This window comes from Hermetia illucens, chromosome 3 (genome assembly GCF_905115235.1).
Source record: "Hermetia illucens chromosome 3, iHerIll2.2.curated.20191125, whole genome shotgun sequence".
Lineage (NCBI taxonomy): Eukaryota > Metazoa > Arthropoda > Insecta > Diptera > Stratiomyidae > Hermetia > Hermetia illucens.
The window spans coordinates 162,766,835-162,880,578 of NC_051851.1; the positions used below are offsets into that span (position 1 = coordinate 162,766,835).

The 113,744-nt window shown below is 42.5% G+C and overlaps 3 protein-coding genes across 4 annotated transcripts; 2 read left to right on the forward strand and 1 right to left on the reverse strand.

The window, feature by feature from the left end:
- Positions 1-4,746: 4,746 nt before the first annotated feature.
- Positions 4,747-19,712, reverse strand: LOC119650647 (zinc finger CCCH domain-containing protein 13-like). Of its 2 annotated transcripts, XM_038053582.1 has the most exons (5): positions 19,161-19,711; positions 10,933-13,261; positions 10,775-10,870; positions 6,715-6,962; positions 4,747-5,282 (listed from the first exon to the last, which is right to left on the reverse strand). In XM_038053582.1, exons 1-5 carry the CDS (start codon positions 19,170-19,172, stop codon positions 5,277-5,279), a joined length of 2,691 nt encoding a protein of 896 aa, XP_037909510.1. In that variant the 5' UTR covers positions 19,173-19,711; the 3' UTR covers positions 4,747-5,276. The 2 variants fall into 2 exon arrangements, with proteins under 2 accessions (XP_037909510.1, XP_037909509.1); XM_038053581.1 differs by having other exon boundaries at positions 4,747-6,962; positions 19,161-19,712.
- Positions 19,713-19,957: 245 nt separating this feature from the next.
- Positions 19,958-27,838, forward strand: LOC119650649 (methyltransferase-like protein 17, mitochondrial). The gene is made up of 5 exons (XM_038053583.1): positions 19,958-20,215; positions 26,110-26,844; positions 26,903-27,118; positions 27,175-27,464; positions 27,595-27,838. Exons 1-5 carry the CDS (start codon positions 20,168-20,170, stop codon positions 27,761-27,763), a joined length of 1,458 nt encoding a protein of 485 aa, XP_037909511.1. The 5' UTR covers positions 19,958-20,167; the 3' UTR covers positions 27,764-27,838.
- Positions 27,839-32,444: 4,606 nt separating this feature from the next.
- LOC119650687 lies at positions 32,445-106,685 on the forward strand. Its single transcript, XM_038053649.1, has 8 exons — positions 32,445-32,801; positions 32,863-35,624; positions 43,159-43,436; positions 43,496-43,562; positions 89,505-90,277; positions 95,145-95,348; positions 105,046-105,341; positions 105,431-106,685. The coding sequence occupies exons 1-8, from the start codon at positions 32,584-32,586 to the stop codon at positions 105,624-105,626; spliced, it is 4,794 nt and encodes a 1,597-aa protein (XP_037909577.1). The 5' UTR covers positions 32,445-32,583; the 3' UTR covers positions 105,627-106,685.
- The last annotated feature ends 7,059 nt before the right edge of the window (positions 106,686-113,744 follow it).

Below are 113,744 nucleotides of genomic sequence, written 5' to 3' on the forward strand. Positions count from 1 at the left end.
AAATCTTGCTGCACATAGCATCTCCCATTTGAGCCCGGCACTCCCTATTTACAATGTAAGGAACTGCCATTCATACCTTGACTACTTCCTGATTAATAACATCATCAGCATAAATCCGAACCCGAATATGTTTCTATTTCTGGAAAGCGTACTTGACATCAGTGACCACGATGCCATTATCCTTGATATTCAACTTTCCGATAAATTCATGCGTCCACCGCACCTGATTTCAGGAACTCTAACTAGTGGCTCATTAACCAATTCGTTAGACAAATTCAACTTCCTCAAAACAACCGAGCCCCAAATGAGAGCATTGATAGTACGGTTTGTCAGTAAATTGAAGCTATTCAGGAAGAACGCGACGAACTTGTGCTAACCCGCACCCTCAAATACTTAAACCTTATCTCCCTCCTGGACGACATCCTTCTAGATATACATTACAAAGAAACCCTACGACGGATATTATTTAGAAATAGATATTCATTGAAATAATAAAAACTTGTTGTTTCTTTTTCGTTGGTGTGGATATTTATTCTTGCAAATACCGATATTTTGGGAACCACTTGTTCCCTTCATCAGTGCTAAAAAGAACTTGTTAGCACTGATGAAGGGAACAAGTGGTTCCCGAGATATCGGTATTTGCAAGAATAAATATCCACACCAACGAAAAAGAAGCAACAAGTTTTTATTATTTCAATTAATTAATCGTTGGAAACACCGCATAATTTCACTCAGAATAGATATTCTCTGCAATATTCATTTCTGAAGAACGAGATCGACGATCTCGATTCTTCTATCCGTAATAGGATTCTTACCCTGTATACCAACCACCTCCATAATCCCCAGTCCAATGTTGAATTCAATCCAAATAAATGCAGAGAACTCCGAAATGTCTCCCCGTGACTTGCTAAAGCTGCCAGTCGCAATGACATCCTGCCGCAAAACATTTCCCCTCTTGAGAAAAACCGGTTTGCCAACCACTTCCTCCTCCATATGCGTGACAAATACTTCGAAACCCAAGTTAATACGTCAACTGCTTCCCTTAAATCCATATCATCATACTCCCAAACAACCAAACAAGCAACCAATCCGGTTCATTCTAGCATACACTTTTCGACCCAGACTCACTGACACTATCTCACCAATTAACTTTGTTAAACCCAAAACGGTCGCAATGTCTATTCAGCATAGTAAAAACAAAAAGTCGACTGGGCTTGATAAAATCCCAACCATTATCCTCAAAAAATGCTCTACAACCATCAATTCCTTCCTCGCTTTTCTGATTAACTATTGTTTGTTGAACGCGCACTCTCCCGCGAGCTGGATGTGTCCTCAAATCACTCCTATTTCAAAGAAAAATGAAAATCCTGGTCCTGGTGAAAATCCTGGTCCTCTTAATTCTCAAAACCCGTATCTTACTCGGAATTAATAACAAAACACCCACAATAGTCTGCTTCCTGGATATAAAGAAAGCTTTCAATTCTGTATGGCATACGGACTGGTCCTCAACATGCTTAATTTCCACCTCTACGAACTTTCAGATGGTCGGCAATCCAAAGTCAAAGTTCAGCAACACAATCCCACTCCCATAGTTCCCGAGTGTCTGCGCATCGAGATCGAAAGGGATATTTCCTCCATAAGAATCAGTTCCCCCCACTCCTTATTTCCTATAACAGTGATAACCGACTGTTCGACAGAGAAGATAGAGTAATCCTCTATACCGGTCGCTATTCCCTTTCTCAATATGTATCTCCACCTAAACAAAACGGCTCCGGGGAGTTTCAGTCCTCCAGCTAAGCATCTCGAGACCAACAACATTCTTTCCGAGGAGCAGAAGGGCCGCCGAGTTGGGTCAAGGGGTGGCAAAGAGCAATTCATTATTGACTCGGTAGTTGTAGGACAGGAAACTAGAGGCCAAAGAAATCTCTTTAGTTGTTATATCGATTATGCCAAGGCTTTTGCCAGCGTCCCGCATATCTGGCTAATCGATGTTCTACATCTGTATCGCGTTGATCTGAAACTAATAAAGTTTTTGGCGACAGTCATGCAAGGATAGCATACCACCTTATTTGTGCATTCATCTGAGGGTTTCAGCACCTCAGAGCCCATCCGTATGCAGAATGGCATCTTCTAGGGAAATTCGTTGAGTTCCCTTTGGTTTTACACGGCACTGAACCCTCTTTATGGCTACTGAATGATGCTAGAGGGTATGGTTTTGCAATCAAATAAACCTACGTGTTAGGTGCGAACTGACACACTTGATGTACTTAGATGCCATCAAGCTGTAAGCTGGTACTGATGACTACCTTAGAAGTCTGTTTCGAATAGTAAATATGTTCAGCCGTGATATTCGGATGGAATTTGGAATAGACAAGTATCAAATTCAGGCTGTCCGCAAAGGTCATCAGGAGCCGCATGCCGGACATTGCATTGGTGACTTTCACATCCAAGCTATGACCAAGACAGATTTCTGCAAGTACCCAGGAATTCTGCAGGGAACTCATACTCGAGTTCCTGCGACTTGTAAAGCTGGTGCTGAAATTACATCTCTCGGGGAAGAATAAAATAAATGCACTGAACATATTTGCTATCCCTTTACTGGCATATACATTTCTAATATTACCCTGGACGAAGACCAATCTGGAAACCGTCCAGGAGTGGATACGGACTACTATGTCCAAATCCCGAGTGTGCCACACTTATTTTGCCATGGAGCCGATGAACCGGCCTCGTGACATCGGAGGCAGGAGCACAATATCACCGCTAAGTCCATTCACTCTACAGCAAAGAGCAGAGGAGTCCTTTGCGTGCGGTTGTTTGTAAGGCACACAGTGGGCTGACTCCACTTAACTTGAACAATCGATGTTTCAACCCTCTGAATGGGATGAAGTCAAACTAAGAACGGTATGTGTGCTATTCAGGATGGCGTGGTCGCCACCCGAGTTTACAAAAAGCTCTTAATGAAAGAGCGGGCTGAGGGTCGTTCTACAGAGTGTGTGGTTCAGCGTTAGAGACGTTGGAACATCTGGGTGCACTGTTATGGCGCCGGTGCATTACACGAAAAGGCATAATGTTTAATGCAAGGTGATCCTTCAAAACCTTGCATGCAAGCATGGGCTGATCAAGGGGATATGTCCGGCTTACCGATATGAGCCGCAAGCAGTACACGATAGTTCTGCTTACAGCATTCATTGGGACCGACAAGTTCTAACTGATTACCACATTTGGCATAAGCCTGGCGTGCTGATAGTTGACAAGACGGGTCGCTCTGCATATATTGTTGATGTTGCTATCACTCATAATAGCAGCATTTAGTGGAAATACTTGGAGAAGAACGTAAACTATGAGCTACTCGCTCGGGAAATCAAAGAAATTTGGGGTCTCGAGAAAGTGGTTGTAAAATTGATAGACCAGCGTTAGCTTCCTCCAAACTACAATTTTTAGTTTTAAATGTAAAAAATTAATTCGGGAGCGACTCGCCATCTTCATCAGTACAAAGCTACTAAAAACAATTGCGACTACAAGGAGCAGACAAAAATCTAATCTCTTAGTATTGGTTGTAGTTTCCACAATATTGTAATTTGGCGCCTCGAACTTGTGGTTGTAGTTCTCATAATATTGTCAACTACAGGTGTTGTACCTAAATTCCTCATGGCTTTTCTTGATGCTTTGGGACTCTCGCACAGTATGGTTCAAACCATGCAGAAATACACCATTGTGCATACGTGTTCGATGTTGCGGGGAGTTCTCAGCTGATTCTCCCACTGACCATCGGCCACCACCATGAACGCCCCTTAAGTAGGTAAGGAGCCTAAATACTTCACACTTAGTGCTAGTATTAGGTAAAATACGACACCTGCCGAGATTGTGACTATTCGAGGCGTGTTACAGTACTTAATCTAAGACCGTAATGGTACACTGTAGGGCTATGGTACTCTGCAGGAGAACTTGGTCAGCATTGCGCTTGCCCTTGATTATTACCCTGGTTTGACACAATTCCTCATTCACAGCTGAATCGACTGGTATCCGACATCCAGTCATGGTACAAGCCCCTCTGCCACCAGTGAGATTTAAACCGCAACCATCCACATCGATAGCCTAGCGCTCTAACGACTGAACCATCCGGACACTGAGTTGAAATAGATCGATTTTTTCCGTCGCGGAAGGGATAGCTTCAAACAACACTTCCGCTCTTCTTCTGAAGACTGTTCCCTTGCTTGCACCTTTGGACTTGGCACTGTTACCGACCGTAAAAAAAGAATTTGTGGAAATCTGTGATAAGATAGGACATAGAAAAGCGTCTGGGTTTAACATTACGCTCAGTAATGCACTCAAACTGACCTTCATGAAAGAAATCGCTAACGCGTCTGGTGCTACCACTTAAGACAGGTGGAGGTTCACCAGAGATTCGGATGTGAAGAAGCAAGAAGCGATAACCTTAAATAAAGCACATAAAGAATTCCGCTTCGGAGTCCTTGTTAGCCTGAACACTATGATGAGCTCTTGACATGTCAACGGAAAATCAGTTATGCGATCAAAGATAATTGAGTGAAAGCTTCAACCAAGGGAATACCAAAAAAAGAAACACAAATTTTAAAATGTAAACTTGTCCTTTATTTTGACCATTTCTTTTTCACTTTTCTTATATATTTTCTCTTTCTTTTTTTATCACGTTTCACTTTAAAAATTGAATATATTTTCTTCCATTTTTTTCACTGATATTTATTTACTGACAAACCTCTCTCATTGCATATGTATAACTTTATTCTATATCCACAACAATAAATTCCTTGACTATATTAAGTTTACAAAAGAAGAAATAAGTAATATTCAAAAAAGAACTATACAATACTCATAGTCCGAATTACACACGTAAACGAACCGTTTTTAGATTAGTTTGATGAACATCCAGGAAAATACAAATAAAGGAAAAAAGGAAGTAAAAAAGCTGCGAGTAATTAAGTGAATTCATACTTCCTACACTTGTTTTTACATATTTATATTTTCTGCGCTCTACGCTGATGATCGAGATGGAAACCGTTGTTGCACATTCTGCATCGACCCCTCTTCCCCTCTTCTACTTGCACAAGCAATCACATAGTTGTAGCTGATTCCGTGGAGATGGTTTACACTACGACGAAGGCGCTCTATAGCAGCTGCATGATGTTTCTTGTAGGAGTTATCAATTGTGGCACTGTTACCGCTGTTATGTTGCGACAGGTTGAATGCTTTGCGGGATGTTTGGATTCTTCAGGAGCGGATCGCATCCACCTTCCTTAGACCTATTGATCAAATAAATATCAGTTTTGCCAAGTTCTCCACGAAATTAATCCGTTATTGATTTATGTGTATTCTAGTTTGCTTTCTTATGTCCTACTGTTGAGTTGATGTTTATTTTTTTTCTACACTGTGTCGTTTTCAAGACTGATTTCTAGATTGGGTTTAGTGATACTACGATTACTATAACTAAATGCTTCGCGCTTAAGATTATCGGATTTCAATTCGTTGGTTTTTGAGATGGTTAGGAATATATTGATGAGCAACTGCTGCAGTAGATCCGTAGATTTATCGATGGGTTGCAGTGGTGCCAGGACATTATTTCTTTTTTGTTTTGATGGAAGGACTCTTTTATATTTTTCTTTTCATTTTACCTTTTTCGGTTTTTTTTTCTTCCATCATTTCTCATATTTTTTCAATCATATTAATACAATGTCTTACAATAATTTACATTTTCAACGGAAAAACTATAAAATTAAATACCTAATTTGATCAGAAATCTCAGGTAGAATTTACAGTGTCAATGGCTATTGGGGTGTTATGTACAAGCCTTGCTTTCTTTCAATAGAATAACAAATTCACTTTAATCGATACCAGCAACATATTTTACCTAATTCTCGTTTGGTTTTTTGACTAGATTCAATTTGTTTATAACTTTAATTCAATCAAGAGTTAGAAAGTTTGTTTCAATTTTCCAAACTGACTTTTTCTTTTCAATCAGGCTGTCATAACTTTTCGGTGCAGTTAAAATAATTAGCAATCAATATTTCTGTGAACAAATCAAATAAAAATATTCCCTTTTTGACAACGTCCATATGCAAAAACAATCTTTCTACACTTTCCAAGCTAAAGTACTTAAAACTATTCAGTGCTAATTCGGCTTAAGACTAGATCACAGTAATAATATCGCAACAGAAAGATTAACAAAAAAGTTTCAATCTCATGAAAACAATGAAAATATCAACTACATTCGTGTCAAGTAATACATCAAATATAAACAGATCAGTCTATGACAGGTATCACAAATTCCCATTTCTTACGCGCTACTCCACTATTCCACTTTTTCTATCCTTATTATTACACAGAGACTCTCTTGGGCCCTACACTTTAAAGCAAGCTCAGTTCAAATGCTTCGAAATCATTCATTATCAAACATTCCTCAGACAATGCAACTTTTTATAACACCTCACGCTTAAGAATTCGACAAAAGTCGATTATTTTCTTGTGCTCTATATTAACAATGGCGAAAATCATATTTAACAATAACGTGGTTAATCGAATAAACATTACAAAACAGTGGCAGCAGTAGTAGAAGTGATAATAAGAGCTAGTTAGTAGTAGGAAACTTTTTATGTTCCTGAAATCAACATCATAACATCGAATTCTAGACGGGGGATGAGAAAGCAAATTTTTAAACATATATGAAAAGAACGATACCTTCTCCGTGTTGCCGTTGCTAGAAGACGAGTTCCATGGCGATGTTGATGTCTTCTTGGCCGGTTTGAATGTGTTGGTTTTAGCACCTAGACGCAGATGGATGGGCTTCTTACCGCTTATACCACCGCTTTCACTTATGCCTCGTGAAGACGGAGATGATGGACAAGATGATGAATTCGTCGTCGATGTGATCAGCAATGAAGGATGATTGTGAGATGATAGATGGTCGGGATCAATATCGGGTGAAACTGAATTAAAAAATCAGAAAAAATGTATAATTTCAGCTGATTGAGACTCTGTAGGTTGCCTCAACAAGAACTTGAACATTAAAACGTTTGTCACTGATTACAAGGAGAGGAAAACCCCACCCAATGAATCGTTGGTGTGTAAACACTGGTTGCGGTGATCATGTACCAGGCATACACCCACGCATTAATTGATGTCGCAAATTGGTATAATAGTCATCAGTATCACCTTCTATCTATACGTGTCAATAGGGCTATAACTGATCCACTGAGACGAACGTTCCATTGAGGAAACGCCATTTAGCTACAATCCCGAGACGGGTGAACCGTGGTTTAAGGAAGACTGTATGCCCTTAACTGGGGGAAAAAACCAAATTGGTCAAGAGTAATGCAGAGGAAAGCATCTCTGAAAAACTACGGAATACGACGGCTATTTGATATTTGGCAGTGTAAAGCACAGAGATAGCAGGAGACGAAAAACTGCCAATTGTGACGGCTATTCTTCGTGAACGCGAGTCTGTGCCAAAATTACTATTGGGATAGATAACTCTACAAACAACAAGTAGAAGAGAACGAAACAGGATCCCTTCAGGTTAAGTGGCAAAATACTAACTCCTTGTCTAGAAACCAGATATGGATAGTGCCAATAATTGCACTAGACAAACAGGAAAGAAATTTATTTGAAAAATATAGGTCTGAAATCTTAAGAAGATGTGCGAAAGGCCATGGAATTGTGAGGACTGTAGTATACTGTAGTGTCCGCGGGTTAGCGATAGGAGCGATATTCCATTCGCCTCTTCGGGGGTCAATCTGACCAAATAATGCATTCAATAATGTGTAATATTCTCTTTATCTTCACATTTTTTTCTCCCCCTTTAGTTTTCTCAATTATCCTTCTTTATTTCAGAATTCCCATCCCTTCCTCCATTTAAATGCAATACTTAATACTTCAACTAATTGAATTTTTTTATGTTTTAAACAATCCAACTAGTGGTCCTTTTCCCTTAAATTTCATAGTTCAATTTCACTTAAACCATTTCAATTTCTACTTTTTATAAAATTGCTTGTATTCCGCTTTATTGGGTGCAGGGAGGTGATTGTTCGTGGCTAAGGGGAATGTCCTGCCGCACACTTCAGCAGCCGGGTATGTTGTTGGCACTGAGCCGGCATGGACTTTTCAGTTTAAGGTCATGGACCAAAAACGGAATTACCGGGACCGAGATCAGCTGATGAGCTAGACCGGTGGTCGTCATTTGATAAGTGGAGTTGCATTACAGAGAAAGAGCATACGTTGTATGAAAATTTGTAAATTTTGTGAAGTGAAATCTTTCATATTCAAGCGGTCAATGCGGAAAACAGATTGGAGCCAAAGTTCTGGAAAATCATCTATGGTGAACATGCATTCGGCGGTGCTATGTGCCGCATTGGTTGATGTAAAACCCCCCGGCACCATGGATTCAGTACGTAGCGGACAATCCGGTCCTGGTGATAAGTGGGCCAAAGGACACTATGCAGAAGGGCAGAATTAAATGATTCATCATTTTGTTTTCATTTTTATTGCGGTGATTAGTGAACATCAGATGTGATCCGAGGGAGGAGCATTGAAGAGGATTGACTTTTTCCGATTTTTTAGTAACGAAAAGAGTTCCGCGCACGGAATTCAGCGGAAAGTGAAAGTACAGATTTGCTTAGTTTTCCACGCTCAAGAGTATGCAGCAGGAAAAGTTGTGGCTTCGCCTACTTATACTTGAATTGTTTGCAGTGCTGTTCCGCGCCCAGAACAATCCGCCCTCGGCTCCGTCCATGACCAGGACAGGTACGTGCTCGACGGAAATGTATCTTAAATTTATTCATAAATAATCCAAATGTGCGTATTTACTTTTAACAGCCACAAGTAGCTGCGAATTAGTTACTTGCGCATTAATCGCAGAAGAAACCGCAGTAACGGAAGGACTTCCCTACATCTCCGAGCCTGGCTAGCCCAGAGCAAGCACGTGTCGGCGGAGTTTTTCAATTCAGCTTCAATATTTGCGGGCAGACCTTCACGGTGAATTTTCCCAGCTTTTTTAGGTTTTCGGGATAGCTCTCAGGTCACTCAGGATGGTCTTTTTCAACATCACAATTCTCAATGAGTGATTACAGGACTCATGCGAACTTAACGCTATCGCAGAATACCAGTGGGACTCATTGTTTCATAAGCATGAGACGGATCATGAACAAGACAAAAGTTGCAAGACAAGGGAAGCAAATTTGAGAAACTATCGATCATCAAACGAAGTTTCGAACACAATTATTATCGAGAGAAGAGTAACCTTTCTTACGCCGAAATTCAGCGTTAAACCGCTTGAATACACCAGAGTCAGGGACATCCACCAAACATCCAGGGCCTGGTGAGTAGATAATTAGGAAGGGAGGTCATAGTGGAGCAACTGACCCGCAAGATTAATATGGAGTGCAGAAATCTCGGCATAATTACCAAATAAGGAGGGAACTTACACGGCAGTTTGAATTTTAGACGGGAGCCTCACGCAACAAAGGGCTAAGCCCCAAGGTTTGTGTAAGTGGGGAAGTTAGTATTGGGTAGGTCGCTTCAATTGCCTCAAGAATGGTTGCATAGTCAAATCTGGACAAGTAAATATAAAGTAAATTCTATCAATGTAGACGGTTTGGCGAAAAAGGGCACACGGTAAGGAACTGCGAGAAAAATACCGAATGCATACAGTCCGAGGCTAAACAACTTAAGTGACAAGGGGTACACCACCAAAAGAGGAATATTGTCGTTGTCTAAGAGAGATTCGGAAGCACGAAGCAAGTGAAGTTTAGTCAGATAATCCTCAACCATTTCGCTGCGGTTACGATCTCGTAGACCAATTCGGCCAAATTAGTTAGTCGTACAAACAAAACAACATAATGAGGGGTAATAAAAGCTAAACGGTAAGAACGTACCTGTTCGAGGAAGTAATCGGAACACCAGCAAAAAAATTGGCAAGATTCAATATTAATGGGATTCATTTCTATGGTTGATATACCCCGTCTAGTGCTATATACATAGAATATGAAGAACTGTTGCTGATGATGACTGCAAACGAACAGCCGACATTACTTTCGTAAGGAGTATGCTGATGAGCGAAATGACCACCACAGCTTTTGCGCACAGATTACCAGAAGCATAAAGGGACGACAAGAGCAAGTAACTGCAGGCTGAATGTTTGTAAACAAAGCGTCACCAGCGCACAAGATAAGAAGGAGCATAAACCAACTAGCCAGCGAAAGAATGAAAAGCCATTCGAAATCAACCCTGCAGAGCGGCGACGGCTAAGGCGAAAAACGCAGGATCCTTAAGATCGAGTGCGTTATGCAATATATTAAAGATTTCACTGTTGTAAAGGCACCAACGCTGACAACATCGCCGAAAACTCCATCGAAACACTTGTAAGCTAAATGACTATGTTGTATGGGAGATGTGGATGAACTTAGCCGCTATAAGAACAGAACATGGAAACGGAAATCGACGTCGGAAGTGCAACAAAAGGAAAAAGTACCTGAAGGTTTGGTCGACGCATCAACTATCATCTTACCCAATTTCTCACTCCTGTAAGGACAAGGAAGCTACAATACCGCAGCACTTTGGATTAAATAAAATGCATGCCGCGAAGAAGAAAAAGAAGAAATATTTTTCCAAATCCAATTTCCAGCAAATCCTGTAGATGACTATAAACCTTTGACTAATCTTTCGCCAAGTGATGACTCTAAATATTTCACTTTGCAAATAAAAAGGATAAGTTCTTGTTGAGACAGATAAAACCAATACTTACCTCTTTTATCCTTACTAGTATTGCGTCTTCTACTGCTTGATAAATTTCTGCGATCAGACAACTCCCTTTCTCGCGAACCTCTCCTGCTTGATCTTCCTGTAATTCAATAAAAATTCTAAATCAAACAGACCAACTCCACCTCCAATCATTCCACAAACCTTCATTTTCAAGAGCTTGAAATGTCGACTTGAACATTGGTCGATCAGCACCGCTACTTGATTTTTTCTCTTCGACTACTTTACTCAAAGGACTATCCCAATCACGATCTCTTCCTCTTTCCCTATCACGATCACGACGACTCTTATTATTATTGCCTAAATCATTCTTGTTCCGTCTATCCCGATCGCGTCCAATACGATCTGTTCCACGAAAATGATCTCCACCCATTCCACGTGATCGTCCATAGTTGTTACGCCGATCACGATCACGATCGCGATCCCGGTCACGATTGCTATTCGAATCAATATCAGTTAATTCTTTAACTTCAACTGGTCTTGACTCTCCCAATTTTGTAAATGATAAGGTCGGAACTTGGGCTGTACGTTCATTTTTGCTTGTGCTCGATTTGAAACGACCTTCATTCTCGGATTCACTTTCTTCTGACGCAAACAAATCGATTCCATCATCATCATCTTCATCTTCACTGGATGCCTCCTTTTCCACCTCCATTGGGGCTAAGGCGGGTTCTAGAATTTTGTTTTCAGGTTCAGGTTCAGGAGATTCTTTACTTACTGGGATTTCTATTTCTTTCACTGTTTTTTCTGCAGGTGGGGGAACTGACTCAGGAAGTGTTGCATTTGGCGACATATCCTTCTGCTTCATTTCGTCATCTTCGCGATCTCTACGGACTGACTGTTGAGATTGAGTCTGTTTCGATATTCTGTCATCATTTCGCCTCAAATCGCTTCGATCATATTCACCAACCCCTCTCCGATCTTCATGTTCAATTCGTCGTGGCCGTTTGTTTTGGCGTCGATTTCTATCAGGAGATCGTGTTCGCGACCTTCTTATTTGCCGATCTTTCATCGTAGGACTTGCAGATCGTTTTCTTCCGCGAGGATTATTGCGAAAACCATTTGCGCCGGAAGTCTCATATCGCCTGCGGTTGTTTGTATAAGGAGATCGCCTTCGCAGAGGTTGATTGACAATATTACGCTCGCGTGATTTTCTATTTCTGTCCGGATATCGTCTATGAGGGGAACGTGAAGCTGATCTTTGCCTCGGGAGTGGAGGGTGTGGCGATGCACTTCTTCGGTGGGCGTTCAAATGTGGTGGCGATCGCCTATCACGATTTAAATGGTGTCGTGGCGGAGCATCACCTGAACCATGATTTCCTGGTGGCGTTCGCTTTCTTACATGTGGTGGCGACAGAGACCGCCGACCCCGATTAACGTGACGTGGTAACGGACCAGGACTTCTCCGGCCATTCATTGGTGGCGGAGATCGTGAACACGGCCTTCCATTAAGGGGCTGTGGCGATCGAGATATTCGTCGTCGTGGGGGTGAAACTTTGTGCTTTATGTTGTGAGGCAGAGGTGATCGCGATTTTGCCCGGCGCATGTGATTCGGAGGTGACCTTGATGGGTATCGATGAAATGGATTTGGTGATTGGTGCCGTGACGGATGCTGCCCTTGGTGTGGTAATGGAGATCGTGAGATTGATCTGCGTCTAAGTGGAGGCGATCGAGGTCGACTCGGAGGAGGTGATCTCGATATTGACCTTCGATGCGAAGAATAATGAGGTGCACGGCCCCGATGCCCTGGCGACCGGGAGTTCGCTTTTGGTGGTGTTGGAGATTTTGACCATCTCCCAGGCGACGGAATTCGATATGCGGGCGAAGGACTTCTATATACATAGTTGGGTGATATGTTTTCACCCTTCCGCCGCATTAGAATGTCATTATTTTGCGCAACAAAAGCCATACTACGTGGAGAAAGCTGAACGTTTACTACTGGCAAAGTATCATTTACTTTCTGCGGTATATATGAAGCGTAGCTTGAATTCCCCAGTGGCGCAGATTCAGACATCCACCCACCGTTTGCTCCCATTGTGGGGGGTTGCCCCACAGGCGGAATGGGTGGGACACGCTGTGGTACATATGGCTCGTTTAAATCCAATTGTTCTAAACGTTGACGAGCACTGTAACTGTCTATTGTTGGTGGTATCGTTCTAGGCTGTTGTATAGGCAAGTTATGAACAGATGGAGGATAATAGGCCTGTGAAGTCACCGTTAATAAGTTGTTATTTTCATGCCCAACACCACCTCCATTCGGACCGCCTGTTTGTTTAACTGGGATTGTTGAGTAAGACGTGGAATTTGTATGTGGCGGGTGCGTAGTGGCTGTTGTAGTTTGTATTGTTGTACGTGACGAAGGTGATCGATGATATTGCGTTGTTTGTTCCTTTTTAACATTCAACGATTTGAGTGCTGCTATTCGCAATAGTTCTAAGTCTTCTTCGTCTCCGTCATCTGCTTGCCGTGGTACCTGATAAAAGATTTCAAGAAATAATTTCCTGTTTCAAATATGCAAATATTCTGTTTATTGGCAAGTCGTAACATTTAGCCATTAACAGGAAGAATAAGAGAGAATAGAATAAGAGATCAATGAAAAGTTATGTTTTTATAAGTCAGAGACTTTTGCATGAGAAATCTACTCTGCTTTGAAAGAACAATCCAAGGTGGAACTTCATTGGAGGGAGATGTCCCTTTCATCTCTTTAGCCTGTCCTTAACATCTCTCACATCACCTGCAAGTAGCGAAACAGTTGCTATTCGCGGCAGCTTCTATTTCCCTGACTAAAGCAAAGGTAGAATTTTAAGCACGGCGAACGCCAAGTTACATTTTCCATATTTTCTCATGGTAACAGAGCTCTCAGCTACTTGCATTCAACGGTCTACCCCCACGTGTACGCAGTCAGCCAACTTTTTTCATATTTTTTTGACACATGGCTAACAACTACGCGACGGCGATAAAGACACTTTTGATGACAGCAAAATACTCATCAATATTCTTAGGCGAGTTGTTTACAGCTTGTGTCGTTTGCGCAGAAAGAAAGTTTCCCCACTGTAGGACGACAGTCGGATCAGACGGCCCGTGAAAGCAATATTCTCTCTGTTCATTTAAAATCACGCGACAAATAAGCCAAGGTGAACGCAGAAAAAACTTCTAAATCGCAATGCCCAATCCGTTCTAGATCAAACCTCAGGCCGCTTCCTTTTCACGGCTTCACGAAAATGTTTCAATGGTTTAACATAACGGAAGTGTAAATTATCTCACATCTAGGAAGAAATTCATAGTAGAACTTGTCCTTCCACCCAAAGGAAACCATAACCTTCACAGCTTTTTTCGGTACCGAAAAGTTTGAAGTTTGCAGTTGTGTTGTTTGGGCATTCGTTTCAATGCCATACCCATGCATCCAGGTTTCATCTCCAGTCATAATAATTTTCAAGGAGTTTTCATCATCTTTTGCCATTTGAAAAATTTCTCCACAAACTTGAATTTGGGATGTTTCGTCTTCGGTCATCAACCTCTGGACACAGTTTGCTACCACTCGATGCATGTGCCGTTTTTTATAGCATTTCTTGACATGAACCGAATGGAATGTTGCATGGCTTTGTAATTTTCCGAATGATTAGATGACATCGTCAACGGAAACTGTTGGTCGTTCTGAACGAGGGCCGTCTTTGGTTGAACTAACAAGGATCTGCTTGCCTGCTGGTCATGTGTTACTGGCAAGTTGATAAGCAAAAGCAACAGTCTGGGATCATACTCCCTGCATTGAAAAAAGTGCCAATAGGACCCCAAGCTAAGATAGAACAGCATATTCCGAGGGCTGCGTGGCCAATGGGGAACTTGGTCTTTAGTATGCGGACTCTGAATACCTTGGGCACCTTCAGTTTCATATAAAACCCTTACCCCGGTAGCCGAGCTAGCCAAGGTGGACATTCTTCCCGGACTACTCGTGGGGCCAAGACATGGACTCAATTAACAAAAAAAAAACCGAGAGAGAAGAGGTGGTGATGCCAGGCGCATCATCAAAGGACGAGCTGCTGGTATCCAGCTAGGAGACAGTAGCTGTTGATGACAGTACAATCGGTGGCCGTAACACCGCTGTGCTGAAACCAACCGCAGGGACCTCCCGGAGGGAGGCGACAGATGGACTAGTGGTTTCCAGCGTAGAATCCACTGCCGTCAAGCTGGGTGCAGCAAGTACCACACATAGTACTTCTAACCTAAAACCGTCGATATCGGGGGATCCTTCAAAAGTAAATACCGACAAGAAAGTCTGCCGCCAGAGACCCCTAAGAAGCGAAGGTCCACTGGTGTCCTGCTCAAGAGCCAGTACCAGAAAGCCATGCATATTCTCAACACTGTTGCTAAGAATACGGAGACCGGTACTGCCGAGGAGCGGGATGAAAAGTACGCCTAATACCAGGCGATTGTTGAAGAAGAAGGCGGACCGCTCCCAAACGCAATCAATCTCAAGACGAGGTCAAGCAAAAACACAAGTGAAACAGAATGGGTAAGAGCTCGGACGCTTTGGAGAAAAATAAGCAGCCACGAACTGCGAAACCTTAAGCAAAGTGGCCAGGAAATGGTTATTGAGTATCTCATGGACGCCAAAGGCGTGTGTGGGCTTCACATTATAGCTAATTCTCCAGGGAATTTTTCCCTGGGGGGGCGTTGAGCTCAAAGTCATCCCCTACGACGAGATTCCCAGGAGAACGGTTGCTCGCATCTGGTTGCTGAAGATCTGCATGGATAAGGACAAGCTCGTCCCATCCCTACGCCTTCAAAGTCTCCGGATTCCGATGGACGACTGGGTAGTTATCAGGGAGGAGGAACCCCTAACAAACCATGCTCTGCTCTGTATATACGGAGAGTGCCTGAAGGGACTGGAAAGGTAGATCATAAAGTGCCGTTCGGAGTCAAGAACGCGTTCCGCTCTGCAAAACCGGATGACGAACTGGGTCTAATCCACATCGCCAACGAGCTGTTGGGGGAGATGACGGGGACTGACTAACCCGTCGCGCAAGATCATGCTGAGGGTGATGCAGATAAATCTGTAGAACTCGAAGTGCCCGTCAGTTAACCTGCTTGCGTCCTAGAGGAACGCATCGACATCGCACTAATACAGGAACTTCGGGTTGGAGGCTATTGGACCATCAAAGGTTTTCAGGGCAAATATTATAATTTATTCCACAGCGCAGTAGACGGTAATCAGGACAGATCTAGAGCATGTATCCTCGCGAGGAAGAGTCTACACGTTTTTCCGTGTCCGGACTTGGGTTCCAGAAACCTAGTCGTGGTCAAACTGGAGTAGGTGGCGGCGGAGAACGTGTATATTTCCTCGGCTTATATGACTCCAATGCAAGGCATACGCTTTAGCGCAGGTCGGAAATCAATGATAAAAGTAAGTCATCCTTTGAAGAACGGGAAGAACTTTCGACCAATCACCTCTTTGGTGTTGAAGACGCTAGAGCGCATCCTGAACACCCAGTTAAGGGCGATTATGGAGAGAACGCCTTCTTCAAAGTCCCAGCACGCCTAACTTAAAGGCAAATACACAGATACCGCTCTCTACGAGGTAATTGCACGGTTGAGCGGTCACTGAACAGAGGCACACTCCAGGGTGGCGCCATCTCTTCGGTGTTCTGGTTAGTAGTAATGAGACGACATTTTGCGAATATTGAAGGTGAACGTAGTAGCGTATGCCGACGACTTGGTGATATTAGTGTCAGGGATGTTTCCATCCATTATGAGCAATATCATGGAAGGAGCATTGCAAAAGGAGTGTCTGTGCGCCGCAAGATGCGGACTCTACATAAACCCAACCAAAACGGAATTGATGTTATTCATCACTAAGACAAGGGTATCTGAATTCCACCTACCGCAGCTGAATGAACAAAGAATGGTTCTTTCCTCCAATGTAAGATATCTGGGTATAACCCTTGATCCAAAGCTAAATTGGAGATCGAACATAGAACTGAGGTTTAAGAAGGTCTGTATCGCCTCTTATGCCTGCAAGAGAACCTTTGCAAAGAAATGACGTCTTCGATCGAGGATGATTATCTGGATGTACTCAGCTGTAATGTGTCCCATTCTAACGCACGGCTCTATTGTAAGGTGGCAGGTTTTGAGCAGAAAGTACAATAGAACGAAGTTTAATAGGATTCAAAGAGCCGCGTGTACAAATGCTGCTGAGGCTCCGCAGTGCTGCAAATGCTTTCAATGTACTCCTGCATCTCTTCACCTTAGACCACATTAAATACGTTGTAGCGTGCAGTGTCGTCAGATTACGTGAGTTCGGATTTTACACAGCGAAGCCCTTTGGCCATAGTAACATTCTAGACGAAATACCTCGGAAATCTTGGCATTCCTCACGAACTACGCCACACGCAAGCTGAACTTCATGAGAAACTTTTCTGTGGACTTTCATACGAGAGCAGAGTGGAAAACCGGCGGCGTGTTGCAAGGCTATGACACTAAGGTCTCCCAGTTTTCGCCAGTGTATTCCAAGCGGAAGTACTGACGATACTGGAAGACTGTCGATCGCTGGGGCATGATCCGGGCCACAAGCCTAACATAGCCATTCTGACCGACAACCAAGCGGCAATTAGAGGCTTTTACTGAGCGAAAACAGGCTAATAGGGCAGTGCAGAAACGCGCTGAACAGTGTGGGCGCCACGCTCAAGGTGATTCTCTTCTCTGGGTTCCCAGTCATAGGAACATAGAGGGGAGTGACCGAGCTGACAGATTGATCAGGCGGGTCTCTGCTCTCTGCAGTCCTTCGGCGGATATATTCTATATCTCGCTGGCGACTGTAAAGGGCGCTATTTAGCAGCCGCCGACTTCAGATGGTGAAAGCTACCCACCAAACAAATTACGAGCACTCATTTGCCAGACGCGTGCAAATGCATACAATATTAGACGGTCTGCGCCGGGCACTGGCCCATAGGGGACCATGCGGCGAGGCTCGGCATGCCCTGCAATGCCGAAGCTGCGGTGAAGAGAGGGCACTACCTTTGCTAGAAACAGGCTATGGACACTGGGTAAACCATTCTTTGGAGACCTCAGAAAGGTTTCTAACTACACGGTGGGAGAGCTACTTTCCCTCGTGAATGCTAGGGGCTGGCTCTGAGACCTCCCCGCTCTCAAAACAGCAGTCACGAAATAAACAGCTTCGCTGGGAAGAAATCCCTCTAAACTCTGTTAGCTCTGTATTTAAAAGGTCCCGGAATTTTTCATCAGACCTCGATTGCATTCGAACGCTGCATCGCTTTGTGATCTTTTTGCTGCTATTGATTCTTTCTCGAATTCTCTATGTTAGGCAATCGCACGAACCCTTGGAAGTGTTTGATTTCCCACGCGTGCCGACAACTTTCTACAATGTTTCAACTGGCCTCAGGCACGTTATGAACGCCCCTGTCCAGTCCAGCTAATGGTTTAACCAGGAAAATCATTAGCTCCTGCTATTGTATGTATTCCTACCAACGTCTTGCATGTTGAGTCCACGCTTGATTCATTGTTTCAACACATTTTCCAGAGGCAGTTACTTCCGCAACAAACATCAAGCTGATGATGGGAAAATCCATTCGTGTTAATAATTCTTTTTTATTCGCTTCATTTGCGAAACCTTTTAGTTATTTCGTATTCCAAATATAGTTTGCAGTACTCTTGTATGAAACCCGTGACTATCACATCTCTTCTCTGTAAACTAAATAAGCAACACGGCCTCAACTAATGACCCTACGGGAAAGAAACCTAAAGGTGGGAAAAAGGTGCTTGCTGGAATCGAAAAAAAGAGATCTGTTCTTCCGAATACGTGCAAGATGCACTACCAAAAAATACAATTGGAGCCGTTTCTCACGGGCACCTGCAGTCAAAGTTATTTCGAGATAACTTCTCTAATGAAAACTGCAATTGCTCGCGAATCTAGTTGGCCTTCACCTGAAATTCGCCAATCTCACGTTCACTTGTTTTTCAATTAAAATTCTGTAGTGAATTGAATTGTCTGCAGCTGAGTAACCAAGAGCTAATTTGGCAATCATCAACAATTCCGACTTCCACCGTGAGCCCGGCGATATTTAAAATTCACTTTGGCAGTCATTTCGCAATGCGCGCTCCAAGCATTTCACTGCGGAAATACAAGCCGTTGCCCATGTTGTTTTCACTGAATAGGGTAAATGATGCATAGAAAAATAGTGCTCTTTCGTCAAACATAGAGAGCACACAATTTCCGAAAATCAAGGACGACGACATCATCGAATTTCTATCCAAGCGTGGAAGCGGAAGAGTCAATGGTAAACACACGCCATCGCACTGCAACTCACGTAGGCGACGATTAGGGCAATCGAGCGACTACACGTTTTAAGGATACTCACATGATCGGACATTTTTCAATTGTGCTGTGACGAGTTCCGGTTGACCCACATCCAGGTAGCGAATACCAGTCGAAATGCTTGTAGGGCCGTAAACACGACTCCGTCTTCCTCGCCTGCCAATCAACTTTCTCCCGTCAGCAGTCCTTGAGTCAAAATGTCACCCGCACTATTAAAATCTATTTTTACCAGCACTTCATACACTAAACACCTTTTTTCCACTTTATCCTTTTCGACCGACCAAGGCTTGTTTTACACAAAATACCTATATATTGAACTTATTTGCAAAGTGACGGATAGATGGGCAGAACACACGCAAAAAGTTGATTAGCAATCACGAAAAAATGGCTGGCGTAAAATCAGACAAGCCGAAAATCACTTTTTTCCACACGTTGCAAGTTGATTCTTCACTCAAATTGTTTACTCACAAATTCATCACTTTTTATACTTTCTATAGCGTGTATGTTTTACTACTTAGGCTTTCTTTGGCAAGAAATATTTCAGACTTTTTCACAAAGGGACAGAAGAACCTGCCGTCAGACAATTTTACGTTTTTGATTAGAAACTTTCCTATACTTTCGTGTATCGTTTTAGGGAAAATTTAAATTTCCCGAAATTTCGCGGGCGAGTGTACTTTTGAAGGGTATACACAATTGGAAAACACTATGAGTACAATGGGCACAATTTTGCATGGGATGCGCTGAATATGCTTTGTAGAAATGGAGGGGAAGGACAAGTCAAATAACAATGGGAGATTTGAGTTGAATGAAGAGGGGTTTTGCGTATTTCGATTTGAAAATTGGCGGCAATTTATTTTATTTAATATTTTTACTTCCTTTTTTACCTATTGTTGGAAAATTTCAGATAATTTATATTCGATTGAAGTATACTTTAATACTATCTGAAATATAGGGGGGAAGTCAAATTTTTCTTTATCATATATCACACGTGTTTTTGACAATCACGTTTGATGGCTGTTAGTAAACAAACTGGTGGAGGAATTGGTCAAGATGTGGAGCAGAAATTTATTAGTTTCGTGTAATCTTAGGAAGCATTTGGTGAGTACCTTGCTTAGAAATCGGGGACGTCTAAACTTGCCAATGCAGGAAGTGTATCTTCAGAAAGTGACCTATTATGAATTAAAAAATTCGCTCATAAATGCCGCCGGCTATTGATAAATCTTCGCCAAAAGTATCAATGATTACGTCTCCTTTTTTGAGAAAATGCTATTTCCTCAGGATCTGATTCATAGTACTTCATTTCAAAGAAGCCCTGATTTATTGGACTCAATCTTCTTCTATGTATGCCAATTTCTTTAATCTAAGCATTTTTTGGCGTTTTGCATTGGAATGGTTATTCTTGTGGGCACGAAGCAATAATGCTAAAAATATTTCAACACTTCACTTCACTGTTACCAAAAGTATCTCATTTGGTCCACAGAGGTTGGTTTCCTATATTTTCTTAGTCAGAATCCTGCTAAGTTTTTCGGTCAACTTTAGGCACTCTGTGTATTGCTGCCAGTGTTTATGCTTTATGCGACTAAGTTTCATCAGCTCAAAACCACTTTTTGGCATGACAAAACTATGGTGGAAGATTCGCCCAAAAGTGGAGAAGTGTTACGTTGCGAGTATATCACGATTGTCCATCAAATTTTCGTTGTCTTCACACAGGAATACGTGGTGTATAAAAATTTGAAATTCTAACGAAACTGATTCTTCTTCTTTTTCTTCAGCCTTTGTCCAGTTCACAAGCGGGATCGGTATGTCGTGACCAGTTCGACCATTTGGCTCTATCAAATGCCTGATCTCGAGGCTTTTAAATCCCCATGCAACGTATCAAGCCACCGTTGTTTCGGTCTACCTTTTGGTCGTTTACCATCGACTTTGATGTTCATGAAAGTCGTGGGGGTTTAACGTGAGTACCTGCCGTGTAGGCATAATTCCACGGTCCTCTTCGGACACGGATTGATTTTGCGACCACAATCAGAGCCCCGCCATGCAAGCACAGCGGTCCTGGTTTATACTGAGTGCAGGCTCAGCATTCATACCAGTGGATGCGAGGCCTATCTAACACCTTTGCCGCAACTAAGGGGTACGGCACCCGAGTTGTACAGCGCAACTCCACGCTTGAGCTCCGAGGACCTCTGCCTGCGATGTAGGTATAACCACAAGTACCATGAAACTCTCACTAGGGGGCCAACCGCAAAAAACCGGGGCGAGAGCACATTCTTCAGTCACGCCACTCGTCCAACGCAACATCTTCGTCTCCATTACCGCGAGATGCCGTTCATTGTCTTTTATAATCGGCTAACACTCAAAACCATAGAGAGCGACAGAACGGACGACATTGCGGTAAATGCGCCGATCACAAAGAACACCAGTTGTGGAACGCCACTTCATTCAGGTTGTGTTAATGCGTGAAGCAATTTCATAGCGCAGTTCTCCATTGGCTGATAGTGTTGACCCGAGGTATTTAAATCGCTTAGTTCTGGGCAGGCCATTGCCGCTGACAGTAATTGTGCCTGTTTCATGGGGATCGGTCGTCAAAAATTCAGTTTTATTCAGATCCAATATGAGACCGTGTTGCATGAGGTTATCATTCCATTTTTGGACAAGTTGCTCCAGCCTACACAATGATGAAATCTATGAGCGATACCATGACCGTCCGGTTGTGGATAAAATTCGGCTCAATAGGTTACGGTGGGCGGGTCACTTAATCCGTATGGATGAGGATGATCCAGCCGGGAAAGTCTATAAAGGCAATATCTATGGTAGAAAAAGAAAGACGAGGCAGACCCTGCCAAAGATGGAGCGATGGCGTAGGGCAGGACGCCAGACAGCTTTTGGGGATATTGAATTGGTGGACCTCGGCGCAAAACCGGAATGTCTGGAGTTCCTTATTAAGCCAGGCCTAGACCGGATACCGGTTGTTGCGCCGTTGATGATGATGGTAGTCTCCGTGAACATCAATACACCTGTTCCAACGAAATTCCATCCCTGAAGTGAGAATCTGGAAGGGCTGCGCTTCCGCAACTGTTATGACCTCATCATTTGATGAAAAACACTTTCCACGCATGAATTTTTTAGGTCTGGAAACAGGTGGAAGTCGCTAGGGACCAAATCTGATGAACACGGAGGATGCTCCAACAATTTAATTTAGAAGTCAATTTTATGTATTGTTACTTGAGTGGGCTGTTATGAACGGTGCAATTAGCCAGAAAAAAAATATATTTTTGTTTTGTTTTTTCATATCGTTATAAAATTTAAGCAGCCATCTTTTCTTATTCCAAAGCCTATCTCGCCAAGATTGGGTCGGTCCCTTCGCCAAACTGTGGCCGCTATGGGGTAGAAAACATAAATGATAATATCATTTTTCAATGTGATACGTTTTCGAAGCACAAAACTTCTCTCAACTGGACTAAAACTTACAAATCTTTACTAGATCCGCTCGCGACACACAACTGGTCTCTATGGAAAAACCTGGCCAGGTTTATAAGAGGAGCTGGATTCAGACTCTAGTTTCAACTTCCAGTTTTCAGTTTCATTTTGTTTCCGTTTTTATAGTTTTTTTTTCAGCATGTTGGTCGTCCAAAATCTCATCCCGCACCGGTGATCCCATCCTGCTTCTTTTTTTTCTTTCCTGTTCTTCTCGCTTGCATTTATATATACCAATTACACAACACATTCACACGTCAATGTACATTAGTGCACCAATAAACAACAAGAGATGGCTGTCATTGTCCTGAGGGGTGCCTCCGACAACATTTATTTTGTATTAATGATATCAGCCGCCAGAAAGCACGATTTAGAAGACAATAAATGTAGGCTGGCTCAAACATATTTGCGTGGAGACTCTATGCCGTGACATAGGAGAGTCCTATTACCTCTACTATCGGGCCACTTAGTAGACAGATTTTCTAGTCTTACTGATCGGAGTGGAATATCACAACAAGAAAGCTCCTAGTCTGCTACTAACTTGAACCTGAGACTGGCACACTGGAGACTGGTGGCTGTTGGCTGAATGATTTTGGCAACGTTCATTATAGGTGATGCTACGTCATATCTTCTTTTTCTTCAGACTTTGTCCCGTTCCCAAACGGGGTCGACTCGTCGTAATCGGTTTCGCCATTTGCAAGAACCAGAAAAAACAAATTTTACCTGGTATGCCAGTAGTCCCAGCGGCACTTCTGAGAACTTTATCCAGTAGTATTCCCGCGGCAGCACTTAAAATCATTGGTCTAGCGCCGCCCATTCGCAATATGATTTGCCTACGAAATGTTTCATTTTCATTGCGCAAATGTGCTAATTCTAATTCTAGATCCTTCATTCATTTCTTGTCTTTTGCAAAGTTGATTTTCAATGTTTTTGCTCATTTGAAATTGCCATTGTTTGCTTCTCTAGTTCGGCTTCCATTCTTAAGAATTTCAACCTTTCCTCTTCAAGCTCTTCGGCTATGGCGTTTGATCGCTATTTCTCCTCGTTACATTTCTTGGCTGATCTTCAGATCGTTTCCTCCTCGATATATTTCATAATAATCGTTTTGCGTTCGACTAGAACCAAGATTACAATTTGCTTTTGTTGGGCACGCTCGAATTCAAGAAGTTTCTGGACTTTTTCAGATCCTTCTCAAGTTTCTTTCAGGCAGCCCGTTCAGTTTGCAGTTCCTGCTTGAGTTTAGTTCTTTCCATCTCCAGTCCATATGTGATATCACCCCCTTGCGCGATGTCATGTTCATGTTTTCTTTTCGCCTCCTCCAGTTTCTAACGAACACTTTTAGCCACAAAAAGGGCCTTAAGCAAGATATGAGGATTGAAAGCACAAATATTAAACTAGATATACCAAGTGGCGGTGAAGCCGGTGCTTACATATGGCCCACTAATTGGTGTCAAAAGGTGGAGCAGAGGCAAACGAATAAAGATATGTCCTCACTCCAAAGATTATCCTACCTCTCTGTATGAAAGTCAACGCTACAGACTAGGGAGGACTGAAATGATTGGAATGCCAACCAACTGGGGAACCACATTTTGCGGTACACAAGTAGATCTGTCAGAAGACGGTACTGGGACCAGAACTCACTGAATATATACCACTGCCCATAGTTGAAGACTTGATACCTTTGGAGCATTGGGGGGTTTTCGCTTTACCTAGAACTAAGGGATTCAGTTTTTCCGTCCCATCCATGTTGGTGGCAAGCAGCAACGTAATTCTTTCTTTGTTGTTTTTTCCTCTGTAATATTTTTCTCTTTAAATGTTAATGTGCGCTCAAGAAGACATTTAAGGAAAAGACCTGTCCCATCTGAATTGAAAATATTGCTTGGTGCATAATTTTGTATGAGATTCGGAACATACATCCTGATTGCCACTCACAATTTTCCCGCATGATTTTTTGGGAGAAATGTATCGAGTTTTGAAATTAGTCAGCCATCCTTCGCTTGCTTTTAAGTCAAAAATTTCCAATTGTGAACCGTATTCATGAGTTTTTGGCTTTAATGAAGCTCCTCAAATAGGTAAATTTGCACATCTACATTGTCTAAACTACTTGATTAAGGAGTCCTCTAAAAGTAGAAATTCACAGTCTCTGATCCGCTTGCGCTTCTCATGTAGTCCGCTTCCCAAAATCGTCGCTTTGTTTTTGAGAATGTTAGACCGTGTTGATGGTGGAACATTGCAATTTTTCGCGACATCTTTTTTTGGATTCTTTTTCTACGGGCGCAAAACTAACATACTTTTTTCGGGCACTCATTTTGACGGAAAACTATGGTCGGACCGGTAGAAAAATGACTTGTCTAAAAGTGTTAACAGTTCGCGGAACCCAAGGTTCCAAGAGTAAACATTACTTCGAAAACTTTGAATTATAGAGATGCGAGGCCGCTTCATTTCGAATTATACACCCTTTTCCCCGGAAAGAAAACTTCGAATTAACAAGTGATCCCTACCGAGATTTTTTTCGAATTATCAAAGTTACGAGCGGAGTTCGAATTATCGAGAGTCGACTGTACTTGGCTTGGCGCTTAACACGCAACAACTGAGCTTGAGCACAGACGAGTCGTCACTTATGATAAAGCTACTGGTGGGCCTGACCAGTTGGCGCAATCGTCATCATCGAGACTCTACAGCCCATTTTGGGTCTTCAGGATATCCTTCCTCCAACTATCCCGAATCCATCGATCGGGTCCTGCGATTTCGAAATCCGCGCAGGGATGTGCTGCCTTCATCAACATAATTTGTCCAGCAATTTCAGGGTTTTCCTAACGGTCTTCGTCCTTCTGCTCTCCCTTCGAATTTTTATGTACCTGAGTGTCGTCCATACGTTGAATAAGGTCAGCCTCCCCCTCCAAAGTTAGATGAACTTATAGACTTCAGGATCGTCAAATATTTGGTACAACTTATGGTTGTATCGCCATTGGTCGGCCTCTCATTTAGCTCCTAACATATTGTTTTCCTCGAGGCCCTCCTCTCGAAGGTATTGAAAATATTTCGGAAGTTTGTGTTAGGATCCATGTTTCACATCCTTAGCATAGCACAGGTCTTATTATCGTTTGGTATACTCGGAGCTTTGTTTTCTTAACTATGCAGCTTGCTTTTTAAGTCAGTAGGACTAAGTAGAAGGCTCCATTTGCGAGCTGAATTCGGCGTTTTATTTCGTCAAGTTCATTTCCATCTTCCGTCAGCGTGTCAGTGGCGCAGTTGGTGCAAATGTTTTCTTGGATACGTAAAACATAACCATCGTACGGTCTTCTGTATCTTGTCTGACTCTTTTTAGATCTTTCAAAGCCAAGATAGTGACAGTTGCTTTTCCTTTTCTCTTTTTTTAAATCAAGCATTCCTGCTCCAGCAGCAAATTAGTGCATTGGTTTGCTAGATGATTAACTTTCTGTATTATACACGTCCGGCGTTGCTTATCATAGCCAAAATCGCTACATGAATCCTAATTTGAATTGTACTTTCCGCAGTTACGTTCAACATCGAAGATCGCCGTTGAAGTCAATCCTGATGTTCAACGTCAACTGGAAAATGCTGAACTCAAACCGCAGCACCATCCAGGCAGATGTAAAACTGGTAACATCATTCTACCTCCATATGTGGTGAAAGGGATCACTCGTGCTATCGGAGACTATCCAATTAAAACCCTCCACCGTGAAGCAGAAGCAATGAACAAATGCCTTTCAAGCCGCCATCGACCGCCTGAAGAGGCAGAAATCAATCAAAAGGTATCAGCAATTCAACACGAAATCGAAGCTGACAACCAAACACCGGACATTTCAATGCATGATCTTTCCGAAAAAGAAAGTGAAAAATTGCGCAAACAACAAGCTCAAAGGATACAGAAAGTCCTCAAAGAAAGAGTGGTTGCATGGCGACCCATGAGCTATGGCCATTTTGAAGCTTTGTTATATGCTTTAGGTCGCGGTTCTATGGAGTACACAATTCTTACTAAAATTTTCATGGAAATAATAAAACGTGACCCTCAATTTAAACCACGAAGCTACTTTGATTTCGGATCGGGTGTGGGTACTGGTATGTGGGCAGCGTCGAATTTTTGGAAGAACACAATTTTCGAATATTTCAACGTGGATAGTTCACGAGATATGAACGAGCTTTCGGATTTGATACTGCGAGAGGGAAATGAAAATCAACAGTCGCTATTGAAAAATGTCTTCTATCGACAGTTTTTACCAGCCACAGAGGTTTGAGATTTTAATTGGAATTTTATGAAATTTCCTTCATATATGTCCTCTTCTACAGACAAAATATAATTTGATAATATCATCATTTTCACTTTTTGAGTTGCCTAACTCCCAGGCAAGGAAAGAAGTTATTTTGAACTTGTGGCGTAAATGTGATGGTTACCTTGTCATCATCGAACAGGGTACCAGGGCTGGATTCGAACTGGTTAGCGAGGCCAGGCAATACATTCTTAAACAAAAGAAACCCGAAGTGAAAGGACATGTGTTTTCTCCGGTAATTTTTTGTTTTTTGTTTAGAAAGTGTTCTGTTTTTATTTCAAATATTTATAGTGTCCCCATGACCTCCCGTGCCCAAGAAGAACGAATAAAACGGATCGCACCCCATGTAATTTCGAAGTCTCTTACGACACTCTACCTATTGGGGCCTTGGTCACAAAGAGGAATTCGACTTATAGCTATGTTGTCCTCAAGGCAGGTGAACGCGATTTAAATGATGAATCAAACGACTGGCCTCGAATTGTTCGGGAAACGTTAGTCAGAAAGAAACATTCAATCTGTCGTTTATGTACGTCGGAAGGGAATTTACAAGAAATTATTTTTACAACGTCCAAACATGGAAAGTAAGTAGTTTTGTGATTTTATGTGGTTTAATTTGAATTTTATTTTGAATGGGTATTTTGAGAGCCTGAAGATCGTCATCGTGATGCTTGGTAATAAAATTATTTTTCTATCACATAAATTGTTCCGTAGATTTGCCTATAAGTGCGCCAAGTCTAGTAAATGGGGGGATCGGCTACCGATCAAAGTAGGCGAGAAATTTGAAACGAATGCGGTTAATGACAACAAGGATAAAAATACTAGTCAAGGAAATGAGGATGAAAACAGAATACAAGACAATAATCAGCCACCTGTAAACTAATGGTGTTTTTTAATGTTAATAGGGATGTGATGTGTATATTTATAGACAGTTAAGTGTACGATAGCTTATCTATAGATTTGTTAAAACCATTAAATTTTTAGTGATAAAAGTATGGAATTTTCTTACTATTTAAAGTTGAGCCAACTGCGTGAGACCATGCATCTTGGGGCTGATAGTTAAGTTTCGAAGTGTCAACTCTAGAAAAGAATACTTTAGTCTCTTCGCGTTAAGCATCCATTTCCGACCATTAACTTCGGGTTTCAACAACTATTTACATACATATGTCGCTTTTTAGCCGGTACAATCGTCAATATTAGTCAGCGGCCTACTGGCTAAGCAGCTTGTGGGTACTTTGTCATAGGAAATCAAAATTTCCATGCAGAGCCAATATTTCGGACCTAAAACACGACGCGCTTCCCAGGGATGAAGTGTCTTAGCCAAAGAATTTCGTATGCATTGCATTGATGACATGCATAGACAATCTGCAACTAATGTGTAACGAAAACACGGACATTATTATGACAGAGTAGGTAGCTAGGACCTAGGATGTAGAGATAGTAAGCATTATTTCGGTGGACACCACCTACGGCATACTCTTGGTTCTGAAAAATCAATTTGAATGATATTTTCTGTAGGCAATCTTGTACCAAAGTGTCGATACGCGCCATTACCACCTTTGTTAATAGAGAGGCACGCAGTGAAGCCGGTGGGGCCTTCTTATCCATAGTGCTTCAGATGAATGGACCATTTGCTTACTTACTACCGTCGACGCACTTTGGGGCTGGGACGAAGTTCCAATCAAATGGGAGGTTTTCTACTTAGTGGAAAAGCGCGATCTGAAATACTGATTCAATATTTCGGCATATCATAATATAATATTGAGTATCCGGACTAAAAAAGTCGTATTGCTTGAATCTGGCTAGGTGATATGTCTTGGATGGGGATCCATTTCTCTGCAAGGAGATTGGGGGTCTTCAAGGTAATTAGCCACGTCTTCATTGGTAAAAGATGGGCGTCCATTGCATTGGATGCACGTTCTAATCGAGGAGCAAACTGCAATTCAGACCATCACTTGGTGAAGGCAACATGTCGATGCAGATTCTCCTCAGTGCACAAATCGGGAATCATCCCCGGAAAATTCTTCGCGTGAATACACTTAAGAATGGCTATCAACCCAGGCCTAGCCTCTACAAGGACAAAGATGGAAACACCATCAGCGATACCGACAGCATCAACAAACGTTGGGCGTTCTATTTTGAAGGGCTTCTGAATCCGACACCTGCTCCGCCTCCATAAAAGTAGTCAAAATCTGGCCCTACTAATACTACTCCGGCAACAAAAGAAGTTGATTTCGCCGTGCGGTCCCTGAAATTAAAGCGCCGGTTGCGGACGAGATACCAGACAAGCTGTTAAAATCTGGTGGAACGGCTAAATTAAACGCGATACACAAACTACTGCTGACGAATCTGGGAGAACGAGGAGATACCAGGCGACTGGGGCAGAATCATCCGTTCTGCACACTCTTAACACAACAAATTGGACTACGCATCAATGATCAATCAATTAATCAAGAAGTAGGACAGCATCTTATTCGAGCATCAACGTAGGGGACCTCAACACCGAATTCTTAGACAGCTGGGTAGCAGCCTGTCGAAGGACGCCAATGAGACTAACGAGGTCAAGCGACGGATACAGCTAGCAAATAAGACTTTCTTCTCGGTCTTTCCCATAATGAAATCGAAGCATGTGCACAAAAACATGAAGCTCGGCGTATACAAAATCATCATAAGACCAGCGATATGTTCTGGGTGCAAAAACTGGACCCTAACCCAAGCTTCCGAAAATTTGCTAAACACCTCGAAGGAATTTTCGGAGCAATTCGCCACGGTGATGAATGCCGCATTCGGTACAACCATGAACTGTGCAATGACCAGAAGTCCCGGAAATCGTTCAACTAGAATACTTTCAGTGAGCAGGGCATGTCTAAAGAATGAGCGACAATTTCATGCCTAAAAAGGTTATGAACGGACGACGTGTTGACGGAGCGAGACTGCGAGGAAGACCCAGCGCACGAAGGAAAAGCACAATATATACGGACGCCGAGCAACTGTCGGGCTTCCAAGATTGAAAATACGGCCATTTGACCTAGACAATTGCGGGATAACGATCCAGGCGGGCAGGACCCGACCGCGGGCTGTAGTGCCACGATGATGATGATCACATTGGCCTGGAATGGCAGATAGACCATGTGGCATGGGAGAATTAAGTACTCTATATAAGAAAATAACGAAAATACTTTCAGTGGTAGATAGACTGTAAAGAGGTTAGCAAAGCTTACAGCTAAGCTGTAAGAGTAGAAAAACTTCTAGATGTACCAATTGAAAAGAGCAGTTCCATTTTGCTCGTTTTCTCACTTCCCAATTGTTTTGATGTTTTCCTTTTTGATGATTAAACGTTATAGGCCTCAATTTGCAAATGAGTCATTACTCTCCATCCCGATATCTCTTTAAATAAGTTAATAATAGTACATTACTTACTTACTAATTTTAGGTAATTGGCAGGAAACCCCCCTTAAGTTCATCCTAGAATCACGAAATTTTGCAACAATGTGGGCTACAGCATAGAGCATTATCCGATCGAACTATTACTAAAAAAGTTATAATAGGTCAAAGCGGTCGCTTCTGTGCAAATTCATGACTTTGAATGTCAATATCACTTGAAAGTGGATATTTTCACATAATATATCCATATATTACCTGCAACATACTAATGGGACAAATTCACACTCAAATCTCTTTATAAAAGAAATACACAAAGTCTCTCATACCTGAAGCCTCTAGCTTCCGGTTTCCCGACTTGTTCATGTAGCTCCGATGATAAAGATCTCTGAATTGCGCTTACACTTCAAGCAGAGGAGGATGCGTATAGGGTCTGACGCAGAGACGATTTCCTGGATCCTTAGATTCTAACTTCTAGTATATGATGCATACCCTCGACGTGATTGACCGATATGTGGAACTCTCACAACTTTGCCCCTTGAGCTTTCTATAGTAGGATGGATTTCTCCACACGTCCTATGAGCAGCCTAGGAATACTTCAGCGTTTGTAGCCTTTTCCCATACATAGTTACCCCTTGAAGCTCATTTTGGCATCAGTCATCATTCGTTATTCGTTATCTAACGGTCGATTTTGTAACGAATATATTATTATAAACTCTCATTCCTTCGGCCAGGTCCAGTTTAACCATTCCCATCCATGATTTGATGACATGAATAATTTCACTACCACTACCTAAAGTTCCACAATCACCGTCGAGTCGTCTACAAAACCAATCTTTGGCACGTGAGAGCCAAGTACTCCATCATATATGGTGTTCCGAGCAACTACCGCTATCGCATTGAACTTATAGCGGATTTACTGAAATCCATACTTTCGCCCGATGAACAAGAGCAGGCTGTTGTATGTCACCCTATTCAACATCTTCCGCATTATGTTCAAAAGACTATATAGGACGTTATCGCCCAAGCACACCAGTTGATTTCTGTGTGTTTCGGTAGCAACATTTACTTCTGCCTCATCCACTGAATGGGAAATGCTCATTTCACCAAGCACGATTTAAATATGTTTGTGAATCACTTGTTGTGTTGTTGGTTTTCTCAAAATACCGTCAAATCTCGGAGTTTTCTCCACATATCTCCCGTAGTTCCTCCTTGGCGACCTTAAGAGTCGAAAAGACGTCAATTGAACAATTGACTGACGCTGGATCTACCCCAGCCAAAAAAACTGTTTGAAACAAGAACCAAGAATAAGCCTTTTTTCAAGTGTATCTTGCTCATTACAAACTTATAGGCAGTGTCCAATGGTTTCATATTAGTCTCAAGTCATATTGCCTGTAGCAGTCCTGTTTGCTATTCCGTACGATCCTTTTATAATTTTTCGGAGATCTTGGTATTCTTCTTCTGCTTCGTGTTTTTCTCCTTATACTTTGAAAGAGTTTGCCTCCTCGTAGGCTCGACAATCTCAAAGTTGAGGTTTCCACAAGTAGTTTGGCTTATTGCTTTGATTCAGACAGGCTCGCACAGTTGAACCACTTTTTCCGTCCCTGCTCCTTTCGAGGGAGATGGCCTGATGATGAGTGTAGTGTTCAGCATCCTTTTATGCTAAACGATCCTTCTCGACAATGCTTCGATCGCCCACTCCTCGTTTCTCCTTGCAAAACATACGTCGTGAAGCTTCAGTGCAATCTTTGATGAGATGGCTCTCTTCTCCACACCTTTTCGATCTATTGTATTGACTGGTGCATGCTGTTTTAACATACCTAAATTCGTGGCAGTGCTCTGCCTGAGTCTTCACATGACAGCGATCCTGGGTTTTCGAACCTATGCACCGTAAATAAACTTCCTGACACATTCTCAATATCGCGTTTATTTTCTTTGGTATCCTTCCCATTGCCTAACGGACACTACGGCGAAATTAATTCTATATTTAACCAAGTGTTCTTGAGTGTAAAATTGGTATTACATTTGATAAATTTCCCAATACGCAAGGCATTTCAATCATGTAGTGGTAATGCAGATCCCACTACAAGGAAAAATTTCCCCTTGTTGCTTTACAGAAATTTAAACTCCAAACGTCAAAATGTCGGTTTGTCAATATTTCGTGAAATAACGGCGCTCCGTGGATTGTATTTTAACTTTAACACATTTGCGGAATGTTTACTTTATAGTGTTTAGTGTAGCGTGCCGGGTGGATTATAATTTAGCATTTATTTAGAAATTAATTTATTTTGACCCCAGTGTTAGTGATAAGTACGGGAAACAATGCTGAAGGAAGCTGGCTTTAAGTCAACGAAAACATACTCAAAAAACGCAGAGTTAGCAAAGAGAAACAAACGCAATGTAAAAAGAACGCGTGCCTCAGCTCAGTTGAGACGAAATGCATTGATAACTAGATTGAATGAGTCGATCTTTGACTCAGAAGATAGCCTTCGGGACGACTATTGGATGGATCCTTTCGATAAGATAGCTCAAGGGAAAACGTAAGTTTGGTGGGCTAAATGTGGTCCAATTGGTGTTTGAGTGTATAATTTTCTATTACAGACCATTGCGCCGGCAGAACCTACTACTGAAAGAAGTATGTGCGGATATGAACAAAGATAGCAGCATTGAATGCTCACCTCTGCCCTTGTCACCGTTTATTGCGACAGCAGGCTGCCTGCAAGAGTCTCTACTTTCACCTTCATTTTCATCTACTCCTGCTTGCGTGAATCGCCAAAGCAGCCGGCATGGGACACATAGTCACAGTAGTTCTGAAATTGCTTCAGAATCGGGAAGAAATTCTCTACCTGGTCTGACCTCTTTTGGCCATAACGAGTCCGGCTCGCCACATTCAATAGTAAGACGAAAGTATTTTAAAGACCTAACAGTGAGTGAATCTGACCGACCGGTTCTGCACTGCAACAAGTCAAAACTGTCTAGCAGTGAGAGAAGTTCAGCCTTTCGCCGGCGGAAGGGATCACAAGCAATGCCTGGCTTTTCGCAATCCCCGTGGGCCTCGCAAGATCAGCTTTCTGAAAAGGAGAACTGCCCAGAAGAGTCTTCGTGGTCTTCCTCTGGAGATAAGCGTCCGAGAAGGTTGAGTTATCCAAGCCAAGAATCGGTTGAGTATTCCATTCAAAATTCTGTAGAGGATTGCATGCATTCTCCAGCTACTGTGAATCGGAGTCCGTTGGCTTTTGAAGAAAGTCATGAGAGACATTGTATTCGGGATCACGTAGAGGATTCAAGTCGAATTCCGATATTCAACGCACTCCATCACTCAGATGAGAACTTGTTGCAGAACCACGTCAAGAGTTCAATTCAAGATTCCTTTGGGAATTATGTTGAGAATTTGGTTCAAAATCCACTCATTCATCAAAGTGTGGAAGCATCTAATAAAAATTCAGTGGTGGAAACTTCTCAACAAGAGGTTTGCCAACCTCACAATATATCAGAGAAACCCGTGGATAGTTCGATAGGAAGTGTGCGAAACGGTCGATTAACGCGATCTCTACGGCCCAAACGTCTGAAAGGCAATGCTCAGGGAAAGTTGAGAGGTCAAGTAATTACAAAATCTACAAAGGAGCAGAAAAATTCTAGTCATTTACTTCGGTCAGAAGAAGAGGAGCAAAGTGGTTCACTATCAGAAAACTCTGATTTATTATCAAGGATTGGGGGCATGGCAGTGGAGGGTGATGTGCTTGCTGAGAATGCCGATATTTGCGGTCACAGTCAAACAACGTCGTCAAGTAGTCACGAACGATTAGCGCTTCCACTCTCTGACCGCCCAGCTTCAAGGATTGAAAATATTTCTGATGCAAACATCTTAAATTCTAAAGACAATTCTTCCGGGAATATTCCTGTTCATGAAGAGGTCAGTGGAGTTTCCAATGAAAAGCTGCCGAAAAATAAACGACCGAAAAAAATGAGACAACTACGGCCGAAGCTTTCGAGGCTTAAGGATACAAATTTTAAGGGAGGAACGTCTGCCTCAGTAATGAAAGAAAAAAGCAGAAAAACACCAAAGAAGGGTAATTTTGAATCATCACGATTGAGGGTTTCTATGGAAGTGCAAACTGAGCAAGTTAGTGAGTACCCGAACTCAAGACTTGAAAATGTTTCTGGCGGTAATATTTCGAATTCCAAAGACAACTCTTCGGAGAATGTTCCATCGTCTTCTCATGAAGAAGCCGAAAATAAAGGAACGAGGAAAATGAGACAATTACGACCGAAGATTCCAAGGCTTAAGGATGCTAATTTCAAGGCAAGAATGTCTGCCTCGCTGATAAAGAGGATAGGAAGAAACACCCCAAAAAAGACTCAGTCAAAGTCATCCAAACTGAGAGTCTCTTTGGAAGGGCAAAATCAAAAAGATAGTCGCGAATGTTCAAACCCAAATTATGAAGGTATTTCTGATGCTACCACTACGAATTCAAATGACAACTCTTTGGAGAACATAGCATGTTCTGCTTCTGAGAAAGTGATTGAATCGTCAATTTCACAGTCGCCAACAAATAAACAAACTAAAAAAACTAGGCAGCTACGACCGAAAATTTCGAGGCTGAAAGATATTAACTTTAAGGTGGGAAAATCCCCTTCGTTGACGACAGGCAGAAACACACCTAAGAAGAGTCATTCGAAGCCGACCAGACTAAAAGCCTCTATGGACGCTCAAAATGAAGAAGAAAGTCTGCGACGAGAAAAAACTCCCGCGGTTCGGAAAAAGTATTTTTTGCGATCCGCCCGAAACGGAGCAGAAAGTGAACCGGAATCGACTTTGGTTACAGAAGCAAAGTCAAAGAAACAGGGCCAAACCCAAGAAACCGAATCAATTTCGGAGATATGCAATGAAACTTCCGAGAAGATACTTTCAACCATAACGTCCGTAGACAGTAGAGAACTGAGCAATCTAACGATTATTACAGAAGATCGAACAAGCATCTTAGCTGACATCACAGCGAGTGAAACACTTAAACAAGCTCGAACTCTGGACGATTCAATCAATCGCACCGATTTCTTGAATGCCATTAATCAAAATGCAACACAATTCATAAACAAAACTCACAATAACACAACACAACTCAGTATAACACAAATAATGAACAAAACAACGGGAACAGTCAACACATCGAATGGAAATACGTCCAACTCATTGATGGCATCATCGGTTAGTTGCATTGAAGGTGTAAAAACATTGTCAGGAGATGCATTGCTTGAAATTAATGAACTTGAAGATAATTCAGCTGAAGTGAGTATTGTACTGGCGCCGGGAAAATGGAGGAAGTCATTGAATGCATGGAAGAAGGCGAATACTTCGGTTTTGGGTAAGTTGAATGGAAAAATTATTTCCGAAAATTGTTTAATTGGAATTGCAGTATTTTCTTTAAAACAAACGACAAAAGACCGGATGAATTTTTGTAGCATCTGATGGAAGAATGTCAATCAATGTTTAGAAAATAAGATGCTTTAATTACTCTATCTAAGCCCAAAACCCTTTTATTCAAAACCTAGTTCTATCAGTCCAATTATTTTATACTTTAATTATGTGAATTTGAAATCTATGGAGAAGGTGTGGCCCAATGCAACATATGTCTCCATTACTGCGAGGCGCTGTTTATTGCCGTTGATAGTCGGTCATGGTTCTAAACCTTAGATGACAGGGCGAACGACACTCTATGGTTCTGAGTAGCAGTTGATTCATTATAATTACGTTCCTGCTTCGTTCTTAGAAAGATTTGCTGAATTTTTTGATTCATTATTCCCTGCTTGTTGGTGCTTGCCGGAATTATAATGTAGTAAAGTGTAGTTAAATTTAAACCTGGCCTTAAAGTTTTTTCAACAATTAATCGACTGGCCGGAAGGAAAAAACATCTCTCAACGTCAATTACTCCCGATAAAAATAGGAAACCTCCAAAAATATTCGCCTGCGTAGACTATTTCAGCCACTTATTCAGAGCCAAATCGCCCGTGGACCCCATCTGAAACTCGGTGGTCGCCACTACTGTCAAAGGTAAAAGGTTGAGTTTGAAAGGTTCTTATCTTTGCCATTTTTCCCTCAGGCATCCGGCTGACATAGTCAAAATCGGCCCGTTCGCCTTCTTCTTTACCTCACAAGAACAAGATGGATGGAGTTGCAATGATCCGGTCCAACAATAAAAAATCGTCGGTTCTTGACGGAATCTCTAACTTCATCCTACGGAAGTGTGCGCCCACTATCAGCGAACGTCTCGTCGTCCTCTTTAACGACTGCTTGAATAACGGCCACTTCCCTGGATTCTGAAAGTCAATTCTCCTAATACTTATTACTAAGAAGGGGACCTCTGGCAATCTCAAAGATAAGAGGCCAATCTCTCTTCTATCCAATACTGCAAAATTTTTCAACCGTATCCTACTAATTCACCACAACAGGCACCACTCCTCTATCATTCCACTTAATCAATTCGGCTTCGAAAACCTCAGGTCCATCGAACAGGCAATCCTTTACCTGCAAGACCACTACTCAATTGCCGTAGCCTGCGCCTTAGAAATTGACAAGGCATTCGATTCAGTCTGGAAAGATGAACTTCGCTCCATCGACTTCTCCATAGACTCAGGGGTCCCTCCGATATCCATCCTAGGCCCCACACTTTTTCCACGATATTCGCCTACCTTCCGTAAATTTCTCCACATGGGCAGACCAGGTTGATCCACGCCCGCCCTTTCTCCATAACGACAATGGTCCTCCTGCATCAGGAAGGATCCTCTTCTCGAACGAATATATGCGAGTGGGCCCAGACCCACACTAGCCTCTCTTACTCAAACACCTGACCAATAGCATCATTGCTTAGTTCAGTCGGTGGTCCCTAATCGTTAATTCTCATAAGTCTTAGGTTATTTGCTTCAGAAACCCTAGCGGGAAGTGCTACTGGCATACAGTGCCAGAAAGTAAAAACTGTCAACTAGGCATTGCCAATCACACTCTCAAATCAAAGTCAAACATTAAATATCTAGGAATCGCTCTAAATGACAAACTTAAATCCAACCGCATGTCAGATCATCTATAGCCAAAGCTTCTAAGACATCAGCTGCCTTAGAAAACCTCTTCTCCTTTTGGGCCCTGTTTCCAGCTACTTAAACCCTTCAATGCAAAACCCTAATTCGCCCAATCCTGACTTATGGTTTCCCATGATGGGTTACCATGAGACTCAACGAAGCGGAAGCCCTCCAACGCCGAAAGGACTATCCCCAGAAAATGCACGGCCAAATACAGGAAAATATACCCGAACATATCTGAAAACAATATCATCAATGTTGTTAGCAGTGATTTGACTTCGGCTAGCAATGCCTTGCCTCAGTGAAGCCCATGGTGTTTTACGTAGGCACCTGTCGTGAGACTTAATCCTACGGTCCTCTTCAGACACGGATTGATTTTGTGACCACAATCAGAGCCCCGCTTAGACAAGCAACAACGGTACCAGTCTATACCAAGTGCAGGGCTTAGCATTCATACTGGTGGATGCAAGAATTACCTAAATCTCTACCGAACTATGGGGTACGGCACCCGTGTTGATACGCAACACCACGTCGAGGCCCGAAGGTCTCTTCTCGCTTGAGCACAACGACAACCTCTAGGAGGGCCAACCACAAATAACCGAGCTGTCCTCACATACAACAGGAGTTCACCCGAAATATGTGAGTCCAGGGACTTTTCCGGTTCCCATGGTACCAGTATACCCCTGGTAAGGTTTCGTGACCAATTCGCCACTTCAGATGAGTCCCCGTGCAGACTCGGGTCTGATCGCCCTAATTAGGCCTTTGGAGCATTCGCCAACTGAATCACGGCCGGCAAACCAAAGTGATTACAGCGTCTCCCGGTGCCACCACTATGGAGGTTTTCCTCGGCCACTTGGTTTTAATTTGGCCGATAGGGTTGCCGCCCCATCGTCTTCGCCGCCACCTCTGAGCACCGCCTTGCCTCAGTGAGTCGTGTCAAAGTTCCTAATGAATTTTGCATGTTGACTCCGACCAATAACATGAACGAAGATTTTCTGTGTATCCTGACAGCCGCCACTGCACCACAATACACAAGTGACTAATTAGAGTAAGGATATGTCAGCACACAATCGACATGCAATTTCATCATTGACTTGAGATGCAGTTCTAAGGGGCACTAGAGGTGCATACCTTGGGAATACCTGGTATATGCAGTAGATCCATTGTACGGTGCGGTGTTGTTGATGCGGTTTTTTTCCGTCTGCTCTTGCCAGAAGCTTCTGCTATGACCCCAAGGCAGTTAGAAAATTTTGTTTTGAGGTCCTATATCCGCTTCCACTTGATGTCAGATCGGACCAAATGGAGAACAATTTCTATTTTTTTTGGTCCAAGAGCTATTGTTTTCAGACAGGACCTAAGTATCAAGAGCCTGATGAGTTGCCTCTGTCCTTGTATGAAATCGTAAACCGTCTTCTTCTCCCTTTTTAATTTTTGATACTTGGGCGTTAAGCCCGAAAAAAAGGAGTCCGTGGACCAAAGTTGGAGTGAGTGGTTCTCTATTGGGACAACTCGATCCCTAAACAAAATTCAACTTTGTGTTGTTCGTTTCGACAAAGAAGCGAAGGCGTATCTAGCGCTGTTAATGCGTCGACCGACATTAAGTTGGGTGCGGCCGTCGGCAGATGGGAAGCTTCCGAAACGCCTGCTGTTTCAAAAATAAAACACTCAAAACCGACTGCATTTGGGTGGAGGTCGGACTCCTTCTTCTTTTTCTTCAGCCTTTGTCCCGTTCACAAGCGGGGTCGGCTCGTCGTGATCGACTTCGCCATTTGTCTCTATCGAATGCCTGATCTGGGTGCAATCTCGAGGCTTTCAAATCCCCATCCAGCGTATCAAGCCACCGTTGCTTAGGTCTGCTTTTTGGTCGTTTACCATCGACTTCGATGTTCAGACGAATCTTGGCAAGTGAATTCCCGTTTGCACGAATTGCGTGACCATACCATCGAAGACGCCTCTCTTGCAACTTTTCCACGATCGGTGCAACCCCATAACGATCGCGGATATCCTCATTTCGAATGTGATCTAAACGTGTGACGCCACTAGTCCAACGTAGCATCTTCGTCTCCATTACCGCAAGACGCCATTCATTGTCTTTTATGGTCGGCCAACATTCAGAACCATAGAGAGCGACTGGACGGACGACATTGTGGTAAATTTTAGATTTGAGACGTTCGTTGATACGTCGATCACAAAGGACACCAGTTGTGGAACGCCACTTCATCCAGGTTGCGTTAATGCGTGAAGCAATTTCATAACGCAGTTCTCCATTGGCTGATAGCGTTGATCCGAGATATTTAAGTCGCTCAGTTCTGGGCAGATCACTGCCGCTGACAGTGATTGTGCCTGTTTCATGGGGATCGGTCGTCAAAAATTCAGTTTTGTTTAAATTCAATCTGAGACCGTGTTGCATGAGGCGATCATTCCATTTTTGAACAAGTTGCTCGAGATCATTTTTGCTATCAGATGCTAGGAAAACATCATCTGCATAAAGCAGTGTGTAGGGCGCTGGACGTTAGATATCCCGTGTGACGGTGTCCATAACAAGGGCAAAGAGGAGTGGTGAGGGGGCGCTTCCTTGATGAACACCAACAGAGACACGAAGCGGTTTTGACACACCTGCCATACTTCGAACTTTACTTTTCGGATCGTGGTAGAGCAATTGAACCCAGCGCACGAGTTCTTCTGGCACGAAGTGTTGTCGTAAAGCATACCAGATGAGTTCGTGTGGTACACGATCAAATGCTTTCTCTAGATCTAGAAAGGCAATGTAAAGAGGGCGATGCTTCTCACGGTGTTTCTCCATGAGTAACCGCGCATCGTGTATTGCGTCAGTAGTTCCGCAGTTCTTGACAAATCCGGCTTGATTCACGGTTATTTCAACGATTTCGCGAATACGGTTGTCAAGAATGCGTTCAAAAATCTTCATGGTATGGGAAAGTAACCGGATCGGACGGTAATTTGAACATTCTGCTGAGCTACCTTTCTTTTTCCATATTGGAACAGTGGTACTTTCTTGCCAGTCAGATGGTGTTCTTCCTTCCTCAATAACCCGGTTAAAGAATTCACTGAGCCACAGTGTTGCGCCCCAGCTCTTCGCTTTCCAGAGCTCAGATGCGATGTCGTCAGGTCCTGTTACTTTCCCCGATTTCATTTGTTTTATTGCCTCCTCGACTTCAGTTGCGCTGACTGGTGGAACTGCTCCAAATGTCGACAATGATTGTGGAAGCGGAGGATGAGCAAATTCTTCAGTTGAAATCTGCTCGAAGTATTCTCGCCATCTATCCGTTGCGGCTCGACGGTTGGTAAGCAAAGTACCGTTCTTGTCATTAACACAACAGAAGTGTTCGATATCCTGTGTGCGTTCATCACGGCTTTTAGCAAGTCGATACAGATCTCTCTCGCCATCCCGAGTGTCCAGTTTATCGTAAAGATTTTTGAAATGATCCGCTCGGGTGACAGCGACCGCTTTCTTTGCTTCCCGGTTGGCATTCTTATAAATTTGCCAATTAGCAGGCGTTTTATCGTCGAGAAATTTGTGGTAGAGGCGTTTCTTTTCACGGACCTTCATTTCAACATCATCATTCCAAAGCCAAGTATCTCGGTTGATGTGCCGCTTACCCGGCTTGGTGACCCCGAGGGTTGCAGAGGCCGCTTTGTGGATCGTGTCTTTCATTTGGTTCCATGATTCTTCCACATTCGTAATGGTTGGCAATTGTATGAGTGAGACCGTTTCTTCTTTCTTCTCACCAAATCGCCACCACTTAATGCGCGGCGGGCCAGTGCGTTCCTCACGCTGTTTTATCGGTGGCTTAATTCGCAGAACGGCAATCAACGGCCGATGTTGAGGTGCAATGGTCTCATAGGGAACGACTTTGCAATCAGTGACAGTGGTAAAATGTTGGCGTCTTATGAGAATATAGTCGATTTGCGTTTTATTGTTCCCACTATAAAATGTGGGAAGATGAGACAATCGTTTGATGAACCATGTATTCATAAGTACAAGGTCATGGGTGTCCGCAAAGTCGATTATACGCTCGCCACCTTCATTGGGCGCTCCGAACCCCTTTCCCCCATGGCACCTGCTACCGTCTGCCTTTTCACCCACATGACAATTAAGATCGCCGGCAATGATTATGTAATCGTCAGCAGGCACGTGACAAGTCTTTTCATCGAGAAGTTGCCAGAAGGCATCTTTCTCGGCATCAGGTCGACCTATCTGTGGTGCATACGCGGTGAAGAAGTGAATAGTGCGATCAGCTGATATAATGGTGAGCTTCATCAGCTGATCATCAAATCGTTCGACTTCTTTAATGGCATCACGGAAACCCTCTGAGATGGCAATGCCAACACCATATTGGGTGTGTGGGTTACCAAAATAGAGAAGTTTGTAGCCATTTTTACCGCGTTCGCGTTCAATGTCGCAGCTTTTGGCACCACACCATCGGGTTTCTTGCAGAGCGCAGATGTCAATGCACCACCTTTTCCGAAGGGCTCTTGCGAGTTCCTCGGTCTTTCCAGTTAGAGTACCAACATTTAGCGTGCAGACACGTATTTGTTTTGTTCGTTGTGTACGGACTAACTTGCTTACGTCCTGACGCCGTCCATGCGTCAAGAACCCTTGCCCATTTCTCGACAGGACCGGGGCCCGTCCTGCCGCGTCGACTGAGGTGGACGCCCTAGCATTTCTCCGAGGCCTGTGACTTAATCCGATCATCATGTTTGTAACGACATTCTATGCATTTTCTTGGTCGACCTGTCGCGGGGCCTGTCACCAAGAGAGATCAGGTAGAATTTAGCATAGTAGAATAACTCCAACTATACCCTATTTATCTCTTTCCCTGATCTCAGCATTTTATTTTTGTTTTACTGAGGATAGTACAGTGTACGATGCCTCAAACCCTCCTCCTTTACCTGGGCTTAGGACCAGCATACTATGTTAATAGCATGGTGGAGGTCGGACTCAATAGCACAAAATTTATTCTTGATTTAGTAGTGCCTTATGTGACCTATTACTATTTTGATTTCTGTTATATAGATGTTAGTGCCTACCACAGCAAACTAGTACACTTCCCGACTACAACCCAAGTAAGGGATACATCCTTATTTCTACACATAACATATTCGGGATTTTTCGTCCCAAAGTCACTGCAAATGGTACCCTACATTGCAGAAGCAACGGTGCTTAGTTCGGTTTGAATACCAAAATAGAATATCCGGATAGCCAAAGATTCAGCTTCATGAAGAAATAAATTGTCTCTACGATTTCCTAACTGGAGAAGTTATAATTGGCAAAACAAGAACCGCCGTTTCTCTCTGTGTTTTTAAATCATCCACCAATTGCACTATATAAGTAGACTTTAAACCTGGTTGGTATTTTCACTAGTGTTTATGCATTTTTGAGGGAAAGGGTGGGCCGAAGCCAACTGCCATAAAATCGTGCTATTTTGTAAATTCTAGGATCTCAGTAATCCGAATCTAAAAGTCAGAAATACAAATTCCGTCATCTGGTCCTGTCACCTTACTTGATGTAGTCGTTTTTGTTAAATACGAATAAACCAGTTGTTGTCAAATTTAAAATATATCCAAAAATTAATAAATTCCTTCATGTTTGTCTTGTCTGAATTTACCCAAATAATCTATACAATAAATTAATCTGGCAGACGGAAATCAAACTTTTGTCTCTTCCACTCTTTTTTTGTGTGTTATCAATTTTCCAATAACTGCTCGGTTATTTTTTTTCTACATTGCCAAATACTAATTCGATTAGATAGGATACGTTTATAGAAAACCAACCATATTTTCTTACACATTCCACTTACTGTTCAGCTAAAACATTATCAATCGTTGGAACGGATAACATTGAAAGGAGCATAAACAACAGCAATCAGTCGACGACGAGCAGTTTATCGACCAGACAACAACCAAAAAATCATCAAAATTCGCCAACAACGAATACATCATATATGTTATTGTCGTCCCGTCGTAACTTAGGAAAGAACAACACATTTTGTTCGAATGTGCTCAATAAAAGTGTGAGAAATCAATTCAATAGGATTCCCAGATGCATTCCTGACAAAGAAAAATCAGACTACTATATTTCTGAGGTAAGACGATTGGTTTTGACTAGGAGATGTAATCTAAATATAGTTTTGTTTCTTTGCAGCTGCCAGAATCAATTCTCGAGAGAAGCTTTGGACCAGAAGATAGCAGTAAACAAAAAGATAAAAACGGTAAGTACATTTTATTTTGTCGATGTACGCAATGCATTTAGGACTCCCGGATTAGCGAGACTATCTAGGAGTTAATGGTATTGTGATTTTAATTTAACCAGTTTTGTGCACTAAGGATATTTTGTGGGTGGCTCGTAGTTTGTCGTTTATTCTATAGATAATTTATTGGGGGTTTCGGGCTATTCCAAAAAAAATTGTTTTAATTCTCAGTGCCAAGAATATACTCCGATTTTCAATATATGATAATTCTCATCCTAAGTGTGGATTTTTCTCTATGGCTCTGTGAGAATGCAAATATGTTGTAAGTCTCGATCCTATCCATTTGGTTTTGTTCCTGGAAGTTTTCGATGAGGCAACGAAAGATTTTGGCTGAATTAATGAGAATGTACCAAAAAAGAAAATCAGCCTTAGGCCAATTTCTTTCACTACCTTCTAAAGCGTTAGAAAGTGATCACAATATTCGATCGCTCTTAAGATATCGACAATCGCGCGATGTCTGATCGCCGCAACAGGTCGCTTTCTGTATGACAAATGCTTAAGTTTCTCTAATACATTCGCAAGTTCAATCCATTTAGAATACCAGATACTAGAGGTGCGCAAAATATTACCTTAGTAGGTAATGTGATAACATATCACTTTTTGAAAAAGGTGATATTACAAAGTAATATAAGAATTACAAAGTAATATCACAAACATCACTTGATCTTTGATTGGTATAATTAAAGTTTGTCTATCACACTCAAAATCACCTTTTCCCATCAAAGCTGGCCGATTCACAGTCGATAGTCGATATCAGCACCCGATAGTCGCCTCGGTCGCTTGTATTAGGATGCCGATACTTATTCTAAACTGTAACATTACAATATACAATTAAAAGCAATGAATCTGCATTGCCATATGTGGATGCACCAGAAATTATTTTCTAGTTCAAAGTCAGGACGAAACTAGTCCAAAAGCCACCCCGAAGCTAACTTGAAAAAAGCCCGAACCGAAACTGAAAAGAGGCTAAAAACCAGCTCAAAGCCAATCTAAAGCTAGCCCAAAGCAAAACCAAAAACAGCTTAAAAGTCAGCCCCAAGCCAACCCGAAAACATTCCAAAAACTAACCCAAAACCGAGCTAAAGCAAGCCTAAAACCAACCCGAAAACAGTACAAAGCCAACGTGAAGCCAACCCAAAACCAGCTCGAAGCCAAACTAAAGCAAATCCAAAGTCTGAAATCAGTCCAAAAATCTGCCCGATGCTAGCCCAAAGCTAGCCTGTAGCCAACCTAAAGCCGATACTCGGCGTCGACATCGACAACTGCCGTTGCGACTTGCACTACGAAGAGCGCTAATGTTAGATGATGATATATTACAACATCACTTTTGTAATGAGATGATGCTTGGTAATGGGATGATGCTAGGTAATGGGGTGTTGTTAGGTAATGCCATGATGCCAGGTAATGCGGTGATGCTTCGTGATGCGGTAATGGTAGGTGATGTTGTAATGTTTGGTTCGCGCTCGGTGCTGGTAATGTAATATACTTTAAGTTGATATCACTTTTGTAATATTACATACATCGCTTACCCGCCTCTAGTGGATTCTGTCTATTAAATATACTGCGGTTGGGTGCATGAGGTAAAGAAGTTGTGAACTGCAATTGAAAAGATCACAATGAATTGGAGAAAACGAATAGGAATGAGGGTAAGATTAATAATTTATTTAAAGCAAATTGTCTTGACGGTTTTCACTTTCGAGGGATTCCCTGACGTTGAGGGTTTCGGGTTAGAAGTACTATGACTGGTACTCGCTACACTCAGTTTGATAGCAGTGGATTCCAGGCTGGAAGCCACTAGTGCGGCTGCCGCCTTGCTCCGGGAGGTTCCTACGGTTGGTTTCAGCACAGCGGTGCTACGGCTACTGTCTCCTGGCTGGAGGCCAGCAGCTCGTCCTTCGATGATGCGCCTGGCATCACCCACTCTTCTTCTATCGTCGTTTTTTGTTTTTTAAAAATTGAGTCCATGTCTTGGTCCCATGAGTAGTCCGGGAAGAATGTCCACCCTGGCTGGCCCGGCCACCAGGGTAAGGGTCTTATTCGAAACTGAAGGTGCCCAAGGTATTCAGAGTTCGCATACTAAAGACAAAGCTCCCCATTGGCAACGCAGTCCTCGGCGTATGCTGTTCCACCTTGGTTTGGGGTCCTATTAGCACCTTCTCCGGTGCAGGGAGGACGATCCCTGGGCTGTTGCTTCGGTCCATCCCCCCGCCAGATTACTTGCCCTTAAGACATGACCAGCAGACAAGCAGATCCTCGTCAGTTGGATGAGCCTACTCCCAGCCCGGCCCTACACACTCTTGGCCCGCCCGAAGACGGTTTCCAGCGGCCACCACGAAGAGGTCGTGTGAGGACTTGCCGAATTATGCAACTTTAACCTGAAGCATAATCAGACCAGGCCGCTTTAGCGTTGGTATTAGAACAATTTCTCTTCATTGATTTTCAAAGTGAGCTGCTGGTTAGATCTCTGGGCTATCATAACGAAGGTCGCGGTCCAAATCTCACTGGTGGAAAACGGATTTGTTATTGTGACTATATGTCGGATACCAGTCGACCAGAGCTGTGAATGAGTACCTGAACAGATCGTTCACAAATTCTGTAAATTAGTACCAACAGATCGTTGACCACCGCGATCTATATCGGATCATACAATTGACAGATTGCTGCGGTCAGAGATCGCCGCGACGCAGCGTTCTGTGGGGCAAAGGCTTAAAAGGTATGGACCTTCAGCAATATGCAAATCGCGAATCTTATTTATACTTTCGAAACTGCTGCAATGCCTCGGCGATGGACTGATGAATAATCAGTCAGATAAGACTTTTTACTTTCGTCAACAGTTTATAATTGAATTCGGAAATGTGCGCTCCACGCGCCTTCACGATGTTCCCTAGAAAGGTTACTTACTCGAACACTCTAACCAGAAATCCCCACGTTTTGATATTCTGGTGTTAAGCGAGGAAGGACTCTGGAAAGCAATCCTTTTCCTTTTATAAGGATGTATTCTTGTATTCGGGAAAGCCCGCTGGTATCGGGTTATTGCTTATTGCATCCGCAAGGCTCGTTCCAAAGTTCTTTGAATTAGTATGTGTATGGTGATGCTCTTGCGCTCCGGCATCGTGGAGAATTTTGAGAAATGCAGTGTGGCATGCCTTATGACAATGGGAAATATGTAATTGCGCTGAGCAGACAAACATACTGTATCACTAAAAAATTTGCAGGCGGTCGCAAATCATACGATGTTTTGCTTAAACTCTGTAACTTAGGCTCCTCGTCCACGATGGCGAGTAGTTTAATAGGTGAAAGGAGCACTTCACCAGGGATCATATAATATCCGGTGAAATTCTTTCTCTTGTGTATGAAATTGCCAGTCACCGCGAAATGCGGATACAGACTACTCCTCCAAATGAATAAAGTCAACTCTGTTATCATTGTTCTCAAACGTTGGGCTTGACTATGTCCACGTGAGGCAGTTTCGGCAGAATTGCTATTTATCCACAGGTCCTGGGAATTAGGATAGTGGACCAAAAAATGATCGTAAAGATCCTGAGAAAGCATCCGTCTTGAACGTGAGTAGTTGAAAGACTTCAGCGACTTCAAGAAAGCTTTTGGAAGAGAAATACCTCGAAGAAACCGAAAGCTACTATTAGAGCGCCATTGACGATGCAAAATATCACGTACCCTATTTTAAGACTAAACTGGAGTTCTACAAGGCTGCATTTTGTCGCCAAATATATTCTTCCGTTTGTTGTTTTATCGAAAATCTAGAAATTGAGTAACTTCAATGCCAACATGAACTTGCCAACGCTTTTTATGTGCTTTTATAATATATATTTATATAAACACTGGAAAGTAACCACCACTGTTAAGGCGGTCAGACACAATCTGGCAGGCCTAACACTGCGTCGTTTAGCCACTTGCCTTGAAAAGACTGGGTGAACACGAGATGTTCCCAAGGCTGGCTGGCCCCGGAGCTGCAGTTCTGCTGAAAATATCGTTGCTGTTTCCCAAGATGTCGAAGGGGAGCCCGGCACACTGGAACATAGCCGGCGGCCCCTACACAAAATTTTGGTGGAAGATTGGAAAATGTTCCCTTACAAAGTGCAGACAGGGCTTCAGCTGTTAGCTGTTGACCGTTAAACCCGTCTAACCTACGCTCAAGCCGTCCTAAATATCAACGAAGAGGAGGAATATTTTTCATCGAAAATTGTCATGAGCGATGAGGCTCATTTCCATGTTAGCGGTTACGTGAATAGACAACCCACTCACACACTTCTTTTTATGAGGTTTTTTGAAGTCGCGGGTTTACGTCAACAAGTCTCAGATTCTTGAAATTCTTAAGAAGAATATTCGCCAGGAATGCGAGAATCTGTCACCCCTAGTTCTGGCAACAGTGATGGAAAATGTCATAAAACGGGCCTGTATGTTCATCAACTCTGGTGGCAGCTACTTGGCCGATATCATTTTCTCGAATTAATGGAATAAGTTCTAATTTTTGTAAATTTCACAAGGAGAACCAAAGTTTTTCATTAAAAAAAATACAGCAGGAGAAAATCAGGTGTTTACTTTTGCCCCACCTTCTAGATTAAGTGAAAAGAATTTGAATTAGTGAAACAAAATCAAACCCTTCTTTGATCGCATGGTAATTCGGGATGAAAAGTGGAGTAGCTATGAATGGATGTCTAGGAAGCGGTCTACAGTTTCCAAAGCAAAGACGGTAAAACTAATAACAAGTTTATCCACACGTTTGGCTCTTTTGATATGAAAAGTGTGTAGAAAGTTCAGTTCTGATGTATCTTCATCAGCCTTCGAACAATTTTTTTCTAGCTGTTTCTGTACCATAACTGGTATTATGCTGTCGTAAGTTAGGTGATATATATTCGCTTACAGTTCTCCTTGCTTACGGAAAGATGCGTTTTGACTAGAGCAGGATATGCAAATCAAGAACTTCATGATTTTTTAAGCGGGACGTACTTCCATTATCTTTTGCCTGGATCTCTCTGTATCTTGCAGAGTCATTAATGCGACACTATTTTGACAGTAACTCAACCAGGCCCATATCTTGGCAATGCTGTCTAGAATATCTTCAGGCAGTTGCCAATACTGCTTTGTGCTGAAACCGAATACCTATCTAGCCTCATATCTAGTTCTGTATTAGGTAGAGGATTATTCATTCCATAATGGTGGTAGGTGTTCATTTGAGTTTTACTCTTACTACTTGACTTGAGTTCCTTTATGGAGCGAAGTCTATGGCTAGCAGGTCTAGAGAGTTTAGCTCTAATAACATGACCCAACTTTCTCAAGTTAGTCCTGCCAGGATCTCTAACTGTTTTGGGAACTTTTACCATGAAATTCAATTTGAAGAATATCCAACTGAGCTCTGAGAAAGAACCCTGATATCTGCCCTAGAAGTTTCAATGTCAGTAAGGTGTTATTAAGGGCCACGCCCCTGTCATTACAATTTCTTGAACGTAGAAAATTTTGGGGACTCATCAGAGACTGGCTTCCCTTAGAGAAAAGTCAGTTGATGCAGTAGGGTGTAGGGTTCGTAGATAATATTAGAATTCCTGTTGTTTTTGATCCTTGAGGGCTTCATGGAGTGATTGACTTTTTAATCTATGTTTTAGTTGGACCAACTGTAGTATTCTGTGCTTGTCTGAAGATTGACAATACATAGGCGTGGAGGTGAGAGTTGAACAATCACAATTACTATTTCATTGATTTATGTTTGGCTCTGAATCCGCCATCGATTTGATGATGAACCGGAACAATTGGAGGGAAACTGTCTCTCACTTTTCTGGTCAATGGGTTTCTCTTTTTGCGCTTACAACCAAAGTTAAAAAAATTTTTTACAGATGATTTCGTTTTCGTCCATGCAACTCATCAGACATTGCTTCTGTCCTGGGAGCAGCCTGACCAATGCGGTTAACAGATGTAGTTCGTTCCTTTTTATTAATCCGTAACAAGTCATGAGTGCGAATTATATTCAGTGGAAAATTGCCTAGTATTTCTGATAAAAGCTGGCTGAAGCTGAAATGATTTTTGTTTGGAATTGAGGGATCCCTGAATCATTATCATGGATATCACGTGTTTGCCGATTAATAAAAGGGAGCGAACTACGTCTGTTATTCACTTCGGTCACGCTGTTCTCAGGGCAGAGGCAGCGTCTGATTAGTTGCCTCGGCTCGGGCCGAAGCCGTAGTCGTCTTTTTTAAGGTTTTGTGTGAAACAAAACCTTATTAGAATCGAGACGGTGTCTGTCTGTCCGTCTGTCTGTCTGTTTGTCACACCCGATTTATTCGGAAACGGCTAGACCGATTGTCACAAAAATCGGTGAGAGTAATCTGGTGTTCCCTTTACATGCAGTAAGTGGCGCCATCTTGTATGGAGTTTAAGGGGGGGCTCCCCATACATGTGAATGGAGGGTGCAAATTTTTTTTTCACAGAATGTAGCCATGTGGGGTATCAAATGAAAGGTCTCAGTTAGTACTTTTCGAAACTGGTTCAATATTTGATATTGGGTGAAACATAGGGGAGTGAGGGCTCAAAATATGACCCCCAAAAAGTGTAACAGGTCTCGTTTTCAGAACCTAGCCAACCGAAAAATCTGAAAAAAATCACAGTGGTGCATTTCTACGAAATGTAGGCCTCAAAATATATCCGGTTGCGATATTTGCACAAATAAAGTTAATAATAGGATATTTCCACATTTTAGAAATTTACCCGGCACCCCCCTTATGTTCATTCCCAGAGTACAAGTGGAAGTGGATAGCGGATTCAACGCTCCCTTAATTCCAAACAAAAATTACTTCAGTTTCGATCTGCTTTAGCCAAAAATACTAGGCGATTTTTCCCCTGGATGTAATTCGCCCCATTACGTGTTTGCAGATTAATCAGAGGGAGCGAACTACATCTGGCGACCACACTTCATTCATGGTGCTCTCAGCACAGAGGCAGTTTGATTAGTCGACTGGACGAAACCGTGGTCGTCTATAAAAAATATTTCGTTGGATTTGAGCAGGGATTTGTATACTTTACCTTCGCTTTCCAGTTGGTTTGACTGTCAGTTTCTCACTATTATTCTTTATTATTGTTATGCTCGTGTTTTTTTGTAATAACGGTGTGTGATCCGAAAATATCATATTTAATAACGACTAAATCAATCAGATCCGCAATTTTCCATCGATCTGCAAGGCGGCCACTGACTGGGATGGTTAATGGGGACAATGTCTAAACTGGTGTCTCGAGTTGATTCATATCATTACTGTCTTTCTTTGGGGGTAATCAGTTTGCATTCAAAGCTAGCATTAACGTCCCCACTGACCGTAAATCAGTTCCGAAGAAAACTGAATATTTCGACTATGCTCTCGGGCTGAGAAAGGCAGTTGAACTGAACTTGACCGTCCCCTTGACCTGCTTCACCTACCTGAATACTCGGAAGTAAAGGGGTGGCTTCGTCCTATATCCTCTTGGACTGCAGTAACCGTCAGAAACGGTGAGAAAGATCCCATGAAAAAGCAACTTAAGCAGGAGGAGCCTAGTTTAAATAAAGGTTATTTGTCGATATATTTGATAATTTGTGATTAATTCATTGAAATTCAAATGAGGAAAGTATTCGGAAAAAAACACTGATCAATGCATACCATTAAGCCTCATTGATTTAAAAAGGTCAAATCACAATATTGAAATGAAATTGCTAGGCCTCAAGAGAAATTAGTTGGGTTTGTTGCCTTTTTACATAACCGACACATACACCAACACTCTATTGAGCCTACTCCCCACAGCATCATTCGATCGATGATGATTTTTTAATTCTTTTTTTTAATCACGTACCTCATCTCGTCATGGTAATTTTTCTACGATTATCATCACCATTATATGATCGTCTTCATTAAAGAATTTCAAAGAATCATACCTCGGTGTATACCAGGCATTGTTTGGTCTGCCAGACCATTGGAAAATCTTCGGCTTGGTGGTTTCTCTCTGTGTTGTTTTTTCTTTTATCTTTTCTTCTTTCGTTTCGGTAAAATTATGAGTTACGTGGTGGAAATGAGAACAAATCATTGGGAAATCAGAAATTATGATTGATAATGGGTTTCCGTTGTGCGATGATTTGTCTTTGGCTGTGGGATTTCAAACCTGCATGTATGTGGCTTTGTCTGATATCAATGAACCTTGTTGCCGGTTATTCGTTTTAAAGATGCTGCCTAGGTCTTGATACGCAACAACAACTAAGTTACGTTCATTTTACATCCAAATCCATTTTTCTTTGTTGCTTCAATAGACTGACTATAAGAGGATGCCATGAACTATTTACCTGTGAGTCGTTTTGAATCTTCTCTTGTACGGTGGTTTCTTTTTTTTTTTGTGGCATTAAAGTCATTCCTCCTCGAGGTACTGAAACTCGGGGGTCTGTTCAAAAACTCGAATTCGAACTGGCACAATGACTATGTATGTTTCTTCCCATTTCTACTTTATCTAATGTACCTTCCTCAGGTTTACTTCTGAGCTGAGCTATGTGTTAAAAGTACCTACACATCTTGTTTTTGTATTGTGCAAGTCATTGTACTGAATCTTGTTTTTCTGGAGGCGAATTGTTGCAGGTCTACCAGATTTTCTTCTTGCCGAGTTGTTTTGGACTGTGTTGTTGATGTCTGAAATATTGAAGAGTAGGAAATTCAAGTTGTAGAGATTCGTCCGTGATAGTTCTTTCTTCGAAAAATCGCGCTAGCCATCTTCCCCGAAAAGAAAACTTGTTTAGGTCCACAGATATTCAGAGTTCCTCAAAGGATCATCTGCCTAGAACCTAACTAAACGTGTCAACAGCAAATTTTGTCTGAGATCTACCTTACACAAAATGTCAACAATTATTCACTTAATTTCTCAAGAAACAGAGTAACTGCATTTTTACGACTAAGTCGTTCGGCAATATCTTTTCTCTTTCATTGTCTTACCAAATCACTATGTGGCAGCTAGAGTGACTTTTTGCATTCGAATTATATTCCCATGAAAACATTTTCTTTCTTTCCTAAGTTATTGTTGTTCTGACTCATAATAAAACAACAGGTAAATTGTCTTTGTTGTTCTGTTACCTTATCCTGCCTCAACTTCAACGTACGTTTCGTACCTGTGTGCATTTAAATTGAAATTTATATCTTCTGCTTGGATGCTTCATTTCAACTGGTGCAGAGCATAACCAACTTGTAGGGTTTGGAACGACTGTTATGCATAGCGAAGGTAATTTCTGGTTGATAAGGAAGAAAAAGTCAATATGAAAATCTCATTTGCATTTGGGTCTTTTTTCCTTTCCATTTTCTGAGGATTGTGGTTTTTTAAGTGCAATGAAGATTAGATTTTTGACCATCATTAACATTTTCCGCTGAAAGTAAACGATGACTGTTGTCGTTCGAAGTGGTAAGAGGCATTGAAGATGATGATGACTTCGGGGGAACAGTTGACTAGGTTGAAGTAGTCTTTTATTTAATGGGGTAAGAGTCATTGAAATTTAAAGATGATGGTAAACCTTTAGGTTGAAGATAAGGTGGGATAGATTACAGTTAGATAAAAATTACCATGGTTAAGTCATTCGCTATCATATCGGGCCGCTTAGTGTATTTGGCGGACCGTAGTTCCCTCATTATTTTTAAGGTAATAACCCATAATGTAATAAAAATAGAATCGAAAACGATGTTGAATTAAGTTCGCTGAAGGGACAGATACCCTGGTTTATAAGCAATATATTTGCTTCACCGCTGTGGAGTTGGGGGAAGAATAGGGTCTGCATACTTAGGGCGATGTGCTTACTCTAGCAGTTTTCCAATAGTTTGATAACTTGGTAAACCTCTGTTCTTGAAAAAAGGTAACAATTTTAAGTTTCACTTCTTCATTGCTGCTCTGATACCGAGGGACAACATGACAACGAGGTTTCACTTCGATAAGAAGTTTGAAACACGTTGGAGTAACAAGGCAAACTGGGAGAGCGTGGCTGCGACATACGGCTTAAACCAGCAACTGATTTCTTGGTACACTGACGGATCCCGCACAGCAGAGGGAGCGGGTGCCGGTGCCAAGGAAAATGTACTTTGAGCCAATTGGCAGGTACGCTAGCATATTCCAGGCGGAAATTTACGCCATAAATAAATGTGCCTCCTTTAATCTGAAAAGGAACTACAGGGGGCAGAACATAGCTATTCTCACCGATAGCCAAGCAGCGATCAAGGCACTTAGGTCCAACCAGGTGAACTCTAAACTGGTATGGGAATGCCTTGAGAGACTGAATACACTCGGCTCGTCCAACAAGGTCTGGATACTTTGGGTTCCAGGCCATGCTGGGTTGGAAGGCAATGAGGCAGCGGATGAACTAGCCAAGAAGGGAGCAGGGATGCCTTTACACGGGCCAGAACCCTTCTGTGGAATCGGAAACGGTTTCATGGCTATGAATTTAAGAAACGAAGAGAAACGGTTGAGGGAACTATATTGGGCGGGCCTACCAGGGATGGAGCAGTCCAGGGTGCTTATTGGGGGATACGAACCTATGCGCACAAAGGATTGCTTAAACCTCACCAAAAATAACCTCCGAATCATAGTGGGAATTCTCACTGGTCATTGTCGGCTGAACTATCACCTAGGGAAGCTAGGGATATCTACGGACACTGCCTGCAGGTTGTGAGGAGGAGGACGAAACCTCTATGCACGTCCTGGGACAGTGTCCGGCACTTGTGCAAAGTAGGTCGATACATCTGGGAGAACACTTATTATCAGATGCAAGGCTGAAACTTCTGGAAGTGGGGAACATACTAAAGTTCCTAACGGTTACAGGCCTGCTTGAGATACTATGATCAACAGGTACACTATAACCAGTAAAAGGGGCACAATAGTTCTTCAAGGACGCGGTGCGACTTTCCCTTAACAGAATAATAATAATTCATTGCTGGAACGAAATCATTGTAATTTTCAAAAACATATTTATAAACAAAACTCTAAAGCGAACTTATTACTTCAAGTGCGTGGGAGCAAATTTTCATATCCATCATACAATTTTCTTATGCGCAGATGATCCTACACAATTTTGAACCCATATCCTACTCTTACTTTTGGTTTCATCTAAAACGTCATTCAAAAAGTTCGCGGAATAACTAATAAAACAATAACATTTAGGTAAAATTTGACTCTCTCTTGGACTTCAAAACACATTCCAGTTTCGTCAATTATTTCTCCGTTGGAGTCATATTTCCTTCATTCGGAACATTCCTTTTAATACTGTAAATAGAAAATAGGTCACTGAGAGTCACCTGAAAAGTATGATAGATGGGGAGCAGGTTAAAGTGCAATTTCACACAGAAGAGTTCGGTAAAATCATAATCATAGTTACATGATCATGATTACGATTTTCATGATTACATAATTGTAATCATGCTCAGGCTCTCGTGATTATGATTGTAATCATATAATCATTACCTTATATTTCCATTCGCGATTATTTAATCTCGCTGTTTAATGACATGTATATTTCCATGACTTCAACCTGAGAAATAATATTAAGGACAGTGGCTTTCGATGTTTGGTGGTGAGGGTTCTTTTAATAATTTGAATCAAACGATATTTCCCCTCAGTCAAAGAAACTAGAATATCTAATAAAATATAACCCACTTATAAATTCCCGAATAAGTACTGATCCCTTTCCTTGGGTACTCCACACGGAGAATAGGGAGGATGGCCAAGGGTTATCATCGAGTTTTTGGTAAAAAACTCGTGAGTGAGGAGCGCGGTGTGATAAGGTGCGTTGTCGTGGTGAAAAACCATTCGCCTGTTGCACAAAATTTCAAGGTTTGGAGGTATCGATAACGATTGATTGTCTCACCTTGTGGGATTCGAATCGAAGAAAACAGTGAGCATCACTTTTAACGGTTGATCTCACCTTTCAGCTTTTTTGGGCTTGGTGAATTTTTTGACTTTTACTGGGACGGCTGCATCTTGGTTTCCACGTCGTAGCCATAGACTCAAGACTCGTCACATGTAATGGTTTTCTAGAAATTTCCATTAGCATTGGCCATTTCCAAGAGCTTCTGACAAACTTGCAATTTTTTTTTATCCTCTGTCACGCAATCCCTCTAATCTCCAATTTTTGGGTCAAAATCTTCTTTTTCTTCAGCCTTTGTCCCGTTCACAAGCGGGGTCGGCTCAATTTTTGGGTCAAAATCTGCTGACACAACCCGAATAAGACGTCGCACTCCTCTGCCATCTCTCGAGTTACAAGCGCATTCACTCCGTCCACATGAAAGTCGTCAATTGAAATTGGAGGCCTTCTTGAACGAAGGTAATCTTCCGTTGATGTTCTGCCTTTCTTGAACCGTCTAAACTACTCGTTCACGGACTCAACACTTCATTACCAAAAGCTTACTACAGCATTTGAAAAGTGGGTCGATTTTCCACAAATAGATTCGTTTATTCAGCTTTCTCTTTCTGATATAGACTAGGCGCCTGAGTTTGTTGTAGTTTATCGTAAGGTTTTCCGATAACACCAGTCTTCCACCAAATTTAAAGCTCATTGAACAAAGTTTGGAGATAAGAATACTAATTCAAGTTTTGTTTGGGGATTAAGGGAGTCCTGAGTCCAAGCCAATTGGGAAGAAACTTCCTCCCACTGTTTTTGTTCCTATTTGTTTGTTGTTGTTTTTCTAACCATTTCGGTCACCCTGCTCTCGAGATAGGGTGGAGTTACCATCTGATAAGTTGTCTCTGCTTTGTGCGAAACCGCAAGTCTTCTATTTTTTGAAGAATAGGCGTCATATTATGCCAAGTTTAGCTTCCACAGTAGTAATGAAAGAAATCCCTCTATGGACATTCCTGCCTACAACGGCGTACTTGGTCTCATCAAATCTGCTTTCCAGCAGCGATGGTAGTATCGGCATATAGTGCCCTCTTACACTATGCTACCTGGTGACTGGTATAGATTGAAAGGAAACATCGAAAGTCTACGATGGCTACCTTTTTCTTGTTAAAAGCGGTTTCAATACTCGACGATGCAAAGTTATTTCGCCTTTTATCGTAGTAGCTCGTCAAGTTTTGCGGTTTCTCTGTGGATCGTGCAGCCTATGAATCATGAAGAAAATAGGTGGATGCTTGAATGGATGGTGGATGTTCATACTGTTGCGGCTTTACTATGCTGAAAGTTTATCTGAGCTATAGCTTTTGTGGGCCGCTTACTACTGTTTCTGAAGGTTAGTTGGGATAAACCAAGTCATAGTCATTGTTTCTTAGTTTTTGTAACCAGCGACCTTCTATTATTAAAAAAGTTGACTGACAGATTCGTTCAGGGCAGAGGCAACTCTTCGCTGCCTCACCTCTGCCCTGGGGGTAGCGTGACCGAAACTGGCGACAGTTGGTAGCGTTTCTGTCATGAATGAAATCGTCAGTCAACTTTTTATCGTATTCGTACGTCGCGAGAATTTGGGTAGAATTCTCCCCTCCTTCGTTCGAATCTTTTCCTCTAGCAGCAGCGAGATTCGAAATAAACTCCACAACGACCCCAAACCAACTCATCTCCTCGACCATGAACCCACACTCGCAAGTTCACCATTACTCTCATCCAGATGGCAGCAGTGTCATGCGATGGTGAGCCCTAATCTCAGCACTACTCGGTAAGGAGCAACAAGTAAGCTCTTCTTTTTTACCCCATCTACGTCATCGGGTCTTGAGCAGTTGCACTCCTATACACCTTCACTTGCAGGATGTGGATCGCTGGGCTTAGCTTTTTGCTTTCTGTGACTCTTCTTTGAAGACCCGGCACGACCCGGAGTAAAGAACATGAGCCACTTCTTCTGTCTGCAGATCGGGGTGCTTGTAAAGAGCAATGCATTTTTCCGACTAACAAGTTTTTTCTCTGTGCCCACGTTCGACATGTTTGTAACACAAGTTACTTCTGTCGTGTCCTTTGCCGACTCTTGCTATGTGTCTGCGGGTGGAGCACCCTTTTTGCTTATGCTACAAATGATCGACCGGATCTTTATTTTCCCGCAGTGAAAAAATTGGCTTGTTGTCTTCCCAGGGACACTGACAATGGCCAATTTTTTGTCCTCTGGGGTTGACAGATGTAACTCCCACTTTAAGGTTGCCCACCGTGCTCGTAAGACAGTTTCAAAATTCCGCGAAAGATCTTACTACGTTCGGCTTGATGGGAATGGATTCTGACCGTGGTTTCTCTCTTCTTTTTCTTTGCCGCTGATGTTGTCGTAGGTGACTTCGACTTTGCGACAGTGGAGTCACTGTCGTTCATATTCGATTTACGTTTTTGTTGTTGAATTTTTCCTTTTTTTCCACGCTGCTTGTTCCATTTGGTTTCCACTTCGTCAATTCTTTTAACTACGTTCTTAGGGCAGATTCACGCTACTTTCCCATTACCCCCTTTAATCGATTGTTTACTTCCGATCTACCGGGCTGAAGGCACCACTTTTGTGCAAGGGCTGCCCCGGCGATATACTTCTTCATCAGTTCTTCTTTCAACTGTTTCGCTGGTTTATAATAAGGTCCAATTTTTCTTCCATAATTCGTAGTGATGTTTCACTAGAAGATGATAGCAGTCATTTTTTCCGTAGACTACCCTGCGAGAAGCATTTTTCCCCCTATCCTTCGGACGAAATCCATCCTCTCCGGTGGGATGACTTACGTTTTTTTGGTTGTTGAGTTCGTCACCTTTTTTCATAGTCCACGCACGTAGTCATCCTTGTACAGGCCATCTACCTTGGGAGGCGGATGTTATCCCAAGCCCCTTTCGCGGCACCATTTACTGCAAGTACCATTCAACTCATCAGCACAAGTCTCATCAGACTTTGGATTGAGAATTGATTACTGTTTGGATTTAAGTTTCCTTGACTTTTGTTCGAGGATCGAGGGATTCCTAAGTTTGCCATCCACTTGATGGTGGGCCGGGCCAGTTGGAAAACAACATATTTCCACGGCTGGGGTCCATGGATCCCTCATTCTTGGACAGTCAGCCAATTTTGCAACTTATATGACTTGCGGTTTCGTTCAGGGCAGAGGCAACTCATCAGACGCTGCCCCATTTCTGCTTATATAAATTCGAAAACACGACATGAGTGAACCACAACCGTGGAAGTGTGTTGCTTTCCAACTGGTCTGACCATCAAGTGAATGGCGGAATTAGGAATCCCTCGATCCTTAAACGAAAGTCTAGTTTTACTAGGCAGCGTTTGATGAGTTTCATTTCCAGATACACAGTTTTCTAAAAGAGATTCTTACCGCGGTAACGTAGGTATCTTAACGCAGGGGGAACTCTATCGAACAAATTGAATTCCTTTAGACCTAACCTCCTTTTTTTTTGTGCGTACACGGAGGTGGAAAATCTTAGAAAGCAACGTCCGACGCAGCTCCACCGCCCGAACGGCGGAACTGCAGCGGGCGCTTGTGGGATTCACTCCCACTAAAAACCACCCCCGGTCTCTCCAGCCCCAGCCCCGCGGGGCCACCATTGAGGTATTACTTCGCGGGGTAGGTTTGCTCTGAGGCACTCATCTTTCTCCTATTTGCAGCTTTCCTCCTTCTTTGTTCCTTCAGCAACTCCTCCTGCATTTGGATGATTGCGGAGCCAACCGAAAGCCACTTCTCCTCGGACTCCAGCATCTCAGTAACCAAGCTCTCCGGGGTCCCGCTCCTGCCCAGCACCTGGTTTAAGCTCCTTCTCTCCATCGCAAATCGTGGGCAGTGAAACATCACATGCTCTGGATCCTTCGGTATGCCATCGCATCTGGGACAGTTCGGGGAATCATCCAACCCAAAGCGGTGCAGATACTGCCTGTAGCAACCACCGTGTCCCGTGAGGAACTGGGTAATGTGGTAGTTGGTCTCCCCATGTTTTCGCTCAAACCACACCCTAATGTTGGGATTGAGCCTGTGCGTCCACCGTCCCATCTGCGTTGCCAGAGATCAAGCGACTCTGACCTTGCCGCATTTCTACGCTGTGCATGCCCCTCTATACGTCTTGTATTGTACAGGACACTCATTTCTTTGGCCAGAATGTCAACCGGGATCATGCCTGCCACCACAAATATTGCCTCATCTGATGTGGTTCTAAAAGCACTGCAAACCTTCAAAGCCATCCGCCGGTAAACAGAGTTCACCTGCTTCCGTCTCTGAGAGTTTGCAAGCGCCTCTGCCCACACAGGCGACGAGTAGAGCAGGATGGAGCGCATCACTCCGGCTAGCACCTACCTCCGGCAATATTTCGGTCCACCAATATTTGGCAACATTTTTGTAAGTGCCGTGGTGGCACTGGCTGCCTTTTGGCATGCATAGTCTAGGTGTTCCCTAAAACTCAATTTGGTGTCAATTATTACCCCCAGGTATTTGATAGCCGGCTTTGGTACGACCGTATGTCCACCGACCTCCACTTTTACAGTGTTATTTTTCCTGCGTTTCGTTATTAAGACCGCTTCCGTTTTCGCGTTCGCCAAGGTCAGCCCGGCCTTTTCTAGCCAGGACTTTACCGCTCTCACTGTTTCCGTTGCGTAAACCTCCACATCTTCTGGGTGTTTTGCTGCAACAACCACAGCTAGGTCATCAGCAAAGCCGACAATCGTAGTCCCCTCTGGGACGGGAAGAGCAAGCACCCCATTATACATGACATTCCACAACAGGGGACCAAGTACCGATCCCTGTGGTACCCCGGCTGTGACAATGTAGTCTTTGGGGCCCTCATCCGTCCCGTATCAGAGAGTCCTCTCTGAGAGGTAGTTTTCCACCAAATTCGCTAAGTATGCAGGGACACCTATGTCAGCCAACGCCCCTTTAATTCTATTCCTGTCGGCCGAGTTGAATGCGTTTTTGACATCCAACGCCACCACGGCACAGCAGCCGCCAGAAATCAGTGCACCTTTTGCCAGGTTTACCACCATGCCAATTGCGTCTACCGTAGAGTGGGCGCGTCGGAAACCAAACTGGCGTTCCGACAAACCATTGCTGGCTTCGACGATGGGCAGGAGTCTGTTGTAGATGACTCTCTCCATCATCTTCCCCATTGTATCCAACAGGCAGATAGGACGATACGACGCTGGGTTTCCAGGTGGCTTGCCAGGCTTCGGAAGCAACACCAACTTTTGCTTTTTCCACTGGGCAGAGAATATTCCTTCTTTTAGGCACGCCTCGAAGGTGTTGGCGAAAAGGTCGGGCCTAGTCTTCACTGCCAGTTTCAAAGCTCGGTTGGGGGTGCCATCCAAACCTGGGGCCTTGTTGTCACCGAACCTCTAGGTCCATGTGTTCAGTACAATAATAAGATGAAATGTATACCCTGTAAGTGCCCCTACGTAGGGGATCCAGTTCTCCTGATCACCTAAACATCATTTACTGCCATCAATCAACATTAACTTTCTTAACATTTAATGGATTCAATCCCTGCCGGCAACAGCCAGAGTTTCCACTTATTCCAAGTGTTGGTCAATACCCGAGACGCCAGTTTCAGTTCGTGTCCATCTCCTTATTTTCCTCTGACCATTCACAATAGCCAGAAAAAAATCTGTTCGTCCAAGCTAGTATGGCAATAGTGCAGAACCGAAGCGTAAACAACTCTCTCCATCCCTGTCGGCTTTATGTAACACGACGCAATTATCTCTCCTCCCATCTCCCTCTATCCAATGTAATTCGTACTTTACATAAGTGTGCAATTACATCACCCATCGCAACATCACCTCACCCTTCCCAGCAGCCGCCATGTATGCATGTGTGTTCCGCTTCGTTTCTTTCTCCCCGCAGACGATCCAATACGAATCGCAGCTCGGCCGCAAGTTGTGCACCATCCGACATTCTCGTTTCGTTCTTTCGGGTCAGGGTGAAGTGAGTTTACATTCCGAGCGGCGTCCATCGTGTTTCATTGCTGTTCGTTCGCTCACCAGTTTTCATCGTTTTCCGTTCGTTTTCGTTCACTTGGTTTACGAGTGTGTGGTAAACTGAGTGAATTTTCACGAGACTTTGTAATTTAGTAATCTGAAGGGTTGTCCGGGTGCATTGGTTTTGCCGTTATTCCCTCGCCATTTCAGTTTTCCGCTGCGTGACGTGTACAAAGAAAGTTTCCGAAGCGTCGAGTCTCGAAGCGGTCGCGAGAGTGTGCATCAACACAGCCGAACGCCGCACACGTACGGTGTTCGCACGCAAGCAGGTGCGCTTGTGTTGGACTATCGCTTGCGTCGAGTATTATTTTCCACTTCCCTGAATTTCGTGACCAGGCAAAACGTCAGTTTTTCGCAACGGAGTCACATCGAACGGGAAGTCAGTGCTTTGTGTTTTCCGCGATTTTCCTTTTCAATCAAGGAGAATTCATCTAAAGACATTGTAGCTCGTAGGATTTTCCGTAGTTAATTGTTTCGTGAAGTTTTTTTTCGGAATTTTGTGGATTTTGTAGCCTTAAAACTTGGAAAGTTAGCGACCGAGCGTGGTGAAAGTAAAAAATTTTGTCTTTGTCGAGTGGAAAATTTGAATCGCAAAAAGGTCACTTACAGTGTTGAGTTTCTTTCCTGCGTCAGTTTCGCTTGAAATTGTGTGACATCGAGTGCGGGCACTTGGGAAATTACTCGATAGTTTGGGAAGAGCTTTGCGTTCGGCGTAGAGGAGACGCTAGGCTAGTTTTCCGATTCCAAGTGTTTTTGTTGATTTTCTTTTCGATTTTTTGTGAATTGTTGTACGATTCCGAGGAAATACTGTTCGCGGAAGAGTGTTCGTCTGTATTTTCTGAAGTAGATCAGAAAGAAAGTTTGAACTTACGATCCACGGTTCTGGTGGAAGAAGTGGAGATCAGTGTGCAAAACCCCAAACGGTCAGAGAACTTTTATTGTATGCATCTGGTTCAAGAAAAAGGTATGTATCGACCCTAGGCTTATAGGAAACCATACAATCGTCCAACACATAATTGCATTTCGAAATTTCCACTAATTACAATCAGCCAAACAACAGGCGCGTGATTCATCCAAACAGAAATTCCGATGAAACGTAATCCAGTTACCGGTTGTTCTGTGATAATTGTCCGCAATGATTAGGAGCCGTTGTCGTCTCGTCAAAGAGATCAAGTGGGGCGCGCGTGAACTGGCCAGCAGAGATTAGGCGACAGGAAGGAAGGCGAAACATGTCCAAAGTATGCCCGCCTCCGTTGCGCTGCACGTTAGTGACTCACTGGTATTTTTTCGCCAGCAATCATTCTTGATAATTGCCTGCAATGTATCGGGGACTGATCGACGACTGTGTTTTCGTCATCGCCAACGTTAGCTTTCGACCTTGTACCCTCCGAGCAGAAATTCGTGGAACGTTGATGGGTTTTCGTCAGAAGCCCGTTGCCCGCCAGCTGCACACGCATGTTGAGTGTGCGGTGCGGTCCCAGCCGCCCAGTCCGAATCGCGAATCTTCAACGAATTAGCCTTGGTAATTTTTATCTCACTGTCTTTTTGCCTTTATTATTTACGCCTGCTTGCTTGCTTGCTGCCAATAACTTTGATAAACAAAAGGCAAAGCATTTAGTTGGTCTCGTAGGGGAGCGGAGGGGCGACTATTGTATTGCTGCGCGCTCCTGGGTACATTGCTTGCACGTGTTTCGTGCCTTTCGCACAGCCATCGAAGTGGCTTGATTTTTTTTGTATTCAGCATTTTCGTAACGTAGCAACACGATTTGAAATAATTTACGGCCATGAATGAGGTCGTCGAGCGTCGACAGCTTGAAGGTGTCTCTTGATTCGCTTGCTGTGTGCCTGGGCTCGTTCGAATGTTCTATTTACTTCCGGTACGTAAATTTAATAAAAGGAAGACTATGTCACGCCGTTCAGTGGCGTCTTAAATGCATTTGAATTTTAGCTAATCCGTTCCACAGCTCACGTTATCTGGTCTTTCGTGAGATGCTTGTTGTGGAAACAACCGTTTGGAATTCGTCCTTGTGAAGTCTACCGTTTCAGCGAGGCAGTTTTTGTGTTAACAAGCTGACTTTGGCGAACGTGTAACATTGACCACCGTTGTAATGTTATGGTTGGTCTGCATTTTAGGTCTTCAATGTCAGCGCTCTTTACTTTTTAAGATGAATTCATTCATGGCGACACGAAATGTCACTATTCTGTCGTTTGGATTCATATATGGAAAAAGTATGTATCGACCTACTTTGCACAAGTGCCGGACACTGTCCCAGGACGTGCATAGAGGTTTCTTCCTCCTCCTCACAGAACCTGCAGGCAGTGTCCGTAGATATCCCTAGCTTCCCTAGGTGATAGTTCAGCCGACAATGACCAGTGAGAATTCCCACTATGATTCGGAGGTTCTTTTTGGTGAGGTTTAAGCAATCCTTTATGCGCATGGGTTCGTATCCCGCAATAAGCACCCTGGACTGCTCCATCCCTGGTAGGCCCGCCCAATATATCATAGTTCCCTCAACCGTTTCTCTTCGTTTCTTAGATTCATAGCCATGAAACCTTCCTGCCCGGTAAGCCTGTTGACAGTGATGTAGGGAATTACGCTTTAGAACGTTAGTCCTAATATAGTTGTCTATGACCTTCTCCACCGTTTTGAGTACGAACGATGTTAGACAGATTGGTCTGAAAGATTTAGGGTGAAAAGGATTATTTTTACCCGCTTTCGGAATAAAGACCACTTTTGCCCGTCTCCATGCCCTTGGTATGTAACCCAGTGCTATGCTCCCCCTTACCACCCTCAGAAGAGACTCTAAGATAATTCCTAGGCCTCTCTGGATAAGTGCTGGGAAAATGCCATCTACTCCGGGAGATTTGATTGGTTGGAAAGTTCCCACTGCCCATCTTACCCTAGCTTCTGAGCATACCTCTTTTGCTAGTTTCCAGCTCTCTTTCCTTCCCCTTTTATTCGTTGTTGGGGTGTCAGGCAGATTATTGTCGCCTGTCGCCGAGGGGTAGGACCTTGGGGAAATGAGTTCTGAGAAGCAGGTGTACCCTGTCCTCCTCATTCTCGGTGAATGTCCCAACTTCCTTTTTCAAGCAGACAGAGGATATTCCCCCGTCTTTGGCTACAGCCTGGTTGCTTCTGTGATCTATTCAATCCCTTCACAGAATTCCCTAAAGCTGTTCCGTTTCGCTTCCCTGATCGCGTTGCTATACGCAGTCAGTGCATTTTTATACCTTTTTGTTTGTTTGCCCGGTTAAAGAGTTTTCGTACCTCCGTTCTCATTCGGTCGCGTATAGTCTCATTTTGAATATGAACATGGCGTGTTATGCTGCTGATCCAACACAACATCTTTTTCTCCATTATCGCGAGGCATCGTCATTTGTCATTTGAAACTCCCGGGCATTAGGAAGGCAAGTAGATTTTTTTTCCTAGGTTTGTAGGACTGTCTACAACCTTTGCCAGACGTCTGTTTGCCAAAAGGTTTAACTATCTCCGAGTTTTTGGAAACAACCAAAAGTGAATGTTTCGATTTTCACAATGGATGATTTTGTTGAGCAAAGTATTTGCATCAAATATTCTTTGCGGAACGAATATTCTTGTGCGGACATATGGAAGGCCTTTCCTGATGAAACTATGGCCCAAAAGATGTGGTACAACGAGTTCAAAACGGGCCGAGAACGCGTTGAAGACGAACCGCGTTCTGGACGACCATCAACGTCTACCGACGAGGACCACGTCCAAAAAATCAAAGATTTGGTACTTGAAAATCGTCGATTGACAATTAGAGACCTCGTTGACAGTGTTGGTCTATCATTTGGCTCAGCCCAAACCATTGTGAAGGATGTTTTGTGTCTCAAACGTGTCAACTCTCGATTGGTGTCAACATCGCTCAATTTTTTGGAAAAAAGGGGTCGCGTTGATGTGTGTGAAACTTTGCTGTCTGACTATCAAGACCACTTGAAATGCGTCACTACTGGAGATTTGGCTCCGTGCGACTTGTAGCTATTCAGCAAATTCGAAAGGTCAATTCCGGGACGCCGTTTTAACACGATTGAGGAGATAAAAACCGAATCGAAGAAGGTATTGAAGGCTATACCGAAAAAAGACTATTCAAACTGTTTCCAGGACCGGAAAAAGCGTTGGGAAAAGTACGTTTTATCGGACGTGATGAGGCGAGGCAGCGTCTGATGAGTTACTTCTACCCTGGACGAAACAGTTAGCCCTTGTTTTTAAATACTACATTGTTTTTAATTAATTTAGTAAGCTTACATGTTACATATACTACTATACTGGCTTTTGCGGTATAACAGTGAGCCCCATCTTGCAAAAGAATAGGAGATATTCCTTTTGGATATTACTGCCGGATTTTCCATATAAAATTATCCCTCCGGCCAACATTATTTTAAGCCCTCGCTAAGGTCGTTGAACTGACTATATCATTTTCGGATGGCTAATATATTTTTTCGATTTGGTTTTGGAAAAAGTTCAATAGGGGGTTTATCTGCTCATTGTTTCTTGCTTTTCGCATTTTCTAGGGTGGAACCTTCTTCGATTAACCTCTTACAAAACTTTCTCCTGTATTCAATGTTCTTTTCGGTTAGAAGCGACTTCGCCGGCCTCATATACTCATGCACGGAAGGCTCTTGATGTGATCTTTGACGGTATTTCTGAAGAGCCTCAAGCAAAGCCTGTACGTATGAAGTACATCTAAACTACCCTTTGAGTTCGTTCGTCGAGTCGATAATCGAGTCAAAATCGGCGATAAAGTACCTCGGGTTGACTCTTAACTCAAAGATGAGTTTTTCTGAGCAAATCCAAGCAGCAGCGAACAAGGCTGCGGCTGGAGTTTCGGCGTTAAGTAGGCTAATGGCAAACATTGGGGGTCCTACGTCTAGTAGGCGACGTCTCCTGATGAGCTCAACGCAGTCTGCCCTGCTCTACGGCGCAGAGGTATGGGCTGGCGCTCTTAACAAGGAGGTATATCGTAGACGCCTCGCGCAAGTACAGAGACGGGGAGCTTTACGGGTGGCGTCTGCGTACCGCACAGTCTCTGAACCGTCCGTGATGGTGATCGCGGGAGTTATCCCCGTTGCCCTTCTTGCTAGGGAGCGTCAGGCCATATACAAGCGCAAGGGAGATGAACCAAGGGAGGTGGTTGCTCGCGAAGAACGGCAACACACTCTAGATGAGTGGCAGCTCTCTTGGCAAAATGAAACTAGAGGCAGATGGACTGCGCGGCTCATCGGCAACTTAGGTGCGTGGCTGAATCGGAAGCATGGTGAGACTGACTATTTCCTTACCCAATTTTTAAGTGGGCATGGAAATTTTCAGTCTTACCTGCACAAGATTGGAAAGGCGCGTTCTCCGGATTGTGTGTTTTGCAATGGAGTTGTGGACGATGCCCATCACTTTTTTTCTTGTGGAAAGTGGGATGGGGTTCGTCAGCAGCTCTATTTAAACACAGGGGATCTCTCTCCAGACAACATTGTGGAAGAGATGCTGAGGACTGCTGATAGCTGGAACCGTGTTGCCCATTACGTTCGGGCCCTTCTCGTTGCTAAGAATGGATGGCAGGGGGTTCCTTGAACTGACAGTTCCCTTCCTCCTCTCCCCTCCCGTTGGTGAAAGGAATTCCCTGATTTGAAGGCTCCGCAAGGCGGGAGAGTTCGGGGGCTGGCCCGAAGTAATGTGACAAACGGTTCCAGGCTAGCTCTCTGACGATGGGGAGGTGTTTAGTTGGTAGTCCGACGACATACCGAATCGGGAGTCCAGCACTGTGTGCGTAAATGCATTCACCTACCCTACCCCAAAAAAAACTACCTTTTGGGAGTTTTGGAGAGTTCATCCTCTTTTGAAATTTTTGGATGATGAGATTTGGCTTAAACTCCTATGACATTTGTATACTATATCTAGATGGGCTAATTAATGGTTAGTGTGCTTAGCTTTTGAAACGGAAGATATCATAGGCTGAATGTCAAATATCAGTCGACTCACCCAAGAATACATTTTTTGGCAACCGATATCTTTTGAAACATTGCCACCCAAACTTTTTTACCCGCTGTAAATGTGTCATCGATTGCTTGGCACGAATTCTGAATCGTCATACACTGTCGACATCGATGCCAAGAAATTTGTATGATGAAACAAAATGAAGTTAGAAAATATGTTTTTTCTGTTACATTGTATGTTTGGACCTAATAATATTGAAAGGTTCTAGATAGACATTTGTAGTGAAACTGCGCAAAATCCAGAAGTGCCAAGCCTCGATTTCTAGATGATTCTTGTCCCCCAAATGCGAGATCGTTGGTATCTCTAAATAAATTTCATGGTTGACCTTGTGTTGCATGATGGATTGTTTAGACCGGCAAAAGAGCGAAAGTGCGTAAGTGGGCAAATGTTTTAGGTTCCATTTTGCATAATAAAGCTATTTATGAGAGCTGCGTGTTGCGTTTGCTTACTATGAGCTATATACAAGATTGTGTGCAAACATTTACTAAATGCTTGCAAATATTCGAATATATTTCAATGGAGATGGGCTGATGTTTGGAACAGTTGTGCATTCAACTCTTCGTGTCGGAGACGTAAAAACAGTGAAAAAATTTGACTATATGGAAAGAATCGATTTCAAGACAGGTAAATTGCGTTTCATCATTTGAGAAAGTGTTGGTGTTATTTTTCACCAATAATCCTCATAGACTAGATCAAAATAGAGTAGGAAAATCAATTAAATGTCAAGTGAATGTCTTTTGGACAAGCCTAAGGTATGAGTTACATTTGGCGACCTGAAGTTGAAAAGACAAGACAAATAGGATATTTTGATTATACCAACCGTCACGGCTGCCAGTTTGCACTCAATCCACTGTATATTTGCATAGACATTGAAAACGTCAAAAATTTCTCCTGGGTTTTTATTCAATGTAATTTGACCTTAAGGGGGCAATTGTGGAAGACCTTGAAGTGCTAGGGAAAAAATTTCAATTTAAGTACAAAGTTTTAATGCCAGATTGAAACCTTGCTGGTCAACAAAAATTTATGAAATGTCGTAGTGAACTTGCAATTTTTCAGCCAATTACGTTGCACACACTTACATTTTTTGTTTTTAGAATGATTTGGTGGTGCTGCTGGTAGACCTTTGCCCGCCGGAGAAGCTTAGGTACTTTGTATGAACCCAGCATAATTTCTACCCCGTATTCCCAATTAACGATAATAATTTTAAAGAATCCTTACCCATTTCTACAGTTGGTGGTTCAGAGTCATACCAATTTACTCCATTGACAGGTGTTCTTTTAACAAACATTTTCCCTGTATATGTAGAAACTATTATTACTAAAATTACAATTACTGATACTATGGCAGTTACTGTTGATGAAATTACTGCAATGTGATGAGGACGAATCTCCCGCCAGGATGACATTTTGAATTCCTTTCGGACAGTCTCAGCTTCATCAATTACGCCGGTGGACCTGGTCGGCTAGATCAAGTCAGTTGCGTTGATAGTCTCTATTCGCCTTGAATCCAGCATAGGGTCGAATGAGATGGGCTTAGTCTTGGTGAATACTTCGTGAATTTCCCCAAAGGTTTGATGTTCTGCCGAGTGAAAGACCTGTTTTGCTATGACGCTGCATTCAGGAGAAATAGACAACAGACCAGCTGCGGAAAGCACAATCTCCTTTCGAGTACTGGCACATATTGTATGCGCGGGCTCCAGAATCGGTGCAGTAAAAAGCCACTTGTTCGTGTCATGAAGCTTTTGCACATAGTGGCCTCCAGCTTGAAGTGACGGGTAGAACAGCTTGCGCGGATTTAGACTGCATGTTATACAACGTGTTAAGTTCGATAATGTAAGTGTGTTCATCCACCTTGAGATATCTGGAAGCACCTCATAAATAACAAATTTATCGTCGCGAATTCGTTCAGGAATCGCCGTCGCCTTTATCAAATTAATTAGATAAAGACTATCGACCGTGAAAGAAACATCGTCATCCGTAAATGATTTATGTAATATTTGAAGTGCTCCTCTCAGCATTGCTTCGGTTTTGTCAACAGTATCAGCTTGCTGCAGATGGTTCTACAACCATTGATGCCGAAATTCGTTCACCCATCTTTGCTGCACTGTCATCCTCCATCCCGACCAGATTCAGCTCTATGCCACCATTTCGTGTTGCATATAAGTTGAGGGGGAAGCACTTCCGCTTGAGTCAATATCAATCGAATTACGAATATATTCGCGTTTTTGTTTTTAATGATAACATGAAAAGAATTTAATATTTACATATTTGAGTAATTTATTATATGGTTAACTGGTAGGTATCAGTGGCCGCTCCGAGGAGCCCAATTAGCGCTGTGGTGCGCCATTTTGATGCCACAGATCGTAACTGCTGTTATGAGAGCAGGGAGGCAGAGTCTAGCCGCGTCGGATCTTCAGAGCCAGCCCGTAGTATTCACGAAGGAAAACAGTTCTCCGACCCTGCAGCTAGAAATCTCTCTGAGGTTCCCAAAGAATGGTTTACTTAGTGTCCGTAGCCTGATTCTAGCTAGAACTGGGCAATCGCAGAGAAGGTGCATGAGGGTTTCCCTTCCTTCTCCGCAGCTTCGGCAATGCGAATTGTAGGGTATGATGAGCCTGGCGGCATGGTCCCCTATGGGCCAGTGCCCTGTGCAGACCACCGTAATATTGAATGTATTTGCACGCGTCTGGCGCAGGAGCTCTCGTAATCGGACTATGTTATAAGCGGGCCTAACAAAAGTAGAGCCTCGCCTGGCCAATCCGCTCATTCTCCTCTATGTCCCTATGCCCGGAAACCGAGGGGAGAGTGACCTTGAGCGTGTCGCCCAGACGGTTCAGCGCGTCTCTGCACTGCCCCATCAGCCTGAAAGATGTCGCTGAATACAGGCCTTGATGGCCGCTTGGCTGTCAGTCAGAATGGCTATGTTACGCTTGGGACTCGAATCTCGCTCCAGCCATCGACAGACTCCCAATATCGCCAGTACTTCCGCTTGGAATACACTGATGAAATTTGGGAGACCATACGACTCGGATATACTGTGTGTATTCTAGAAAACCCCGCACCGACTCCACACACAGTCCATTTTTGATCCATCGGTAAAAAATACTGCGTCATAACCTTGGAACACGCCGCCAGTCTTCCACTTTGCCCTTGTTGGAAAGTCCACAGCAGAGTTTCTCGTGAAGTTCAGCAGATATCCCGAGGTACTTCGTCAAGGATGTTATTGTGGCCGTAGGACTTCGCTGCCCAGCATCCGGACTAACGTAGTCTGAGGGCACTGCACGTTGCAATGTATTTAATGTGGAGGTCTAGGGGGAGTAGATGCAGGAGTACATTGAGAGCATCTGCCAGACAGGAGTGCAGTAGAGTGGCAGTAGCACCTGTACACGCGGTTCTTTGAATCTTATTAAGCTTCATCCTATTGTATTTTTTTCTAAAAGTCTGAAACCATACAATAGAACCGTACGTTAGAATCGGACGCACTACAGTGATGTACATCGAAAGAACCATCCTCGGCCAGAGACCTCATTTCTCTGCAAAGGTTCTCTTGCCAGGCATAGAAGGCTATGCAGGCCTTCTTAACACTCAGTTCTATGTTCAATCTCGAATTTAGCTTTGGAACTAGGATTACACCCAGATTCTTTACATTGGAGGAAAGAACCAATCTTTGTTCATTCAGCCGTGGTAGATGGAATTCAGGTATCCTTGTCTTGATGGTGAATAGCATCAGTTGCGTTTTGGTTGGGTTTATGCTGAGTCCGCATCTTGCGGCTCACAGGCACACCTTTCGCAACGCTCCTTCCATGATGTCGCTCATAATGGACAGAAACATCCTTGATACTAATATCACCAAATCGTCGGCATACGCCACCACCTTCACCCCGCTGCTGTCTACGTAAAATTTTGTCCATTACTATTAACCACAGCACCGGTGAGATAGCACCACCCTGGGGCGTGCCTCTGTTCACAGCTCTGGTCAAGTGGTTGCCTCCCAGATCGGACTGGATTATCCTGGTACTCAGCATGGATATAATCTACTGCGTGAGATACCCCTCCAATCCAATACCGGTCAAGGCTTCCTTGATGGCGTTGGTACTGACGTTGTTGAAAGCTCCTTCTATATCCAAGAAAGCAGCAAGGGTATACTGCTTGTATTGCAGCGACCGCTCAACCGTGCCAATTACCTCGTGGAGGGCGGTTTCTGTGGATTTTCCTTTGAGGTAGGCATGCTGGGACTTAGAGAAGGTCGTTCTCTCCATAATCGTCCTTAAGTGAATGTCCAGGACGCGTTCTAGGGTCTTCAGCACGAAAGAGGTCAGGCTGATTGGCCGAAAGTCCTTCGCGGACTCATGACCTCGCCTGCCGGCTTTCGGTATGAAAACCACCCGTGCGCGCCTCCAGGACTGCGGTACGTATCCTAAAGTGATGCAGCTCCGGTAAATCTCAACAAGCCACGACACAACCCTTTCCTGCTGCTTCTGTAGCATGACTGGCATTGTGCCATCTGGGCCTGGAGATTTGTATGCGGAGAAGCTGTTTATAGCCTAGCCGATCCTATCCTCGGTAATTACCGATTTGATAGTCTCGCACAACTGGGGTTGCCGCAAACCCTCCAAGCGAGGTTCTGACTCACAGTCCTCCTCGCTGGAGGGAAAGTGCGTTTGCGCCAGCAGCTCCAAGGTTTCGCTAGAAGATTCCGTCCAGGAGCCTTCCGGCTTTTTAAGGAAGAATGGACTCTCATGTTCCTTGGACAGAATGTTATTGAGCCTCGCGGATTCACTAGTGCTTTCAATGTTCTGACAATAGTCTAGCCAAGACCGCCTCTTGGTGGTCCTGATGGCCGACTTGTACTTCTTTAGGCAGTCCTTGTATGGCGGCCAGTATTTTTGCCTGTAGCAGATGTTGAAGATTTCTCTGGTCAGCTTCCTGAGACTAGAGAGATCTTCGTTCCACCACGGTGGCAGTGTCTTTTTGCTGTACTTAGCAGGGCACGAGACTTTGAAGGCGGTATCAAAAGCCTTCTCCAGAGCCCCGACCTTTGACTCCAGTTCGTCTGTCGTGCCAATCGTACCAATTTGCGCACCGGAGAGTTTGTTCTTAATTACCTGACCAAACTTTCTCCAGTCGATCCTCCTGGGGTCTCTAAAGGGCTGGGAGACCTCTGTGGCGAGATCTAGACTGAAGAATATCCAACTGTGGTCAGAGAAGGATCTCTGGTTAGATACTCTCCAGTCCTCCACCCTAAGAATCCCGTTGTCGATTATTAGGGTGATATCAAGGACCTCCTCCCAACAGTCACAGTTCTCCGAGCAGGGGAAATGAAAGGTTGGTGTACTGCCCCTGTTACACACCGATAGATTTGAAGTAATAATAAAATCAAAGAATGACTCACCTCTTTCGTTGATTTCGGAGCTGCCCCAAAGCGTATGCCTTGCATTTGCGTCGCAGTCTATCAGCAGGTTGGCTTTCTTTGCTGTTATGGTGTTCGTCAGATGTTGTAGTTCTTCTGGCGGAGCTGATCGGTCGTGAGCCATGTACGCCGAGGAAATATACACGTTCTCTGCCCCCACCTGCTCCAGCTTGACCGCAACTAGGTCACTGGAACTCAGGTCCGGGCACAGGAAAGCGTGCAGACTCTTCCTCGCAAGAATACATGCTCTAGGTTTAGCCTAATCAGCGTCTCCTGTGCTGTGGAATAAATTAAAATATTTGCTTTGGAGCCCTTTGATGGTTCGGTCGCTTCCGACCCAGGGCTCCTGTATTAATGCGATGTCGATGTCTTCCTCTAAGAGGCAGACGAGCAGATTAGCCGAGGCGCACTTCGAGTGCTGCAGATTTATCTGCCTTACCCTCAGCATGATCTGCTTGCGTGGGGAGTTTGTCAGCCCCGTCGAACCGTCCATTGGAGGAAAGAACCAATCTTTGTTCATTCAGCCGTGGTAGGTGGAATTCAGGTATCCTTGGCTTGAGTTTGGTTGGGTTTATGTCGAGTCCGTATCTTGCGGCCCACAGGCACACCTTTTGCAACGCTCCTTCTATGATGACTAACTGCATCTAACAGTCTTTATTGGGATAACTTGAAGTAACACTATGGCTTTGTCTCCAATCCAAATGAGGACGAGGAATTAAACTAATCTATATAGTCAGAACAAAAGGCTGTTGTGCCCAATTACTACCAAAATTTAAATGTATTCGCCATGTTGACTGTAATTAATTATCCATGCTCCAATATCTGTCTGCGAAAAGCAGGAACACAAAGCGTTCTCTTCCTTATACTCCATTGCATGAAGAAACCATCACAATAAATGTTTCCTGAACGATTTAATCGTTCTTTGTCTTTTCGCAAAGCAGGAACAGTTTTCACAGCCATGACTCCTCAGTGCAACGCACACACGACAAAGTGAAAATTATACACAGAAATATGTTGCAATCTCCAACCCGACGGCCTCGTAGATAAATGCATTTCCTATGTTGTTAGTTTTAAATTCAAATGAATGCAGTATCAGAACAAAGTCACAAATGCCAATTGCATCTGCTGCATCCATCTATTAAGCGCCGGCCAGACAAGGTAGTGGAAAAGAGAATGGTGCAAAACTTTCAACGGTGAGAAGATTGTACCTATCAGAGAAAACTAAGACATTTAATTAGCAATTTTATTGATTTTTTATGTGTGAGGATAGAATTGACTATTCTCCCACGCTTCAGGTTTTAAAATGGATGTAAATGCGGAAATTGTGTGCTGGACTCAAACTGCAACGAAATAGACGAGATCAATTCTTTGTTCTAAAGTAGGTTACGTTGTTGTTCGTATATCAATTCAAATAATATTTAAACTCGTAGCTGTGAACTTAGGCACGGCTTCCAATAAAATGCGGGCTAGTATTTCCAGCCTTCTCTGATGATTTATAAAACAAACATTCGTCATCAACAGATTTGGAATTACAATGAATTGAAGAACGATCTTCATTTCAAAGAAGTCAAACCAGTTTAAAGTTGGTTTTTGATGTCTAAGAAACTTGAAACAAGCTTGATATGATATAAACAATCCCAAATAGATTAGATAAATGATAAAAGATTTCTCTTGAACTCAAACCAGAAATGGGATTCGTCATCTTCTTACGCTTCTGCTATACAAAATACGTCACTTGAGTATGAAAATAGTTTATTGATCAACCATTGTTATTTGTTGGATACAATTTTATTACACTGCGAATGGTCCCAGGCCAGTTATTGTCAAGTTTAGAAGCCTTCGTTCTTCTAGTTACTCTACACAGTTTGGAGCACATTTCATCATACTTGGAGATTTCAACAGTCAACTAGGGACGGAGCTCATATTCAGGCGATACGTCGGGTCCCATACCTTAACACATCGTTCAATAAGTCCCGGGACTAACTATGAAAACAACATTTTATCGGCAAAATTCCTTATTATTCATCAACATGATCTCCTTCAAGGGTTATACAATCATTCCAACGCTTCTCTAACTTTTCAATGCCATGTTTGTAGAACGATTTGTCTTTTGACTCAAAACGAGCCTCAGTAGCAGCGATCACCTCCTCATTTGAGCCAAATCTTTTTCCCTGGAACATTTTTTTGAGATCCGCAAAGAGCCAGCAGTCGCTGGGGGCCAGATCCGGCGAGTACGGAGGATGGAGAAGCAGTTGGAAGCCTAATTCGTTGAATTTGGTCATCGTTTCGATTGACTTGTGGCACGGTGCGTTGTCTTGATGAAAGATGACTTTCTTCTTCTTCATGTGTGGGCGTTTTTCGCTATTTCGGCCTTCAAACGATCCAATAACACCGTGTGGTAGTCGCTATTGATGGTTTTTCCTTTTTCGAGGTAGTCAATGAAAATTATACCATTCGCATCCCACAATACGGACACCATCACTTTGCCGGCCGACTGTTGTGTTTTTGGACGCTTCGGGCTGCTTTTACCGGTCGTACGCCATTCAGCTGACTGCCGACTTGACTCCGGAGTGAAATGGTGAATCTTTAGTTCAGCTTCCGGAGAAAACAAGCAAATGCGTTTTATAATTCTCTCAGAAAAGAGTAATGTAATGATTCATTAGAACGGAGCACCTGAACAAATTGGAGATTGAAAACGTGATAGATAAGATTTGGTGATATTTGTATTCCAAAAATAAACACAAAAATTTAATTTAATTTAATGTGATGTTTACGTCGCCGCGGTTGGGAACAGAAGAGACCGGCTTATTTCCATGCGGTCCTTACTGTCCCAACCAACGGTATTTTTCCACCGCTAATTCTCCACTCCCCTGGTACGTTCCGAAAATGAGTGAGTGGAGAGTTCCGCGCCATCTACCCGTCCGCATCCGCAACATCCGAAATAAATTTCGAATGCTGCAGATCCTGCCGCGCCACAAATCCATGTTTCGTCCACTGTCACATATCGACGCAAAAAATCCTGTTTATTGCGAGTAAACAGCGCCAAACAGCTCTCCGAATCATTGATACGTTGTTGCTTTTGTTCCATTGTGAGCAAACGCGGCAGCCATTTGGAAAAAACCTTTTTCATAGCCAATTTTTGGTGCAAAATAGTAAATGCACTACCAGTTAATATGTTCACCATCTTAGCTATCTCGCGCACTTTCATTTTGCGGTCACCCATCACGATTTTCAATAATTGCTTGGTGTTTTCGGGAGTTACTCCCTCATTTGGCCGACCCGAACGTTCCGCATCATTTGTATCAGCACGACCGCGTTTCACGTCGAAAACAACCGACAAATGGTTGTTTTCGACGGAGTAGAGTCCGGATAACGTTTTTCAAGCCATTGCTGAGCTTGAACAGTGTTTTTTCCCCATTAGAAAACAATGTTTTATCAACACACGAAACTCGTTTTGGTCCATTTTTTCACGATTGCAAAGGTAGCGTCAGTTAAACCACTATAGCTTCCTTGGTTATGTTTGGAATTACATCAAATTTTGACACATCTTATCTGAAGGTTGGTACTTCTGAACCTTGGTATATAAATGACATTATTAGCGCCATTTCTACGCTAATCCCGGGACTTATTGAACGATGTGTTATAATCGGTGTGTCGCCGCGAATAATAAAATCAAATTTTATTAAAAAAATTTCTATGTTAGCCTACGAACTTTTCAGCCCACCTAGTAGATGCGATGCGCTTGTCAATTATTTTTTTCCAATTGTTTGAAGCGCCACTGGAGTTCTTTAGCTTTGATATCGTCAAGGGCTCGTAGCGAAGCTCTTTAGGCGCCTCCACGTTATCAAAATACTTCTTTTGGATTTTTCTTTATTCTCGGAAGGTGGAAAAAGTTGCATGAAGGACCTACGACAGATCGTCCGTGAGAGGCCAAATGGCGATTCATTTTTGATGTCGTGTATGCGGGAGACATAATCGTGACAAAGAAACCGATTACTTAATCGCCAAGGTTCCAGACGATTCCTCAATACACCACGTATCTTAAAACTTCCAAATAAATATAATAAGTGCTGGTTAATAGTCTAGCTAAAGGGAACCCAATTCATAATTTCACGAGCATCAAAAAATACAATGAGCACTGTTTTCACGACTTCAGTTTGAAACAAGAAACCAAGCAAGGTTTCTAGGTCATACCAACTCTCATTACCTGAATTAACTTTGGGTGAAAAATTTGGACCACTTAAAAAATTTTTTTGGTCCAGATTCAGAAGGCATGGAACAAATATAGCGACAACACATTGATTTTTTCCGACTTTTTAACGTTTTCATCGTATCGAGATTATAAAGGACGTCCAGAATAAGCAAGTTTTAAATGCCCAAACCCCTCGAACCTGTGTACGACTCATAACATCCTCCTAGAAAGCCTGGTGAAGCATTTGGTAAGCTTCTGTTACCGATTTTTCAAGTAGAAAACAAAATTTCAAATACACTATTCTAGTTAGTTTTCAATAACGACTTCGCAGGTAGAACACGACAATAATACGATTCAACGGCATTCTACAAATTATTGTCGCCTGAGCAATAGCCGCATCTAGTGACGGAACTCACTACTACATCTACGAAGTGGAGGACGCTCTCAGTCTACTTTCTCCTGGATTCCCTTCATATATAGCAAGGTTTGTCAACTTTTTGGTGAATAGGGAGTACCACACTTTTGCGCCATACATCCGACGTAGATTCTTCAGCCATTTAGCAGCTTTATTTTTAGTTCTCTATTCCGAGCTATTAGGAAGTCCCGCAGGTATTCCGTCTACGCCCGATATCATGCATATAAGGATTGGTCTATCAAAACGAATTCATGTAAATTAATTACATTCAAAAATGTAATCTGTCATCAGAGCGAATCTTACCGACGTGGAAGGAACTTTACCGACCTGAAGTTTTCATTGTACATTGAAGCTATGTGCGGTCCGCACTCCCCTCTTCCGCGTTCTGAACGCATCTTAATTGTGTTTGGGACTTCCTTCGGTTCCTTGATGTAGATTTAGCATTAGGAATTATTATTCCAAAAGGAACACTGAGCTAATTCCAGTCAACCTATTGGGGAATGCCGTTCCCACTTACTTGAGGAGGGCGATCAGACCCGAGTCTACAAGGGACTCATCTGAAGTGACTCTTGCCACGAAGCCTCGCCGGAGGTTACCTAGTACCATGTGATTCGGGATGGCCCTCTTAGAGTATATGTTCCAGGAGAATTTCTGGAGAGCAGAGCCTAGAACACAGCCCGATTTTTCGTGGTTAGCCCCCTTGGGGTAGTTTCGCGGACAGAGGGGAAAGGGGGCATGCCACGATGACTGAGATGCTACCATGGCTAGCCATGTAATTACTGTGAAGGAGGAGGCACTTAAATACGATTGAACAGAGATTAAAGAATTGTCAACAAAGCTTTTCGATAGCAAAACAGCATGGCAGTCATTAACCACACATTTTTTCATATATTCGACAAGCTGTTTATTTTCACATCTAAAGTAATCTTTTTACTCCACAATTCCTCTGATAAGAATCACAATGTATGAGAGCATCTTGCTCTCGGAAACCATATGACTAAAAAAAACAACCTTGCTACTATTTCCCAGTCAGACATTCCATGTAGAAGAATACAAACGAAAAATCCTCAATGAAATGTTCATCCACCACAATAATTTGATAATAAAACGGGAGCACAATGTGTGTGTCAGATTCGCTTAACTGAATTTCGCATATTTCTACTTCCTTCTCGGAAATCCAACATATAATTTTCAAATTGCAAAGAGGACAAATACACGCTTTTAATTTATTATCGTCAACAGACAGACGCGCAAATATGTAGTCAGCTTATCGGCATATATTATGGAATCAAGACGAAAAGGTTTCACAGCTCTTTGCTGTTGAGTTACTTAAATCATTATACAATCACAGACTTTTTTTTGTTATTATTATCAAATAAAGTACCAGCAAACTCAGGGCTGCAAATGATTACCCCATCGTCGTTTTCTTGTTATTTAATGAATCGAGTGGGATAAAATCTGTGCTGGCCAACTTATAATCAGTTGTTAAACAATTTTAAGTGCAGCTGTATTGGAGGAGTATAAACATTAGATAACGTGGCTATTAAGTTGCCATATGTTTGATGGAGATTTGATGCTCGATGAGGCATTCATTTCGTATTCTTGTGAATTTTGCAGTAAGCATTCCTCCGCAATAAAGTATGTTCAGTTCAGCATTTCTAATTTCTTCAGCAAGCACTTAGGAAGCCCGGCATATATTCACAAGTTGAGCGCTTGATCACAAACCTACAAATTATAGTATCCTCATCGTACTCATAAATGTTATTTACACAGCTAATTTGTATATTTTGTTGCATGATATGCACTTTGATACTTCCGACAGTTCTAAAAGCCTTTATGCCTCTTCACAACCAACATCAACTGATTGGACGAATGATTAGTTTATTGCAATAGAAGGTTTTAGTATTATCTACTGCGTTTGTGAGTATAGAGGCTTTGTAATGTCATTGCATACAGATTGATCTCTGGGTAATGTGTCCCAGATCATCATCAACGGCGCAACAATCGTTATCCGATCTAGGCCTGCCTTAAGAAGGAACTCCAGACATCCCGGTTTTGCGCCGAGGTCTACTAATTCGATATCCCTAAAAGCTGCCTGGCGTCCTGACCTACGCCATCGTTCCATCTCAGGCAGGGTCTGCCTCGTCTTCTTTTTCTACCGTAGATATTGCCCTTATAGACTTTCCGGGCTGGATCATCCTCATCCATACGGATTAAGTGACCAGCCCACCGCAACCTGTTAAGCCGGATTTTATCCACAACCAGACGGTCGTGGTATCGCTCATAGATTCCGTAGTTATGTGGGCTACGGAATTGTCCATTCTCATGTAGGGAGCCAAGAATTCTTTGGGGATTCTTCTCGAACGCGACCAAAAGTTTGTAGTTTTTTTTGCTAAGAACCCAAGTCTCCAAGGAATACAGAAGGGCTGGCAAGATTATAGTCTTGTACAGTAAGAGCTTTGACCCTTTGGTGAGACGTTTCGAGCGGAACAGTTTTTATAAGCTGAAATATGTTAGGCTCTGTTGGCTACCAACAACCGTGCGCGGATTTTATCGTCGTAGCTGTTATCGATTGTGATTTTCGACCCTAGATAGGAGATCAAAATTGTAGTCTCCTATCTGCATTGTTTTCGTTTGACCAGTGCGATTCGATGTTGTTCGTTCTTTTGGTTTTGGCGCTGACGTTGCCACCATGTAGTTGGCGGGACCTCCAACTCGCCGGTATTTTGGTTGTTGAGCAGTTCATCATAATACTCAACCCATCGCACTAATATGCCCATTCTGTCGGAAATCAGATTTCCCTTTTTGTCTCGGCAGGAAGAGCATCGAGGTTTATAAGGCTTCATCCTGCCGGCTTGTTGGTAAAACTTCTGCACCTGGTGCGGTTGCTCCCTGTACTTTTCTAGTTCACAGACTTGTTGGTTCTCTCAGGCTTCTCTTTTCATCTGTGAAGTTACTTCTCCGCTCGACGGAGTCCGTGATAAGTCTCTGCGCGTGCCCGCGTTCTTTGAGAATGCAACATTACTCGGTATGCGGCATTCTTCCGTTCCGTTGCTAGTTTACATTCATGGTCAAACCAGCCGTTCCGACTTTTCTTGCGGCTGGGGCCAAGTATCTTTGTGGCCGTATCAATGATAACGTTCTTCAGGCGATTGTGAAGATCATTTGTTGATGCTTCATCTCCAGGATCTCTGCTGACTGTGGTTATTGCGGCATCCATTTGCCTCTTATAGGTGTTGCGGAGGGCTGTGTTGTGAATGGCTTCAGTGTTCACTTTCACCTGATTGTCAGAGGAGTTTGTAGGTGGTGTCGTAATTCGAGCTCGAAGCACTATGCCAACGGAATAGTGGTCCGAGTCTATATTGGCCCCCCTCTATGTCCTGACATTCTTCAAGGCTGAGGTGGCGACGTTGAATCAGCACGTGGTCAATTTGGTTGAAGGTAATCGCGTTTGGGAAGGCTCACGTATGTTTGTGGACCAGTTTCCGTGCAAATCAGGTACTTGCAACCACCATTTCGTGCGATACTACTAACTGGATAATCCGTAGTCCGTTATCATTGGTATCCCTATGTAACACTTCGTTCAATAAGTCCCGGGACTAGTGTAGAAATGGCGCTAATAATGCCATTTATATACCAAGGTTCAGAAGTACCAACCTTCAGATAAGATGTGTCAAAATTTGATGTAATTCCAAACATAACCAAGAAAGCTATAGTGTTAAACTGACGCTACCTTTGCAATCGTGAAAAAATGGACCAAAACGAGTTTCGTGTGTTGATAAAACATTGTTTTCTAATGGGGAAAAAACACTGTTCAAGCTCAGCAATGGCTTGAAAAACGTTATCCGGACTCTACTCCGTCGAAAACAACCATTTGTCGGTTGTTTTCGACGTGAAACGCGGTCGTACTGATACAAATGATGCGGAACGTTCGGGTCGGCCAAATGAGGGAGTAACTCCCGAAAACACCAAGCAATTATTGAAAATCGTGATGGGTGACCGCAAAATGAAAGTGCGCGAGATAGCTAAGATGGTGAACATATCAACTGGTAGTGCATTTACTATTTTGCACCAAAAATTGGCTATGAAAAAGGTTTTTTTCCAAATGGCTGCCGCGTTTGCTCACAATGGAACAAAAGCAACAACGTATCAATGATTCGGAGAGCTGTTTGGCACTGTTTACTCTCAATAAACAGGATTTTTTGCGTCGATATGTGACAGTGGACGAAACATGGATTCACCATTTCACTCCGGAGTCAAGTCGGCAGTCAGCTGAATGGCGTACGACCGGTAAAAGCCGCCCGAAGCGTCCAAAAACACAACAGTCGGCCGGCAAAGTGATGGTGTCCATATTGTGGGATGCGAATGGTATAATTTTCATTGACTACCTCGAAAAAGGAAAAACCATCAATAGCGACTACTACATGGTGTTATTGGATCGTTTGAAGGCCGAAATAGCGAAAAACGCCCACACATGAAGAAGAAGAACGTCATCTTTCATCAAGACAACGCACCGTGCCACAAGTCAATCGAAACGATGACCAAATTCAACGAATTAGGCTTCCAACTGCTTCTCCATCCTCCGAACTCGCCGGATCTGGCTCCCAGCGACTGCTGGCTCTTTGCGGATCTTAAAAAGATGCTCCAGAGGAAAAGATTTGGCTCAAATGAGGAGGTGATCGCTGCTACTGAGGCTCGTTTTGAGTCAAAAGACAAATCGTTCTACAAACATGGCATTAAAAAGTTAGAGAAGCGTTGGAATGATTGTATAACCCTTGAAGGAGATCATGTTGATGAATAATAAAGAATTTTGCCGATAAAATGTTGTTTTCATAGTTAGTCCCGGGACTTATTGAACGATGTGTTAGCAGTCATATAATTTTTCGATTGTATTTTTATAGTACGATTTGTCTTTAGCCTCACTTTCGGCGATTACCACCTCTTCATCGGCACTAAATTTCTTTCCAGCGCACATTCTCTTGATGTCTGAACAGGAAAAAGTCGCTGTAGAAAACGAAACGCAATTCATACAATTTTGTCATCGTTTTCATTGATTTGTGACACGGTGCATTGTATTGATGAAACAGTACTTTCTTTTTCTTCAAATTGGGCCGTTTTTCTGTGATTCCATCCTTCAAATGCTATATTATACCATGTGCATCCCAAAATACTGATGCCATTAAACTTGTCAACCGACTGTTGCGTCTTTGAACGTTTTGGAGTCGATTCAACATGTGGAGATCACTCAGCTGACAATCGTTTTGATTCTGGTGTGAAATAATAGAGCCATGTTTCGCTCAATTCGGTTTTTTATGGAGGAAGAGCTTCAAATACTGGTCAAACATTCATGCACGACATGTCCAACACGTTCTGTTGATATCTTTAGATCATCAGCTATCTCGATCAACTTCACTTTGCGATCACCCAAAATTATTTTGTGGATATTTTTTATCTTTGTCGGTAAAGTCTCCTTGGGGATTTCCTTTTTATTTATTCTCTTCAAACTAGCAAAACAAACAAAATACTCTACTCTCTTTCCCACAAACCATTAATCCGACAGCTGTCAAATTTGTACAGTTCGCAGTGAAATGAAAACTTTTTAAATGTTGAGGACGCAAAGTTGACATACACCAAGTTTGTAGAACTCAGAAATGTGACTGCATAATCGGTTGGTACAATAGCTTCATTTGGGGTCTTTTGCATCACTGATCAAACTAGAGGAAAAACGTCATTCATTTAAGCATTTGGGAGACCAAGGACCGATTCTATGAGCGCTAAAGAAGATCAGTTGCCACAGTTTATTTTGGATATACTTCATCGATGAATCTCAGAACTTCCGAGAAATTTTTCTCCCTTAATGGATTTATTAAATAGTATACTCTTCGAAAAGCAAGTGTGGAGAATACCAACAACATTCTCTGCAACTACTTCAATCCAATACCTTCACAAACTTATGGTTTTCTAGTATCACCACACACTACTCCATATTTTTTTTCCAAGCTGTTCAGAAATCAGTTCGTATACCCAATCCATCCCACCATAATAAAGTAACGCATCAACTAATGCAAGTCAATCTAAACACCTGAAATATCTTTTTTTTTTTACCCAAGGAGATATCAACCTTTCATACATCTCTACTAGCCCTATATGTATGGACAAAATAAAAGTAAAGATCCTGACTGCCTATATTCAATTATCTGTAAATTTTCAATTTTACTATAACCGAAACACCAAGTGATGGAAAAACAACCATCAAACCATCCAACAACTGAGACGCAGGTAAACGAGTAGTGAAGATAAAAATCCAGAAACAGGTTCCAGGAAAGAGGTCTGGTCAGTTATACAAGTTCTCGAAGGAAATAAAACGAAAATGGTCAACATTTAAGAAATAAAGTGCTACTTTGATTGCCTATAACATACAACATACAAAGATACAGGAGATGCATCTTATGTGGGATAATGAAAGGTTGAAAATGGAGGGAAAATTTTGTTTGTAACAGAGATGGAGCAGAAATTTAATTATTCAAGTCTTTTCTTATCTTCCATTGTTTATTGATGTTAACAAAGCATCAAACGTAGCTTGACGTAAGAAATTCCGAATAAGTAAATCATTTAATCCTCTCTCTCTCTTAGGGCAAATTTATGTTCGAGATCGGTTGCAACTCTCGGCTGGGATAAAGGGATAAAGTCTCATTTTGCGAGTTTGGACGTTACTTCTACCATTACTGGTTGAAAACCTAATTTTTTCGATATTTTTCTCGTCTCCAGACAGAACAAAGATTTTGTCTCTCTGAATACGTGAATGGTAGTGTTATAATCTAGAAATACGGCGTCATTGCTGAAAATTTTGACCACGAAATCAATAAAGTCATCACAATGAATGCATTTTCAGGAGCCATTGATTTTATTTTTGAAACGAAACACATGAAGTATTTTCTCGCATATCTCAATGCTATTATAATATTGTTATGGGTCCTTCCTCAACATATCGTTTTTTCTGCAGGTGGCCGTTTCAGTAATTTACAATAGACACTCGAAATAACGAATACAAAAAAGGAGAGTTTGTTCGTTATTCCAAATCATTATTTGGCATCTGGTGTTTGGCCAGGAAGTAGTGGTGCGTTGTGGCAAGGGGCGTTGTCGTAATGGAGTTTCTAGGTATCAGAGATGTCTTTTCTCGTCTCGTTGACCCCTTTTCTGGCACATCCACATAGTAGGCAGCGTTAGCTGTCTGTCCTTGATGATTTGCTCATTCTTGCCTTTTTCGGCTTGGATGACTGGTCGATGTGCCATTCAGAGCTTTCTCGTTTTGTTTTTGGGCCGTATTGAAAAGTCCAGGTTTCACCACAGTGACGATGTTGTCCTAAAAATTAAGTCCAATTTCAATACGTTGCAAAAGTTCACTTGAAACTATCTTGATACTCAATCGACGCTCAGAGTCCAACAATTGTCCAACACGAACCACATTGTTTCCGGTTTTGCTGGTTGACAGCCACTCACAGTGTTGTTTGTCAAGAGCCTCTTCCACGTCCTCTTTATATAATAATAATAATCATTGTCGATACAATCTATATTGGATCAGCGCCTTGAAGTGCGTTAGAGCACTTCATTTAAGACCTTAACGGTACACTACAGTACACTGTAGGAGGCAATCTGGTCAGCATTGTGCTAGCCCAATATTATAACCCTGATTTGACTCAGGTACTCATTCACAGTTGAGTCAACTGGTATCCAACATCAAATCACGATACAAATCACACTGCCACCAGTGAGATTCGAACCGCGACCTTCCATACGGCAGCCTTGTGCTCTAATCCTAAGTGGCCACTTCACCATAGGCAACACGCCTACCAGAAAGGCAAATCCACGGAGACAGCACTCCATAAACTTACGGCAAAAATTGAAAAGGCGATGTCCGAAAAAGAATACGCCTTAGGCGCATTCATGGACATCGAAGATGCCTTCAATTATGCCTCATTCGCGGCAATTTGTGATGCGGTAAGACAGCATGGAATCGAACCGCTGTTAATCAGTTGGATCCTTCACATGCTAGAGTGGAGGAAAATCCACATATCGGTCGGCCAGAAGTCTATTGAAGCAAGATGTCTCAGGGGCTGCCCACAGGGAGGGGTTCTCACTCCACTGTTATGGCTCTTGGTGATGGATACCCTGCTGTGGCTCCTGGAGGACAAGCATTTGCGGACGACCTAGCCGTAATAATTACCGGCAAGTTTGCGGACACAGTATGTGACCGCTTGAATGCAACTCTGCATGTAATCCACAGCTGGTGCCTCCGCAATGGACTCACGGTGAACGCTAGGAAGACTGGACTAGTTATGTTCACTAGGAACGTCAGGTGGGGTAGCTATACGCTACCCACCTTAGAAGGGCGGAAATCCAGCTGGCACAAACAGTCAAGTACTTAGGAGTACGTACATTTCGACTCCAAGTTAACGTGGAAGCATCATATCCAGGAACAATATCAGAAATCCTGCAGATTGTTCTGGTGCTGTAGGAATGCGATAGGTAAGTCCTGGGGACTTTCACCTAAACGGATACACTGGATACACTGGATATATACATCCATAATAAAACCCATTTTGATGTATGCATGCATCGTCTGGTGGCCAAGACTGAACTTTGCTAACAGCAGGAAGCTGCTAACGCAGATTCAGAGACTTGGTTGCCTAAGTATTACTGGAGCAATGAGTACTACGCCGACTGCGGCACTTGAAGCTATCCTAAATTTACCCCCAATTCACTTGGAGGTGAAACTGAAAGCGGCCAACGACGCATATAGGCTCGATATCATTGGGGCGTGGAAAGGCGGCCAATCCAACGGGCATGCGTCTATCTGGAAATTCCTTGAAAAACATCCGGTAGCCCTGATGCCGACCGATCATATGGTTTCCAGATTCGTCTTTGAAAAGACATATACTGTCGTAATCACCGAAAGAGAAGAATGGTCGACAAGTGGCCATGAGTCTTTTCAGATTACAGACCTAATAATCTTCACCGACGGGTCAGTCATGGAGGATGGATCAGGTGCAGGTGTGTTCTCGGAGAATCCGATTATAGAACTGGCCCGACCCCTCGGAAAAATGACGACCATATTCCAGGCGGAGATATATGCCATTTCATTGGCAGCAAAAGAATGTCTGCGACAGAAATGGAGGGGTCGCACCATTCGAATCTGTTCCGACAGTCGGGCGGCATTATCAGCGCTAAATGGCAATAACATATCAAGCAAGTTGGTGTGGAGTTGTCATCAAGTGCTGCTGAAACTTGGCCGACTGAACGAAACATTCCTGATGTGGGTGCCGGGGCACTCTAACATCGCCGGCAATGAGGAGGCTGACAGACTAGCTCGCCGAGGGTCTGGATTCACAATGGTGGGGCCAGAATCAGCTCTTGGAATCCGACCATCTACTGTCAAGTCTACTCTGAAGAGTGAAATTGCAACGATTCACGCAACCGAGTGGAAAAATTTGGACTCTTGCCGGCAAGCGAAAATCCTTGTGAAGGAGCCTACGGCCACTAGAGCGGTACATGAAAACCCTAGTAGGGTTTTTGACGGGACACTGCCCCTTAAACTACCATATGGAAAAGATTGGGGTAGTGGTTTCGGCTGTGTGCAGCCAATGTGAGGAGGAGGAGGAGGAGGAGACAGCCCTGCACTTTTTATGCAGCTGCCCGGCATCCTCAGATCTCAGACGAAGACACCTTGGCAAGGTTTTCTTCAATGAAGAATCTGCACACTCTCTGCCTCTGGAGAATGTTCTCAGATTCGCTAAAGCCTGCGAACACCGTAGGCGGGAAGCCGTTGAATAGGCAACTACGGGGATAGTACAATGGGCCTAATAATGGCCTGAGTGCTCGGGGCTGCGGCTCCCCCCAGTTAACTAAACTAAACTGTGCTCTAATCACGCAGCTATCTGTCCTCTTTAAAGACATTTAATTACATCGGAACTTGTGGGAGGAGAGAGCAGTTTGCCCGTACACCTCACGAATCATTTTTTTAGTCTCAGAGATTTTCTCAGTTTATCACATAATGTTGCTTGATTGTCGTCAAAATTTTTTGTTTCTAATAAGGCAGCTCAATCATAAATCATCTTTTCTACGGCTTCCCCGCGGGCTTTTGTGAATCTAAGAATTTCGTAGTTCTCATTGCTTTAGTAATACTTGGTAGTCCGACGAATACTTGAGCAACCGAGCCTTTGGATATGCGCTGACAGCTTCCTACTGTCAGCAAGTTCAGCTTTGATCACTGAATGCATGCATCACAGTCAACCCGTTCTGGTGAATGTCCGGAAGTGTAACCTACCGCAGTCTTACAGCCTCAAAGCAATCTGCAAAATTTTTGATATTATTGCTGGATATGATGCTTGTGCGTTAACTTAGAGTCGGTATGTACTTGATTGTACTAGCTTTGATTTCCACCTCTGATAAATTGGGTAGTGTATAGCTGCACACAAAACCGAGTAAAGCCGCTGGGCTTGACGGTCTCCTCACAGAGTTATTTATCGCTCGTATGGAAGGCTTGGTAATCCGAAACTGTTGCCAGAGAGTGGAAGAAAGGGATGATCGTTAAGATTTCAAAAAAGGGCATCCGTTTTGATAGTGACAATTGGAGGGGAATCTGCGTGTTCCCTGCCGTCGCAAAGATAATAGCTAAAATAATCCTGGAACGCATCAAAGGACATCTCGAAAACTTAATCGACAGAAAGCAGGCTGGTGTACGCTTGGCATCCTACTGCAACGATCTCATCAACAATACTCTTCCTATTTGCATTAATGGGAAGTGCATCGAAAGCGTCGATCAATTTGCATATCTAGGAAGCGTAGTTTTTGCCAACGGCGACACCGAACTAGATGTTGCTCGACGCGTTAAAAGCGCTAGATCCGCTTTCGTTGCCCTGTCTAAAATCTGGAAATGCAGTTATCCCAACACTAAGATCAAATTGAGATTGTTATGTTCTAGTGCTCTTTCTGTGTTGCTATATGGGAGTAGTACCTGGAAAGTGAACTTCACTGTTACTCAAAACCTCCAAGCTTTCGTCAATATCTGTCTGCGTCGTATCATCTGAGTTCGCTGGCCTGACACTATCTCAAACGAAGAACTTGGTTCGCGCATAGGCTTTGGCACTCGTATGCAATGTGATAGAAAGACGGAGGTGGAAGTTGATAGGCCACAGATGACAAGGGGCGGCAATTGCATTGCGAGCTACGCCATGCAGTGGAATCCACTCTCCCAAGACGTCCGACGATCAGACGTTGTGGGGACAGATGAAGCGCATTTTAGGTAACCTCGAGTGATGGCGCGTACCAAGGAGCGAAAGACAACCCGCATAGCCCCTCTAGTGAAAATTACTGTCCAGCCTTTTTAGGCGTCACTGTTAGTTCGTTACGGAAATACTAACTGTGGATTATCTACACAGTTAATTACATACTGTGTGTTGGAAACTTGGTGGTAATTTTAAGACTGGATCAGGACCTTGGTGTCTTCCATGAGCCATGAGCAAGGTGTCCATTATCAGGAGCCATAGCAAGGAAGAGGGAATTTCGTCCTGCCCTTAAGACCTCCGTCCGACTACAAGGAACTTTCAAATTACAGCTTATTGACTATTTTCCTGGCTTGTCGGTTAAATCAATCTAAATAATTTTAGTCTACTTTTATTTCGCTTCTCATGGTTCCAATTTAGGAAGACTGATTCGTTCATGATTGTAATATGTCTAGCTAAACTGGGTGCCATTTTATATGGCCATAGCCAAATAGGTTAAGCAGCTGGCGTGTTGTGAACGGTACTTTCTTTATAAGGTATTTCAGAGGTTAGTATTCTGTCGCTTTTTGTTGTAGAGAAAATAACAAGAAATCCAAGTAATATATGTTATGTGCTGGACTCAATTTTTCAGATCAATTTATTCAAGTTTAATCCTTTCTTTTCTATCAACATAAAACTAATTAAAATTTTCATTCAATTTTTTTTAGTACTGTTATTGGAGCCAACCGATGACGGAACGCCTAATCTGCAATCGATTTCGCTACTCGAATCAGCAGTCGAAAGAAACCTTCATATCTCCTCTCGATCTCCGCAAAAGAGCGTTGCACCTTCAACAACAAATTCTAAAATTGTTGTTGATATCATCGATACAAGCTATCAGCGACGCATCTTTAATGAGCCAGAAGATTCTAATGAATGTCATCGACCAATCTATCAGCATCAGGTGTCAGTGCCCCAATTTCGGCAACCACCACTACCCCGACGACGTCGTACCAGCCTTATTGAACGGTGTACGGAACATCCGATCCCGATACCAACAAGTGGTGGACGACAACAGCATCAACGGCATTGCAACATCACCGGAGACGACGTTGATAACGTCGATCTTCATCTCACCAATTTTATACATGTCCCATATGAAAGAGGGATTAGATCAACATCATTAAATGCACGAGATCGTGTCTTACGCCGATGTAATCAATCAGAACCGTTAGATTTCTCTATTGTCTACTCAGAGAATGTATTGCGACATTGTCGTAAAATTGGTGAAGGAGTCTATGGTGAAGTTTTTATGAATAAAACTGTTCGTGGTGAAGCTGTCGTGCTAAAAATAATCCCGATCGAAGGTTCAATCGAAGTCAATGGCGAACCACAAAAGAAATTCGATGAAATTCTATCGGAGATTGTTATTGCTATGGAATTAAGTAGTTTACGTGATGACAGACAATTTATGACTGGTGGTTTTGTCGAAGTGAGAAAGGTTTGTATGATTCCTTTGATTATTAGGCTTTTTAGTTGATTAATTTTTGCCTGGGTAGGAGCTGGAAAGACTTCAAGCATAACATTTCTGCAAGACAAAATTAATTACTATTCGAAGGAGGCATAGCGTGATGAACTTCTCTTACTGTTGTAGTCAAGAAAGGAAGTTATGTAACGATCCTTGAGTTAATTTTTCCCATAGAAAGTTTACATTATCTTTAGAACTTGTAGGATTGGAGGGTGCTTCTCCCAAAAATATTTGTTAACACCACTAGCCTCAGTTTCAAATGATTAGGCCTGGTGTGAGCTTTTTTTGTTAAAAGTTCTCAATATTCCCGTATTTATTTAATAGTAATTTATTAATCCAAAAGGCAGGCCTAAACAACGGTGGCTTGATACGGGGATTTCAAAGCCTCGGGGTTGCACCCAGATCAGGTATTCGATTGAGCCAAATGGCGAAACCGATCACGACGAGTCGACCTCGCTTGTGAAAGGGACAAAGGCTGAAGAAGAAGAATTTATTAATCCTTTTGAAGGCAGCCTTCAGGCGGTTATAGTATCATCAAAACTAGCAGGTCATTTCCATGATGAGTTAACCTGGGCTTAGTTGAGGTCTCCTTTTTCCAGGTTCCATAATATTAGGTTGTTGCACATGAAATGGCCGATTTGGTACTAAAATTTGAAACTACTGTAAAGCTTACAGAAATTCATTTAATTAATCAAAATAGGTGCCAGTCGATTCAAAACACTTCTCCCAAGCGAGATAAAAGAGCAAGTAAGCCAGTTTCGTAGAAGTCCCATTTTCAGGTGTTGATAAACTCGTCGGAGGCATTTTTGATGGCCGCTTCATTCATAAATTGCTTTTCCGCCAAAAAATGACCCAAATGCTTTAAAAAGTGGTAGTCGGTTGGCGAAAGCTCCGGTGAATATGGTGGATGCGGCAGAGTCTCATACTGCAATTCGTTCAACTTTTGAACCGTTGTTCCGGATACATGAGGTGGCGCATTGCCGTGAAGGAGTATCACACCATCTCTGTTAACTAATCTCGGCCGTTGAATACTCATATTTTGGTGCATTTCTTCGAGTTTGGCACAGAATTTCTGTGCATTTATCGTTTCTCCACTCGCCAAAAAAGAATAGTGGATAATTGCAGCTGTAGCCCACCAAACAGTCACCATTAATTTGTTCGGATGGAGGCTCGGTTTCAGCATATGCTAAGGTGGCTCATCAGCATCTAATCATTGTGCTGATCAGGGACGATTATCGTATAATATCCACTTTTCATCACATATAACTCGTCCCCACGTACTCGAGGAGAGCGATCAGACCCGAGTCTACAAGGGACTCATCTGAAGTGGCTTCGGCCACGAAGCCTCACCAGAGATTATCTGGTACCATGGGAACCGGGACGGCCCTCTGAGAGCATATGCTCCAGGAGAATTCCTAGAGGATGTGTTCCCGGCCCGGTTATTTGCGGTTGGCCCCCTAGTGGGAGTTTCATGGTGGTTGTAGTTATGCCTACATCGCGGGCAGAGCTCCTCGGAGTTCAAGCGTGGAGTTGCGGTGTACAACTCGGGTGCCGTACCCCTTAGTTGCGGCAGAGGTGTTAGATAGGCCTCGCATCCACTGGTATGAATGCTGAGCCTGCACTCAGTATAAACCAGGACCGCTGTGTTTGCATGGCGGGGCTCTGATTGTGGTCCCAAAATCAATCCGTGTCCGAAGAGGACCGTGGGATTATGCCTACACAGCAGGTACTCACGTTAAACCTCCAGGACTTTCATCATATGTTACTATTCTGTGCTAAAAAGGTTCGCTTCTGTTGCGGGAGAATAAAGAACTGCAAATTTCCATTCGAAGCGCCATGTTTTGCTCCATAAGGGCATGCGGAACCCATTTGTCGAGCTTTTCACCTTTCCAAGTTGTTGCAAGTGCCGGGAAACTGTCGAATATTGTACGCCCAGTTTCTCTGCAATGTCTCTCACAGACTGACGTGTGTCGGATTCGACTAGCAAATGCAGATCGTCGTTATTAATCGATGATCCTGGATGTCCACGTGGCTCACTTTGAAGGTTTACGTCGCCTGATCGGAACCACCGCCGTGTAGTTCGTTCGCTTACCGTATCAGCTCCAAATGCGCCGTTAATGTTCTCGATCGCCTCCGCTGCTTTATGACCGAGTTTAACCTCATACAGAATCCTTTTCCTTTTTATTCACTGGTATCACAACGATGGTCAAAAGTCAGAACAAATCCCCTTATATTATTGTGTGCACGGAGGAATTATTAGGATGCCTGAATGGATGGAGGAAGGATACATATAGGGGACGGTGGTGTTATTGGGCGATGGAGTAAACGAGACCAGGACGATGTCGATCGTATGGTTGGTTGAATATAATCAGCTTACCGGTCGCGATAGCTGCTATTCTGAGAGGAAAGGATTAGGAGATATGTAGGGAGGGAATGGTGGCGATATGAGGGGTTCGTGTTGCCTATATGGGAGTAAAACTGGATGAGCTCATTTTCGTGGGCTTGGCATTTAATGAAGAATTTGGTTAGTGAGGTAAGGAGGATCTGGTCTATGTGGGAGCAATTTATCATCATAGACGGCTTGGTTGGAGTGGAGATTCGACTGGACAAGGGACAAACGGAAGAACCTCCTTTCGCGCACCCATAGACGTCGCACCATGTGACGAATCCATACGTGATTAGGGGAAGGGGGATTTTGGGAAGGATGGCGGAGTCTTTCTTGAGGATGGGCCGTAGGGTTTTTAGTCGTGCTAAGCTCTTTGAAAGGATGAAATTTACCTGGGGCACGGGCGATAATCGGGTATTAAGGGTTATTCCCAGGTAACACATCGTTCAATAAGTCCCGCGACTAACTATGAAAACAGCATTTTATCGGCAAAATTCTCTATTATTCATCAACATAATCTCCTTCAAGGGTAATACAATCATTCCAAACCTTCTCTAACTTTTCAATGCCATGTTTGTAGAACGATTTGTCTTTTGACTCAAAATGAGCCTCAGTAGCAGCGATCACCTCCTCATTTGAGCCAAATCTTTTTCCCTGGAGCATCTTTTTGAGATCCGCAAAGAGCCAGCTGGGGGCCAGATCCGGCGAGTACGGAGGATGGAGAAGCAGTTGGAAGCCTAATTCGTTGAATTTGGTCATTGTTTTGATTGACTTGTGGCACGGTGCGTTGTCTTGATGAAAGATGACTTTCTTCTTCTTCATGTGTGGGCGTTTTTCCGCTATTTCGGCCTTCAAATGATCCAATAACGCTATGTAGTAGTCGCTATTGATGGTTTCTCTTTTTTCGAGGTAGTCAATGAAAATTATACCATTCGCATCCCAGAATACGGACGCCATCACTTTGCCGGCCGACTGTTGTGTTTTTGGACGCTTCGGGCGGCTTTCACCGGTCGTACGCCATTCAGCTGACTGCCGGCTTGACTCCGGAGTGAAATGGTGAATCCATGTTTCGTCCACTGTCACATATCGACGCAAAAAATCCTGTTTATTGCGAGTAAACAGTGCCAAACAGTTCTCCGAATCATGGATACGTTGTTGCTTTTGTCCCATTGTGAGCAAACGCGGCACCAATTTGGAAAAAACCTTTTTCATAGCCAATTTTTGGTGCAAAATAGTAAATGCACTACCAGTTAATATGTTCACCATCTTAGCTATCTCGTGCACTTTCATTTTGCGGTCGCCCATCACGATTTTTAATATTTGCTTGGTGTTTTTGGGAGTTACTGCCTCATTTGGCTGACCCGAACGTTCCGCATCATTTGTATCAGCACGACGCGTTTTGAAGTCAGCATACCACCGACAAATGGTTGTTTTCGACGGAGTAGAGTCCGGATAACGTTTTTCAAGCCATTGCTGAACTTGAACAGTGTTTTTTCCCATTAGAAAACAATGTTCTATCAACACACGAAACTCGTTTTGGTCCATTTTTTTCACGATTGCAAAGGTAGCGTCAGTTTAACCACTATAGCTTTCTTGGTTATGTTTCGAATTACATCGAATTTTGACACATCTTATCTGGAGGTTGGTACTTCTGAACCTTGGTATATAAATGGCATTATTAGCGCCATCTCTACGCTAGTCCCGGGACTTATTGAACGATGTGTTATTTAGTGGATTGGACGGAGGGAATGGTGGATATTCCGATTTTGATAGTGAGGTTGCGGGTGTTGGCTAGAATCTTGCGGGTAAAAGTGGCTCTACCGCGGAGGACGATGGCTTCACATTTGTTGGGGTTGAGGCGAAGTTTCCAGGAATGGAGGAATTTGTTGAGGGTTAGGATCGTGGCATTGATGCGGTTTTGGGCGAATTGTATGCTTCGGGAAGCCGTGTAGAGGATCAAGTCGTCAGCGTATTGAATGGTTTTGACAGCTTGTGGGGAGTTGTTAGGGTGCTGAAATGGTGGTTTGATACAGTGAAATCGTAACTAGCTTCACTTGATTGCCAAATCAGCCATTTCATGGTCAACAATCTAATACATTGTGAAGTGTATGCTGTTAGCCTACTACAATGTACCGCAGACAAAATGGTTGCGTCATATTCTGAAGGGAAACGACGTTTGCCCATAAATAGTATTCTAGATTTCTCAGTCCAGTCTGCCGATTCTTTCATTGTTCGCATCAAAGCGAAATCGTAGACAGTGTAAGTTATACCATTTTACACCCTTTTGTGCTTATCCCTCCTCCCTTATCAGCAAAATATCTGATAATAAATTGATTTGATGAATATTAGCATTAGCAGCCTCCGCAGAAAATCCCATTTTTCACTTGCAGCTAAAATTATCGTTGGTGAATGACTGTTATTAATTTCTCTAATTTATCTTTCTTTTTCTATCAGGTTTGTTGCGTGCAAGGACGTTATCCTGATCATTTAATTGATTTATGGGAACTATACCGTGATAATTGCGGAACGGAAAACGATCATCCTGAAATATTCCCGGATGATCAATTGTATTTGATATTCGAATTAGCAAACGGTGGACAAGATTTGGAAGCATTTACATTTCAAAACGCCCTACAATCTTACTCTGCATTCATCCAGGTAAATATATTTTGATATTTTTTGTAGTTTTCAACATATTAATGTGACGTCCTTTTGAAAATTTTTTACACTCGATGTTGTTTATCAAATTTATCATTTATTATACAGCGTGTGACAATCGCGCCCCCATGCTCCAATTTATTACATTTATTTTATTGCTATTTGATTTCCGTTGTAATTGCTAATTGCAGTTTTGGGTTTTATTTTTGATCTGTCCAGCGGATGGGTGGATTTCTAGTGCCTATGCTATTCGATACTTATGACTAGATTTGCACTCATCCGTTGTGCAGTTATGTTTTATCGCTTTTTTATTATAACTGAATGTTGTTTTATCTTTTTATTGAATTGATTTTTCCAGTGTGAAGCTTACCGTTTTTTATTTCAGTGGTTTTCATATAGTTTTTGATAAGTTTTGTCGATTGGTGAAGTGGAAAGTCTGGTGCATGCTATTTTATCAACTCATGACTAGATTTTCACTCATCTATTGATGGACTTTTTTTTATCATTTATGATCTTTGTTTATGCAGTCTCTAAACATTAAAATTGATTGATTTTCTATGCTAATGTAAAATTGATAATTATGTATTGTTTGCTCGAATATGTGTATTCAAATTTAGCAGCACGCTTTTGATGCAAATGTTGGAAATGGAGATGAAACAATAGGTCCCCTAACTTCTTATTATCTAGCAAAATGTCCGTCTTCAGACTCAGTAAAATTTAGAATGCAGATTTGCAATTCTAATAAGTATGATGCTTTCTACTAAAATTCTATATGTGGCACAGTTTTTAAATTGGTATGCGTTTTAATCAAGATGATTCGCAAGAATAAAGTGAGGTTTGAATTTTCTCTTATTGTGATGTTCTTCCTCCATGGTGCTAATTTCTTATTGAGTTTAATGTAAATGCTGAGCGGTGGCGATGGGGGATTGCAAAAATAAGTTTAATTAACACTGAGGCTGGATTAGGGGCGCATATGCGGAATTTCGTGTCTGTGGCTATTCACCTCGACTGATGGAGAACTGTTTCAAAGAGAGACTTCTATGGTATACAAAAAATATATGGCTAAAGGAGTAGATAGGTGTTTCAGGATCTCCCACAGATTCGATATTCGTATCTTGTTTATGGAACGTAATGCACAATCAATAGTAATCATACATGCATGCTCCATATTTGCCTTAAGTACCTAAATCGTCAATGGAATGTTCGTCCATTGGTCCTTGAAGCCACAAAAGTTGCTAAATTACAGTTCCGAGGTGACTGATAACACAATTATCGAACTTGATGCGCAACAGATTCATTGTGGCAAGATCTGCGCGGAATGGTCAAAACGAAAGATCATCCAAGTTGATGTCTTTTTCAGGCATAACAAATCGTTGCGTTTACCGTGGATCGAAATGTCGTTCTAGCAGCATTTTCAAAGAAAAACAAGTCGGGAAACCGGAAGCTGTTCAGTAGTTTCTGAGAATGGCCTCCTTAAAGAAATGATCACTTTCAACCCCCCGCACTCCCCACGTTTTCAAGAAATGTCAAAACTAAGACCGGCTTCGAAAAGTACTAATCGAGACCTTTAATTTTATACTCCACATGACTATATTTGATGAAAAAAAATTTTACACCCCCATGCATGTATGGGGACTCCCCCCTTAAATTCAATGTAAAAGGATGTAACTAACTGTATGTGTGAGCGTTCACAGTTCCCACCTTTCTACCAAATTTGGTGTCAATCGCTGTAACCGTCTCTGAGAAAAATGCGTGTGACGGACAGACAGACAGACGGTAAACCGATTTTAATAATAACTATCACCCTCTGAAAGTGCATTGGATTGTCGTCAATCACGTGCGGGTTTTCTGATCCCCAGATGCGGCAGTTGTGCTTGTTAACGTCGCCGAGATGAAAAAGTGCTTCGTTAAAAAAGAAAATTTCTAGAGAAAAATCATTGCCTATTTGAGCCACTCTAAGACCCAAACTGAAAAGCGATAATGGAGCGGATAGTCGTGCGCCTTCAAATACTGAGTCAATTGGACCTTGTAAGCGAAAAATGCGAGGTCTTTGTGCAAAATTATCATCAGACTGGTGCGTTGTAATGTTGAGTTGATAAGATCGATGGTGAGTCAACGTTCCAGGATTGAATGGCACACTCTTGACTACAGCAGCCTTCATTCTCGTACGATGGCGGGGACCTACTAGCATGCAAATCTCAAGAACGTTTTGCACTTACGTGCAGCAGAACGGCTGTATTCTGCCCTCTTCAATAATACGATTAATGGACTAGAAGAGGCGTGTTGTGTTTCTTATACAACCTCGGCAGGTCCTGCTAATTTTTCCGGCGTTATTTGCTGGACTACCCCTTCCGATTTTGTGGCGCTAATAGGTGAAATTAAATTAATTAAAAAACATTCTGTTGATATCTGCTTGAAATATCTTCGGTATTTATCCGTTGCAACTCGCCGAGTGGCAACCAAGTTAACGTCATTGCTATTAATATATTGGTTGTGCGAATAAGTTTCTGCCTTCGTAAACGAAGTATGACTGCTGATACTATTTTTGTGTTCCTTTTTGTGGTTTGAAGATCTGAGTTTTGGATTGCAGTAGTTAACATTTGTTTGAAGCGATAACATCCTTTTTTTATTTGGCGTGAAAAATATCAACGCTCGTCCCGAAAAAAAAACCGCATTTGGGGGAAGTATATCGAACAATATTTACCGTGATCACGCTCCACCAGATACAATTTGTGGTTTCGATGATTCCGAAGGGATAATTTCGACATGAATGATAAAGAACGCGAAGGGGCACCGAAAATACTCAACTACAAGAATTATCGGATGAAGACGCATGTCAAACCCTCGATGATTTCTCCAAAGAGTTGGATGTTGGCAGATTAACCGTCGTAAACGTTTGTACACGAGGGGAATGGTCCAGGAACCAGATAATTGAGAGCCACATCAATTGAAGGAGAGGGATATCAAGAGAGTTTTGGGGACGTCCGAGATGCTTCTTGAATGTATCGTTACTGGCGATGAAAAATTGGTCTATTATGCTCACCCTAAACGCCAAAAAAAGTTGGGGATTGCCAGGTGACTCAGGTCCATCGAACTCGAAAAAAATATTCATGTTTCAAAGGTGATGTTGTCCATCCGGTGGGATCAGAACGGTGTCATCTATTAAGAACTCTTTAAACCGCCTGAGACCACCATCACTGGCGATTGTTAGCGACTGCGGCTAATGCGTTTGAATTCAAGCTCTCAAGGAAAAATGGCCGAAATAGGATGGTAGATATGATAAACTCAGTTTGCTGCATGACAACACAAGGCCATACGTTGCTAAACCGGTCCAGGCCTATTTAGAAAGAATAAATTGGGGAATCTGGCCAAACTCGCTGTATTCTTCAGGCATTGCACCTTTGGATTAGCATCTATTCAGATCAATGCAGTCAGCTCTTACTGGAGAGCGGTTCATTTGTTTCGAAAGCATCGTAAACTGGCTCAATGGATGGACCGAGTCGAAGGAACCCGAATTCTTCGTCAGAGTAGTCCGTATGCTGCCTGAAGTTTTCACTTCCAATGGTACATACTTCACACATTGTATCATGTAATATTCCAATGTTTAAGTAAATCTTAACTTAGGCTAAAAAAGGGCGGAAACTTATGTAAAGGAGTTATGTCGGCAAGGAATTCAGACAAAAATAAGAAGAAATGCGACGGTCATTGTATAAAGAGAATCTCCAGAGCTTTCCAACCAAGAAAAAAAATTTGATTGTTTTTGAAATTGAGAAAAGCGTGGGTCTACATCCACTAATGACAGAGCGGACCAATGAGAGAGAAAATATCTTCCTTTTTCTGGACCAATTGGTCCGGTTCGTTATCAAGCGATTGTGGACTCAGGGTTCCTTCGATTCCAAAACAAATTAGTGCTTAGGCCAGCTTAAGTCACCGGCGCACTAGGCGATTTCATCCACGGAGATTATTGCGCACGAACTAACTCGCCGGGGATTGGCGTTGGTGGTACGTAGAACGATTTGGGTATTGGTTAGAAATTACGCTCCTGGTGGACTATGTCGCGCTTCGCTACATTGATGACTCCGCAGTCAAATTAAGCGGCTCCCTGGGTTTTCGCCTTCAATATGATTGTTCCATTTGGATAATGAGGAGGCGAACAGCATCTGTGACAAGTTTCGTTTCAGTTAGAGGAACTGGGTGATGAACCCATTGTAAGCCTGAGGAAAGCATATGGTAGTACTCAAATTGCCACAATGGGGACTACCAATGGAGGCAGCGTAGAAGCTATTAGCGGCAGGAAAAGTTCGAATCGGATGGGTTTGCTATCGTCTGAGAGAGCAAATTTCATTAAAGAGGTGCTTTAAGTGTGTGAGATTTGGATACTTCGCGAAGGTATACACAAGCGACATCGATCGGTTCGATCGATACAGAAAAGTTCCAATCCCAAATGCTTTTTGTGCGAAAAAAAGAAAGGACAGGTTAACCGGCATGTTGCCGGAAGTAGTAAATGACCGGAATTCAGGAAGGCGTTGACTGCAATGAAAAAATGAGATTTATTCAAATAAATCTCAATCATTGTAGGGTCGCTCAGGATTTAATTTACCAGACCGAGTCTGAAATGGAAGTTGTCATCGTAAGTAAACCATATAGAAACCGTGAAGAGGTGTATGGGTCATAGACTCGACTGGTGGAGCGTCGATATGGACTTGTGGCAAGTAAGCTATACAATGCACAATGAGTCAGTCGGCCAGTGGTTTTGTGTGGGTAAAAATAAGCGTCGTGTGCGTGTCTAGCTGCTACGCCCCACCCAGTCTCACATTGTCTGTATTTGAGGACATGTTCGACAACCTTGTTCACGACGCAAGGTTGACGAAATCTGAAGGTGATTGCTGGTGATTTGAATGGGTGGGTCCTAGAATGGGAAAGTATAGAGAATAACGCAAGGGATCGAAGCCAATGAGAAGCTTTTGCTCAGTTAGATATTGTTCTGGCCAATGAAGGTAACGTAAGTACTTTTCGGAAAGAAGAGTCTGCTCCAATCGTAGATCTGACATTTGTTAGCCCTGCATTGACGCATTGTATGACCTGGCACGTTAGCGATGACTACACCCACAGTGATCACCAGGCGTTTATCTTCGAATTAAGGAGACAGCCATACGGTAGTCAAATAACATACCCATATCGGGCTGGTCCGAATTGGATGGGCAGACCTTCATGGAAGTCTATTTGGATCAACTCACTAACGCTGACGGCCCCACGGGAAAAGCTCTCTATGCCACACAATGTACCTCTAATGCATATGACGGGTCCATGCCGAGGAAGTGCACATTCCCCAGTAGAAGACCCAACTATTGGTGGAATAGTGAAATGGCCAGCCTTCGATAAGCCTGCCATCGAACCGGACGAACGGTTTGGTAGGTAGGATCAATAAGGTGCAAAAAGAGAAAGAGAAAAATCTCAAGCTTGTCATCCAGCGGAGGAGAAGGAAATGTTTCAAGGAGCTCTGCTTTGAGGTAAATGTAAACCTGTGGCGGAACGCCTACAGAGTTTTGATGGTGGTGATGGCCGGTCATCTCCACAGATCAGGTGTCTTATTCTTCATCTCGGAGGAGGCTACGGTAGGGGGAGTTGTACTCATGCGAAGCAATTAGCGCTGTTAAGACTTGGTTGGCTAGCGCTGGGCTGGTACTCGCGGAGGAAAAGACGAAAGCAGTTCTTACCACCAAGCGTCGGAATAGAAATTTCGTTCACATTAGAATTGGTGCCATTAGTGATGGTAGATGCAAAACTCAATTTTAAGCAGCACACGGATTGCTATCTTGGTAGATGAGATGACAAATATATATAACATCAAGTCCATCTCTCATCTTAATCGGAAGCGGAAAAGCGGATCATTGGACACACAGGTTGATTCTTAACAACAGGGAGTGGCTGAAGAGAAAACATGAAGAGATCAATTATCATGGTGAATTCCGACAACATCTGTATAGGTTTAAATTGGACATCTCATTTGATTGTCCAAACTGCGATAGGGTCCCGGAGGACTCAGCGTACATATTCTTCCAATGCTGGAGGTTCGAGGAAGAAAGGAGGAATCTTGTCTTGAATGAAGTGCGTGCTCTAACACATTTCAATGCTTTGGTCCATTTTGGATTGTTGCATCAACGATTATTATTATACAATAGTAATGTCCTCGAATTATTTTTAAAGACTCCATTATAGCTTTCCATTTTTACCACGGACTTTCGCACCCAAAGCATTTTGTGAAAATTGAAATATGGTAGATCGATACTTCATAGTTGTTTCCCATCTACTTCGATGTCTCGAACAATTGTAGCTAGTTAGTTCTCGTCAGTCTGAATGGCATGACCAGACCATCAAAGACGCCTCGAAATTTTTTTACGATAGATGCATCACATTGATTGCACATATCTTTATTTTGGGCATGATCATAACGCTGTCCCAATGGAATATTACTGCGAGGTGGGTGTTCATTGTTTTGGGTAGACAGCCAGAAACTCAGAACCATAGAGGCAATAAGACGAAAGATACTGCGTTAGATTTTGAATTTGAAATGTTCCTTCATGAGTTGATCAGAAAAATCGCCAGTTATGGAACACCTCTTCATCCAAGTTTCGTTGATACTAGAAGTAATCTCATACCGCAGTTCAGTGATACTTAAATTGCTCAGCTCTCTTCGTTGACATATGAGCATTAAACATTGAGAAAGGTGTATTTCGCCACTTCGGATCGATCTGTCTGCGGTGTATACGCAGGAAAGAAATGAATCGTGCTGTTAGCTGAAATAATAGTGAACTTCATCAATTGACCATCAAATGGCTACACGTTTTTAATAGAGGCGGAAGAAAAGATACAATTCCAACTCCATGTTGAGAATGTGGTCTATCGAAGTAGGAAAGATTATACCTTTTTTTTTTAATGCGCTCACATTCTATGTTGCAGGATAACCCCACACTATCAAACATTTCAATACAACGCCTTTTCCATTTGCTTATCTTGAAGGATTCTCTTTGAAAGCACATCATAATTTGTTAAGAATTTTACTACAGAAGATATCTGAATTGATTAATTAAAAGTTCCGGGGGAACACTTCAAAGGAAACTATTGCTTTGTAGTTCTACCAAATTTCGAATATCGAAACACTCTTTGCAGGCTTGCCGTGATTACTCCAAGACAACTGTGTCCCACGTGTAAATAATCAGTTTTTCATCGCCCGTTATTATACGCCCCAAAAGTAGCCGTTTTTAAGGTTTTCTGTAAAACAAAACCTTATTAAAATCGATTCAATGTCTGTCTGTCTGTCTGCCACACGTATTTTTCTCCAAAATGGCTAAACCGATCCGAACGAAATTTGGTGGACAGATGGGAGCTATGAAATCCCACGCATACAGTGAGTGGCATAAATTTAGGTGGAGTTTAAAGGGAGGCTCCCCATACATGCAAAGGGGGGATTCAAAAATTTTTTTCACCGGATATGGTTGTGTAGGGTATCAAATGAAAGGTCTCGATTTGTACTTTCCGAAACTGACATTAGTTTTGGCATAAATTGCAAAGTGCGTGAGTAATGAGTCAAAATGTACGCACTTGAAGTGAGACAGGACTCATTTTCGGAAACTACCCAACCTAAAAATTCGAGAAAAATCAGGGTGGTGAAATCTAGGCCTCAAAATATGTCCCATTCCGATATCTGCTCAAATAAACTTGCTAATAGTATATTACTACTTTTTAGAAATTTACTGAAAAGCCCCCCTTAAATTCATCCCAGCACTTCTGAATTTTGAAATTCGAGTGAAATATTAAAATTCCATTCAAGAAGAATATAATTCTCCCTAGCCCTTTTTTATATTTGATGTTGGTTAAATTGTTTTCATTCGCTAATAATATTAAACTGAGAGCGTGAAACGTATGAGGGTGACCATTATCAACACAGGGCTTTCCAACAAATGATTTATTTAAATCGCTTTCTAGAAAATAGAGGGCAATGGAATTTTTAGCTATATTACTCGGAGCTGTCGTGCACTCGTCGCTCCTCACATCTTTTTCTTTTTCTTCAGCCTTCAGTTCACAAGCGGGGTGGCTAGTGGTGATCGGTTTCGTCATTTTATTTTATCAAATGCCTGATCAGGATGTAATCGCGATACCTTTAAATCCCCATCCAGCGTATCAAGCCACCATTGTTTTGGCCGGGTTTTTGGTTGCTTACCATTATTTTCGATGTTCTGATCAATACTGGTTGTTGAATTCTCGTTAGTGTGAATTACGTGACCACACCATCGAAAACGCCTCTCTTGCAGTTTTTCCGCGATTGATGCAAACCCATATCGATGCGGATATTCTCATTTCAGACGTAATCGAAACGTGTCAACATCTTCGTACCCATTACCGCAAGACGCCGTTCATTGTCCTTTATAGTCGGTCAGCACTCAGAACTATAGAGAGTGGCAGACGGACGACATTGCAGTAAATTTTAGATTTCGGACGTGCGCTGATATGTCGATCACAAAGAACACCAGTTGGGGAATGCTACTTCATCCAGGTTGCATTAATGCGTGAAAAAATTTCATTACGCAGTTCTCCATTGGCTGATAGCATTGACTCGAGATTTTTAAATCGCTGAGTTCTGGCAATGCCAGTAACCAATGGAGAACTACGTTATGCTCCTCACATAGGGAAACACAAAACCTTTTATACCTGAAGCGTCAAGCTTCCGGTTTCCCGACTTGTTTTTGTTTCGCTTTAATTTACATTTGCAGAAATTCAATCATTTGGTGGTAAGGTGAATTCTCTTAAGCTCGAATAAACGCCCGACGTCGTAGTCGTAAAGCCCATTATAGGGCAAACAATTGCTTTGTAGAAAGTGAGAATACCAACGAGATTGACCATTTTCAATGGAAGCTTCAAAAGGAATAGTCGTCCTCGCTGAAGATTTTCTAAACAGCACCCATAAAATGAATGTGTTGCTATACCAGAAAATGACTTTATCCCATAAAGTTTTTTATGTCGGGGAACTACAAACACTCGCTATTTACGCCCAACCCACCTTCGATGACCAGATAATGCGGAAGTATCTAACTCCAAGTGTCTTGAAAAATTGTCACACAAAGTAGCACAACCGTTTGCTGTTGTTTATATTTTTTGAAATTCGCATGTTTCAAACAAGTCAACATCATCTATCATAAAAATAATGGATGGCACTAAAAAAATGACCAACGACCAAAACTAATTTGAAAAAAATGTAGTATATTTTCCCCCTAGATAAAAATGTTCCCCTTGATCTTGCTTCAGCTTCGCAAGAGTTTAAATGTTTTTCAGAACATCACATTCAATGTTTATGCGACCTGATTTAGTTACATCAATCAGCGACTTCCCACCCACTGAATATAGCGGCTGTGTGTGTTCAAAAAGAATATACATACTAGACTTTGCTTTCAATTCTTTGTTTGTTTTCGCTATCTTTGCTGTGTATCCTCATTTCATGGCTAAGAGATAAGCGTGCTCCGATATATTCACTGCGCTAGTTTCTCGAAAAAGTTTTTGTTATTAATTTGGTAGAAGATAAATTTATGTTGTGATTGCCACGTCATCGTTTTATTACGAAACGAGTATCTATTCCCGTATTTATTTGTTGTTTCGTGGGTGATTAGATTAACTCATGTATGAACTTTCGATATCTTTACAGACTGCACTCACCCTGGCCGTTGCAGAACAGAAATTCCAATTCGAACATCGCGATTTACATTGGGGCAATATCTTGCTTGCACCGACCGATGACACCGAGATCATTTTCCGGCTGAACGGCGAGGAAATCAAGATCCCGTCGCATGGTGTCAAAGTCACAATCATTGATTATACATTGTCGCGTATGGTTTATGATGATTGCTGTTTATACAACGATTTGTCAACTGATGTCGAGCTGTTTTTGGCCACAGGAGACTATCAATTCGACATTTATCGTTTCATGAAGCAACACTTGAAGTGAGTATTCATTCACTGCAAATGATTTATATTTTCATTCCGTTTGTGGCGTGCTTGGAAGTAATTTTTCCAATTGAATCTCGTTTCAGGAACAAATGGGAATCATTTGAGCCATACACAAATATTCTATGGCTACACTACACGATCGATAAAATGATTAGTGGCGCCCGATATCGTTGCAGTAAGAGCAAAAAACATCGTTCAGCTATTCAAGATATGATGCGATTGCGTGATGAACTTTTAGATTACAAAAGTGCCTCCGACTATGTTGAATGTTTAAAATAAAATTATAACACTAACTTAACATAAATATATGTAAACGAACAAGAAAAATATTGAAAAAATCACTAACAATTTGTCATTGTGAAACGAATCCATTTTGCGAAACTAAACTTTAAAACTTTACATGTATATAAAATATCGTGGACTACGCTTGGGTCGGAGATTAAGGGCTCGTTCCTTTACTCTCTGTGCAGCTTGACTTCTATTTTTTATATATATTAGTGATTGATTGAATATGATTGCCTGTCTAGTTAGGATCTTCGTATTCCATAACTAACAAGAAGTCAACCAAAGATCCATGCAACTGAACTATTCCAATGAGCGGATACGGAAAATCGACGTGAAAACGCAGCAAAAATATTCTCCAAAAAGTAAACTTAGTTTAGGAGTAAAGTAACCATTAGAAATCATAAAATCCGACACAAGGATTTCATCCAATGTAAGATGTTCTATTTTTCTTTATTACATTTCAAACAATTTTCATTTATCCATAACAAAACGCCAAGAACAAAAACGAGTTGGATTGATTCATTCATTTGGATTCAATGAAAAATAACGCAATGGACGACGGCAATGTAGATATCATGGACAATGCCAACAGAAGAGAGTTATGTACAGTAATCTCAAACCAACTCAAACAAAATTCATATAAGTTAGCGCAATTTTTGCGACTCATATTAAATACATGTTACGTAAAAAGCATTCGGAGGATATTGAAATTAATAGATTTGTTGCGAAAAGCTAAACCACCATCCTCTTATGGTCGATTGAACAGTTTAAATTTGAAGATTAGTTCAGTTTTGTCGAATGACAATACAATGGAAATTTCATATTTATTAACCAATGTTACAAGTACGAGACGAGATACTAAAAATTTGATGAGTCGTCACTGCTATCTGTTTTATTACCTCATGGTAAATATCAATGAATATGGACAACTAAACAGAAATATGTATATTGAAGCTAGTAGAGAAATGGTTAGAAGTAATGTGACAAGAAAGAAATACCTTCATGGATATCGTTTATTTTGTAATATAGTAAAAAGTGATTATTTTAAATTAACCAATGGATTTTTAATAAATTTATTAATGTTTGAAAATTAAGTTGTTTCATTTATCAGGTTGTCCACAAAGTTTTCGCACAAATATTAATGTGACAATTAAAAAGCAATTAGCAGACAAACCAAAACAGCAGGTACAACATGTGATATCCCAATGGAAAGGTCAGAGTCCTAACTATAAAATGCATGGTAAATTATCCTTGAAGGATCAGTGTTGTGAAGGATATTCAAGGATAAACATGGAATTCGACAAAGTACATTTTCGTCATTGCATTTTGTACGAGTTTCAAATGGGGACGAAGGTGCCGAAGGCGATTGAAAATTTGTCGAAGGTATTCGGTGAAGGAAAGGTAAAGCGCAGGACAGTTTACGATTGGTTCGAAAAATTCTACAGCGGAGACCTGACACTTGAAGATGAACCTCGCTCAGGAAGACCCTATACGATTGACGACGATATCCTGCGCAACAAACTGGAAGCGAATCCTTTTCTTTCGACACGTGTGCTTGCAGAGGATCTCGGTGTATCAAAATCAGGAGTAGCAGTAGCCATTACGCGTCTTGGATATCTTTTGAAGAGCACAAAGTGGGTACCGCACGAACTGACTGAGCGAAATCTGGCCGATAGAGTGAGAATTTGCTCCGCTAACCTTTTACGGAACGAAAACGACCCTTTTTTGAATCGATTGGTAACTGGCGATGAGAAATGGATTGTGTACGAAAACGTAGCGAAGAAACGAGCCTACACTCATCGAGATCAACCGGGTCCATCGGTAGCAAAGCCGTCTATTCATCAGCAGAAGCGAATGCTCAGTATATGGTGGGACGTTCGTGGCCCCATACACTACGAGCTTTTGGGACCAAACGAGACCATTACCGCCGATAAGTACTGCGAGCAGCTCGACAGATTAAACACCCAGCTACGTTCGAAACGACCAGCATTGGTCAACAGGCGAAATATTGTCTTTCATCATGATAACGCCCGGCCGCATACATCTTTAACTACTCAGCGAAAATTGAGTGAGCTTGGCTGGGAAGTTTTGAGTCATCCTGCGTATTGTCCCGACCTTGCTCCTTCTGATTACCATTTGTTCAGGTCCCTCCAACATTTTCTGGATGGTAAAAAAATGACTTCTGAAGCTGACCTCCAAAGTGCACTTCGCACATACTTTGAGGGGAAGGGGGAAGAGTTTTATAGAGGGGGGATTTTGAAGTTGCCCGATAAATGGAGGGAAGTTGTATCTAATGGAGGCAATTATATATTAGATTAAATAATTAAAGGTTTTTATAAACTTATCTGCTGAATTCTGTCTTTGATTTGTGCGAAAACTTTGTGGACAACCTGATAGTTGAAGTTTTGTGCAATTGCCATTTCTGCTCTTATCTACACTCCGCCTATATGAAATATCTCCCATCTTGAAATTGATATATCGGTTCTGCTAACGTGCGAACATTTTCAGGGCCCCCACCTAATGTCTACTTAAGTTTCTCCATTTGCTCATAAATTTGGAACAATGAAGAAATACTACGTGCTGCGGTTTCCAGGAGACAACGTCTAAGCTGTACTAATCAGGTGAACTTGAACCTATGCACATGGGTGTGGTATCCTCCGCGCCTCGGTGTCTCTGCACTTCTGCAAGCAGTTGTTAGTGACAGAAATCACCATAAAGATCTTCTATATATTTTTCTTACGAATTTCATTACTGATGTTGCCTACTTTCTCCTATCGTCTTTCTAAGAAGCTGGCTGGTTTTCCAAAAAAAAAAAAATTACGCACTCTACCATATTTCTTAATATGTTCAAAAATTGAATGATCGCCTTATGCACCAGGCTCAGATTTAATCTGAATAAAACAGAATTTTTGACGACCGATTCTAATGGAAGAAGCACAATCACTGTCAGTGTCAGTCAGTGACAATAATCTACCCAGAACTGAGCGATTTAGATATCTCGGATCAATGCTATCATCCAATGGTGAATTGCGTAATGAAATTTCTCCACATATAAACGCAACCTGGATGAAGTGGCAATGCACAGCTGATGTTCTGTGTGATCGACGTATCAATGAAAATTTACCGCAGTGTCGTCCGCCCTATCGCCCTCTACTGTTCTGAATGTTGGCTGACTATAAAAAACAATGAACAGCGACTCGCGGTAATGGAGACGAAGATATTACGTTGGACCAGAGAAATAGCGCCATGATCGTTTCCGAAATAAGGATATTCGCGATCGATCGTAGAAACATTGCGAGAGGCGACTTCGATGGTATGATCCCGTAATTCACGCAAACGAGAATTCACTTGCTAATATGGGTCTGAACATCGACGGGAAACGACCAAAAGGCCATCCGAGACAACGGTGGCTCATTACGCGGGATGGTGTTCTGAAAGCCTCGCGACTGCATCCAGATCAGGACAGAACAACATGGCGCAACCAATCAACAAGAGCCGAGCCTGTCGACTAATCATTTTGTTTGAGCTTAATAATAGTGCCACGAATCATCCTCCTCGAAAGTGCAAAATATTTTCACTTCCATAGTTTAATTTCTAATACTTTTGTTACTATTCAAACCTGGTTTAAATTACGCACCAAACGATTTCTGAGCGACTTTGGAATGATATTTTACGAAACTTCTTACCCTTCGTTGATGCTACAGCTCGAAGTTAAGTCTCCAAAGAAACAGCTTATCCTAAAATGTTTTCCAATAGGCAGACTGAAACAGCGATGGCGTTAGATAGTTAGAGAGTCTCTCGATTCCATCCGAACTAAGCCTATGACCGAGAAAAGTGGAAAATTCGGTCAAAACAACTCGACCCCACCACTGAACGGGACAGAGACTAAAGGAGAGAAGAATCCCATGAGCTAAAAGGTTAGGAAGAAAGTTTTCTTTCGGATCTCTTCCTTCTCGCCGTTTTATTGTGAAAGTTAATGTGTTATTTTAAAAAAGGTCGAACAGAAATATGCCACTGATATTATTCGCCATCGTTATCTGTCACCTTTTTCAATTAAATTCAAAACAATATGTTTATTGAAGTTTTCTAAGGGTTTGTTCAATTTTTTGCATCATCTGCATAAGAAGGGAAATGCTTGCGGTTATTAGTCGAAAGAAGTCACTTTATCTTGCCTGTGATACAGCGGCAGTTTTTTCTTTAAGAATAATAATAACAACAATCCAATTGGGTCAATGCCTTGAAGTGTGTTAGAGCACTTCATTCAAGACCGTAACGGCACACTACAGGATTACAGTACCCTATAGAAAGTAATGTCATCAGCATTGCGTCCGCCCGAGATTATTACCCTGATTTGACTCAGGTACTCATTCACAGTTGAGACGACTGGTATCCGACGTGAAATCATGATACAAATTTCACTGCCACCAGTGAAATTCGGACCGCGACCTTTCATACGGCAGCCTTGGGCTCTAACCACTCCACTATCCGAGCACTTTTCCTTTAATGCTCGACTCAAATGCGCCAATTATAGTCAATAGCGATCTCTCATGATGGTATCGACAGTAAATCCGATCAATAACTAAGCCGACCAGCCCGAAGAATTGGTCTTGGAGAATTTTCCAATATTTGCGCGTTGCACGGTTCCACGAAAACTGCGGCGATCGTGATTTCTCATGTTTTGCACGCTGTGATGCAATGTGTACAGGTTTTCGAGATATTTCTAACTTCGTCAGTGTTTTTGGCAATACGTCTCGGACACCGCCGCTCATTGGATTTCAGCGTTGTAGCTCAACAGTTCTGAAAGTGAGGGTATGCTAAGTACATCTTTCGAGCGTCTTCTTTAGCCTTTGACCTATCCGTAACGGGATCGGTTCGTCTAGGCCTTGTGCGGGTGATGTCAAGAGACCATGTAACTACATTATTCCCCATGGTGTTTAATTTTGTTCTAAAACTTGCAAACGTTAAACAATATTTTCCCTACTTAGGAGGTCACAAAATTGAGCTAAGTCAGCTAGTTTGCCAATCCATTTGAGGCGGTACTTCTGGTCTAAGCTATGGCAAACCTCACGATGCTAATGGGCCAATCAGCCATCATTTTAGAATCACATGGATCGAAGTGTGGCTAGAGAAACATCTTTTAAGGGAAGTGGTAGATCATTTTGTAAAAAAGTAAGTTTGCCAATTACATGTCTATTTAAGATACCGGTCCATATGTTAACTTTGAATTGGTAGGGGTAGGGTAGGTATCAGTGGCCGCTCCGAGGATCCCAATTAGCGCATTGGTGCGCCGTTTTGATGCCACAAACTCCTAAGACCGTGACTGTTGTTATAGGAACAGGGAAGCAGAGTCCAGCTGGCTCGGATTTTCAGAGCCAGCCCGTAGCATTCACGAAGGAAAGCAGCTCTCCGACCCTGCAGCTAGAAATCTCACTGAGGTCCCCAAAGAATGGTTTACCCAATGTCCGCAGCCTGACTCGAGCCAGAGCTGGGCAATAGCAGAGAAAGTGCATGAGGGATTCCCTTCCTTCTCCGCAGCTTGAATTGGTATTGGAACCTTTCTTCTCGGATGAAGTGAGAATTTTTCAACGCATATCTATGCAAATTGTGCATGTTCTTAAGCCATCCTTTTAAGATGTACTTTCATCCAACCATAGTACCTTGTCCAAAAAGGTCGCGTCCTCCCTACTTCTTACAACATTCTGCACCAAAACTGTACCCACCGTTCCGAGACACCAGGGCTTGAAGACTTTGCAAATGATATGGGTGATATTGATATCGCGTAGTAATCATATTTACGGTCGATTTCGGTATTCCTGTTCATCTTGCAATTGCTCGTGCTGAAGTCGTGAATACTAACCGACTTCAGCACGAGCCACAAAGATTTCATTTATTACGTTAAAAATAGGTTTTTCGATCAGTGATCCAAGAGAACGGTTTTAACGAACTCCATTGAATTGCCAACATTTCGAAAACCATCAAATTTTTACTAAGATCATTTAATGTTTTTCTGGATCCTTGTGGGTTTCTCTAACAGGCCTTTAAGTATTATCGTTGACTTTTTGGATACCTTTTATATACTGTCACTGGCTTTGTGGTCAAACGCCTTTCAAACTAATCACCTATGCAACTCGTGCGGGTATCGATTGTTATAAACTTTCAATAAAATCGTCCGAAATTTCATTAAGCCATATCTTTTCTAAAGTTTTTTCTCTAGATCTGCTTTGCTCCTTATCGATTTTTGTTGCAGTCGCCGCTTCATGAACGTCCTTAAGTTCTCTATGGGGTTCAAATCTGGACTGTTTCCTAGCCATGGCAGCGACCGTATGCCAAGCTCCTCTTTCCAAGATGTTACCTGTGAATAAGAACGGTATTGAGGATAAAACCGATACAGATAGTGCGAGCTCAATGACACGGAGCCTAACCGCCCTGAAATATTACTTCATCAAAGTGCTCATGCAGTGCTTCCACCGTCTGAACAACGCAATCTTCGATAACTTTTTTGTACTTTTCTGCGTTGACAGCACCGCTTAGAAAACGAAAAACTGCCAATTCCTTTGGATATTATGCATCCCGACATCATTATTGAGGGAGAATGACGTGCAGTTCCTGCAACACGCTGGGAGTCAAATCTCTCTCCTTTTCTTTTTCGCATTGGGGACGGACGGACGGAATTTCGACCCATCAGAGAGCACATCTCGCCTCCACTCGTCCACAGTTCAGTTACGTCATTCCAATGCCCAATTCACCCTTTTTTCGAGGTCTTCGAGCTATGAGTCTTAACTGACTGACACATTTTCCTCTTTCAACACGGATGCTCGTTCTAATGACCGCCCGGCACGGGGAGTAATCAATCACTTGCTGCCTCCCGCCCTTTGTTTTCGTCTCAGATTGCCATCTCTGGCATAATTTTAAAAAAAAAAATTCTAATACTTGCCTCAGAACAATTGATTTTTCTCCTATTTCCCTATAACTATCATCCCATTCCCGCAAAACCGGAATATGGGTCTTTTCCTCAACACTTAACTTTTTGCTTCATGACATTTTATTGAGACAAAATTAAGGTTTTCGCTTTCTCTCCTTCCAAATCTCCAAGTAAACTGATGCTGAACTATATCTGAATATGACAATCCTTTTAAAAACACCAATATTTAACTTTAAATCCCAAAACAGACATTATTAGGGGAGACTAAATGTTGTCTAGACATAATTAAAAAGGTGGAAAGGTAATGGCTGCTTCCACATGAGAAGTCTTAACTGTTTACAACTAGTATCTAGAGAGCCTAGACACTTGGCAAGGCACATATATAGATATAGATATTAAAATGATACATGAGCCATAGCTAGCACATCACACATAGGACTAGCTCATGAATAGAACTAGACAATCTCTGCAATCTCTCTTTTCTAGACTGTGGTCGGGAAAATTGACAGACATTAACATCTGCAGGTGCTTGGTAGGATAGCGCGCTATCGACCCATCTGTAGTAGGGAAAAGGGAACCCAATAGAACGGAAAATGTTCTGAACGAACAACAATAATCCACAAAGTTTGATCACAAGCCCACATGTGAGAGAAGAAGGCCGCCCGTGGTGACAGCACTACGGGATCCGACCAGACCATCTAATGAGTGTTGAGTGCCAACATTTTTTTTGTCGGGCACCGTAAGTCGTTTTCTACCTCTTTAACTATTTCCGGCGAGGTTTTCTATGGTCTTGTATTCCGTTCCTTTTTTCTTTTCCTGGGCTCATCACAAATAGTGTTTCTGGAATAGTGTGCTTCGTATTGCATACCTCTTCTGAATTTTACTCTAATTCTCCTTGCGCGTCTCGGAAAATCGTGAGGGGAGCTGAAACGAATTTCAGGTAATTACTAACGGTGGCGCGTGTGTCGTTGATGTACTATTCCTATTCAAGGGGTAAATGACAACCATATATGTATAAACTCTCTTTACCACCCTTCAAATCCCTCGTTCGTAGCACCCTTGAACAGTTTATTAATCTGGCCCCGTTAAGCAAATGTGATTGACCATCGCTTGAAAAAGTTCACCCGTTCCCTTCTTTTCAAGAACTTCCTATGGGCTATCTCCCCTCGTCTAACCTATGCAGAATTTTC

Coding starts and splice junctions, on each gene's coding strand:
- LOC119650687 (XM_038053649.1), top strand. CDS start 32,584: ATGCTGAAGGAAGCTGGCTTTAAGTCAACGAAAACATACTCAAAAAAC. Junction 35,625..43,158: donor GGCGAATACTTCGGTTTTGG/GTAAGTTGAATG, acceptor CTTACTGTTCAG/CTAAAACATTATCAATCGTT. Junction 43,563..89,504: donor TAAACAAAAAGATAAAAACG/GTAAGTACATTT, acceptor AATTTTTTTTAG/TACTGTTATTGGAGCCAACC.
- LOC119650647 (XM_038053581.1), bottom strand. Junction 10,871..10,932: donor TCAAGCTCTTGAAAATGAAG/GTTTGTGGAATG, acceptor ATTGAATTACAG/GAAGATCAAGCAGGAGAGGT. Junction 6,963..10,774: donor TACTAGTAAGGATAAAAGAG/GTAAGTATTGGT, acceptor TTTTTAATTCAG/TTTCACCCGATATTGATCCC.
- LOC119650649 (XM_038053583.1), top strand. CDS start 20,168: ATGTGGAGCAGAAATTTATTAGTTTCGTGTAATCTTAGGAAGCATTTG. Junction 20,216..26,109: donor GTAATCTTAGGAAGCATTTG/GTGAGTACCTTG, acceptor TACTTTCCGCAG/TTACGTTCAACATCGAAGAT. Junction 27,119..27,174: donor AAGGACATGTGTTTTCTCCG/GTAATTTTTTGT, acceptor AAATATTTATAG/TGTCCCCATGACCTCCCGTG.